Below are 144,179 nucleotides of genomic sequence, written 5' to 3'. Positions count from 1 at the left end.
CTTATCCAGCAGTCATCCTGTTCTTTTTTCTGTCTGACGACAGATTGGACTGGATGCTGGTGCTGCTCCTGCTGGGCTGGGATGGCGTGCACTTCTTCTCATCTCACCCGCCAGACTGCCTGGCTTTGCGGGCGTTTTTTTTTTTCATTATTCTGCCTCATGGCCTGCCGGGCTTGCTGGGAGGCGGGGCTGTTCCTGGCAGGAAATCCTGATTGCTGGCCCTTTGCGGCTGGTGCGCCGCCTCCCGGGGGTTTCTTCCGGGTCACTGAGCGTGTCTTTCTGTGGCCTGGCCGGGTAGGAGACGAGCTGCACTTTCTGTCTCGTGGATTTCCGGAGCCGGATGTTGGAGTGGGGGTCTTGTTCCTGTGGGTGTTCCGGCCCGCGCTCCAGGTAAGTCCGGCATAGAAGAGGTTTTGTTCTCTTCCTGCAAGTTGGGCTCTTTCTTTGTCCTTCTGCCTGCCTTACTTGCCTCCCTTTGCAGCTCCGTCATTAGTGCCTCTGCCTTCAGTGCTGCCACTGATGGGTGTTTGGAGCCCCTGTGCTTCGCTCCACTCCTGATGGGCAGGGTCGCTCTGTTCTACGTCTGGCGCTGGTGCGGGCTTCGCACGGCGTGTTCCTGTGTTCTCAAGCAGCGGGAGGTTAACAGCAGGGAGTCCACCCTGCAAACATGCCCTGCACTGTGCTGAAGGCAAATGCCGCTGATGGAGGCTTCCATAACACATGTATAGGCCTCCTTCAGGAGGAAGAGCTAAGTTATAGCCAGCTACCAACCTCCGCTTATCATTTTGGTAAAACACATCGGAGGGGCTCCTCTTGATGTCGTACTTTGTTTCTGTCTTCTGCCATTTTGGAGCCTTTGTTATGGCGGTGTGCTGGCTCGGGATGCTGATGCATTTACTGCAGGTGTTTGTGCTCGGCTTCCTGTTCGCAGGTTCGGTTTCCCGTAGATGCACTTAACCTCTTATGCCTCATTGCGATGTGAACGTGGCATTGGTCTAGGGATGCCGGGCGTTGGACCCGGGGCCTCCTGCGTGCCATTCATGCTCTCTGCTCGGGCCTCATGCTGTGGGGTGTGTCCGTCTGTATGCCTTTGGGTCTTTGATGGTTTTCGCTCCTGTTCTCTTTCAGACCTTGATCTTCTGGCATGTGGGGGGCTGCATCACGGGTGCTGCACATGCACCATGACCTCCTGTGCGGCTTGGCTGTCGCTGTGTTTCTTGACGCTTCGTTGGGGTTGTGCTTATTGATGCTGCCGGATTTTTGGGACTGGAGTCCCATGTTTGTTATCCCAACCATTGCTCTGGGCATCTCTCGTGTTTCTGCCTTGCAGTGTGGTGTGCTGTGTCTTTGTGTGCTCCTTGATGTTTGTACATCCTCTTGGGGCACGCTGGTCTGCAGCCTAGACGGCCTGCGCTCACGCCTTTGCTCCATTGCACACTTGTGTGCTTCATGTATGCCGTGGGTTCTGGCCTGGAGGGATGCACTTTCAGCGCGGTCTCCAATGGTTCCCCGGTTGTGTTTTGCAGGTCTTCGCTTGGTCTCCCGGGGGCGTGCTTGTGGCTCAACTCAGGTCCTGGTTTCTGCCTTCATTGTGCCTTTGACTCGGGCACTGTCGCAAGGTGGATTTGTACTGCGGTCTTCTCCTTGTACTTCGGGCTGTGCTCTTTCTTCTCAGCTCTGGCGTTGCCTTCCTGGCTGCCTTGGGCTGTCTGTCGGGTGGAGGCCTTGTTCTTGGTGGTGTCCCGACCTCCCCTCGGATTTTCAGGGGCTGTGGCCTTCACATTCCAGTGGGTGCTCTGCCTTTCCCCGTTTCTGGTGAGGGGGGTGTATTTGCGGCTCCCTCTCCTCCTTTTTGCTGCGCTCCTTCTCGGGGTTTCTTGCCCCTGGTCTGGCCTTGGCCTTCCCTGCGTCTCTGGGGTGGTGCTCTGGGCTCCAGTACCTCTGTGGGTCTCTGCCTGTGGCTTATGCTGGTTGTGGTGCCTGTGGCGGTGGTGCCAGGTTGTTGTTTCGATCTTCCTGCTGCTGTTCTGCCTCTCTTGGTCCCTTTCCATGTTGCCTTTGCCTGCGCCTCTGTGCGGTTCTTCCTGTCACGCTTGTTTGTGCTGCTTTTTGCCCTGTTTGTCCACTAGCCCTGTCGTTCGGGCTTGTGTTGGTGCTATTTGGCTGTGTCCTGGGCCAGGTTGTTGCAGTCCTGGCTTCCAAGGTTTTTTTTGCCTGTGGCCTTTCCTCCATGGGATTGGCTTCTCTCCTAAGTGGGGTCACCCGCTTGGGTTTCCGGATGGGGTTGGTTTCCTCTTTTTCTGCTTCCCCAGGCTACTCTTGCACTGTGTTGCTGGTCTGGCCTCCTTTCGGGGTCTGTCTCCCTTGCCGGTGTGCTTGGGTTGCACTGGTCGCTCCTCTCTGATCCTCGCTGCTGAGTGGTGTTCTGGGCGTCTCGTCTGCTCTGGTTCCTTGGTGGATTTTGGCTTCCCCTGGGGTGTCTTGTGTTTGTCCTCTTGGCTGTTGGTTGTGCTTCTTACTTTGGCCTTTCCTCCCTGCTTCTTCTGGTCTCGTCTGGTGTCCATGAAGCTGCTGGGTGGACGTTGATGATGCCTGGATGGATTCCCCGGGTACTGTTGGCCTCCGCTGGGTCTCTTCTGGCCTGCGGTGTTTTTTTCTCTGGCTTGGTTCGCTGTTTTACGGGGGGTGTTGTCCCTTCCCTTTCTGGTGGTTATTCCTCCGCTTTTCCCTGTACTCATATTCCGGGGGCCGTGTTTCGGTCTCTCCTAGTCTGAGGCTTGCGATTGCTTCTGCTCACTGTTGGCTCCTGTTCTTGGCTGGTCTGCTGGTTTCTATTTGGTGCAACCTGCTCAGGTTACATGAGTGTGCTCTTTCTGCAGTCCTGGACTGCCTGATGGGGCTGCTTTGGTGGTTTGTTGGGTGGCCTGGCACTTCGTTGCGGGTGTCTTGCCTGCCTGTGGGGTGGCTGGTCCCTCTGCTTTCGGGTTCCGGTCCCTTGTGGGTGTGGTGTGTTCCTGCCGTTGTGGCGTCTTGGTTCTCCATCTGTCGCCCACTCCTGTTTCCCTGCTTACCTCCTTGTGGGTTTCGTTTGGGCGCCCCCAGGGTTGTTTGCTCTCTGGCCTGTGCTCTGTTGGAGGTCTTCCCTTCTTTGGCCTTCCCCCGGTTTTGCGTTGGGCCTTCGGGTCCTTCTGGTCGTGCGGGTTGCTTGGCTTTGGCTTTGGCTTCCCGGATGTGTCCTCGGTTGCCGTTTTTTTGCCCTGGGGGTTCATCCCCTGCGCGTGCCCTGCCTTGGGTCTTGGTGGGCTGTGGGATTTGGGTTGCTTGTGCATCCTTCCCTGGCTTCTGTTTGCTTCTGTGATCCCTCTGCCCTGGTGGGTTGGGGTTCCGTGCTGTGATGTTTGGGCCTGTCCCGCTCCTTTGGGTCCTCTGGGGGTTGTTGGCCCTCGGTCTCTCTGGCTTCTGTGTTTTTGCCCCGGCCTTCTGCTTCGGCTGTTTGGGGTCTTCTCTGCCAGGCCTGTCTTTTGTTGGGCTTGGCTGTGGTTGGTGTTGGCTCCCTTTGGGTTCCCTTGCTTTGGTCTTGGGTTCTCTGGGTCGTTTGTCCATCTGGTTACACTCCTTCTCTGCTGTTCGGGGTGTGCCTTCTTTGGGCTGTTGCTTCCTGCTCCGGTTTCCTGCTTTTTGGCTGGGGCTGTGTTCTGGGGATCCTGTGGTTCCTCCTGTTCCCTTTTCCTCTTTGTTTTTCTGGGTCTCTTTGTCCTGGTTGGTTGCCCTTGATGGTTTTTGCTGCTCGGGTTTCCTGGAGGTGCTGGGTCCCTTGGTGCCTTGGTTTTCCCTCTTTCCATGTCCGTGGGCTCTGTCTCGCCTTCAGGGCTGGGTGCTGGTGGTCTGTTGGCTGTTGTTGGCCCTTTTCTGTTAGGCCTGCTGCTCTTTTGTGAGGTTCCGTTTTTTTTCTTCCTCTGGTCTCTCTGGGGTCGTGTCTTTTGCTTATCTTCTCTTCTGGTTTGGTACTGCCCTTGGTGGGCTTCTCGGCCCCTTTTTTCCCGGGGCCGGCTTTGGTTTTTGTTGGTTGGGGCTTTGCGTTCCTCTGGTCCTCTTGTCCCCTGGATGTTTCTTTTCTTTCCGGGGCCTGGGACTGGCTGGCATGGGTTCTCTGTGCCTGGGTTTGGCTCCTATTGCCCGATTCTGTCTTGCTGGCCTGGTGGCTCTTGGCCTTTTTCTTTGGGTGGCCTCCTCGCTGTTGTTTCTTCTTGCCTCGGTTGGCTTGTGTGTCCATCCTCTCTCCTTCTCTGGTTGGCTGTCTGGTGTTCCTGCTGTGGGCTGGTTGACCTCTGTGGTGGTCGGTCTGGTCGTCTGGATGTTCTTCCGTTGTTTTGTTGGGTGCATCCTGGTTTGGTGGGGCTCCCTCTTGTCGGGGGCCTGCTTGGGGTTTCGCCGGGTCCGCCTTTTGCTTCCTGCGGTTGCTGCCTTGGGGTGTTTCCTGGGTTGGCTTCTGTTTGGTTTGGGAAGGCCAGCTTTTCTGCTTTGGTATTCTCCACATAGTAATGAATAGGATGAGGACTTAAGAGACCTGGGGGTAATGCTCTATTACCTACCGGTAATCTTCATTACTCCGGGACCTGTTGTCCTCGTCCCATTCCTACAGCCCGCCATCTCTCCCGGCCGGCCGGCCGGCCTTCCTGTTTTGGGCTTGGTTGTTCAGGAGGACTGGTGAGTAAGTACCCCTTATGTACTCCCGGTGGGAGGGGTGGGGTGAGTGTCTCAGCATTCTTCTGATCCTTTTTTTCTGTCGGGAGATGGTTATCTCCACATAGTAATGAATGGGACGAGGACAACGGGACCGGGAGTAATGAAGATTACCGGTAAGTAATAGAGCATTAAGCGTTTCGTCCCTCACAGGGGACTTGATCACATGATGCGCATTTAGCAAGATCCATAGCATTTTTTTTTTTACTTTTTGCCGCATGATTTTCTTAAAGTGACCAGTGCATTGAAAAACAGGGTTGACCATAGACATAAAAATAGTAACATCTAAATGGTTTCATATTAAATGGCTACAATTTAAGCAGTGACAAATTTCTGAAGGCTTCAATTGCGATGTGTGCTTAAGTTTATGAATAAATAAAACATAAATAACTCTGTTTGTTAAATATATAAATATCAATGAATAAATAATTGCAGACATTCTCATACTGAATTGCTTTTTGTAAAATCACGGTACAAATACCTGAAATCACGGTACAAATACCTGAAATCACCCTTTAAAAAGATCTGTTCTTTGCATATATATATATATATATATATATATATATATATATATATATATATATATATATATATATATATATATATATATATATATATATACATATATATATATATATATATATATATATATATATATATATATATATATATATATATATATATATATATATATATATATATATATATATATATATGCCGACGCCCCTGATCAGTACTGGCATGCACATTGAGGGCGTGTGCCTTAGTAGGTTCACCCACTCCCCAAAGACTTGCTTGGCGCACTTAGACGCCCCACATACCGTCACTGCCAAGCGCCACAACTCCAAGGACGCTATTCCCCCTCTCCGCAATGCTTCCGGCATCTCTGAAGGCACACGCCCACAACAATGCTAAACGACAAGCCCACTTCAAGACGTGTCAGAACGCTATTCTCACACAGAACGCTTTTCGCAAGCATTGCTTTACAGCAGAAAGCCCACGCCCACAACCGACCACTTTGTCCCAAAACGGTCTTTTTCACTTGTAATGTATATATTGGGCTGGTGTATAGCCTATGTCCACCTGCTTATACTCACCTTTCAAATGCTGTATTGGGTGTTCTGATTGGCGCTGAAGTTCCGGAGCTTACCCGCCTCAAAGGTTTGGGCTCTCTCTTTATAATATTAGTATAGATATTCATATACATATACATATACGGTAAGGAGTTGTTTTGCATATATATATATATATATATATATATATATATATATATATATATATATATATATATATATATATATATATATATATTCACTTAAAAAAACCATAGATTTCAGGCCTTATATAGTTAGGAATTAGCATTTAAAAAACCATACTAACTATATTTCGCGCACCCGCAATCCACTGCTGATGACGTCACATATTACATCATTCATGACATGGTCAGTGACATCACTGATGACAGCACTGATGACATCTCAAATGACATCACTGATGACATCACTGATGACATCACTGATGACATCATCCAGTGACTGTGTGTTTCTGTAAAGTTTAAATATGTTTTGCATATTGAAGAATGAGTGGATGTATAAGTGTCTGGATGAAGGATTTAGTAGGTGCGGGACTGACTGTATGAGTGAGTGATTAAATGTGTCTTACTAAATGAATGGGTTAGTGACTAAACTCTCTGAATGTGTGCATCAGTATGTCTGTTGTTGTGTAAGCTGCTGCATGTGTTGATCAGTAGCTATATGAGTGGCTATATGGGCTATTGATTGGTTGCCCAAGTATTTGAATGGGAGACTGAGTGTGTGTGTGGTTGGCTGGGAGGTGTGTGACTCTGTGCATAGATGTGTGAGCAGTTGATTCACTAGGTGAATGAGTTCAAGAGTGCATGTGGAAACAACTATATGGGCGGTTGACTGTGTGCTTGGGTGTGTTGGTGAGTGAATGGATATCTCAGTGCTACATGTCCAAGTAAGTACATATGTAAAACACAGTGCATGTGAGAATTGGCATATATAAATGACTATACATGAGAGCCAGTGAATGTGCGAGTGGCTGTATGGATCATTGTGTACTTGTATCAGTTATTGTATAACAGAGTAAGTATGTGTTAGTATATGTTTGAATAAGTAAGGTGTTGTGTGTATAACTGTATAGTTGAGGAAATGGAAGTGTGATTGATTCTTTGCATGACTGACTAGGTGTGTGAGTAACTCCATGGATGAGTGGCAGTGTGTGAGTGTCTGTATAGGTGTATGAGTGCATATGATAGTGTTGTATTGATGAGTGACTGTATGTATGAGTGATTCTATGGGTGAATGAGTGAATGTGTGTGTAGACCTAGGAATCAGTGAGTGCGTTTGTAGTAACTGGTATTGGTGTGTCAATGGTTTCAAGAATGGTAGTCTGTATTTAACACTGGGTGTATCAAAGGTTATATTAGAGTGTGAGGAGGTGCATCGTATTATCACATGAATGATATCATCAGTGATGTGATCAGTGATGTCAAATGAGATGTCATCAGTGATGTCATCAGTGATGTCATCAGTGATGTCATTTGAGATGTCATCAGTGATGTCACTGACCATGTCATGAATGATGTAATATGTGACATCATCAGCAGTGGATTGCGGGTGCGCGAAATATAGTTAGTACAACTAACTATATAGGAGCAATTTCGATGGTTTTTTAAATGCTAATTCCTAACTATATAAGGCCTGAAACCTATGGTTTTTTAAGTGAATTTGCAAGGTTTTTAAAATGCTAATTCCTAACTATATAAGGCCTGAAACCTTTGGTTTTTTAAGTGAATTTGCAAGGTTTTTTAAATGCTAATTCCTAACTATAATACTATATAAGGCCTGAAACCTATGGTTTTTTAAGTGAATTTGCAAGATTTTTTAAATGCTAATTCCTAACTATATAAGGCCTGAAACCTATGGTTTTTTCAGTGAATTTGCAAGGTTTTTTAAATGCTAATTCCTAACTATATCAGGCGTGAAACCTATATTTTTTTTCAACAAATTTCAAACGTTTATATATGTTATTATTCTTCTGGGACCACCTGAGCAGCCATCTTGTTTCTCAGGAGAAGTGAGGCACAAGAGAGCACAAAACAAGAGTGGAAAACGTGAAAAGGGGGCAGGGTAGAGACTCCCTGACCCCCTAGCCCTTCTCAGGGGGTCCCAGAAGGACCACCAAGTGCAACATTTTTTTTAAAAAAAATTTACATCGCGGGGTACGCGTACCGTACGTGTACGGTGTGCGTACCCCTCGATTTTTTCAAAATGTTTTTTTTTTGCCCTTGGGGGTCCTTCTGGGACCCCCTGAGAAGGGCTAGAGGATTGGGGGGTCTCTACCCTATCCCCTTTTCGTGTTTTCCACTCTTGTTTTGGGCTCTCTTGTACCTCAGTTCTCCTGAAAAACAAGATGGTGGCTAACACTTCCTGGTTTGGACAGTTTGGAATGTTAACAATCGACTGCCAGCCAATCAGAAACTCGCTCGCTCACGTAAGGGTACGCACACATACGCGTACGATACACATACCGTACGCGTACGATGCGCGTACGGTGAGCGCTTATAGATATATAATTTGCTCAAATTCAATTTTCTCAACAACTACTGGAGGGATTTTTACCAAATATAGAAAAGGCACTACTGCATACATGTCCCTACCATTTTGCCAAGTTTGGTGTAATTCCGTTCAGCCGTTCGGGCTGTAGCCGTGTTTAAAGGTCCCATAGAAAATGCCATTTGAAAAATGTCAAATTCAATTTTCTCAAGAACTACTGGAGGGATTTTCATCAAACATAGCAAAGGCACATGTGCATACCAGGCCCTACCATTTTGCCAAGTTTGGTGTAATTCCATTCAGCCGTTCGGGCTGTAGCCGTGTCTAAAGGTCCCTATGGAAATTAACATGGGGAAAACACGTTTTGGGACCCCCCTTTCGGCCCCCGCTTGACGAATCCCCCCGAAACTTTCAGGGAAGGAGCGGAGCGGAGCTGGCCAGAATTCTGGAAAATTACAAGCAGATTCCTCAATCGGCGCCAAAGTTATTCCCAATAGAATGTTGAGCGCATATAGATATATAATTTGCTATATTCATTTTTCTCATCAACTACTGGAGGGATTTTCACCAAACAAAGAAAAGGCACTACTGCATACCTTTCCCTACCATTTTGTCAAGTTTGGTGTAATTCCGTTCAGCCGTTTGGGCTGCAGCCGTGTCTAAAGGTCCCATGGAAATGCCATTTGAAAAAGTTCAAATTCAATTTTCTCAAAAACTACTGGAGGGATTTACACCAAACATACAAAAGGCACTGCTGCATACCAGTCCCTACCATTTTGCCAAATCTGGTGTAATTCTGTTCAGCTGTTCGAGCTGTAGCCTTGTCAGAATGTCCCTATGGAAATTAACATGGGGAAAACACGTTTTGGGACCCCCTTTTTTCTCGGCCCCCGCTTGACGAATCCCCCCGAAACTTTCAGGGAAGGAGCGGAGCGCAGCGAGGCAAATTTAAGGAAAATTACAGGCAGATCCCTCAATCGTCGCCAAAGTTATTCCCAATAGAATGTTCAGAATTTCCTATGCTAACTAGGTCCTAACTATATATACCTACTGGCGACCGCCAGTAGGTAATATATATATATATATATATAAATATGTATATATATATATATATATATATATATATATATATATATATATATATATATATTCACTGAAAAAACCATAGGTTATAGACCATATATAGTTAGGGATTCGCATTTACAAAACCTTATTTTACTCACACAAAACCATTGAAATTCCATATATAGTTAGTTGCACTAACTATATATCGCGCACCCGCAATCCACTGCTGATGATGTCACATATTTCATCATTCATGACATGGTCAGTGACATCACTGATGACATCACTGATGACATCTCAAATGACATCACTGATGACATCTCAAATGACATCACTGATGACATCACTGATGACATCTCATTTGACATTACTGATCACATCACTGATGATATCATTCATGTGATAATACGATGAACCTCTTCAGACTCTAATATAACCTTAGATACAATCAGTGTAAACAGACACTCACAGACTGTCACTCATCCATGGAGTTACTCACACACCTAGTCAGTCATGCAAAGAATCAATCACACCTCCATTTCCTCAACTATACAGTTATACAAACTTTACTTATTCAAACATATACTAACACATATTTACTCTCTTATACAATCCCTGATACAAGTTCACAATGATCCATACAGCCACTCACACATTCACTGGCTCTTATGCACAGTTATTTATATATGTCAACTCTCACATGTACTGTGTTTTACATATGTACTTACTTTGACATGTAGCACTGAGATATCCATTCACTCACCAATACACTCATGCACACAGTCAACCGCCCATACAGCTGTTTCCACATGCACTTTTGAAACCACACATCTAGTGAATCAACTGCTCACACATCTATGCACAGAGTCATACACCTCCCAGCCACCCACACACACACTCAGTCTCCCATACAAATACTTGGGCAACCAATCAATAACCCGTATAGTTACTCATATAGCTACTTATCAACACATGCAACAGTTTACAGAACAACAGACATAATGATGCACAAATTAAGACAGTTTAGTCACTAACCCATGCACTCAGTGAGACACATTTAATCACTCACTCATACAGTCAGTCATGCACCTACTAAATCCTTCATCCAGACACTTATACATCCACTCATTCTTCAATATGTAAGACATATTTTAACTTTACAGAAACATACAGTCACTGGATGTTGTCATCAGTGATGTCCTCAGTGATGTCATTTGAGATGTCATCAGTGATGTCATCAGTGATGTCACTGACCATGTCATGAATGATGTAATATGTGACATCATCAGCAGTGGATTGCGGGTGCGCGATATATAGTTAGTGCAACCTAGCCCTGGGGATGTAGTTTATGGCCCCAGCTGTAGAGAATCACCCCTCTTCAAAGGAGTTACAGTAGATCAAGGCCCCCACCCCATGAGATCCGTCACACCATACGCGTTCCTACTATCTGATAACCATCCTGTATTGTGCTTGGGGAGGGGATTCTCACTGTGAGGGTGTGTGGGACCGAGCCTGAAGCGGAAGATTCCAGGGATGCCTCTTTGTACATCAAAGTTTTTACAATTATGTGTCACATTAAAAATATATAGCACTCCAACAAAGTTGTAGGATTATAAAACTTTAATAACTTATAAATATATACAACGCAACAAAAACAGTAAACACATTTAAACATTTTTTTGAAAAAAGAAGCAACAATGGTCAGTAGCTGTGTTTTGTGCGAATAGTCCCAAGGCAGCACAACGAGCTGAGTTCTGGACGGCACCCAGGTGATGTCACCTGGGTGCCGCACTGGTTTTTGGTATCCTACAATGCAGCTCCGAAAAATGGCGTGGGGCGTCCCTGGGGAGGCCTTGTCAGTAGCGGTCTGTTGTGCGAATAGTTCCAAGGCAGCAGAACGCACTGAGATGTGGATGGCACCCAGGTGATGTCCAGTAAACTGCCCCACTGGTTTTTGTATCCTATAATGCTGCTCCGAAAAACGGCGTGGGGCGCCCCGGGGGGGGCAGGGGGGGAGGCGGCGTGAACGGGCCCCCCCAGGTGGCGGCTCGTGTGCTGTAGTGGGGCGCCCCTTTACCGTTTTAGTTGCCATTCCGCCCGCTTTTGGTACACTGTGCCAAAATCCGCCATTCAGCTGAGTTGCGCCCACTCTTGCGGTTCAGCGATAGGCGGCTGCCACAGGACTCTCAAAATGGCGGCAGGCTCTTTCCTTTTTGGGCCTGGTCCACTAAAATGGCCCTGGGACACCTTGGAACTCGGACGCTTGTCTGCTAGGTCTTGGACCCCATTCTCGAAAGCGTCCCCTCAGCCGTGAAGATTCTACAAAAGTCTTGGGGGCCCTCGACTCCTGCAGGCTTCCGGTGGGGAGCGGCTGCCATGATTGCTCGCGGAATGACCACGACGGAGCCACGAGATGGTGGTGCTTTCATGCTGACGCCAGCTTCAGTCTGAAACATCCAGAAACAAGGTGGGCTTTCATCGTTTGGGAAAAAAAAATGTTCTAAACCAATGAAAAGTGTTATTTTTAGGTCATATGACCAAGCCTTCCATCAGTAGGAAACCAAAAGTAAAATGAACCAATGAAAAGTTTTATAAACAAGTCACATGACCTGTTATGCGGCATAGGGCTATAAAAAGCGTAGAAAATCCGTTGGCACGTGAGGCGGCGTCAGTAGCGGACCGATGTGCGAATAGGCCGAAGGCAGCACAACGCGCCGAGATCCGGATGGCACCGAGGTGGTGTCCAGCAAGTTGCTGCACTGGTATGGCTATCCTACAATGCTGCGCCGAAAGTCGGCGTGGGGCGCCCCGTTGGCCTGTGAGGTCCCGTCAGTCAGTGGGGGCTGTTTGAGGATCTGACTGCATTGGAAAGCAATGTGATGCTGTGCGTCGCCCCCAAGATGGAGGCTCCTCGGCTGCAGTGGGGCGCCCCTTGGTGTTTCACTCGCTATCCAGTTGAGTTGCGTCCGCACTTGCGGCTACAGTAGGCCGAAGGCAGCACAACGCGCCGAGATCTGGATGGCACCGAGGTGGTGTTTAGCAAGTTGCTGCTCTGGTGTGGCCATCCTACAATGCTGCGCCGAAAGTCGGCGTGGGGTGCCCCGTTGGCCTGTGAGGTGGTGTCAGTAGCGGACCGATGTGTGAATAGGCCGGAACCAGCACAAGGTGCCAAGATCCGGATGGCACCGAGGTGGTGTCATAGTTGAGAGTTCTGAGCAGTGCTTGTAACACTGTCTGAAGCTTATTTGCACCTGCTGCAGCTTCACTATCGCCCTGGTGTGGCCAAAGATCGCCCATGACATAGGCGGCCGGCTCCCGGGGTCTGGCGGAACTTTTTTCCTTTTCCTTTCTGCATCTTGTCCCACAATCCGTTTGACCTGAAGACACGACCAGGTCCCTGAATGTGTGCAGGGGGACGCTATTGATTGAATCAAAATGGCGGCTTCACACAAAGCTGAGTCAAGCGTTGCTGTTGATGCTATACAGACAAAAATTGGTTTTCAGTTTGTACATTCTTCAGGATTTTTCCATCCAAGGCTGGTTGAGAGTTTGTAGAACAATGGCTTCAGATTTTCAACATACTACTCTTCAACATTCTTCCTAAATGTAACAATGTGAGACTCACTAGGAGAACGGCTGTTTATCTTTCCTTTCAAAATGCTGCCAACAATATTTTCTGAATGGAAGACACCATCTTGTAGCATAAAGGGCCGAAAGGGGTTCTGGTCCGGCCGCTGGTTGGTGGAGACATTTTGACTATATCCTGGACCTGCCCGGCCTCGCCCAAAATGGCGCCGGTATAAATGGGACTCGTAACTCCTTGTTGTGTACTGGTTGAACAACCTTGATATCACGAGATACGAATGCAGTTTTGAAGCACATGGCGGGCGGGGACGAGAATTGATTGAATATTTCGACATCCCTATTGATATTAAGTTCTGATGTGTTATTGATTACTGTACTATTGAAAGTTCGAATTAACGTCACCCATGGTACTTGCCCGCAAATGTATATCTAGATAATTTTATTGAAAGTGGCCCTGTCGTATTTTAATTACAAAATGTACGTCCACCGATTCCGCAACTGTTAGACACCTTAGTTCTTGCAACCTAATGGCCCGCTCGTTACGTTCCTCTACAATGGAAATGTCTCTTCATCATATACGATTCCAGTTTGCTCCGTGGCCGGCCCACGTGGTTATAGGCCCGTATTTGTATACTGACATTTTCACAATAAAGGTGCAAATAAGCTTCAGACAGTGTTACAAGCGCTGCTGAGCATGGCAGTGACATCGAAGCAACTCAGGGACCAAAACCATGAACGTACACTCACGTATGAAAATCTTACTTGGGGAGGGGGCAGGAGCCAGGCGCCCCCTCCCAGTCCGCACCACCACACCGTATGTTGAAAATCTGAAGCCATCGTTCTACAAACTCTCAACCAGCCTTGGATGGAAAAATCTTGAAGAATGTACAAACTGAAAACCAGTTTTTGTCTGCATAGCATCAGCAGCAACGCTTGCTATCAGAGTGCATGAGTTTCATGCTCGATCGATTGAGCTAGCCGGATCGGGCAACAAAAAGTATAAAATAGTTCTGTAAATAGTTATTTAATAAAATGTTTTACCCTGTTACTTTGCTGGTGTGTTGTATATATTTATAATATTTGCATAGGGTTTGTCGTTATTTTGGGTGGGGTGGGGTGGGCGGCAGAGTCGAGCTGTCTTGCAGCCATCATGGTGTGGAGCTAAGTTCATCTCACTAGTTTCGTATTTCTCATGAGGGGTTGTTCTTAATGTTTCTATTTTAGCGAGGTCAAAAACAGATCCCATTAGTGGCCTACTGATTTTGCTCGATTCCTTTTGTTTTTTTAAACGATTTTTCACTATCTGCAAAGACTAAACAGAGTATTGCGACTCTGTGCTTGTTTGTAAATAGAGAATGAACCAAAGAGAATCAATTCTAAAACAGTAAATGCTTGGATAACAATCAATCAAATGGAGAGACAAGCAGGCACGACGGATTACAACGGGGGCAAAGGCCTGCGTTAACTACCCTTCACTATCTGCAAAGAGAGAGTACTCCTAGGAGAAAAGAGGGGGGGGGCAGCGTTCAAAGCACATCAGCGTGCATAAACACGAAAATGTTTTTACCTTTCATGTACTTGACATTTGACAGCATTTGATATTTGCTATTAAAAAACCATTGAAATTCACTGAAAAAACCATAGGTTATAGACCATATATAGTTAGGAATTAGCATTTACAAAACCTTGAAAATTCACTGAAAAAACCATAGGTTATAGACCATATATAGTTAGGATTAGCATTTACAAAACCTTATTTTACTCGCATAAAACCATTGAAATTCGCATATATAGTTAGTTGCGCTAACTATATATCGCGCACCCGCAATCCACTGCTGATGATGTCACATATTACATCATTCATGACATGGTCAGTGACATCACTGATGACATCACTGATGACATCTCAAATGACATCACTGATGACATCACTGATGACATCTCAAATGACATCACTGATGACATCACTGATGACATCTCAAATGATATCACTGATAACATCATTGATGACATCTCATTTGACATTACTGATCACATCAATGATGACATCATTCATGTGATAATACGATTAACCTCTTCAGACTCTAATATAACCTTAGATACACTCAGAGTAAACAGACACTCACAGACTGTCACTCATCCATGGAATTACTCACACACCTAGTCAGTCATGCAAAGAATTAATCACACCTCCATTTGCTCAACTATACAGTTATACACACCTTACTTATTCAAACATATTCTAACACATATTTACTCTCTTATACAATCACTGATACACGTTTTCAATGATCCATGCAGCCACTCATACATTCACTGGCTCTTATGCACAGTAATTTATATATGTCAACTCTCACATGTACTGTGTTTTACATATGTACTTACTTTGACATGTAGCACTGAGATATCCATTCACTCACCAATACACTCATGCACACAGTCAACTGCCCATGCAGCTGTTTCCACATGCACTTTTGAACCCATACATCTAGTGAATCAACTGCTCACACATCTATGCACAGAGTCATACACCTCCCAGCCACTCACACACATACTCAGTCTCCCATACAAATACTTGGGCAACCAATCAATAACCCGTATAGTTACTCATATAGCTACTGATCAACACATGCAGCAGTTTACAGAACAACAGACATAATGATGCACAAATTAAGACAGTTTAGTCACTAACCCATGCACTCAGTGAGACACATTTAATCACTCACTCATACAGTCAGTCATGCACCTACTAAATCCTTCATCCAGACACTTATACATCCACTCATTCTTCAATATGTAAGACATATTTTAACTTTACAGAAACATACAGTCACTGGATGATGTCATCAGTGATGTCATCAGTGATGTCACTGACCATGTCATGAATGATGTAATATGTGACATCATCAGCAGTGGATTGCGGGTGCGCGATATATAGTTAGCGCAACTAACTATATATGCGAATTTCAATGGTTTTATGCGAGTAAAATAAGGTTTTGTAAATGCTAATCCCTAACTATATATGGTCTATAACCTATGGTTTTTTCAGTGAATATATATATATATATATATATATATATATATATATATATATAATGCTTTTTAGAGTACAAGACTGCAAGAAACAATGCTCTTCGCATTTCCTGAAAAAAGTTGATCCTCGTTTCTAAAAATTCCAGTGTTTGTAAACTTGTTGGGACAGTTCTGGCGCCATCTGCTGGTTATTGTTTGAAAGACCAGTGTGAGAAGGATAATAGATACATCATTTAGTATTTACTCTATAAAACTAACTAAAATGTTTTTGACTTTTCTGCACATCTTAGTCCCTCCTTAAAGTCTACTTTCTTTCAGTCGTCCCATGACTGACCGGAAGCATTATTACATGCACCTATCCATGCACTATCTTCATTGACTGGCCTATATGCCCCCCACGCTATTTAGTGTGGCCTCTAAATTATATTTAAAACATTGTCTCTGAAAGGTCACAAATACTTTTCCAGTAAATGTCATATAATGTTTTCTATGTGTTTAAGTTATGTTTCCTATAGCTCCACAGTAACTTTCAGTATTTTATTCTTTGTTGTATTTGCGCTTTTCATCACGCGTTCTATTTGTAGATGTGTGATAGTAGTGAACAGTGCTGTGCTGCTTCGAGGGAACTCTTTACAAATGCTCGAAATGCATAACTTCTGGGCTCAATTAATTATTCGATTATTATTATTTACATCTATTACAGTTTAGGAATTATGGAAAAGGGAACTAAAATGCTTAAGATGAGCACTGGTCATTATTTGTATTCAAAAGAGCCACCGCCTCGATATTTCTCTTTGCACAAAATATAATATCTCCAACAAACACTGGCAAAGCCAATAGGTCTGGCTTTTTATTAGAATAAATGTGTGGTAGTAATTGGGCGATTATGTGTTCGTTGTTCCCAGATGCCTTGGAAAGAAAACAGCAAAAGGCCACAAAATATTGGGCCACAACAATATAGTTGCAAAAAATCTGGACTGGATCCAAAAGGAAGGGATTTAGAGGAAAGAGGCATTTATTAGAGGTGGTGATATCCAGGAGGGTAATAACTGAAAGTAAAGACATGGCATACCATATGCCCTCCGCAAACATACTCAGAGGCAGCGCTGCAGACGCACTGGCAGTGATGGCCTCAAAGCGCAATGAAGCTTCAGGGCCATTGCCAACATTCTGGTGCTTGGTACCACGGCTGCTAAAAAGGATACCTGAGCACAGCAGCCAATACCTAAGCATGAACAGGGCCCAGGTTATATCCACAGATAGCAGTTCTGCGACACGACAATGGCAAGACCCCTTGCAAATGTGAGTAACACGGACTCCCTGCATACACTGATGCTGCTGTACCAAGACCCGGTCCCCAGACCAACTGCATTGAAGGACAGAACAACATGTTGACAGGTCTGAGTCCTGACACTGTCGCTGCAGAAAGCCCTGCTGCCTTCAGCACTGACATCTGCATACTGTGCTTGAAATGGGTGACATATGCATGGCTGGGGGAAGACGTTTTGGCATCCTGTTTGTAGTTATTGTTTGCCCTCTACACAGGGGCAGGCTTTCGTTGAGTTTATGGATAATCTGGTGCTACTAATTTTCAGCACCCTAGATGATCCTAGACTTTCCTTGCCCTAGAAATGGAAAAGCACATATTCTTTTTTTTCTAAAATGAACTTCTAAACATCTATTTTTTTAATGACACATTTAATTGACTTCATGCAGGTTAGATACATCATAACCGATACTCATTTGAAAATGACGAAAAGCAGATTGTCATTCTGGCTGAGCCCACAATATAACACTGTGTCATAGCAAAGTAGATACAAAATGCCCCATCTCTAAACCCAACAGATACTAGACAATGTGTCCAACATGACTCCTTTGTCCTTGAACTCCCCCCCCTTCATTCAGGCATTGTTTGCATAGTTCCGAACATTCGTCAACCAGTAAAGGGCGAGGGTTTTCAACTCTTTGAAGGACAATAGCCCAGTATTAACACCATGCAGCTCACATCTTAGGGGCATATTCTCAAGGACCTATCGCTGATTTATCTGCATTTAGCGCAGCAAAAGTGGCGATAGATTTATCGCCCTATTCACAAGCTGGTGCAAACTGACTACATCGCCAGTTTTCCAGCGATAGCTGCTGCAAAACAAATCACCACGGATGAGAGTGACTACTAACGCTAATGATATGCGGAGTAGACGTTCCCATTCAAAAACACACAAAAACAAGACTTTGCGACATTCTCAACGACCAGCCAGATCTGAGGTGCGATCCAAAATGGGCAATAAGGCACGTTAGCAGCAGAGATTTAACACCTGCCTTTTACTGGTGTTAAGCAGGACGACAACCTGCAGTATGAAAGGGAGACCAGCCCAGAGCCACATCTAAAGACCAATAAATGTCATGGAGCTACTGATCATGCAGCTCAGAGACCCAAGAGGGCCACAACACCCACTGACACGCCCGCAGCCCCCGCGGACCCTACCCCGGACTACCACTGAGGCAGGGCAGAACAAGACAGCTGACCTTTCAAAAATTATATGGTCCCCAGCCACACAACTGAACAATGTGGGGAGAGGTGGGAACCAAGTATGAGTGAAGGAGGCAAGTCACCCATGAATAAGAATGTACACAATGCCAAGTGTGGCGGTGATGTGCTGGACAGACTTCAGTATGCAGAGCACACACATGACCATGTGGACTTATACTGCTGGTGTTTGTAATGTTGTGGACAGTGGGCGCAACCATGTTACTTCAGGCAGTGGGGAGACCTCGGTCATGTAGCTTTGCCGCCCCCCCCCTGTAAGCGTAAGCAGAGTGGTATGATCCGGCGTACGCCAGTTCAGCGTAGGAGTGTGAATAAATAGGCTGGGGCTCTGGGCGTGGGTCACTTCTGGGTTGGCCAACGTGCCTGCCAGGGCGACGCCCCTCACCCTTCCACGTCAGCCTCCTCAGCCGATCGCTGGCTTCCATGACATAGGCCCCCAGTGCACTCAGCGGCACAGCACCGCAGAGTCATGTGTGTACTGACTACTGCCTTCGGCCTACACTGCGGTCAGCAGGTCCCCCAATTCAAATCGAGTCTTGATTTTTTATGGCGTAGTCCAGTAGGCAACAGACATTGCATCCAGTGCGGCCAACCCGGACGATGCATCATCGCCGGCTGCGCACATACTGAGCTCATCAGGTACCACTATCTCTATGCACCACAACTCATGGACCCTTTATGAATGAGGGTTGTGCTGTGGACAGCGGACGCAACAATATCACCTCAGGCAGTGGGGAAGACCCGAAGGGACACAATCATTAACAATTTCTTCACATGAGCATGCTCATCTCTGGTGCTCCTACCACAGTGCAGCTCAAGTTATGGACCCTTTATGATTGAATCTTTTGTGTGTGATTTCAGATCTGGTGCCCCTACCTCTGTGCATCACAAGTCAAGGACCCTTTATGATGGAATCTTTTGTGTGTGAGTTCAGATCTGGTGCCCCTACCTCAGTGCACCACAAGTCATGGACCCTTTATGATTGAATCTTTTGTTTGTGATTTCAGATCTGGTGCCCCTACCTCAGTACACCACAAGTAATGGACCCTTTATGATTGAATCTGTGTGTGTGATATGATGATCACTATTCTAGTTGTTTCCAGCACCAACCACTCCCTGAGGGCTGGCTTACACCCACCCCACACCCATCCAGCACAGGCGTCATTTGGCATGTGACCCTGGTAATGAAAAGGGGCCGGGCGCACATGCCCTTAGCCAGTTCCACTATCTATCTAAGTGTGTCCGTGTGGTCATTATGTATGCATGATGGCCCGGGACTTACCACATTACATTGTGCTGTGAACAGTGGACACAGCCATGTCACCTCAGGCAGTGGCTAATACCTTGGACATGTAGCTTTGTCCTCCCCCCTGTAAGCGAAAGCGGAGTTGGCTGGACCGACATACGCCAGTCCAGTGTAGGGGTGTGAAGTCTTTGCCCGGGGCTCTGTGCGTGGTTCAGTTCTGGCTTGGACGAGGAAGTAACTAATGCGTGTGTCTCTGTTGTAGTGTTGGTGCCACCCGGCCCGCAATCGACAATGTTGCAATGTAGCATGCACCCGGAGGGTGGGCTCGCTCGAACAGAGAAGTAAAGGAGCGCAAGACCGCTCTGGGTCTTGGCTCATACATGCCAAGTGTTGTGTGTATCTGTATTGCCGCAGCATGAGCCAAATGCCTAGCCCTACTCACAGCGCGAACTCTACATCTGTGTCCGCCCTATCCTTACAATAGGCCTACACTCATGTGGCTGCCCACCTTCAATGGCCAACATCACAGTGTTGTTGTCAGGCTTGTGGACATGCGCAGACAGGTATGACAATGGTGTGCCATAGGAGTGCAAGTGATGCAACTGCACAACGCACACAAGTAAATAGGCTCGGGCGGGAGGAGCAGCTGTGAGGCAACTTAACACACATGATGCCTCACATTTGCCACATGCAAGACATGTCAAACATGAATCGCAAAGTTGCACACATCCCACCCCACCCCACCCCCAACAAGCCACGTCATACTTCGTGAATGCAAACAGATGACAAACTAACATCAGGGATGAAAGCTCCTTTGTCTGAACTATAAGGGGGGGCACATCTACACCTCTGACCTCGGAATTGCATGTGCCTGACAGATACTATAGCAGCTGATGTTGACTTCCACACTACAACAGCCCAACGAAAGACCAACGTAAACACACCCCACAGACAGAAGTCCTTGCTTGAAGTTATCTTGCATGGAATGGCCTTCACATTTACTCCCACACCATCCCAGGCGTACAACCGTTGCATACTAAAACAACTAATTGATCGGAGCTTTGGCATTTTATACACAGAACTGGCACAGGTTAGAACAGTATGACCATGAGGAGGAGAAGTGCACAGCTTGGGTTTGTTTGCGAACAGGTTGCGAAAAGGTTTAGAAAGTTTTTAACATTTGAGGGTGCTGCCCGGATGGCGTCTCTTGTCAGTAGCGCCCACTGAAATAGTCTTAATTGTGATTCCAATGAAACAATGGAAGCATCCCCTGGCGCTCCACTCTAGATTTTCTGGAAACTTCCAGAATTCTTCAATTGTAAATCATAACTCATATGCGTGTTTCATCCTGATCAGTCTTATTTTTTTTATTTCAAATCTTTTTTATTGAAGATTGAAAAACAAAAAGCAAAGACAATACAATAAGTCTTCCAATACATAGATTAATACAGCCGTGGTAATAAATGACGCCTACAGAAAACCAAAGGAAGGAAAAAATAAGGACAAGTGTATCAATGCATCAAGGTTAAGCAGTCAGTGGGAGCATTAGCCATAGTACAAGCAAGAGTAGAATATACAGTCATTGGAGCATATAGAATCATACAGAGTCAATGAAGCATATATGGATAATCAACATTTAGAAGGTTACATCATGGAGGGTCAAAGTGAGAGGATGATGCATCCAGTGAGGACCACAGTTTTTTGTTGGAGAGTTTCCATGTAGCTGACTGCAGCGCCGGATTGTCAGTCCCTCTCAAGAAGGAGAGCCATTCTAGCCAGATTTTAAAGTTGACCTCAGCAAAATTCTTCCATTTTCAAAGGATGACCTTGCATGCCAGCGTTAACATGATATCTAACAGTTGTCGGCCATGTATGTCAGGTAATTGTGTATCTATTGGACCCAGTATGATATAAATAAATTCCTGCACAGGTTTAATTCCAAATATCTGGTGGATATAAGCAAAGACTTTCCCCCAAAATGTTCGTAGTAGGGAACAGTCAAAAAGCATATGCGCTAGATCCCCAGGTGCTGTCTGGCAATTCCAGCAATTGGGCGTATCTTTTAGGTGGCATTTAAAAAATTTCTGAGGAGTCCAGAATGCTCTGTTCAGCAGCATGTACTTTGTTTGACAGAGGATCGGGGAAACCTTATTTGATAGTGCAGTACTATGTATTACATCCCAGTCTATCGCTATTCCTGACGAGTTAGGTTCCGATTCCCATTTGCCTTCCGTTAGCTTATGGGGTTTCTTGGGCATGGGGAGGAGTAATTTATAGACTCTGGACACGAAATGATCAGCATGGTACAGGATTGGCAAGTGCGTCATAAGCCAGGGTAATTCAGTAGTGAGGGTACGTTTAGAGATGACAGATTTCAATTTCAGGAATTGATAGAATTCTATGGGTGGTAAGTTAAAAGTCGTTTGCAGTGTCGAGAAAGGGATGGGTAGAGTACCTTCATGAAGGTCTTTTACCATGTTGATACCGCTTCTAGCCCACAGATCCCAATAGAGGGTTTTGCCATCTATCCGAAACATAGGGTTCTTCCATAGTGATACCAGGATGGATTTCTTGATTACGGAGTTAGTTTTATGGGATTGGTCAAGCCTGAGGAGGGCTCGTCCGGTGTTCAGTAGGATATATTTGGAGTGAGGTAAATGCGATAAATCCATGCTAAGGAGGGCCGGAAGGGGTGCATGTGCAATTATAGATTGTTCAATAGATAACCATACTGGAACATAAGACGGAGAATCGACTAGCCAAAGAGCACCCTGTATGCAGAGGAAAGCCGTCTGGTAGTTCCTGAACGAGGGAAGGCCCAGGCCGCCTTTCTCTTTTGCTAGTTGCAACTTTTTAATGATATCCTGGCTTTTTTCCCTCGCCACAGGAACTCCCCAAATAACTTATCCACTTTCTTGACGAATTCGTCTGTAAAAGTCATTGGTAGCATGCTAGCTAGGTAATTAACCAGTGGTGTGCACATCATTTTAAGGGTCTCAGCCCTACCCCATCCGGACAGAAACTTGGATGACCAGCCATCCAATAATGTGGATATCTTTTTTAAAGTTAGATCCTCATTCACCTTCAAGGTTGATATTAAATCTCTCCCGAAATCCAGACCCATGTATTTAAACGATTGTGGTTGCCAAGTGAGTCCAGATGTACCAAGTATTTCTTTATTTCCGACATTATTTAGGAGCTTGACCTCCGTTTTGTCCTTATTCAGTTTGTAGCCTGAAACCTTAGAGTACTCATCAATTGTGGTCATTAGCGCCGGGATAGCTTCTCAGCCCTTTCCGTCATAATGAGCACATCATCTGCGTACGCAGTTAATTTTACAGTACATCCACTAAACGGCACCCCGGCAATGGCTTCATTATTCCTTATATGATATAGAAAAGGTTCAATTGCTAGCAAAAACAAGGACGGGGAGAGAGGACATCCTTGTCTCGTTCCTTGTTTTAGACAGAAGGATGAGGAGAAGGAGCCACCTGCTCTAACCCTAGCAGTGGGACAGGCGTACAAGGCCATTACGAGTTTAGTGAATGTTGTTCCTAAGTTGAATTTGTGTAAAACTGCCTCCAGAAAGGCACAATCTACCTTATCAAAGGCTTTCTCAGCGTCCAACATGATTGCCGCTGTGGGGGTATATAGAAGCTTTGCTTTCTCTAATACGTGGGCTAATACTCTGGTGTTATCGCTGGACAGTCTATGTTTTAGGAATCCAGCTTGAGATGGGTGTATCAGGTTAGGGAGGACTCGCTGTAGCCGAGCTGATAGAATCATAGCTAGCAACTTACAATCTAGATTAATCAAGGAAATCGGCCTATAATTTTTTCACACTGAGGGATCTTTGCCTTCCTTAGAGAGAACCGCAATAATCGCCTCCGCTAAAGTGCCTTTTACCTCACCTGTGTCCGTGATTTCTTGGAAAAGGTGTAGAAGAGGTTCTATTAGATCCGATGCAAAACTTTTGTAAAATTTAGCCGTAAAGCCATCAGGGCCAGGCGCTTTTCCACACTTCAGACCTTTGATCACCTTTTCCACCTCACTAGTCGTGATCGGGTCATTTAGACTCCGTCGTTCCTCTGTTGATAATTTTGGTAAGTCGCATTCTTGCAAGTAACCCTGAATCTTACCCTCATCAACCAATTCGTTTTTAGCATATAGGCCCTCATAAAAGTCTTTAAAGACTTCAGTTATTTCGTGGGGATCAGAGTGGCTTACTCCTGCAGAGTCTCTTATAACATTAATAGAGTTTTTCTGAACCTTGAATTTTAGATAGGCAGCCAGGCTTTTGCCCGCCTTGTTAGATTCGCAGAGTTTAAATTTCCGCCTTCTGTCTAGCCATACACCCGCCCTTTCACTCACCAACTTGTTGTACTCGTATTTCCTATTAGTCATAGTGTTAAGTGTCTCCCCATCCCTATTCATCTGGTGTCTGTTTTCTAAGTCCGCTATCTCTCTTTCTAGTGTTTCTAATTTTGCATTGTAGTCTTTGTTCATTGGAGAACGGATCTTGATACATATTCCCCTCAGCGTGCTTTTCAAGGCTTCCCAGCGAACAAGGTCTGAGGTGTCCCCTCTCATATTAATTTCCAGATACGACCGGATGGCTGTTTGAATTGCAATCCTATGCTGTTCTTTGTTTAAGATTTCTTCATTAAGTCTCCATGACGTTTGTCTAGGGGAGGGCTTAATGTTGCTGATGGAAAGGGAAATGCACGAGTGATCTGATAGGACTCTCGGCTCTATGGCTGTGTCCTCTATCCGTGGTACCCCATTTTGTGTGACGAAGATGTAATCAATACATGAGTATGAATCATGTGGGGAAGAGTAAAATGTGTAATTCCTATCAGTGGGATTTTGTATTCTCCATGTGTCAACTAGATAAAAATGCTGGCACAATTTAATGAATGCGCTATGTGATTTGTTTGGCTTGAAAGTGCACTTCAAATCTCTGTCTAGGGCAGGGTCGAATGGGAGGTTGAAATCCCCTCCTAGTATGTGAACTGCCGTGTCAGGGATAGTTTCAATCTGTTTCACCAGTTCCTGCCAAAAGTTTAGGTCACTAGTATTAGGCGCATAAATATTTGTGACATAAAATTCTGTGTTGTCCCTGGCAAGTTTAGCTGTGACCCAGCGTCCTTTTTCGTCAGCTGATGAGGACAATAACTCTATCTTGGATTTTCTCTCTAACAGTATCAATACCCCGTTCTTTTTGCCTAATGCATTTGAACCCACCACCTCCGAATAGAACTTATTACGCAGCGTGTAGAATTGTTTCGTGTCTAGCTTGGTCTCTTGTAACAGGACAATGTCGCCTTTCTGCCTGCGTACATAGTCTAATATCTTCTGTTTTTTTATGGGTTGATTCAAACCTTTTACATTCAAGGACAGAATTTTTAATTTGTCTACGGAGGCCGCTCTGAGCGGTGTGTTAAGCATAGGATGTACCATTTATGTTATTGCATACATCATGAGTGCATTATGAACCTCAAGGAGTTGTGCACCACGCGGCACATCAGGTGAAGTATCCCCTTTCTTGTTGAATATGGCACTAAATTGACTAGACCCTCGAACAGATGTATGGGCACATAGAAATGGCATGCAAATGGTCCATCTTGTCCAAACAAGGAATAAGGAGAAAAATGAAAATGAAAATGAAATCAAGAATAAGAACCACAACGCACAACACACACCACCCCTGACCCCCCAGTCCCCCCACCCCACCCACCCCTACTGCAATATGGAAGCATGGCGATGTGAGGAAAACCGCAGTGACCCTCCCACCAGTATTAATATTGCATAAACATTTGAACAACATTCTGAAGTGTTTAAACCGCACACTAAACCATTTAGAGCCCTGAGTAGTGTGATTCAACTATGGGATTATAGTCAGGTTAACCTGATAGACTCTATTAGACTCTATTGGTAGAGCATCAAATGGAATTAGCTTAAAGTATAAAGGAAGCCATTGTAGAATATTGTTTCATCAGATTCTCCATTTTGGGGTTCCCCAAGAGCCAAGAGACTTGATACATAAACAAGAATGGTATACTAACAGTAAGTGACCCCTTTGTCAGCAGTCTCACCAGGGCCGTAATAAGGTGGTAATGTCACACAATTTGTATAACTTAAGAACTAGGTACATTTTTAAACTAGAACAATAAGTGGGACCAATGAAAAGAGATCAATTAGATGCATACTCGTAGGCGAATATTACAAACAGGTTTGGCAATAAGGAATCAAGAGCATAATAAATTGCTAAAAGTTTTAAGCCAGAGTAATACGTTGGAACATAACTCACGGAATAACTCACAGTACCAGAAGAGGTTCTCGATTGTAAAATCCTAATCGGATAGGTGCTAGAACCACAAAACCTGCAAGTCAATATGAATAGTAGAGATCAATTGTAGACAGCATATCACAAAAATGTTCATTTGTATCCCGAAGCCGAGGCCGCCATATTGTCCGGATTATTAGTGTCCATGTCGCGCTCCTCCAACTCCTCAAGCATGCGTTTGAGTTTCATAGGATCCGTGAAAATGTGAGGAGACCCACAAACCGTTACTCTATATTTCGCCGGGCCCACAAAACCAAATTGGTATCCCCTCGACATTAGTTGTGGTCGCAGGGCCAGAAAAGCTTTCCTTACTTCCACTGTTTCTTTACTATAATCTTGTGAGATATAGATCTTTGCGTCTTTCCATAGGATATGGTTGTGTTTCCGGACAAAGGCAAGGATTTGTTCCACATGCTTATATCGTAACGGCTTACAGACGATGGGCCTGGGACCTTTTTGCGTCTTAGTGATCCTTCCGGGTACTCTGTGCGCTCTGTCAAACTCTAGAGGATTAACGTAAATCAAATTTGTGGCCTGAGCAAACCATGACTCCAAGAAATGGATACAGGATCCCTGCGAATCCTCGGACCCTTCCGGGACCCCAAAAATGCATAGGTTCCCTCTTCTGTTTCTATCTTCCAATTCAGCCAGTCTTCTATCGGTTTGGTCGGAGGAGATGTGTAGGTGTTTCAGAGCCGCACAAGTTTTGACTTCGATATCTTCCAATCGACTAATCCTGGATTCCGTCTCTGTCAAACGTGCATTAGTGTCCCTAATAGCTTGACGAATTGCCACCACCTCCTCCTTGGTGACCTTGGCCAAATCTTTCACTTCGTCCAGCCTGTTTAAGATCATATCAAGTGCTTCAGTGGTAACTTTCTTTGTCTTGTTCGGCGATCCCAGGTTCGAGTGGTCTGATTTGAGTCTTTTCAGGGTACTCTGGTCTTTGGTATCCATTATGGCTATTCGGGACCTTGAGTGGTGCCTCGAGAACCTCTCCGCCACAAGTGTGTGAAGCAGACTTGGTCAGTGTTCTATATGGCTGACGTAGTCACGTCGATGTAGGTAGAAGGTTGAAGGTTAGACAGGCAGATTAGTATAGGCACAGAGGCTCTCCCAAGTAGAAGAAATTGGAGTGCTATGTGGGGTTTAACGTCTGGTAAATTCCGGAAAGACCTGCCCTGAAGATTGCAACTCGGTCAATTCAATGCCATACAATGCCATACATCAAGTGCAGGTACATGCAAGGTTGCTTCATGTATGATTCGCCAGCTCATAGGACACAGAGCAATTAAGAAACGCCCACAGCGAAGATCACGGAGTTGCTGTAGGGTGCCTCATAGATTCACTTATACCTGACATGTGGCATCATGGGAGGAGTCCCCGTCAGCAGAGAAACATGTGCGTCACTCATATGGTGCATTTTTATTAAGCCTTCGTCGCTGGATCAAAATTGTGTGCCCATGCCTTGTCAATAATTACCAATACTGCCTCTCATCAGGGAAGAAGGCACCAACAGTCATAAATGCTCATGCCGTGTAGTTGTAAAGATGGCGACCGCCATCTTGGTAAAGGCACTGGAAGCCCTGGGTCCCCACATGGCGGGTCGGACTGTACTTACGCGTCCGTATTGCTTCTGGGTTCCAGGACAGGGTCCGCAGCTCAATCCTCCAGATCACCTCCGCTTCTCAATCCCGCCGTGTGGTTTCAGACATTTACACCGCATCGGTGATCGCGCGGCGTCCCGCATTCATTCCCTCGTCGGAGACACGGCTGGGAACGTCCGGAGTCCCGCTCGACGTTTCTCCGGTTCTGGAGCATCCCCAGTCACAAGAAACAGCTCACTGCATACCGGGAGTATTCCGATCTCCAAATCCGCCTTCACATCGCGGGTTTAGTCGGAAGAAAGCGTTCCAATTCCTGATGTAGGATCTCGTAACGGGAGGAGAGATGCTTTACACCGCCATCTTCCTCGGCGTCCAAGCCACGCCCCCCCTGATCAGTCTTATTTTATTCATAAATCTGTCTGTATGTCACTGCGATTTATTATTTGGGCTTTTTCATTTTCAAAAAAACAACATATCCTTTAGTCCAATGCATTTCGGGCTGCAGAGCCCTTCTTCGGGGACCATGAGACTGAAAGCAAGGCAAAATAACAATACTTAGAATGTCATGTGCTTGATACAAGAATACATTAAAAAAATGAGATACATTCCAAAAAAAAAAGTAGCGGCGAGATTCATGCTCTTGTGAATTTGTGGCTTAACATGCATACCAATGTGAAGCTCTAGTGCACAGTAAAAGAAAAATAAATTCATTAACACTCACGTGTTGTTCTATACATCGTAAACGATATGGTTGTACTAACAAACGAACTGTAAAAAAGTATACTTCAATTAGACGCCTGCTCGTTTCTCGCTATATAACAAACAATCGTTAGTCTTGCCAAATGCCGCAATGGGAATGAAGTTGCCAAACTTACTTCAAAGGCGCAAAACATCTCTTTTGTGTGATTTCTGCTAGACAGACGCTAAAACAGTTCTTCCAAAGCTGCCTACCATTGCAACCAATAGCGTGACTTGTAACCTCACAGTTCGTCCAGACTTGTGACAGACGCGTCGTGATTGGCCGAACTGCCGATCACGTGACCGGGAGTCAGCCAAACAGTGCGCGCTTTCAGAAGTGTGGAAAAGCATGTATGTTGTCAAAGTTAGCGTTTTCAATAAAGTTGTTAGACTGGCCGATATATAACAAGCGTTTTTATGAATCTGGAACTAATACATTTGCAAACTGAAACATAGGATAATGGTAAAAAGCATGATCTCAGTACACAAGTTAATAGACATCATTATAATACTTGCGTGTCAGAAGGACCTTATGTCTTCGCACATCAGATACAAGGCAAAACAGTGCCAGGAGGCATTTCTCAGCATTCATAATTTTAAATAACACATGAATTCTGTATGGTCATTGAGACCAAAAGGTTTGTGAGAGTTCAAGAGGTACATCCAACTATTTTCTCTCTGTAACAAGAAGCGATTATTGTCTCTTCCTTCGTGCTTCTCCACGACTTCAAGTACCGAAAATTGCAACTGGGAAATGTTATGATGGGCTTCCATAAAATGAGTAGCTATGGATGATTTGGCATTTCTAGTTCTGATATTGGATTTATGCTCGTTCGGTCTTATCTTGATTTTGCATTCCGTCTTTCCAACATAGACCTTGCCACATGGGCATTTCAGCATATAAATCAAGTTCGCCGTATCACAGGTGGCATTGACTCTGAGTTTTATTTTGTGACCTTTCATGGGGTGGGTTATGTGATTGCCTCTGATTATATTATTGCAATTCCCACATTGTAAGCAAGGGCGAGTTCCACGGTAGGTTCTTACAGGATCTGTTTTGTTTTTCAATAATTCACCGAAATTCTTACTTCTCGTAAAAGCAAAAATGGGAGGATTGTCAAACGAATGTTTGAAATCTGGTTCAGCTTTTAAGATGTTCCAATGATTTTGAATAACTTTTTTGCAATTCATGCTCGCTGTGGAATATTTGGACACTATAGTCATTCTACCTTTTTGATGTCTCACGAATTTTCAACAAATCCTCTCTTTGTACGTTATCTGCTTTCTGTTCCTGTGCACTTCTCCTCCTCATGGTCATATACTTCGCGTCTTGTCACGGAGTTAAGTTGCACGCGATTTAAACATTTTGAAGTTCATTCAAACCAAACACGTGGATAATCACAATGCAATACGAGGAAATCACAAAGAGTACCGAAGCAAGGGCAGATACTTTTGCCTTTCAAGAAGGCGAGGCATCGAGAATTTATTAATTAATTCAAGAACAGATCGACCCTACATCTTCCAACAGAACCAAGGCACAAAATGTTAAACCGCTTCTTTACATATCCAAGAGGCACATCAACCAGAAATTACATGCCAACACACTCATTAAATACCATAAACTGCAGCGCATACCGAGAGGACTGCGAATTGCTCTCAAACCATCTCTATGCAAGAACTCCCAGAAATTCCAAGATAAGTGGTATGCTATATTAAATAAATGTTCCCTCGACCTGATATTATTAATAATCGAAGAATTGTCTGGCATTCTCATTGAACTCACCAAGGAGATGGAAGAGATCACTGAAGAGTTGTCTACTATGATTACATCAGAAGAATTGGAAACCATACTTAATGATGTCAAGGAACAGATCGAGAGACACACACAAGACATCAATGTGAGGAAGATTCGCAAATTCAGGCGTGACACGCTTGATTACAAATTAGGGGAGGTATACACGTGGGCAGACGTGTACGCTCAGAGACGCAGGAACCGCCCTTTTACTCCTTATACAGACACGTCTTCATCAGGGAGCGATATGTCCAATAAACCTCCTTCTACCTGGAATCAACCACCCAAAAGAGGTACAGTTACCGCTACGGAGGATCAAAGTAGAGATGGTACACCATCTACTTCCATATCAACATGTGCATCGGAAGTGCCTTTTTTAGAACAAGGCCCCACAATAGTCGACGACCCAGGAGGGGAAAGAGATCCTCCAAACACAAGGAGCTCTACAACAAAGGCCAACATCAAGAAAAAACAAACAACCAGAAACAATTAGTCATTAATATCTCTGACTACACTTTAACATGTGAAGAACTTAAACTATTACAAAAGGGGATGTCCTTTGTCCCAACAACACAAACCAACACTCTGGAATTAGAGGTTAGCTTTTTTAAGCTGATGCGGAAATTAAGGCTACGTCATTTTTTTGACAATGTCACCCCAAAACCAGCGCTTCAAGAACCGGACCAACTGAAAGGACTATGACCAAAAAGTACATTTATGGCTCCCATGAGCCATAAAACACTGGATCTTTTTGAAACCATGGTTAAGCAAGATCTTCTCAAAATCAAATGTGATAAAAAAGGTCATAGGAACGTTACTAACAAAGACATGGCTCTATTGAAGAATTTAGCTAACAATGAGAATATTGTTTGCGTGAAAGCTGACACGGGCGGTGGCCTTGTTATTATGAACACCACTATGTACAATAAAAAGATTGAAGAGCACATTTCAGATACCAACACCTATGCACCTTTACAATACAACCCGACCAATGAATACCTTGAGAAACTATCAGAGCTAGTAACCAGAGCAAGAGAAGATGGTGTAATCACAGACAGAACTAGTAAATTCTTGATTAAGACGCTCGTAGCAGTGTGTGTGCTGACACTTGCTTTCACTGCCTTCTTTGCCGTTTGCCGGACCTGGGAGTAGCTCATTGTTGGAATCGGACTCTGTTTCCCTGAGGACCTGGAGTAGAGGGCAGCCACTACGGGACGCCGGGACTGCGAGGACCAGCATTCCCTTAAAGACCAACAGCTGGTGCCTCCTCCCGTGCTAGCCCCGCCTTTACTTGACAGCATTTCACTGCTCGTGGCCCCCGCTTCGCAGGAGCCGCTCGTAGCAGTGTGTGTGCTGACACTTGCCTTCACTGCCTTCTTTGCCGTTTGCCGGACCTGGGAGTAGCTGATTGTTGGAATCGGACTCTGTTTCCCTGAGGACCTGGAGTAGAGGGCAGCCACTGCGGGACGCCGGGACTGCGAGGACCAAACGATTCAGAAAAGGGGGTGGTGATGGACAGAGTATCTGAATTAAACAGAACACTCATACCCAGTCAACAGATCAGGGCTTGATCCATCACCGTTTTTTAGCTCACTGCACCATCCCAGCTCAGAACCTGGCTATATGCAAATTAGTCTGTCCCTGGCCCAGTGCATCATGGGAACAAGGCAGACCAAACTACCAAGCCAATTCTTATACTGGGAGGACCAGCATTCCCTTAAAGACCAACAGTTGGTGCATCTTCCCGTGCTAGCCCCGCCTTCACCGTCCAGTATTTAACCACCCCCAGTTCGCGCAACGCGGGACGCGCGCGAGTCAGCACCAGGTGAAGCCTGGGCCAAGGGCGGGCCTGTTGTAGCCCGTTCGAGCCCGGGGGAGACCGGACCAGGCCACCCCTCTGGGCGCGTGACTAGCTGCTCAAGACTTACCACATTCTTTGCCCCATTGTTCTAGAGTGCCCGAGACCCAACAATACCAAGACCTAATCAACATAACAACAAGGGAGACGAGGAGCAAAGCCAAGGCATCGTCTACCATGGTTGCAGGTACTCTGGACAGTTTTCTTATTAGAGCCAACACTGTGGTAAATAATGAACTTACTGCCCTAGAAAAACAGCTCGCGGAAGGGATTGAAAGTACTAAGCGATCTTCTCTGGGTTTAACAGCGAATGCTAGATCCCCAGAAACACTGGATGCCTCCCATCTATCCCTCCTGGATAGTATCGATCAAACAATCGAATCTGTCCTACAACAGCTGTGGACTTCCTCAAACCCACATCGTGACTCCCTCCAGACTATACCTGAGGTGACTTCTCAGCCAATATCTGACTCAGTCTTGACTCTGGACGAGGGGAGCGCTCCCAACTCAACTCACTCACGGGGTCTTAGGGAAGGTGCTGTTCCAAAAAGAAAAAGAGCTAGACAGTCCAAGGGTGTAAAAAGGGCTAAATTGGATCTTGTCCCCAACATCACTGATAACATGCCCGACATAATGGAATCTTCTTCTCCCACGACTGCTAATGAAACTGTGAGTTCAATACAGCCCTCCCAATTGCAGGTGCCAGTGCAGTCTGGCCCGTTTATTTTCGGCGAGGGGTCTTGGGGCGGGAGGGAACAGTCTATTCATTTTATTACCAATGTTCTGAAAAAACTCTTAGACCCCCTGTTGGATAGGCTTGATTGTATTGACACCAGGCTACAAGCAATAGAAATAGTGACCAGGGGTATGGAGGATCAGCTAAGAGCTCTGGGTAGCATACAACGTGTAACTACGATGAACGTGGGGACCCCCCCTCTCTCTAACTCACCCAGTACCTTAGCCACAAAGAAGACTAACCCCCCCTCTACAGTAAGCGTACCCATAGTTACCCTACCAAATCCTACCCCTTTACCCCTCCCAAGGCAACTTTCTCCTGTGCCCTTAGTGCGGAAATCAAAGCCGCCTGTGCCAACGACCATAACGAGGCAAGAAAAGATGCCCACTAGGGCGGTTGACCGTCCCCTCCAGAATGCTAACAGCCGAAACTGGCCAAATATAGTTAATCTTCCTCCAGAGGCGGCGGCCCATACTGTAATCTTGACTGGGGTCCCTGAGCTTTCTAACTCTGCACCAGAATCCTTTGATTCTTTAAAAAAGAAAGTGATTAGCTGGTTGAACATTCATAGGCCCCTCCCACCGAACCTGATAGGCGAAATATTGATGATCAGGAGGGTCCCCTGTGTGGGACACACCACAAAGAAAATAAAGGGTGATTGCATTTTAGTAAATTTTAGGGATTCGGAGATCGTTTCCCATATTTGTAACTGGTTGGGGAGCTTGGGAAACACAACCATCCAACTGCTACCGCTGTCCTTTTTCTATCCAAGGAATCACAACTTGCATTCTGGGGTGAATGATGGCTGGACAAGGGTGGGATTCACCATTGATGCGACAAGGTATAGGCCTATGCGTCACGATATACAAACACCGAGCAACTTTATACATGCCAACAGGTATAGTTGCCTTGATCATGTAGACTGACTTCAGCGGGATGAATGTACTGGGGAAAGAAAAGGGGTGGCCCCCCACACAGCTCAGCTGGGGACAGTGCCAGATATCTCTGATGCTGGCAATCTTACCTGTGTCCATTTATCCTCTGATCAGCCAAGTACTACTAGTACCTTAGAATCCCCAATACAATCGCACAGTACATCCCCGGGTCGGCATGTATTAAAAATCCTTCCTCGGAATATAACACCTCAACATGCCCTAGATTCGGGGGTTTTGGAAGGACAGGTACCCTCGGCAGGGGTGTTATCCATCAACCAAGATCAGGACGGTGAGTGCGAGGTGGGGAGAGTGCCGAGTTTGGGACCAAAAAGGATGAAGGTTCACTCATGGAACCTCGCAGGCATTGCTAATAAAATTGGTTGCAGTGACTGGGGCTCCCTAGTGGGCAGTAATGACATCTGTCTCTTTCAGGAGACTTGGGCTAGGGAAGATTACCCCAGGGTGGGTTATGCAACTTTCTATGTCCCTGCTAAGTGGGGAGGCAAAGGGAGGCCATCTGGAGGACTTGCAATATGGGTTGCTACCCATTTGGGTTGCACAGCGGAAAACATACCAACTCATTCGGAAGACGTCCAATGCGTTCTTCTTAAATGGCCCCATGCCTATAAACTAGCAATTGTGAATGTCTACTCACATCCAGTGAGTGTGTCTTTGGAATCACTCCCTATAGATGAATTATCTCTCTTTCTCGGGCTACTACCCACTGATTGTAAGATTCTGGTGGGAGGGGACATCAACTGCCACTTTGAACCATTACATGGATTAAAGGAGGGCGCCCTGACGGCTGAGGATGACTATTGGGGGATTCCCCCCTGCCGATCGCCTAGTCCGAAATCTTGGTCTCCTTTGGCATTGCAGATTATGTCCTTTAACCTGAACTGCGCCCTGAGGGCTTGTAACGGGCGCACTCCATCTGATAGCCCCTCAGTGTGTACCTTCAACAGGAAGGGCCATGAATCACCTCTAGACTATATCTTTGTGGACACTAGCATGTGGTCTAAGGTCCTGGATTTCAGGGTGACGGTGAGAGCTGACAGCGACCACAATGCTCTCTGTCTGGAAATGGTTTACCCAGGGCCTAAAGAAAGCACATCATTATACGCTACCGATCATGACACAGGGGCTTTAGTATTATCCAACAATAGACGTAGGGTAAAATGGGGGAAATTAGTTAACTCTGCAGATTGTATCACAAAAATCTATGACCTGGCGCTCCCAAGACTAGTCGAAATGGACGACCTGATTAATCAACCCATAGATACAGACCTTAATGAGAAACTAGGGCAAATCCACGCAGATCTAGTTGACAAGCTAAGAGAGGTCTTCTACGCTGTGTCCGTTAGAAGGAAGAAGAGGACACCATCCTCAGCCTGGTATAACTCTACGTGTAAAAAGATCAAGACTGAGCTGATTTCAATGGTCAAGTCTGGCACTAACAAACACAAAATACATGAGCTCAGACGGAAATATAAGGAGGCAATTGCCCATGCCAAGTCTGAATGGGATTGGGATAGATGGCACAATCTAACAATGGCACTGGAAAACAGGGATTCTAAAAAATGTTGGTCATTAGTACATACAGGATCAGGGGAACCGAAAACTGCTGTAGAGCCAAACATCGGTGCTTCGGTATGGGAATCCCACTTTAGTAAACTGTATCAGGATGGTCCCACTATGCCTATAGTGGCAGTCTCTGACACCCCTTTTGATCAAAATGAGCAACTAGAGTTCACTCTGGGTGAGGTACTAAACGCAATAGGGAGACTTGCATGGGGGAAGGCTCCAGGCCTAGATAAACTGCCTGGAGACCTATTCAGGCACCAACCAGAGATCTGGGGTCCCTATCTGCTCATTATTTTTAATTCTGTCCTGAGGGGAATGGAGATCCCCAGTACTTGGCTGGGAGCAGAGATAGTACCGATTTTCAAAAAGGGCTCTCCTCTGCTCCCAGCCAACTACAGGCCGATCAGCCTTATAGATGTCCCCCAAAAACTTTTCGCTCGTCTTCTGCTGGACCAGCTCTTGGATTAGATGGAGGATAATGAGATCCTTAGCCCTCTCCAAGCAGGATTCAGGAAGAACACATCCACCATGGATCAGATTTTTCGCCTCGTTCTTCTTTTTTGGAAAGCAGCAAGGATCGAGGGGGGAAGTATGTACATGGTGTTTGTGGATCTGAGGTCCGCAATTGACCTAGTACCAAGCGCGAAATTATGGGCGGTCCTTAGGGAGTTAGGTGTTCCACCACAGCTCCTGGATGTATTAATTAGGCTGCACAAAGGGAATTTTGCCCAGGTCAGGTGCGGGAGGGATGGGGCACTGTCATCTAGGTTCCCAGTTGACAGGGGGGTGAGACAGGGTTGTGTCTTAGCATCAACCCTGTTCTGCCTCTATGTCAATGGCGTAATATCTCACCTTGACAACGTCAACAACAATGACGCCCCAAGGCTGGCAGGCAGGAGGGTTCCGGCAATTATGTTTGCTGATGATACTCTCCTGCTCTCCAAATCCCCTATGGGGATACAACGGATATTGGACGGGTTTGTGGACTTCTGCAGAGCCCACGGCCTTGAGATCAATGCAGACAAAACCAAGTTCATGGTATTCAATCCCTCGGCAACAACTAGGCCAATTCCAACCTTGGGATCGGATAGGCTGGAAAGGGTCACAACGTTCCAGTACTTGGGGGTAACCCTGCACAAAAATCTATTTTGGGGTCCACAGATAGCAAGATCTCGTCTAAAGCTATCGCAAATGGTGGGGCCATTTTGAAGGTTTCAAATTCCTCAACCTTCAAGACAGTTAGTCCAGCACTGGAGATGTATAAAACCCAAGCCAGAGCAGCCTCATCATATGGTGGCGAACTGTGGGGCTATAATGCTGGAACTGAACTCATCAAGGTAGAGACTAACTTCCTTAGACCGTTGCTGTCCCTACCACAAAGCATGCCTCTCTTACCATTGAGACTAGATCTGGGCCTGCCCTTTATAGGGGATGAGCTAGCCCTAAAACCACTGAGGTTCTGGCACAGGCTATGGTCCACTACCGAACTGTCCCACTACAGGCAAGATTTGAAGCATGTCCTGAGCTATAGTTGTTCTGACAGAATGCCATGGTTGGCCTATGTAAAACGAGAACTTCTGCGACTAGGCTTGGGTGATCTGTGGGATGATCCCGAAAGAGGCTGCCTTGAGGTCTTCGTAAATCGCTCGCTGCGATCTTCAAGGACAAAAGCCTAACTACTCTCTTGTGCGCCCCAAAAATTGGCACCCGCACTGAACAATTTTTGGTTTCCAAAAGCTCATTCAAGTTTGAAGAATTTATGGACATTATTTTTCCTATTACCTCAAGGAAACTTTTTATTCAATGGAGGTTTGGTACACTGCCCATTAAAGACTTTATAAGCAAATGGACGTTAAAACCTGCCCAGGGTGCAGCGCGACTGTGGAGGACGAAATGCACGTGTTTTTTTTTTGCCCTGCCTATAGCAGACCAAGAAAGCACTGGCTAGTACCTCTGTGCAGGAATCTAGGCTTTAGACATTGTTTACATTAGTTTAGAATTTTAAAGTCAAGCACTTTACAATGTATTGTATTTGCACTATCCAAGTATTTAATGGTCATGTGGTTGAAAAGGAAAAAATTGCTGAAAGCTAATCCCTAACGGTGAGAAGAACTGCACTCATAGTATTTTGATTCCCCTGGATCCTGAATAATAATGAATGAAGTTAATTTCTGTTTCCTTGCAATTGGTGTAAAATTGGTGTTAAATTGTATTTAAATGCTTTTTTTTAACTTGTATTTTATGGCACGTGGATTTCACTGCTTTTATTGCATCTTGTATGGCCTTGTTGGCCGAAATAAAGAACTTTTGGATTGGATTGGATTGGATTAAGACGCATCCTAGAAGCCCGTCATTTTACATGATGCCAAAAATTCATAAGAATTTGTTTGATCCACCTCTACGTCCCATAGTTTCAACCAAAGACAGTTTACATGAACCAATAGGTCAATTCATTGACAGATATATGCAACCCACAGTACAACAGATGGATTCCTATATCAGAGATACTACTGACTTCTTGACGAAACTCAATCTGCTTGAGATCAACACCAATGAACAACTAATATTATGCACAGCGGATGTGAAATCGCTGTATACATCTATCCCACATGGACCTGGGATTGATGCTATGGAAGAAGCGATATTAACTACGAACTATGATCGACCATTACAAACCTTCTTGATGGAACTCGTCATTTTTACATTGTACCATAGCTATTTCAAGCACAACGAAACTTGGTATCAACAGCTGATAGGAACTTCTATGGGCAATTGCGCGGCCCCAGTGTATGCCAACCTATTCATAAAAGCATATGAGGAACATAACATCTTCGCAGACCCACGATGGATGGAAAACTTGAAACTATTTGCACGCTATATTGATGACATATTCATCTTGTGGAGAAGCACAAGGGAACAACTAGAAGAAGCATTAACAAGCTTAAATACTAAGGATGATAGAATCCAATTGACTTGGGAAATCTCCACATACACAATCACCTTTCTAGATGTGCGGGTGAACCTACGGGATGTCAGAATTGAAACTGAAATGTTTCGTAAAAGGACTGACAGGAATAATACCCTTCATTACCACAGTTTCCACCAGGAACCTCTCAAGCGTAACTTGCCATTATCTCAAATGATGCGAGTGAAGAGAATTACATCTGACACAAACAAGGCCAAAGAAAAAATCTCAGAAATGGGGAAAAGATTCCTTGAAAGAGGGTACCCAGAAACATTGATCAAAGAGGCGGAACAGAAAGCAGATAACGTACAAAGAGAGGATTTGTTGAAAATTCGTAAGAGATATCAAGAAGGTAGAATGACTATAGTGTCCAAATATTCCACAGCGAGCATGAATTTCAAAAAAGTTATTCGAAATCATTGGAACATCTTAAAAGCTGAACCAGATTTCAAACATTCGTTTGACAATCCTCCCATTTTTGCGTTTACGAGAAGTAAGAATTTCGGTGAATTATTGAAAAACAAAACAGATCCTGTAAGAACCTACCGTGGAACTCGCCCTTGCTTACAATGTGGGAATTGCAATAATATAATCAGAGGCAATCACATAACCCACCCCATGAAAGGTCACAAAATAAAACTCAGAGTCAATGCCACCTGTGATACGGCGAACTTGATTTACATGCTGAAATGCCCATGTGGCAAGGTCTATGTTGGAAAGAAGGAACGCAAAATCAAGATAAATCTGAACGAGCATAAATCCAATATCAGAACTAGAAATGCCAAATCATCCATAGCTACTCATCTTATGGAAGCCCATCATAACATTTCCCAGTTGCAATTTTTGGTACTTGAAGTCGTGGAGAAGCACGAAGGAAGAGACAATAATCGCTTCTTGTTACAGAGAGAAAACAGTTGGATGTACCTCTTGAACTCTCACAAACCTTTTGGTCTCAATGACCGTACAGAATTCATGTGTTATTTATAATTATGAATGCCGAGAAATGCCTCCTGGCACTGTTTTGCCTTGTATCTGATGTGCGAAGACATAAGGTCCTTCTGACACGCAAGTATTATAATGATGTCTATCAACATGTGTTCTGAGATCATGCCTTTTACCATTATCCTATGTTTCAGTTTGCAATTGTATTAGTTTCAGATTCATAAAAACGCTCATTGTATATCGGCCAGTCTAACAACCTTATTGAAAACGCTAACTTTGACAACATACATGCTTTTCCACACTTCTGACAGCGCGCACTGATTGGCTGACTCCCAGTCACGTGATCAGCAGTTCGGCCAATCACGACGCGTCTGTCACAAGTCTGGACGAACTGTGAGGCTACAAGTCACGCTATTGGTTGCAATGGTAGGCAGTTTAGGAAGAACTGTTTTGGCGTCTGTCTAGCAGAAATCACACGAAAGAGACGTTTTGAGTCTTTGAAATAAGTTTGGCAACTTCATCCCCATTGCGGCATTGGGCACGACTAACGATTGTTTGTTATATAGCGAGAAACGAGCAGGCGTCTAATTGAAGTATACTTTTTTATAGTTTGTTTGTTAGTACAACCATATCGTTTACGATGTATAGAACATCATGTGAGTGTTAATGAATTTATTTTTCTTTTACTCTGCACTAGAGCTTCACATTGGTATGCATGTTAAGCCACAAATTCACAAGAGCATGAATCTTGCCGCTACTTTTATTTTTGGAATGTATCTCATTTTTTTAATGTATTCTTGTATCAAGCACATGACATTCTAAGTATTGTTATTTTGCCTTTCTTTCAGTCTCATGGTCCCCGAAGAAGGGCTCTGCAGCCCGAAATGCATTGGACTAAAGGATATGTTGTTTTTTTGAACATGAAAAAGCCCAAATAATAAATCGCAGTGACATACAGACAGATTTATGAATACAATAAGACTGATCAGGATGAAACACGCATATGAGTTATGATTTACAATTGAGGAATTCTGGAAGTTTTCCAGAAAATCTAGAGTGGAGCGCCAGGGGATGCTTCCATTGTTTCATTGGAATCACAATTAAGACAGGTCAGAACAGTGCTGCTTCAACCAGAGCCACTGACGCAACGGCAGAACATCCCGGACACATGCACAACCCCTGTCACGTGGAACTGTACCATGCACGTATGCGGCATTTACTGGGGGGCACTGCGGCAGTCCTGCAGATCATTTACCGGCTAAGCTTCCGCCTTGCCAACATCACCTGCATGCAGCCTGTTTTGCATTGTCGATTGTGCATGTTCGAGTGGTCCATGGATGTCTACCTATCCAACAGGATGGTAGCTGAACTGGATTTTGACATGTGTGTGTGCCCCTGTTGGCACACAACCAGAAGTGTCACCGTGATGGGATGCCTTAATACTTGGCATACATGCTGGCAGCTGGACCTGGGAGATTGTACAAATCCTCATGTGCAGTGACCACAATGAACTGCTCCCCTATTGGACTGTAGGGCTAATTGGTGAAAGGAGATGGATGCAGCACATCTGTCCGGACCTGCTAATGGATCGACTCAATGTCCTGTTTGCTGAAGTCGACAACGACCTCATGTTGGAAATGATAGCCTACAAAGCTGTAATCGCTTTAATGGACGAGTAACTACGTACCTGCAGCCACAACTGATTGGAACCCATTGCACATGACCCAACACCTTGTTGCATCTTGGAGATCTGGTCACATATCCCACGACAGAAGTTGACATGGCTGCATTCGCCTGGACTCCAAATACATGAGCGGACAACAACGCGGGTTAACACACACCTGTGAAAGGTGAAGCACTCCCCTGGAGTGGACAGTGGCACTTGGCAACATTCCTCATTCTGGCATACTGCTGAATTGGTCTGCATGTTATGGCACTTATCTTGACCGTACTGACACACATATGCTAATAAGGTCTACGCACCTTCACTTGTAGTCAACTGTGATGAGTGTTGATTTGAATGATAATGTGTGTCTCACTGCCTATCTGGATCACAGCCATACATGCACATTGATAGCATTACCCAGGGAGTACCTTTTTGTTGAATCACTGTCCCTACATTCATCCATATTACATACTTGATTGATCATAGCCATGACACATCTGTGTAAATTAGAATGTTTTATTCACATTCAGTGGAGTATCGACGCTGGACCAGTGCAGGCCCATGCAAACCCCACTTTTTTACATTGTTGCACCGTGGAAGGCCAGCCAGAGTCCTTTAGGGATTGACAAGTTCATCGGAAGTGGAAGACTTCAGTCCGCAGTGTGATTGCTGTGTCATTGGTAACGAGACAAAATATGGCAGTCCATGTCGAGGTCCAAGGTGAGTGTCGCTGAGTGAATCGGGGGACAGTGGAAGGTGTTATTCCAGGGCATGATGCAGATGGCAGAACACTGACCTTGTATAACCCCACTGCAATATATCACTCAGCAACTGTTGGTAGTACCCAAGATAATACGGACCAGGAGTGGAGGAAGATCCTTTACTTTTCCTGGTACCCAAACTCTGGAATGGACTCCCCCAGAACCTTAGGCAAACTAAATGGGAACTAGCATTTAGGAAACTGTTGAAAAGATTCCTTTTCTATTTCACATCTCATCTGCAGGACATCTCTGTTTTTTGTAGTGCTGGGAGGGCCTTCTGGCAAGCCATTAGCTAAATAAATCCTCATGATTGGAATAGAATAGACTAACAACGCAGGCAGGCGTCGAGGCCAATGCCCCCTTTTTCCATTATCTCTCCCACATACAATAATCCTATGTAGGTATTTCCATAGTGTAAGTCTGAACTGCGAGGGAATCACTGACTTGTGTGGGGACCCGTGTGGGGAGGCATAGGCCTCCCTCCAGTCATCATCGTTGAGAAGCCCAAAGTTTCCTACCCATGCTATTCTCAGTCAGTTGAAAGAGTCTGGTGTGTTGACCACCAACAAGCAATATACCTGTGAGATTTTGTGATTAGTCAGGTTGCCCAGTAGCCTTTTGGCTTCTAGAGGGTTATGCTCTGCTATTTACATGAGCCCCTTGATATAGTGGCTAAGAGGGTGCCTTAGCTGCATGTATCTGAAGAATTGTGAGTAATTTAGGTTATAGTCCGCCCACAGCTCTAGGCAGGATCTCATTGTAACTCCTGTCAGGAGATCCCCTAGTGCCAAAATGCCAATAGGATCCCAGGGTTTGAAGCACTCGAAGGCCATAACCTATAACAACCAGGTCCCGTGCCACAGTGGAGTTTTGTTTGTCAGCTGGTCTGCCCACCCGACAATCCTGGGAATCTCCCTCCAAATCTGAAATGTCACTTTAGTAGCTAGCGGGAAATTACTTGGGAGGGGGGTTCCCCCTTATAACAGCCGCAAGAGGGGTGTGTCTTGCATTGCCCGTTTCTCAGTGGCACAGGCAGGGCCAGATGAGTTACTGAACCCCCATTTGTTTGACAATGAGACAGGAGCCCCTATAGTACAAGAGTACATCTGAGTTGCAATTCCTTTATCATAATCATAAGAGGATTTATAACATTTGGAAAGGTCTGTCCATGAGTTGCAATGTCTCTACAGAAAGTCCTACAACAATGAGTCACAATTCTTGAAAAAAGTGGGTGGGGTGGAAAGGAGTAGTTCTGCAGCTGATATCGCAGATGGGGCAGAACGACCATCGTGTACATAGCAGAGCGCCCCAGAATGGACAGTGGCAACCATGTCCATGTCTCAAGATCACAGGTCACTCGCTGCAGACAAGACTGAATATTAGGGTTTCAGGCCCGGTCCAGGTCCTCAGTCATGTACTTGACCCCGAGGCAGCGATACCAGTCCTGTAGATCCTGTGCAACTCCCACTCCACCACCCCATTAAAGTCCCCCTCAAGAACCTAGCGTCCATTGGAGATTATGTCAACAAGGCCCCCAGAGTGTGCGGGAAATAGAATATGAGTGGTGGAGGGGCATGTACACTTGCTATTGACCAAGATTGTCATACCATACTTCGCCAACCACCAGTGGAAACTGTTTGTGTATCAGAATGTCAGTCCCCTGCAGCCCTCTGGTTATGCCAGCATGGTAAATTTGTGTGCATCCCATGCAGGTAAGAAACTGGCATCTAGTGCCCGCCAAGTGAGTTTCCTGTAGAAGGAGTACATCAGTGGAATATCAATTAGCCCATTTCAACCGTGCACCCCTATAGACTGGATACAGGATACCATTGACATTCAAGTCAAGTCAAGTCAAATGGATTTATATAGCGCGCTACATACCCATAGGGTCTCAAGGCGCTTGAGGAAGGGTGGGGAGATTACTTGTCAAATATCCAAGTTTTAAGTTGCTTTCTGAATGCTAGATGGTTCTAAGTGAGACGAAGGTGAGTGGGGAGTGAGTTCCAGGTTTTAGCAGCCAGGTAGGAGAAGGATCTACCTCCCATGGTGGTTTTATTGATGCGAGGTACGGTAGCAAGGGCTTGGTTGGAGGAACGTAGCTGGCGGGGGGGGGGTGTAGAAGGAAAGTCGTGTGTTGAAGCAGTCGGGTCCGAGTTCGTAAAGTGCTTTGTGTGCGTGGGTTAGGAGGCGGAAAGTTATCCTCTTATTGACGGGGAGCCAGTGGAGTTTTTTCAGGTGACTGGAGATGTGGTCTTTACGTGGGATGTCAAGTATGAGTCTGGCTGATGCGTTCTGGATGCGTTGGAGTTTTTTCTGGAGTTTTGCGGTGGTACCGGCATATAGGGTGTTTCCGTAGTCTAGGCAGCTTGTAACCAGTGCATGGGTGACCGTTTTTCTGGTTTCGGTGGGGATCCAGCGAAATGTTTTTTTGAGCATGCGAAGAATGTTGAAGCAAGATGATGAGACGGCGCTGACCTGTCTGGACATCGAGAGTGAGGAGTCTAAGATGACGCCCAGGTTCCGTGCGTGATCCGTCGGGATGGGTGCTTTTCCAAGAGCCTCTGGCCACCAGGAGTCATCCCAGGCGGAGGGGGAGGTTCCTAAGATAAGGACTTCTGTTTTATCTGAGTTAAGTTTTAGACGGCTATGCTTCATCCATTCGGCTACTTCTTTCATTCCTTCATGTAGGTTGGTTTTGGCGGTATTAGGGTCTTTGGTGAGTGAGAGGATCAGTTGGGTGTCATCTGCGTAGGAGATGATGTTGAGGTTGTGTTGGCGTGCGATGGCTGCGAGGGGGCTCATGTATACGTTGAAGAGGGTGGGGCTGAGTGAGGATCCTTGTGGTGCGCCGCAGATTACTTCAGTGGCCTCTGACTTGAATGGTGGGAGGCGGACTCTCTGGGTTCTTCCGGTGAGGAACGAGGTGATCCATTCCAGTGCTTTTCCTTGGATTCCGATGTTTCTGAGGCGCTGTAGAAGGGTGCTATGGCAGACTGTGTCGAAGGCTGCGGAGAGGTCGAGGAGGATGAGGGCGACTGTGTCTCCATTGTCCAGTAGAGTTCGAATGTCGTCTGTTGCGGCGATGAGGGCGGTCTCCGTGCTGTGTTTGGCTCGGAATCCGGACTGTGAGGGGTCGAGGGATTTGTTGGTTTCGAGGAAGGCGGCGAGCTGGTTGTTGACGGCTTTCTCGATGACTTTGGTCGGGAATGGTAGGAGCGAGATGGGTCGGTAGTTTTTGAGTTCGGTGGGGTCAGCTGTGGGTTTTTTCAGAAGGGCGCTGAGTTCGGCGTGTTTCCAGCTTTCTGGGAAGGTGGCGGAGTTGAGGGAGCAGTTGATGACGTCTCGGAGGTGTGGTGCTATGATGGAGTCTGCTTTGTTGAAGATGTGGTGAGGGCAAGGGTCTGTGGGGGATCCTGAGTGGATGGAGTTCATCAGGCGGATGGTGTCCTCAGTGGAGATTGGGTTCCAGTCATTAAGGATGTTCAGGGGGGTGAAGGTACGGCCGAAGGTTGGGTTGGTTGGTCTCCGGGTTAGTTGTCGAAGCTGTTGTGGATGTCTGCGATTTTGTTGTGGAAGAAGGAAGCTAGGGAGTCGCAGAGGGCTTGAGAGGGGGTGATGTCGTTGGAGTTGGCTGAGGGGTTGGTAAATTCTTTGACGATGTTGAATAATTCCTTGCTGTTGTGGGAGTTGTTATCTAGTCGGTCTTTGAAAGCTGCTTTCTTGGCAGTCCGGATCAGTTGGTGGTGTATGCGGGTGGCGTTTTTGAAGGCGTCCCTGGTGCTGGTGTTTGGGTCTTTTTTCCAGGCCTTCTCGAGGGAGCGACAAAGTTTCTTAGATTTCTTAAGATCATCGTTGAACCAGGGGGCGTTTTCGCTGCCTAGTTTGGTTTGACGTTTTTTCAACGGTGCTAGGATGTCGGCACTGTTGGATAGCCATTGGGTGAGGTTAGTGGCTGCTTGGTCGGGGTTTGAGGAGTGGACAAGGGGGTTTTGAAGCAGCGATGAGGAGATCTGGTCGATGGTGATTTTGTTCCAGTTTCTTCGTAGAGTAGGTTGAGGGAGGTTGTGAGTTGTGGTCTTATTGTAGGTAAAGTGAACGCAGCTGTGGTCTGTCCAGTGTAGAGTTGTGGTGTGACTGAAGGAGATATGTTTGCTGGAGGAGAAGATAGGGTCGAGTGTGTGACCTGCGATGTGGGTGGGGGTAATAACAAGTTGTTTGAGTCCGAGGTTGGCGAGATTGTCCAGAAGGGTGGTGGCGTTGATGTCATTGCTATTTTCCAGGTGAAAGTTGAGGTCTCCCAGTAGAATGTATTCCTCGGAGGGGAGGGCGTGTGGGGTGATAAAGTCGGTGATGTCGTCACTGAATTGTGAGCGGGATCCTGACGGTCGGTAGAGGAGGGTGCCTCTGAGTGTGGTCTTGGGGTCGGTGTGGATCTGGAAGTGAAGGTGTTCGGCGCTGGCAAGGTTGACGTCTGAGCTGGTAGAGATGCGGATGGAGTTCTTATGGACGATGGCGATGCCTCCTCCAGTTTGGTCGGTGCGGTCCTTACGGATGATCTTATATCCTTCCGGGATGGCAATGGTGATGTCTGGGGCTGATGAGGCGTTCATCCATGTTTCTGTTAGGAAGGCGACGTCGGGAGAGATGGTGTCTAGTAGGTTCCAGAGGTCGATGGCGTGTCTGTGGACTGAGCGGGTGTTGAGCAGGATGCATTTTAGGTGGTTGGTGTCAGATCTCTGTTTGGTGTTAGTGGATGAGGAATTGGTCTTGGTGCCGCCGAACTTGCAGGAGTAGCAGGAGAAGGGTCCATGGGTGAGTCCAGGAGCGGCTTGGGCGCAGTAGGGGTGGCGGCCGGGGTTAAGGGCTATGAGGGTGGAGGCGTCGTAAGTGATGCGGGAGGGCTGGGCATTGCGTGGACCAGGGATTCTGGCGCTAGGCGCGGTCGCGGCGCGGACGGGCGTAGACAGGCTTACCTTTGGCGCACCTTTGGCACGGCCGCAGCGCGTGGACGCTGCGCGTTGGGACATTGGTCATAAATGGATAGTGGAGGGGGCGGAGCATGGGAGGGGCAGCAGCTGGGAGGCGGTGGCGGGAGGAGGGGCGGACCAGGGGAAACCAACACAAAATGGAGGGTCAAAGGCGAACAGAGACAGGGGCAGCAAATGCTCAAATGCGCCGAGTGTGCAGGCTAATGAAAGTTTAAGCACATCAGCCTCAGTGTAGCGGTAATAATTATTACAGCCTCAGCAAGGTCGCGTTATTAATTAAACACGATAGTGCGGCCCTACGTGAGCAAAGCGCTACAATGCTGCGAGGAACAGCTAAACAAAGCTATGAATGTTAGAGAAATAACGATACCGCTAAGGCGACAGAGCGTGGCAGCTGCAAGTCAGCAGGAGCGTGGGGGAGCAACCAATCTGAAGGAGGGTCCAGGCGGTCACAGTCTGCTCGGGGAAGAGGAAGGCTAGAAATCGTGGGTGGGAGGGGCAGCAGCTGGGAGGCGGTGGCGGGAGGAGGGCGGACCAGGGGAAACCAACACAAAATGGAGGGTCAAAGGCGAACAGAGACAGGGGCAGCAAATGCTCAAATGCGCTGAGTGTGCAGGCTAATGAAAGTTTAAGCACATCAGCCTCAGTGTAGCAGTAATAATTATTACAGCCTCAGCGAGGTCGCGTTATTAATTAAATACGATAGTGCGGCGCTACGCGAGCAAAGCGCTACAATGCTGCGAGGAACAGCTAAACAAAGCTATGAATGTTAGAGAAATAACGATACCGCTAAGGCGACAGAGCGTGGCAGCTGCAAGTCAGCAGGAGCGTGGGGGAGCAACCGATCTGAAGGAGGGTCCAGGCGGTCCACGTCAAGAAAGGAAAAGTGCTGTTTGTGTTGGTGTTAGCCTGTTCTGTCATGGGGCATGTTAGTAAAGTGCTGATGGCTCATTATGAGAGGCGATATTGGCTCTGCATCAACCATGTCTGAGTGTAGTGATATCTGGTGTAACTGCAAAAGAAAAAGAATTCAAAAATCTAACAGATCCAACCCACGCTATACCTTGAAAATATGAAGTACATGTGAAATAAACTAGGAACTGTAGCCAACCGGGTGACCAAACCCCAACATCATTCCTCTTCACTATTTCCTAAAGAAATCCCAAGAGCAGTACCCACAAAAGAAAAGAAGAGAAAACAGAAGGGGTCCACATGGTCTACAGTGAGCTGCTATGCTTCGTGACAAAGGTAATGGGTCCATCAAGCGTCTAGATGCAGGAAGGTGTCAGGGGGCTGAATCCCCTGACACAACCCGAGAGGGAGGCTTTCTCTTGTGTGTCAGATTGGAGTGCAAGGACCTCGAGTGGTGGGGACCTGGAGAGTCCACCAAGTCAGTGACAGAGGGGAGCCATCGTCGCTTATGCCAGGACCAACGTTCCAACTACTGCCAGTTCAGGCTCGGCTCGGCCCTGCCGTGTTGTGATGAGTGGACGAGAAAGACACAGCACACAGAAAAGAAAGCCTCTCTTCCCGCCGTGTCCAAGCCAATTCAGGTGTATTGAAGAAGAGTGATTTATTCTGGGCGATGACTGTCACTAAGCTGGAAAAAGCAGCATATATTTGATTTGGAGCGCTCATACTTTCTGTTTGACTCATAGAAAGGTACATCTAAGTTGCTGAGCTTTAAAAGCGTAATCTGTAAAAACCATCACTCGACAGAGTTGCATGTCAGTCTACTGCATACAAAGTTGAAAATGTGAGCAATTATGGGCCGAGGCAGATCGGCAGGTGGAACATCAGGGATCTGTTTGTTCTCCCTAGTGCGAAGCATGGTACATTTTTCCCTTTGTATCCTCAAGTTCAGCCAGGTGGTCACCAATTGGGTAGTGGACATTCCCTTGGCATCCCCTTGATTCCTATGTTGTTGTTCCTTCAGCGGCCCTCCACGTCCTTCACCTGGGATTCCAGCTGATGCACTGTTTTCTGCAGATCAGAAATCGTGGTTTGAAGTTTACATAGACAAGACCTTCGTTGACAAGATACGGCCCTTGGCTTCCGCTGTGGTGTTGCACAAGTCCTGCCTCAAAAGGGGTACATTTGCCTTCCGTTCCCCCATTTTCCCATTTAGGACAGATCACAGGGCCTAGATTACCTGCAATATGGAGGCCGAGTGGACCTGCAGGAGCTGGTGGGAGCTGGCGCAGCCGCCGGATTGGAATTTTTATCAACCACTCCCACATGTCATGTGTACTTATCTATCTGACCCTTTAAAGTCTGCGCCCCAAGCTGCTTGTCGTTTCCCATGATTGTCTACAGGACTCCCAGTTGCCAGGAGAGAGATCAGGTTGTGATGATTCTTGGGGACCGTGCAGTACACCCAGGGCCAAGAAGGAGGTGAAAGAGGAAGATGTTGGAGAATCCCCTGCCATGTATGGTCTTTGGGGATAACAGTGGGCAATCATCATCGACTTTATTTCGGCTCGAAATAACCATAAAAGCACACAGTAGCACCTCCCATGATAGATAACAAAAATGCCGAAAGTACACAGTTTACAACAATTTACATGAGTTAAGATCTGTTCAAATCACACTGTATCGGCTTGAAATAAGAAGCACAATAGGGTACCTGCAAGCTGAACAATTTCCAGATGGAGAAAAGTTTTCTAACAGAAACCTGGGAATGATCTATAGAAGGGTCCATTAAACCATCCCTATAATCCAACATTACAATCTATATAAGAAGTTCCGACAGTGCACTAGATAGTGAGTGAATACAAAAAACATTAAAACAAGCATGCGTACAAAAAGAAATCGAATAAAATCATATTGTTTATGCTTGCAGTGAAAGACACACTGGTGTACCTAGAAGCTAAATGATTCCCAGATGGGCAAAAACCTCAGACAGACACCTAAGAATAAGCTCTAAAATGGCGTCCAGGTATCTAGCATTACAGTCTGAATTGGGGGTTTCCACAGAGTTCTAACTGTTATAGATATGCTTAAAGTGCACAGTGCATACAGGAGGAATGAAATATATATTAATCAATCTGCCAATTGTTTCGATTTACCAATCTATAAAACACCAGTTAAAACATAGCAAAATACTTTTGGGAGCAAAGAGTAAAAAACAGTTAACAAAATATGCACATTTTGATCACTAAAATAATCTACTGCCGCTTGCTCATGTTTGCAATACTAATATGACAGCTTTTGCAGCATTCATTCTGTTAGAACAAAGCAGAAGCACTCCAATATGGAAGACTCCGTTGGTTTCAGTTCATTATATGAGCGTATCTTGATCAAGGCATGCAAGGAATAGGCACATAAAGTGATCACAAAACCCACCCTCTCATAGGCCAGGGACCTTAGTCGGAAATCCATATCCTGGAGCAATAGGAGAGTAGGCGTGTTCTGTGGGAGATTGTTGAGATGTCAGAGAAATCTATTCTCTACCATGCTCGGCTCTGCAGTTTCTGTGTTGCCGCAGAGCTCTGCACCATAAAGAACTACGCTTTTTGCCTTTACTTTATATATTGCTACTGCTGGCATTAGATGGCTAGATTTCAGTTTCTTCACCATTTTTAATATTGCTCCAGTTTTTTGCTGCAGCTTGAGTGCGCTTTTATTCCTCTTGACAGTGGCGGTTTTACCATTTGGGTGGTGGGGCGTTGCCTCACTAATAATTATTGGGCAATTTATTGAACGCGCCGCTGCTTTAAATTAAAATACAAGTTAGTTCTTACCTTCCCTGTATTATTAATTTAAAGCTGCGCTCCATCGCGCTGCGGTGCCACGTCATCACATCACGTGACAACCAGCCTGGCCTGCACTGACTCTGACTCTCTGTCGCTGCGGGGCTGTGGGGTTTTGCGGTTGCCAGTCTAGCCTTGCACCGTGGGGGTGGGAGCGTCCAACGTGGGGCAATGCCCAATCACTTTAATGGCTTAGTGGTAAGCCATTCAGTGATTGGACATTCTGCAGTTGCAGGGCAAATCGGGCCGGCCCACGGCCAGTCACCCTTCCTCCTCCTCTCTGTACGAGAGCACGTGCAGTCGACTCGAGATCGTTCGAGATCATCGAGACAGACAGTGAGTGACTGTGTGACTACACTGCAGTGACGACGTATATGTGTATATATTTGTTCAATCCCCCATTGTGTTTTGTGCACTAAGGGCAGTACTTCAGTAAAACCGAAAACGTGTAGTGCACAGTGCACTAAAAAGATATTGCCCCACACACTGAGCCTGTTCCCGTTGGCCACCGTCGCCGATCCACTATCGTCACTCGTCAGGCCCAATTGTTAGCATTCACTGTAATGTTCCAATTACGCCCTGGCATATCCATTTGTAGAACCACCACTGTGTAGAGAGCCACTCGGGCTCTCCACTACAATGTTTCTTTTCCCCCACGCATGCACGCACAACCCCGGGGCGGGCTCGCGCCGGGGTATAAATAAACTGGCGGAAGACCGCTCGTGGTCTTTCCGGCTAACTCTCACCTAGTGTCCGTGTGTCCTTATTGTCAGCATTATAGCAGCACGTGGTAGGCCTCACCTACCACATTACATTGGCGACGAGGCGGTCGTTTGCCACGCGTGCCCACCGTCTCCTGCACGTCCTGCTGTGAGTGCTCCGGCTGCGGTGCCCAGCCGCTCCTGCACGCTGTGCCCCGAGACCGAGACCCGCCCACGCGTCACCCGTGAGGGTGCGCCTTCAGCTGGCGGGACTCGCGGTACCGGAGCTCGACCTTCGCTTCCTACGGGTGAGTGTTCACTCTGCCCCGCCTGCGCGCGCTCACCGCGCCCCCTCGTATCGCCGGCCGGAATTTCTGCAGGGGAGGAAAATTCAAATCAGCAGGCCCACGTGCCCGCGCGGTGACGCAGCGGATCCACCAGCTATCACTCGATCAAGAACGACCCCCGCCGGACACTGAAGCACAAGACCGACGGCCCAGGTACGAGGACGATGAAGATGATGAGGTGTACATCGTCTCCTATGTCAGCCGAGCATCTACGAAACGACGGCCGCCGCCCATGTGCTCCATCACCGTCGACGGGACGAACGTCAACGCGCTGATAGACACCGGAGCATCCGTCAACGTCATGGACTCGGAGCAGTACGACAGCATGTCCCCGAAGCCGATGCTGGCACCGTCCACGGCAAGAATATACACTTATGGAAGTACGGAACCGCTCCCACTCCGAGGGGTAATCCAAACCACAGTTGTCAACGGAGACTACTCCACAGAGACCAAGTTCCACATCACAGAAGGCAAGAAAGGCACCCTCCTGAGCTGCCATACCGCGGAAGATCTTGGCCTGGTATTCTTTGCCAACCAGGTGCACCAGGCACATGCGGACTTTATGCTAAAAGACTTCCCCGAGTTGTTCAAAGGCCTCGGCAAACTCAAGGGGCGGAAGTTCAAACTTCACATAGACCCTACCGTGAGGCCCGTCGCACTCAGGCATAGGCGGGTACCCTTCAATCTCCGGCCACAAGTAGAAGAGGAGCTACGGAAGCTCGAGGAGCTGGGGGTAATTGAGAAAGTGTCGGGGCCGACGCCCTGGGTCTCCCCGCTGGTCGTCGCCCCCAAACCGAAGCAGCCAGGAGCCATTCGCCTATGTGTGGATATGAGACTCCCAAACACCGCCGTCAAGCGCGAGAGGCATATCACCCCCACCATGGAGGACATCATAGCGGACCTCAACGGGGCAAAGTGGTTTTCGAAGCTGGACCTTAACTCCGGATACCACCAGCTAGAGTTAGAGCCAGCCAGCAGATACATTACCACCTTTTCGACGCACGTAGGGCTGCGTCGCTACACCCGGCTCAGCTTCGGCGTGTCATCGGCAGCCGAGGTTTTCCAAAACGCCATTCGTGAGGTGCTGTCAGGACTGACGGGTGTCATCAATCTGAGTGATGACATCCTTGTCTATTCTTCAACCCTAGAAGAGCATCACACCAACCTAAGAGCGACCCTACAGAGGCTTGCCGACAGCGGGCTGACCTTGCATCGGGCCAAATGTGCCTTCTACCAGGAAGCAGTGGACTTCTTCGGATACACATTCACCAGGGAAGGCCTCAAAGTGGACCCAAAGAAAGCGGAGGCGATCAAAGCGGCCAGCACACCTCGGAACCCAACGGAAGTGCGCAGTTTCTTGGGCATGGCCACGTACTGCGGCCGGTTCATCCCGAACCTGGCTGCCATCGCAGAACCCCTCCGAGCTCTCACCCGCACAGATCAGAAGTGGGACTGGACCGCGGCCGCAAACAAAGCGTTCCAAAACGTCAAAGTTGGTCTTCTGGATAATACCACCATGGCCTACTTTCAGCCAAGAAGGAAAACCGAATTGATTGTGGATGCCAGTCCCGTGGGACTAGGAGCCGTTCTTTTGCAAGAGTATGGTCCGGAAGAATGGAGACCCGTCGCCTATGCCAGCAAGGCACTGACAGACACGGAAACCAGATACGCACAGATAGAGAGGGAGGCCCTGGCAATCAAATGGGCATGCCAGCATTTTCATCTCTACCTCTGTGGACAGGAATTCACCGTGGTCACGGACCACAAGCCTCTCCTACCCCTCTTCGCTGGAACCTCAAGACTAGCTCCTCCACAGATCGAGCGGTGGGCCGTCCAGCTGCAGGGCTATCGCTTCAAAGTGGTGTTCCGGCCTGGCGCTCATAATCCCGCCGACTACCTGTCACGGCACCCGGACGTCGCCTCACAACTGCCACCCACCGAGGACGGAGAGGAAGTGGAGGAGATCGTGCACATGGTCACGCAAGCCGCGTGTCCCGACAACATGACCCTCAAGGAGATTGGGGAAGCCACGGCGGGAGATGAAACCCTCACGAAAGTCCGCCGAGCCCTCGAGGAAAATCAATGGACCCGCTTCCTCGATGGCGCCGCTAACCTCCGTCCAGAAGTCAGCCATGCGAGACAGCAGCTCTGGCACATTCGCAGTGAACTCAGTGTGGGAGAAGAAGGAGTGATCCTGCGAGGACACCTCCTCGTCATGCCAGAAAGCCTTCAACAACGCGCGTTAAGCCTAGCACACGTGGGACACCAAGGCATGGCGAAGACGAAGGCGCGTCTACGAAGCAAGGTGTGGTTCCCAGCGATGGACAGCCAGGTGGAGGCAATGATACGGTCCTGCCATGCATGCACGATCACCGGGGGCGAACCCCTTCCAGCACCAGTGATCACGGAAGATGCGCCCCGGGCTCCCTGGACCCAACTCAGTATTGACTTTGGCAGCTTCCCGGACGGAAGGCAGATGTTGGTGCTGGTGGATTCCTTCTCGAAGTTTCCCATCGTGGAAGTCATTGCGTCCACCGCTTTCCCACACGTCAGAAAGGTGCTAAACCGAGTGTTCGCAACCATGGGACTTCCCGAGGAAATTAAGTCAGACAACGGACCTCCCTTTCAAGGGCGAGAGTTCCAAGCATACCTGGAATCCCTCCGAATCACTCATAGAAAGATCACTCCGCTGTGGCCTCAAGCCAACGGAGAAGTGGAGAGGCTGATGCGGACAATAAACAGAGCCCTTCGGATAGCGGTGGACAATGGGGAGGATCTGGAGGTAGCACTGGATCAGTTTCTAGGAGCCTATCGGCAAACGCCGCACTCGACGACAAAGTGCGCCCCGGCTCACGTACTGTTCAAGCGGGCCCCCAGAGACGGCATACCCACGGTGAGCGCGTGGATGCCGGCAGAGAGAGATGCAGAGGCCACGCAAGCAAGGAGACTGGCCACCAATGCCAAAGCAAGCCTGCATCGCCACGCCAAAGAGCCGGGCATCCAAGAAGGAGACGCAGTGGTCGTCAAGGATCGCTACCCAGGATGGAAGTTTCGAACACCGTTTGAGCCAGAGGTGTGGAGAGTTGAAACGGTTCAAGGGACAATGATCACGGCCAGGAGAAACGGGCAGACCGTCACACGAAACGTATCATGCTTCAGAAAGGCAACCGAAGCAGCCGTTGGACACCAGCGAGCGGAGGAAGCGGAAGAGGAAGAGCTGGCGCTGGAAGAGGCAAGCTGCCCCAGGTCCCCGAGTCCTCTGCCAGGACCGACACGCGGAGAGAGTCAACCGAGGCCAATGCCACCCGGCCTCGGCGCCGAGCGGAGTCAGCCAAGGGCCTCTGAGTCGAGCGAAGATCCGAGAGCAACCCCGGCCGGGGCTGCCGAACCATCAGGGATCCGGAGTAGTCGCTACAGCCTGAGGCCCAATCCGGTGCCCAGCCAACGGCTGAGAGACTTTGCATGGACATCTCCGTGAACTGCCATTCGAATGTCCGGGGGCAGAAAGAACTAAAACAAAGGAGGGATGTAGAGAGCCACTCGGGCTCTCCACTACAATGTTTCTTTTCCCCCACGCATGCACGCACAACCCCGGGGCGGGCTCGCGCCGGGGTATAAATAAACTGGCGGAAGACCGCTCGTGGTCTTTCCGGCTAACTCTCACCTAGTGTCCGTGTGTCCTTATTGTCAGCATTATAGCAGCACGTGGTAGGCCTCACCTACCACATTACACACTGCACGTTCTGTTGTGTTTTGGAAACGGGGAAGTTGTAGTATGTAATCAATGGTATGTGCTTGTTTTAATTGATTACTTTTATTCCATGTACCTCAGGTGTCTCCCCAACAAAGTTATGCCAGTTGAGTTGCTGTTTGTTTCTGAAGACTGCGAGACCTCCTAGAGTCGTGGGTGTATTTCTAACTTATAACGTTAAATCCCGCTTTCTGGCTCCGTCATTACATCCATCAGCCCCCCACCCTATGCTAGTTTTAAGCAGTTCAAAGGGTTAATATGCACCTCTCGTGCCATTGAAACATTCCCCACATTCTTTCCCCAAAGCAGTTAGTTATGCGTGGAGTACATGAGAGCAGCCTTGACTTCTGTATTGTCACCTGCTCAAGGACTCCCTTGCCTTATGAAAGATTGAGTGCATCTGTCAATGGAAAGAATGCGGGAACATATCCAATATTTACATAATGCGCTGTGTCTACGCCACTTCCTTCATATTTTACAGCTTTCCGTGCAAGTCTCCCCATTGTCAATGTGAGGGACGTGGAAAACAGCCAGTCTTTTGAAACTGATGATGCTCTGAAATCACATAACACAGATGAACTACCATGTCTTCTGGCTGAAAATTCAACCTTAATTATTTTTTTAACTCAAAATGCTGGTTTTTATTATAGATTCGTATCTGTTTAGAAATGACAAGTGCATATGGGCATCATTTAGGTAGCTGTGTCTGGGATTTGGCTCTGTTTGAAATCAGGATTTGTGCAAACTGGGTTAGTCGAGTTGATTGAATCGTTATCCAAAGTGAAAGTAAATATATTTTCTGTTTAGAAAATGTGTTGCCACATTACGAATACATATTTTTAAGCTGAATTTCATTTTCTTTTTTTTTGCAAAGGCATGCAATTAATAATTTGTTCTAAGATGCTATCGTAAAATATGTTTTTGAAAAGATGCTATCACATGCTGCACAGGTGGGCTCTCTGACCGCAGCGCTAGGGTGCTCTTGGAGAGAAAGGGCACACGCAGGGACGGGGGCGGAGCAAACAAGTACACAGCCTCCTTCATGTGTGAAGAAGAAACTTCACATCCCCTTGTGGAGCTTCACCGCAGGGCTGGGGGGTCTGCGGTCCGCTGAGAGGAGGAAGTCATCGTCCGAAAGAGAGAAGTGTAGGCCAGACAGGACGTCTTTGAAGGATGTGTGCCAAGGAGGGTTTGAATCAGAAACGATACACATCGAATGATTCCAGGGCTCTTTCCATTCTGGTTCCCTCCCACTTTCATGGCACAGGGCCCCCTGCATGGAAATCACAACTGGTGCAGTAAGGGCACGCACCGCACACACGGGCTTATCTATAGTTACAGCACCACCCTGAAGCGGTTCCATCGTTGGTATAGCCTCTGGGGAGGGGTGTTGTTGTGTGTGACACTCCCTGGGACATACACCTTACCCGAGGAGGAAGAGGCCCCCACAGCCATCATGGAGGGAGAGGGGCTGAGGCCAAACAGGGCAGCTCGGAGCTCTCTGACCTGTGCTCACCCTCCCCGTGTTCTGCATGAGTGAGAGAGCGAGAGAGAGAAGAGAGAGAAAGAAACAGAGAGAGGGAGAGAGAGAGACTGAGAGAGAAAGAAACAGAGAGAGAGAGAGAGAGAGAGAGAGACTGAGAGAGAGAGAAACAGTGAGAGAGAGAGACTGAGAGAGAGACTGAGAGAGAGAGAGAACGAGAGAGAGAGAAACGAGAGAGAGAAAAAGAGAGAGAGAGAAAAAGAGGGAAAGGGAGAGAGAGGAAGGGAGAGAAAGAGAGAGGGAAAAGGTAGAAAGACAGCAGTTGAAGGGAGAGAGAGGAAAGGGAGAGAGATACAGAGAAAGAAAGAGTGGTGCCAGCCGGGCTCCCAGCCTGGAAGGATTCAGAATTTCTGATACTCAATTTTGCATTAACGCCTCAACAAAGAGTTGTTTGTGGAGTGCCCCAAAAAGTAAAGAGATTCGGGGGGGGGGGGGGGCTTACTCCACTGTAGCCCACTGTCTGCAACTGGTAACTTTCCCTCTTGTGCCGCCTCCCCCCAGAGTCCAGTCTCAAGAAGCTGCCTTTGACCCCTGTAGCCACTCTCAGTGTTGTTAGACCTCTGACTGCAGTGCATCCTTTAATATCATTGCCCTCATCTGTCATTCAGTCCCCAGAATATGCGCCTCTATTCAGTCCAGTTTATGCGGCTAGATAATTTCCACTGCTTGTGTGCCTACTGATTTTAGCTATTTATTTATGGCCAGTGCCACTCTTCTGTGTGTGGTACCAATGACAGAAGAAGGAATACAGCATCATTGCGTTGTGTGTGGTGGAAGTGTAATTAGAAGGTATGCACCGCTCGCTCGCTACATGCCACTCAGCCTGAACTTTTATGCCCCATCACTTTCAAATGTCACGAGCCGCCACTGCCTTTCAATTAAAGTTGTGGGTAAGCGTCACTCCTAGATATGTAAAATCCCTGAGCTTAGAGTGTGAGAACATATAGGGATTGAACACCATACACTTAGTAATGCTGACATTCAGTTCTAACCCTCTATCTGCACAGAACTGTAAAAAGCTATCTAAAATAGCTTGTAATCCCAGAGGTGTTTTGGAGAATAAAAAAGTGTCATCTGCGAAGAGTAGCTTGGATATTTTTCTGGAACTAACTTAGGGGGCATCTTTATTCTCAAAGTTGTGTACCTGTGGATGATCATTAATTAATAGAGAGAAGAGGGTCGGAGGGTCCGGCTAAACCACAGCCCTGACACATCCCCTCTCCATCGTAAATAGATGTGAGTACTCTCCATTTTTACCATATCTGAATCTAGGGCTGTTGTTTTGCATTGAGTCTTATAAGGATATCTAAGATGTTTTCTGGGACAGCCATGTCTTCTAACTAATACTCCCCACATCTTGCTCTGAGGTACCATGTCAGACTCAGATGCAGATCTTAGAGCTACAAAAGCAACATAAAGATGGCCTTTCTCCAGATCTACTATCTTCCAATATGCAATACTGAATATCAGGATTTGGTCCAGGGTGCTCGTTTTTTTTATATAAAACCAGAGGGAGTATGTTGTTGGCTTGGAGCCAGTCAGTCAGTTTACTCAGAATTTGCCTGCAAAATTTTCTGCAACCTATCAATTAAACTGAATGGTCTATAGTTCCCTGGTTTGTCTTGGCGACCTTTCTCGTAGTTCGGGACAATCTCGGCCCCTCACCATGAATCTGGGACCGGTCAATGTTGCTCTAAATAAGATGTTTAAGTAGTTCGCCCAAATGTCCAACTCAGAGGCATAAAGGTAGACTGGGACACAGTCTGGGCCTGGTGCCTTTTTGGCCACGAGTGATTTGAGTGCTGTAAGTGAGTTAGTATAGGATATTTCAAGTGTGTCTACTTGATCTAGGGTGCTACCACAGGGAAGACTAGCCACCCCTTTGCTGCTCCCCTCTGCATCTGGCAGGGAGTATAGTTTTTCAATACAATTTTGCCTGTACATGGAAGGCAACTACATCTGTTGATGAGCTGTTGCCATGAACAATTATACTCCAAAATGTTTTAGAGTCTCTTGTTCTCGCTGCATGTAATAGTTTTGCCCAAACCCCCATTTCGCAGTTGACTTTAGCTTCTTTCAGCACTCGCTTGTAATTCCTATGTGCTTGATGGATGCTATCCCGATCTTTGGCTTCTATAAGATATATTTTGCTGTTCTGCATTGTGCATTAAATCAAGGATGTGGGTTGGATCTAGGTTTTTTTCTCTCTCCTGGGATCTTTAGATGGAATGTCTCTCAATTCTCTAAAGAGTTTTTCATGGATGTTAATCACTAGTTTAGGGAGTGTACCACGATTCATCAATTACCCATCTTTCACAGGGCATCACACACATTCATATACACTTTATTTAAGAGGTGCGTGTAGGCCTCTACGAACTCCCACTTTAAGGGCTTTTTACTGCTGGATACAGCAAAGTTACCCAGAAAGCAAGGTTTTACTAGATCGGGAGTGGGTATAATCAGGCCGGACAATTCTAATTCCAGAGCATTATGGTCGCTGTCCCACCTTTCTAGAGCTCTCATATCTACCATGCTTGACCAAATACACAACGATAGCAAGATGTAATCAATTCTGCTCCTGCTATTAGATCAATTGAATGTGGGGGCGCCCTGTTGGTCCGATAAGGCTCAACCATTGCACACTCTTAACACACCCCTTATTGTAATGCCCAATATTTGAAGGGCAAGGGTCGAGTTTCTGGTTGGTTATTCATACCAACTTTTTGGCTGGACCACTGTTCATCTTCCTCATCAGTTAAGGGCACACCACCATTGAGCAGTGGTTCGAAAATCACATTGAAGTCCCCAGCAACTATTATAGGCACTTCAGAGGGGCGGAGTCTCAGCTGGTCGTCTAGTAGTGTGAAGGTTGGTGATTCTCTGTGTGAGTTCATCGGTCTGTTGTAAATGTTCAGCAAATGAATGCATTTGTTGTTTTTATGCAGTAAGAGTCCCAGTAGATCAGAACCTGATAACCTTTTGATTTGCCAATCTAATGAGTTTTTAACACAAACAATTAGACCTCTGTGTGGATGGCATCTAGCTTGTGCTATGGCTGGGCAGAAGAAGGTTGAGTACCCACATCTAAAGGTAGGCTACACGCACCATGTTTCCTGGAAGGCGCAAACTTTAAAATTATCTATGAAGGACTCCCACTGCTGGTCAATATGCTTAGATATCAAGCCTGCCAAGTTCCAGGAAAGGACTCTCCACGTGTCTTTAGAAGGAGAGCTGTGATTTAGATTTTCTACGGCTTCTCCCGTACTTCTGCCAGTCAGCAATCCAATGCAGGCAGTTCCTACCAACAGCAGTTAAGCAGCAGTCTGTGTCCAGTCTTTTCTGACCCCACTGGTAAATGCGAGAGAAGTCTTACACCACACACCAGATCTTTCCCAGCACTCGGGCAATCTGCAGCATGTGTCCCAGGTGAATTGATCTACCACACTCTAGGAGAGGGCCCACTGAGTGCATACCAGTGTTCGAGTCCCAGAATGATGTTGCCTTGTCTCAGTCCTCAGATCTATGAGGCCACCTGAGAAACCCAACAGGCTCCACAATTCAGGCCCCTGAGATCGAGGGCACTGAGCCAAATCCTGTGTGTGGTCCCTCAATAGGATCTAGAGTCCACCTGGGCAGGCCTCTTGCCCAGGTGGATTCTAGCACCCAAGTAATGTGCGAGGTAAAGAAGAGCAGTCTAGGCAAGATGTGTCCAGTAGTTTATACAGCCCCGAGAACTCGAGACTTCTCAAACAGGGATGCAGACACATCCATCACCGTGGGTGCAGGGGCCCCCCAGGCACAGTCTCCTGAATGTAGTCAAGGGGTGGTGCCCATCAGTGCCGAATAGTGAAGGGAGGCCCCACCCAACTGCAGGGCCACACCAATGTCTCCGTACTCCCAGCATGCAGATCATAGCAAGCGCCTCCTCTGGGTCTGCTCTCGGCAAACACAGGCCACCCAGTTCCTGCGGCCATCAGCTGGAGGGCTAACCCACTCTCCTGACTGCAGCCGTTCCATGCTGAGCAGGCCGCATGGCATCAGCAGGGTTGAGTCCTCCCCAGTAGCTCCCTTCACCATCGTGGGGGTGCCTGACCATCTGGGGTCCTCCTGGGCCAGCTAATATACCAGATGGCAGAAGAGTGACAGCGGAATTCACAGATGAGCGGCCACCATGTTCAGCATCTTAACCACCCCCTCAAAACGTAATTTTCTTGCAATTCATTTGACAAAGACAAATGACAATAAGTACTTAATCCACTTGGACACCGTAGCCGGAGACCATTGGTTAACAGTGGCTGGCTAGGTGGGCTAATTTTGATGCATGACATACTAGCTACTGCAGCATCTTGTGGCAGTCAGATTGCAGGGTACTTATTTATTTATTTTGAAAGTTTTATATACCGCGAACATGACCACCGAGGGTATTAGAGCGCTTTACAGATTTTGTAATGCAAGGGAATAAGCCTACAAAACAGAATAAGCAAAGCAACAAAGTTAAAGTCTAAAATTATCCAACATACTCGTGAAGGCAAAGCAAAACACATCAGCATCAACAGAGGGATAAAAAAGATCACAGTCTAGAATTGTCCGACAGACTTGTGAACAAGGTGGCTGGGCAAGAGTCAACGGGTATGGACCCAGAATCAGAGGAAAGTGCCTGGCTAAGGCTGAAATTTCTTCATCAGGAGCCCTTTGACTTCTTTTTTGAAGAAGACAGTAGACAGGTTCACCCTGACTTTGGAGGGTAGGGAGTTCCTGATACTCTTAGCCATCCCTGAGAAAGCTCGGTTATAGGTCTTTTTTTCTTCATTTTTTTAGCTTTGAGCAGAAGCGAGCTAGCACTTCTGGAGGCTCTAGAACCGCAGGAGAGTTCCAGTTTCTGTGCAAGGTACAGCAAAGTCTTGAAGTGGATGGCTTTGTGAGCCATGCATGCAATTTTTAGCTGTATCCGAGCTTCATATGGCAGCCAATTCAGTTCCCGCAAGTCCGGAGAGATGTGGTGGTATTTTCCTGTGCCAGTTACGAGCCTTGCAGCTGAATTGAAGGTAGCCCTCAGAGGAGCTGTCCTCACTCTGGGCAGGCCGCAAAGTGTTGCACTACCATAGTCCAGCTTTGAGATTACTAATGCTGAACTGCAAACTGTAGGTCATGAGCAGGGAGGAAGGGTTTGAGCATCCTGAGTTGGAAATTCGCTCCTTTGGTAAGGAAACTGATGTGCTTCTGCATGTTCAGGCTTTTGTCACAAATGATGCCCAGAGATAATGCTGAGTCTACGAGATGCAGTCTCCAGTTAAGAGGCGTCTGCTGATTCAACCATTGCTCCATGACGAGTGATTGGTTGTGGGGTGAGATCAGTAGGGATTCCTTTTTAAGAGCATTTAGCTTCAGGTGATTGCATGTCAGCCAGCTTTGTGTTTCCAGCAGGACTGAATTGAGGTACTGGATGTCTTCGGGGAGGCAATCTTCAGGTATAGTTGGGTATCGTCGGCATACATATGATAGCGTATGCTGGATGATTTTAGAATTTCAGTCAGGTGCTCCATAAACAGGTTAAAGAGCATGGGGTACAATGCTGACCCTTGTAGACCCCCAAGGTGACTGATGCAGGGTAGGACAGGGATTGGTTCCCCTTTAAGTTTGTGATCTGTTCTAAAGGAATGAAGAGAACCAGCTTAATACTGGCCCAGACAACCCCATCCTGTGTTCCAGGAGGTCAAATGGGTGATCATGTTTGACAGAATCAAATGCTGAGAAAAGGTCCAGAAGGATCAGGAAGCACGACTCATTGTGATCCAGCATTCTAAGCGCATCATCCATGATGTGCGTTAGCGTTGACTCTGTACTATGACCTGGGCGGAAACCAGATTGGCATTGGTCCAGGAGTTGGAAATTGTCGATGTGATGACAAAGTTGGGATAGCACACATTTCGCCAAGAGTTTTGCCAAGGTGGGGATGTTAGTGATTGGGCGAAAGTTAAGAATGTCCGTGGGATCCGCATTTGTTTTCTTTAGGATCGAGGCAACTTGACCTGATTTAAGGCAATCCAGAATAGCCACTTGCATAAGAGAAGCATTGAAGATCATCGTCCAGAGTGTTAGTGAGGCGGATCTCACTTCTGGCAACAGGTTCGATGGCAGGGGGTCGTTGTAGTGATTGGCAGGTTTCAAAGTCAACAGCATTTTGCGTATAGTGTATTCATCTAAGGTTTGGAACAAACTCCAAGATGCATTGTTTTTGGGGCAGAAGGGCTGTGAAGGGTCAGTGATATTCAACTCTGAGGGGCAAAGGGTGATCAGTGGACCGCTCAAGATGTGATTACGGGCCAAACGTAGTTCAGACTCGATCTTAATAGTCTTATCCGTGAAGAAGACAGCAAAATCTTCACAGTTCGGCAGTGTTCCTTGATCCGGAGCCGAGTGGTTAGGATGATTATTAGATTGGGACTTGATGAGTTCTAACAGTTTTTTCGGATGTTTTTTTGCTTGATCTAGTCGAGTTCTGAAGAAGGTAGCCTTCGAGCATCTGGTGAGTTTGGAACTCAGGTGACAAAGATGTTCAAGGGCGGGATACGATTGCCACTTCCTTTCTGCAAGTCTTAAATTAATTTTTTCGGCATTAAGACTATTATTAAACCATGGTTTGGAGATTCTAGCCCACACACTTTTAAGTTTAAGTGGTGCCACTGAGTCAAGTACATTAAGCATTGCGTGGTTATAGTGGGCCGTCAGGTCATGGAGATCATACATGTTCAAAGGGGAGGGGGGCAAGATGTTATCACAGAGCTACGTCATGTCTTGCGAGTTGATGTTCCGTAAACATCTTTTCAACTGTTTTGGGGTCTTAGGTTGGGATCTGAATGTTCTTACCGATTCAAGGACGAGAAAGGTGATGCAATAGTGGTCTGTCCAGTCACATGGGGGGATTGACTCCAGACGAAAAGAGTTGGGAAAGAGTTGGGCTTACCAATGAGAAGATCCAACGTTGCTCCTTCGATATGCGTAGGGCTGTCACATATTTGGATATGGTTAAGATCAAGTAGGAAGGATTTAAGGCTTTTGACCAGCACATCGTTTACATAATTCCAGTGAAGGTTGAAAATACCCAGGAAGATCTGAGTGCCTTGGAAATCTGCATTGGCTGAAATAACGTCCATTATCTGTTCTGTGAATGGAAGGTTGTCACGCGGTGGTTGGTAGAAGGGGTGCAGTTTGCATGAGTGATTATTGCCCCCGGTACCATATGAAGACTTTAGAAGAAAGTAAAACAACTTGAGATTAGTTATATACATTGCCTTGTTTGTCAAATAAAGCAAACTGCAGTACTTACAACATATTTCCATGGAATATTAGGTAAAGTATAGCTATTTCTTAACAAATGTCTACCATTTCAGTGACTACTTGCCTTGAACACATTTATTAATATGAGTTTTATGATACTTGTGTTCCCCACAAGACATGTTTCCAAAAACGAATCTTTAAATCCTTCCTGCTCAATGATTTGGTGAAATAAAATATACATCTATGTAGAAGGTTGCATTACAAAGTGACACTATCTTTTAAAATGGATACCAAGTTAGAACTACTACTGCGTGCATCCAAATGTATTCATAAAACTACCTGAGTTAATAGTGTCCAATTCAGCAGCAAAATATAAACAACAATATGGTTTAATGAGCAGAATGGATAACAAAACATTACAAACCACAAAGGGTAATGAGAAGGTGCAACTACTGAAGAAGCAAGTCTTGGGTGTGAGTCATGCACTAATGTACTAATTCTGATTACACTCAGGAAGCATTGGAGATATGAATGAATTAGAAGGCTCAGAATATATTATGCATTGTGAGGATTGTGGTGTATTGTATGGTTGTTCAACCTTGCCTTGCAGTTCACACGCAAAACTGTCTTTGGTGCAGTTAGGCTAATATGGAAAACCTTTAGCTCAACCCTGGATAGCTGTGTCTTTGAGCAGTAAGGCTTAAACAAGGGAACTAGTGTAAAGCATTTATGAGCATCATCAAATGGAATAAGAAAGTCACACAACAGAAAAGACATTTGGCACCAATATGTAAAAGTAGATATTTTTATGAGTTTTTAGACATCAAGATGAGCAAAATCCTCCGGAGTATTCAGGAGGTATAGATTTCAGAGTAAAATGTAAATCTCAGCTTTTACGTCCAAAGTGCAAGCAATCACTAGCAACCTTAAAGTTTAAAATCTTTTAGAAAATTTGAAAGAGTTGTGCTTGATTACTCCGGCCCAAGTAGAGTAACCAAATCCGACAAGGAGAAGGTCAGGAGGGCCTTTAAGGAGTATTTGCACAGTGACCTGGTCACCAAAGCATTTTCAAGTAAAGTTCCATGTTTTACATCAAAACCACCATATACTTTAATGGAGGTGTCCTAGAGGTGTGGCTACCTGTGGCTACACGCCCACAGGAAAACTGGTTTGAGCACTGGTCTCTCCTTTCTGTTCTCAGCATCAGCCTGTCTATCTGAACAAAGAGGCAACCCTTAAGGAGCGTGATCACCATTTGCCCATCAAAGGTGACTTTGCTGTGAAGCTTGCCTTTTGGGACAACATAATTATGGCTTCTTGCAAGGGGGAGGTAACACTATTTCTTACTTAATGATATATAGATCCCTGCCTCAGGGCTCCATGGGCCTTCCTTAAGGGAAACTTACATATATTGCTAAGGGAAGTGGGGGTTTTACCATTGGTTTAAATGGCAAAGTCAACCTAACAGTTTAAAACTGCTCTTCCAGGACGCACTGGCAGGCTGGAAGCCATTTTTTAATGTGTCCCACACACCCTTAACCCTGAGGATATCCAGTTGTTGAGTAAGGGCTTGTCATCTGTCCCTAGTGTTAGTCTCGGCAAAATCAAACTACATGAGGACTTGTTTGCCTTCTTTAGGAAGGTCAGACTTAATAGATTTTTCTCAGACCGACCTACTGTTGAGGATGATAATAATCTGTCCAGATGCAAACCTCCATCTACATTTACACCTACTTTGGATATGGTGGGTCCCGAGGTCCGTATTTTTGAACAAAGTGTACTTCGGGACATTGCCCGTATTACTAACAATCCTTATAAACCTAAATTCAACTTATCCAAATTAGAAAATGCATCTCTAGAGAGAATGAAGATGGAACCTACTCTAATTATCAAGCCTTGTGATAAAGGTGGCGGGATCGCCATCTTTGATAAAAGCACTTACGATCAAAAGATGTCTGCAATGTTGGCAGTAACTGACCATTATAGATCAGCACAACGGAGAGAGCTTGACAGACTGAATGCACAGATTCGCGAAATGACCCTTTCTGCTCTCACAGATGGTTACATCTGCGATGATGAATATGTTTTCCTTAACAAGGCCTGTCCAGTAACATCTGCCCTCTATGGTCTACCTAAGACCCACAAATCGGAAATCGACCCGCCCATGCGGCCTATAATATCAACTATTGGATCAAGCACTGAGCCTCTATCAAAATATGTTGATGCCTTCCTATGCCCCTTAACACACAAATACGCTTCTTATATTCGCGACACTGTCGATAATATTAACAAAATAGAGGGGATCCCATTCAATCCAGCGACTGACATCCTAGTGACGCTCAACATTGAGGCGTTGTACACCAACATTCCTCAGTGTCGGGCGTTGCTTGCGGTGTCAGCTCTTCTGCAGAGATTCCCAGATAATCGACCAGATATCTTTATTTTGCAGTGTCTTGAGGTGATCTTTATGAACAACTTTTTTTAATATAATGGCTCCTTATATAAACAAATCAAGGGCACATCAATGGGGGCATCTTGTGCCCCGAGTGTGGCTAATACCTTCATGGGCGAGTGGGAACTACACAATATTTATAATGAGATGGCTCAGTTTTTCGAAAATGTATCTATATGGAAACGTTTTATAGATGACATTTTTTTTATTTGGAGCGGGTCTGTTGAGATGTTACAAGCATTTGTTCTTTGGCTTAATGCCAGTGATACAAACTTAAAGTTCACAGTGAATTATAGCCAATCCCAGGGTGATTTACTGGACATTAAGATTGATGGTACTAGTGGACAATTAAAGGTGAATCTGTTCAGGAAAATCATGGCAAAAAACACGATTTTACAATTTGATAGTTATCATCCGAACTGCCAAAGGGAATCCATTCCCTTTGGTGAGTACTTACGTATCCGCCGTAATCGTACGGACATGACTGCCTTCCATGAACATGGAGATGCATTAAAAGAGAGGCTACTCAAGAGGGGTTACCCCCACAGGCTTGTGCGACACTCCTACAAGAGAGCAAAGTATTATGACAGGGAAGCATTGTTACAGGCGTCTAAACGTGTGAAGCAGGATCGTATAACGTGTTATCAACCATTCGACCCTTAACCTCAAAATTAGAAATGTCATAAACAAAAACTGGAAGATCTTGAATTCCGATGAAAACGCCCGGCTATACCGTTACCTTTGTTGGCCTATAGACGTAACAAGAATCTCAAAGATATGTTGGTTCATACACGTCAGGGTAAGAGATTACTCCTTGACGGCCAACGATCTATTACAGGCCTACCGATAATATTGGGTAATCACAGGTGTGGTTCCTGCCACGCATGTGACTCAGCCATAAGATCTGATGTCTTTACCTATAATGAAAAAGAAATTAAACTACGTCATCTATCTAATTGTCTTAGCAGTAATGTCATATACATTCTGTTCTGCACGTGTGGACTGGCTTACGTAGGAGAAACTGGTCGCGAATTTCGCCTACGATTTAGTGAACACAAGTCCGCCATCAGAACTAAGAAATTGATGGCACCATTGGTGCAACGCTGTTTGAATATGAACCATAGTGAACAAGAACTGAAATGGTCTATTCTTGAGAAAGTACAATTTAAATTAGGCCAGCCAGTGGAAATCACTCGTAAAAAACGTGAAACCTTCTGGATCTATCACTTTGACAGCATTAAACGTGGCCTGAACGAAGAGATAAACTGGTATGTCACAAAATAATATGCTCTTGGATTTTTACACAGTGGTGAATTGCCACTTCTTTATGTGAACATCCACTGTATTTATATTCATACCGGTCTAATTATCGTCCTTTTGGACACTGTGTCCGTATATCCATGACTCCTATTATATCGCCAGTCTCTTATTTTTTAAAGTCCCATGATTGAAAATTAAAGTGATTTACCAAGTAAATCTGTTAATGCAGAGAATTCGGCGTATTGATCATGAGATAGAATGTGTTCTCTCTCATTGAGTCTTTGAGTATTATTTATTAACATTGACTTTTGTGCACATTTTGGGTGTAGAACTTCGATATTACCTCTCTTTTTGTAGATGGTGGAACCTTAGCCTTTTCCTCCATCTTCCTTTTTCTCTATTGAGTGTGACGTGCTACTATGCAAATGACTCATACTGTTGATTGAACCACGTTATCAGCATCCTCACTGCTCATGGCGGGATTTTAGCCCGTTTTCTATTTTTAGTCGTGATGTGCCGTAATACTAATGTCCCACGATTTCTCTCCCTGGAACTGCTTGTTATCGCGGTACTTCTTTTCTAGCTCTAGTACCCTCATTACTCATGGCGGGACAATAGCCCGCTTTCGATCTTTAGTCTCCAGTCACCTGTACGACTCCCCCTCCGGGAACGCGCTTATCATCGTGATATTTATCTCGTAATTTGAGTGTTTAAATACACGGGAAATCACCCGGTTCTTTATCTTTGACCGGGTTGACAAGGAGAAAGACACGCCGGCACATATATATTTTTTGAAATCAAGTGAGTGTGAGGATACTAGCACTACTCGTTATATGCTGGTTGAGTGGGTATGGTTAATCATTTTAACTTTGGGCTCTTTCACTTGTTCGCTGAGTATTATCATTAACGTCTTAACCATTTTTTCAATCATGTCCAGTGGGCTTGGAGCGTATGGTCTAGTGACAAAAATCTGCTGTTTATAGATTCTGTTCGGTTAACAATGTAGCGTTTGTTGAAACCGGGGCTGATTAGAGGGTAACGTCTCAAACTCAAACAATGTTTTTGGTCACTATTCTTGGTTATCTTCGGTAGGATGTCCTGATTGTAGGGTATCGAGATAGGAATTGTATTATGATATGTCCTATTTTGCTGTTAAGTGTCATCGGTAACCTTATATCTCTCATATCTATTGTTGCTCATATATACACATGTATAATATTGTACTATAAGCTTCGGCATACTGTACATGTGAGGAAGCCTATTGGACCCAGTCACTTCCTTTATGGCTATAAGGACTGGGTCACTGGCCCGCTTGTTAGAGAGCTTTTTGTTCATGTACGTAACTTATCTACTATACTTTAAAACTAAGACCTTGATCTTTATCATGACAGGACGCTCGGATATACTTGTAAGCATCTCCTCACGAACGATTGGAAAAGAAGCAGTACACAGAAGATACCATGATTATGGTAATACTAGTTGGCTCATAGAGGTGGGTGTTATAGATCAGATCCAGCCAGACACGAAACATACCTTTGCAGTCACAGTCATCCTTCAATTCTTCCTTTTATTTTTATTTATTTCTAGTTGAAGAGAATGCAATGACTTGATTAGATGAAGAGGTTTAGCGTGATTTTTCAGCATCTTCCTTAGGGGTAAGAGTCAACTTGAAATGTGGATTTTATTTATGACCAAATTAGCAACATAGAGATCATAGCTTTACTATCTGGTCCTTCTATCTACAGAAAGCTATATTGGAAGACGTATAATTTAGGAAATCCAAAATAAGTACAGGATATAATCACAGAATCCCTTCCTGAGTCCACATATATATTCCTTTAACATAAGTATTTCAAATCTAAACTCGCAACATAGAGCACATTTATTTGTTAGATTTGCCTTGGAACTAACTAGTTGTATCGAATAGAAGAACTGTAAAGTAGAGTGGTTATGACAATGGCACATTTCTCTCTATTGACCCTTGTTGACTTTTTAAATAATTTTCATGTTCTATGCACATGTGGATGTTTCTCTTTTTTCTCTTTCTTAAAGTTGACATGCTGGTCGGTCTCGTTGGGACGTAATGTGTTGTTCTCAACAATGTAATGTTGTAATGTTGTGGTACTATTTTTGTGGTTTTGCTGACAGTTTTTTATATATATATATATTGTAGGTCCCCTGGATACCTGGGTTGTTTAACTGGAAGAGGTCCTGAAGAAGGTGGCCTTGAGCCGCCGAAACGCGCGTCGACCAAGTACGGGGTCTCATATTTAACCTTGAGACCTGTATAGTGGCAGAGTGCCTCTACCATTTATGATTCAGTTTCCTTGTTTCAGATGGTGTGGTGATGCATGTAGTTAGGGTGTGAATGTGTGAGAATGTTGTGATAGATAGTTTGTTACCAGGGGCGTAATGTATATGAAATCAATTTTTGTATATAGTCATATATCGTATGTATTTAACCATGCTTTTTTCTTCTTTTTTTCTCTGTTTGATTTAAAAAAAATGTCTATGTTAAAAAAAACTCTTTTTTAAAAAAATGGTAATTTTCTATTTGTGAAAAAATAAGAGAAGAGATTCCTATACAAAAAAAAACAAGAAAATGAAATAAATGTTATACTTCTTGAAGGAATTAAATAGATTGTTGTGCTTTTGTCACCATTGAGGGAAATCTGTTCTTTTCATTGTCCCACACAGGGTGGAACAACCAATCTTGCAGCCTTGGGGGGACACACTGTCTTACATGCCCTGGGTATCATTGGGACCATATACTAGGGACTTGTAAGTAAGTCAGCTTATACCAAATGAGGGAAGCCAATTCAACATGCATTTGTAAGGAGTTAGAACACTAGCACTAAGGTCTGGTAACAGCCCTCAGTGCACTCTCAGAGTAAAAAAAAACAACAGCATTAGTCCAAAACATTGGGGGTGATCATGAAAAAGAGGCATTCCCTTACACATAAAATTACTAGACCTGTCAGGAGACTAGGTAAACTACATGCACTGGTGAGATGCAGAAACAACCCTACACATACTTAGATGCTCAGTAGCATGACCATATCATAGACACAGGGAATACTTCAATGATTAAACTAGTAGTTGGATTACAATGTCATACTAAAGGTTCTAATGTCAGGCCAATAATATCTCTAGTATATATTGAGAGACATTGTGTAATCCAATTACTTACAGGTTAACTTGATTGTTCCTAGTCCAAGGTATTCCTTTTCACTACCTTACTACATGAGGTGAATCTCACCAGTAATCTAAGCAACTTGATACCCATACCTGTAGGTTATCATTTCTCTTTTCCCTTTCTCTCTTTAAAAATATTGTCCTATTTTACTGTTTACTATCACTAGAATGCACCCTAGCAAAAATGTGGCAATTGATAAAACCATGGATTCTGCTCATTTCCAAATGCTGGGAAAATTACCATAGACCTCCTGTCTTGGATCATGAAGAAGAGTGGTAAATAAAAATTGTAAAACAATAGAAACATGCAGACCACTGTGGGAGGCTAACAGCAAGGAGACTAGAGAAAGGTTTATAACAGACCTGATAATGATCTACACTGGAAACAATGGCTGAATCTACCCAATGATTACCAATCTCTGAAATACCCAGCCAAACAATGGAAAGAAAGTAACCTTAGAAAAGCACAGAGGCAACATACATATTTCAGAATGCACAAATGCACAGTAGACAAATTAATCCGGACTCTTTGATGATATTACCTATGATCCTTTAATGAATTCTTGGACCTCAAATGGTGTGAGATGATGGAATAGTACAGCCAACAGTGCAGCCAACACGTTTCACCCTAAATAGGGCTTCCTCAGGGCAGTAAATAAGCTCTCCAATCTTTTGATGGTTACTGAAGGCCCAGGATCATTTTGTCATATACTTCTAGTTGGTACGTAATTATTCCATGATTGTAATTATCCTCATGGAAAACCTTCAATGTGTCTTACACACTCCTCAACAGTCCAAAGTTACTCTAAAAATGAGTTATTAAGTCTCCCAAATATGTAGTGCAATTCAAGTTCTATTATCTTATGTTCACTATGATAGGTGACACTCCTAAAGTTCAAATAAGTGCGCAGTCAGCACTTCATTTCCAACCTCTTTATGTTCATGGAATAATTATGTACCAACTAGTTGTCTGACGACCTTGTTAGATTGTTTGCCAGAGTTTATTTCTGATCTTGAGGCTGACTTTGGAAAGGAGAGAGATAAGGACTGACAGCTCAATATGTCTGGTTTTTAAGTGCTAATGCAATCAAACACTGGTAGGCACAAATGTACTCCTGTTCATTCTTGTGTTTGCATTCACCGACCAAACTTTTAACATATTGGCTTTGCCAATACTTGCTTTGTAATGTCTTGGTCTATAAAATGTCTCTGATAACATACAACAGTCTGCATTTTCCCCCTGTCCCCACTACCTTTCAATTTATATATTGAACCGCTGGCAAATACCCTCAGAAACCACCCTTCCATATCTCCCTTCACCTATCTAGGATTGGAGAAAAAGGTCGCCCTGTACGCAGATGATCTAATGATTTTCACAAATGATTTTTAGGGTTCTATCAGATCAATAGAAGAAACTCTGACCAACTTCGGGAAGGTATCAGGGTATCAAACCAATCAGGCAAAAATGTAAATCATGAGCTGGAATGCGCATATTAACAACCCCTACACTAAGGATAAAATAAGGTATTTGGGCATTGACCTGGTCAAGGATATAGACAAAGTGACGCAGATAAATCTTAATAGAATTGCTGGTGAATTTAGAAAACCACTCAAAGTATGGGGAGGTCTCCATTTGAGCTTTCTTGGGAAATCAAACATAATTAAAATGTCCATCCTACCAAAGTTTACATAGGTTTTCAGCACTATACCGTTAGAATTCAAGAGGGAGTCGATAAAGAAACTCCATGGGGAACTCACAAGTTTTATTTGGTCATCAAAAGGAACAAGAATAGCATGGAGCAAACTAAGGAGGAAAAAAGAACAAGGGAAAAATAGCGAGCCCTGACCTACTCGAATATTGTAGAGCCTTCCAATTTAAATATATAAGGTCCTTACTGAAAAACTATGAGCACAATCTAGAATATTTACAAGCAATGATTGGAAGAGTAGGGCATTTCCTATACAAATTCAGCCACCCAAAATATTTTAAGAAGGTGAAGCTAAAGGTTCTCAAGTCCGCAGCAAAACTATGGTACCACATAAGAAACACTCTGAACATATCATATTACAGCAAGTTTGCCCCCATATGGGACTCTCCAGGCACTCCAGATTACCTTAAAGACAGCCTGGCCACCCCACTGAAAACAGCAGGTTTCAAGGAGTGGGGCCAACTGATGACAAACAACACCATAGTCGACTGGGATCAATTAACAACAACAACAAATGCCTCCCTATCAAAATTTAAATGCTACCAACTCACCAGTTGGGCAAAATCGCTGAAAGAAAACAAAAAGGGAAATGATGATCTAGAGACAGAGATGATGAAGAATGCCCCATAAATAAAGAAATCTCTTGTTGGCACTGGGCCCTCATAATAGCGGGGGAGGAGGACTTCCTGATTCCTGAAACGATCTGGGGGAAAGACCTGCCGTCGCTGGATACACAAAAAAAATGGCAAGTATCTATGGAAAAATGCTGGTCCATTGTAAAATCTGCTACCTTAAGGAGAAACCACTTGTTTACCACCCACAGATCCTACTGGACTCCAAAGAGGCTATTCAAGATCAACGAGGCCAGAGCAAAGAGCTGCCCCAAATGCGGCCTGGAAAAAGCCACGACTTGCACATGTTCCGGCAGTGCCCCCAGCTCGATATATTCTGGCAGGAATTGGGTAAGACACTAGACACCGTACTGAGAAAATAACTTGATGTAAGTATAGATCTTGTTAAATTTGGGGTAGATAGATCAAACCGTTTAGATAAATTAACCAAAAAAAGCAAGAGAATCTACTCTTTCTGTTGATTTTATTGGCAAGGAGGGAAATATGCATAAAATAGGTAAGTCCGGTACCACCTACACACGGGGAATGGTTAAACTCAATTTTCAGAATAAATGAACTGGACAGGAAGGGGAAATTTAGCAAGAAATATAACTTTTGAAAAAAATGGGAAGACTTTCACCAGTCTGTTTTGTAACTATAAATTTCTTGTAAAATGCTCTTTCTTGTTGCTCAAAGTCCAATGATTATGCGATGGCAATAATTAAACAGACAAAATGCCCGTTTAAGTGGCCATGACGGCCAGCTCCCCCCGGAGGGAAAATTTATTGGATATGATAATGGAAACAAAGGGACCCCCTCAATAACAAACACAAATGGGAGACTCCCCAGCCAAGTTCCGGTAAAAAAAAAAGGGGCAGTGAAGGACCAGAAGGGTGAGAGGTGGGTCCCCGACAACTCCTTACACATACTATTGCAGAATGAGGAAAAAAAAAAAGACATACAACAGTCTGCATTTTCATACCAAAAACTGTACTCTGATTTACACTGGTGAGTCATCACGAAGAAAGGAAGACCATGAAATTAAAGTGATCACTTGCTATCTAGTCTAATCGCTTGATCAGGGCACTTTTTGGGATTATACTAACATAAATGGAAATTATTCTGGTGCATTCTTAAAGCAATCAAAGTAATAGGTCTGATTCTCCTGCTGCATTCAGTCAACTAATTCGCCTCTCTGCAGCAGTCTTACATGTTTATTGTCCCACTCTTTGGCACTACAATAAGAAATAATTTTCACTTGGGTGCACAAAAGTTGGTCAATTAATTTTTCACTGTCAGTGCGGGCAGTGCAGTCAGTGCGGTCGAGACGGGACAGCGGCAGGAGGTGAAAGCGGCAAGCGGCGAAGCAAGGGGCCAAGGAGCCAAGGAGCGGCAGGCACCGCCCCCCTCTCTCCCCAACCTGATCCAACCCGAGCTGACCCGAGCTGCAATAGCGGCGGTGGCGGCGGTGGTGGCAGCGGTGAAGCGGAAGGGGTACCCTTGTTACCGCGGACCACAAGCAGCAAACCTCGAGCTTTGAGACCCTGCTCCTGGGCCGACAGCCGAGCACCGAGAGCCACGGCAGGAGCAACGCGGCTGGAACATCTGACTGTATGAATTGACTTGTGCTTGCTTGGCTTGTTAGTCGTGCTCCGCAGTTGTGCTGTGCTGGGAGCCATGTAACGCGACTCACAGCGGGAGGCGCACAGAGGCACAGAGGCGCTTAGCGGCTGCATGGAGAAAGACTGCAGGGGGGGCCTGTGAGTAGTTGCAGCGGTCATTGTCTGGCTCCCGGACCCCCACCCGGTCTCTCATTACAGCTGAATGAACGAATAAGGAAAAACTAGGAAAAATGAGGTAAAACAGGAAATATAATCCACCCCATCTGTTCGGGACTCTGGAAAACCGGATACCCAAGAATCTTCTAAGGACCACCGGAGGGTCATCTGGTATTGCTAAACCTCTTCAAATCATCAACTCAGTAGTAGAGTGCCCTGCCGCTCTCCATATCCACTCCGACCTGACAGCAGAGCCCGTTCTCCTCCCACAGTGGCCAGTGGAAAAGTGAACCTTGCTCTAGGCGTAGGCGGGGGGTCAGGAGCTCTGGCTTTGGCGGTAGAAAACTGCAAGCTCCCCTCCTGCAACTACAAGCTCCTTGTGAGCCCGGCTGACATCGTTCTCGACACAGTGGGTGGCTCCCTTGGCCGGAAACGCAGCCTCCTTGCAAGGACACGACCGTGAGGTAGCAGGCACTCCACCAGCGCGGCAGAGGCTGTCAGCAGAGGCAGTCGGCGTTGATTCAGGGAACCACTTATGTCCAGCGCAGCGCGGCCGGAGCTGCTAGTCATCTCCCCAGTCATCTCCCTAGTGCGGCAAAGTGCTGCCAACGCAGTTACATCAGATCACAGTTACATCACAGTCATAACGCAGCGGGAGCTGTGACCCACGACTTACGACACTAGCGTTATTAGCGCTAGTGCGGCGTGGTGGTGTGACAATCATTGCCTTGAGTCACCAGGAGCCAGGAGGCATCTCTTTAACGCAGCTGCAATCGTAAAACCACCCGCACGCGGCAGGCAGGAGCCGCAAGGCAGAGCTCGTTCAAAGCCTCACACAGCAAGGTCAGTTGAATAGCTCAACAGCTTAACAGCTAACAGGATACCAGCCCCAATAGGCCAATCACCTAATAAAAAGAGGCTTCATTCTAACTTTTAACTTTTAACTTTCAACTCTAACCACCTGTAACTACACCAATCTTCCTTTTCGTTCACCCAGTGCACTCACAACCATGAGGACAAGAAACTCAAACCTGGCCCAATACCAAGAGAAGCCTCGCCCCCACAAATCAGCAAGGAGGCAAAAGGCAAAGTTGCTCAACCCCCCAGGAAGAGGGAGCTCCAAACCAGGGTCAGGCCCCAAGGAGGACCAACAAATAGGAAAATTACTAGCAGTATCAGCACCCGCAACTCCATCAGGAAAGGCTCCCAGTCTAGATGAACCTATGGCCAACAGGACCAGTCTCAGCACTACAAAGAGAACAACTGGTACAGATGGCAACAGAGATATAAGAGAATTCCTGCACCACACAGCACCTGCACCTGACGAACCCAGGGGGGCACCGTGGCCACCATGCATATAACGCACGGGAAAAATCACCAGAATCATCAGCACGCTAACAGACACCAAAAGATTGATAGGACCCCACTCACCCAGGCGTTCAGCCATTCCACTTTCGCCAGAAATAAACATTTTTCGAGGGGACGTAACACCAGAAATATCAGAAACAAATACGGTATCAGCCATGTTCATCTACAATAGTCCACTCAGCTCAGCCCCTCAAAAACTAGGGGACTCGCAATTGAGCCCCGCAGCAAATGGAATCAATGGAGCCAATGGAGCCAACGGAACCAAAGCACATATAATTAGTGAAATAATACAAACACCAGAAACAAACTCCTTAAATCTCAGTGGTTTCGCACAAGATAAAGACAAAGATAAAGACCCTTGGATCCTCAGTCCTCGAAGTGGAGAAGTGGAAAAAGAAAAGAAGCCACCAGTAATAGGAAATCACTTAGCACTAATCAACAAAGCCTTGATTTCAATGGCAAACGTGGCAAACGTGGCCAAACTGGAACATCTGAACTCACTAATACACAGAGCCCAGGCTAATACCACTTCAACAGTCAAACCAGAGAGCTGCGGCTGCAGTCCCATATTGCTCAACCTAGAAAAACTTACAGACATAATGAACACGCTAATCGGCGATCTTAAGAATGAAGATAGCAGGCAACGGAACAGCAAAACACCAATGAGCCTTCCATATAAAAGAGGCACAAACTAGCGACATAGAATCCTTGCAAGACAGCGACCGAGCTTTCAGGTAGGGCTGACGACACTGGAACAAAAATCAGCTCCGACCCTGACAACAACCATGGTCATCATAATAACCTAAAGCTGGCAAGCCCTGATTCCTATCATCTTTACCGAAAAAATACGAAAAAATTAAAGAAGCTGAACAAACAGAGAAAAAACAAATCCATCAACAATGGCTCCATTCGGAAATGGTTGCTGCACGAAAACCAGGAGACCGTCGCCCACATCGACGACCAATATGAGACCAATTCCTAAACCAAGACTGAAACCATAGATAAAAACACTGTAGGCTCAGAAGCTTTAGGTAAAATTAACTCTGAAATCAACTTGACCACTGTGGATCACTTCTCAGACCACCAGTAAGCCTCTATGGACACGAGTGAACAAAAACAAAGCTGGCGTGTCACCAATCACACGGACAACATGCCGGGGAAGGAAATCAGGACTTACAGAGAGACCGGGAAGCCAACTTAAAAAGCCAAATTACCACAACAGCACCAGACCATAGGGCATCTCAAGGCAACATTGAGTCTACCGAGAACAGTGAGATGAAACTCAGGCCATCTAGACCACTCTCCGAGACGACAGCGCAGCAGACGGCGGCCACTTCAATCCGGAGACAAGCTTGTTTGGACACCCTGGCACAGGCAATCCCAAACTCTATAAAGGCCCAGGACCCGCAGGAGGCAATCATTCTACAAAATCTGACATCTACAAACCACTACAACCGGAAAATACTGCTGTACCCTGAATATGTCTTACAGGGCAAGTGGGACATCCTTAACCGCAGCAATCTTTTAAAACTCTGTGCAAACATTCCAGGCCTAGAAAAGACAAAAACAACAGACATTGAGAGTGTTTCCTTCCTCACCCCAGGCCCAAATGAGACAAATGAGATCACACAGCTAATCTTTACCAGTCTAGCCACAGCTGAGGGCTTGAAAAGAAACCAAAAGCTACTGGAAATCTGGGGTATAAAAATGATGACCCAGCCTGCGCTAAAATACCCATTGATCTTAAAAACCAGCGACTTGAAGTATCCATCGGCCCGCCAGGAACAGAACACTCAATAGAAGCCAGTCATGAACGCCTTGCCCTATTCAGCGACACAAGTCGAGTCCATCCTCCATGGGACCAAAGGCGGCACGAATATAAGCCTTACCAACGAAAGTCTCATCAAAATAACAACAAGTTTGGGACAGGGCACCCGCTCTTGTTCAATTAAGGGGAGCACCAGCAAAGACTGGTCTTGGTTGCCAAGGGCTTTAAACCCCAGCCCCTAGCACTCGCCCCTCTGTAAGCAAGGAGATCGCCCAGCACCGGACGAAAAATGGTTTAGCAAAGCACAGTAACCCGACGCTCAGCATTTGTAGACTGAACATCATGACTTGGAACATCGCAGGGATTACAAAGCTTGTGCAAAACCGAGCTGCATTGGCATTCTTGGAAGGAGCCGACTTAATTTGCACCCAAGAAACATGGGCAACAAAACCAATATCAATAAGAGGGTACGCAGAATATTGCAAACCAGCCATCAAAGACAATATATTTGGAAGACCTCAGGAGGAATATTCATTTACATCAAGCACTCGCTGAAAATTCATTTTACAGAAATAAAAACCACATCAAACATGTTTCTGGTGGGCATTGTGAAAGGTCTCTCCACGACCAACGGCCCACTTCCAAGACTCCTAATTAATGTCTACTACAATTCTCATGGGTCGGGCGCCAAGGACAAACTGACCCTGCTGATAAGCCAGATAGAATCTCTGCTCTTACAGTTTGCATCAATGGAATCCATCATCCTTGGGGACCTCAACACACACATTATAGGGGTCACTGCAACACAAAGCAACCCTTCCGGGGCTACAGACGCTTACAATGCCCTAATACAGACCTACCACCTGTCAACAGCACACTCTCTGTTTTTAAGGATCAAGCCAGGGGCTTTCTTTGCCCCCACATACAACAATCAAACGACAATAGACTATATCATACTAAGTGAAAGAATACAAAATGTAATGTCGTACTACACAGTGCACCCGCGAAACGAAAGTGATCATGCCGCCTTAACAACTACATTGAACCTCACGGCAGACACACGCCACACGTTACGCTGCATTGGGGCATTTAATGGAGAAGAACTTCACAAGCTACCAAGAAGAATTAAATGGGGGCCAGCGCCAATCAATAAGTTTGACAAATGGGAAAAAACATGGGCAGGCTGGCCACTTAGCGCAAATAACAGGGGCGCTATAGGAGAATGGGATGGATCCGCCGGGAAATTAGCCTCACTGCTCCGAGGAGATACAATAAGCAATCCCCCGACACCCATCATATACTTTTGGAATTATCCCAGCAATTAAAGAGAGCGCCAAACAACTAAACGCCAAACGCAGAGCTTATTGGAAAACCGGCACACCATCGGCCAAAAGGCTATTTAAAGAAGCCGCAAAAAGTCACTTGAAGAAGGTCTGGGCCGCAAAATGCAAATGCTTCGAGGCAAAATGGCTGAAGATCTTTGACCTGCTGAGACCCTGCAAATCCCAAGAGTTCTGGAGATGCCTAAATACCCTAACTCAAGCAGTCGATCACAGAGAGAACTCTCTCGATGCACGCACCTGGGTCGGCCATGTAAAAACACTGCACAAAGAAGATCGAAGTAGACATTCCTCAAATAAAGGCCTTAACGCAAGCAAAGAACTAGACATCACCGCTCATACATCGGAAACATTGGACGACGGCGCTCCCCCAGGAAAAATCTTAGTTTGTACAATCCTAAAAATAAAAAATTGACATAATGGGGCACCGGACCCTTATGGCCTGCCTGGCTCCCTCTTCAGGGCGGACACAGACTTCAAGTCAGAAAATTTGACCCAGCTATATACAGAATGTCGGTTCTTGGGAGATGCTCTAGACTCCTGGAGAGGGTCGCTCCTGCACCCAGTACATAAGAAAGGGCGAAAATCTGATCCAAAAAATTACCGCATGGTTGCCCTGCTGGACATCGAGGGCAAGGCCAATGCAAGTACCATTCTGGCGAAACTATCAAGCTGGGTTAGCACTGAAGGCCTTTTGCCCTTCCTCCAAACAGGGTTTAGACCCGGGGCATCAACGGTGGACAACATAACTGCCCTCTCATATCTAGTCCAACAAGCAGTGTCTCGCAAAAGCCTCCCTCTCTTTGCTTGTTTTTTGGCTACTCTGCAGCGTTCGATGGTGTAGATGGTTCAACCCTCTGGCAGAAGCTGGCATGCTGGAACATTAACCCAGCTCTATGAAAAGCAATTCAATCACTGTATCTAAGAACGTGGGTCAGAATTAAACTCTTGTGCGATTCTGCTACAGAGAAAATTGAAACGGACCGCGGCCTAAAGTAAGGGTGCGTCTTAGCCCCGTTGCTGTTTATTTTATACACTTTTTTTGGGGGGGGGGAAACAAGGGGGACCCTAAAGGTGGCCGTGGACCAAGGGTTTAAGTCAATTTATAAGAGACAACGGTCCAAAGCAGTTTCAAAGATATGAGAAACGTTGACCTTTTTTAGTAGCCATACAGTGAAACCAATGTGTACTAAGTTCTGTATGTACTACTCTGGCAAACACTTGTAACACTGATTTAAAAAGTGTCTAGCTTGCTCACTTCTCCTTTGCCTGCGAAATCTCTTTTCCTCCTTCCAAAACTATTCTCTATCTCTTTACTGTGTTCTCTGTTCCACGGTAAAGCACAGGATTGTGCTCTTTATTTTTGAAATGTTGCTCATGCACTAAGATTTTATAAATCCAACTATCGTTATGAAAATAAACTCCTTGTCCGGCTGGACTTGGACAAATATATAGCAGCCTATTACGGTCTGTTTTGTTATTACTGCGTTTAATTTATACACAGCAGACATGGGCCAGGCTTTGACTGAAGCCACTCTAGCAACACCTAGGATTGGGGGTACTAAGATCCAACTAATGCAATACGCTGACGACCTGGTACTCCTAGATCACACCAAAATAGGCTTACAAAAAGCACTCACGGCTCTGGCAACTTACAATGTTAAAAATAAGCTGGTGGCCAACCCATCCAAATCCAAAATAGTATTTTTCGGGCATTACCCCAAAAAAACTAGCAAAATGGAGGCTCGGCCAGGTGACTCTGGACTGCACACAGCAATACAACTACTTGGGAGTCTGGTTTCACGAAACAGGACGCCCAGGAGTTCATCTTCACAAAATTCAAACCAAAGGGAAAAGCATCACTTACGCCCTCTGCAAGCTACACGCCACTCTACATAGCCCCACAACAATGGCCATTCAAAGAGTTTTTAGTGCAAAATTAATGCCATCCCTTAATTATGCACAACAGGCGTTTCCAGGAAAACTAGCTAAAGACCTTGAAAAAATCCACTGTACTGCACATAAAATGCTATTCCATCTACCTGCCTGCACCAGGAACACTCTAGTGCGATTAGAATTCAATTTGAACCAACAAAAACTGGAAGAGATGGCTTCTCTGAGTAAATACTTCTATCTCACAATAGCGGCAAAAGAGAATACAATGAAGGCAGTTTTAAAAAACATCTTCTTGGAACCTGGAAACCCTTGGTCAGCCACCCTCGCCGCGGCCGCAGACCTTCTGAAATTAGCATTAGAGAACTGGGACCCCCAGACAATCAAGTACTCTGCCATCAAAAGTATAATAAAAAAGCAAGTCCGTATTTGCTCTCGCACCTTGGACTTGGAATCGCTGGCAAAAAGAGGCTTCCGCAAGTCCCAAAGCCTCCCACACACAGAGCACAACCCTAAACTTCACCTCACGCAGGCCGTGGGTCGAGAAGCCTTACACAGGATTTTAGCGTTCAGACTACACCCCCTACCCCTCAAAGAATTATACACCACTGAGTTGAGAAGAACGGCAATCATGGAGTGCCGGCTCTGCAAATATAAACGTGAGTCTTTAGCCCACCTCCTACTTTGCTGCCGGGCCCTGCGCTTAGTTCGCAGACTTTACCTTAGGCCCATCTTGTTGCAACTGGGTACGCGAACTGCAAAGGAGGCAGTCCATCTACTGTATACACTGAACATAGTGAAGCAGATGGCTATGTTTGGTAAATTCGTCCAACAGACCCGCATGAAGCTGATGTCAACTCCCTGCTAAGCGACCAGATAAGCATCTGCGCCGAGGTCATATAACATCTTGTACCATTCGATTAGCTCAACTGGAGCACACACAGCCATTGGTTAAGCTAAAAAACAAAACAAAAAAAAAACGTATGTTGGACTGAAAGACTATGGACCTTTAGCCCCTCAGATTTTAACTACACAGATATTATTTTAAAATGTTTATCCCTTTAAAAAATGTTGCGTTCTTTTGTATCTTACTTTTAATGTAATGGTTTTGAGGAACCAAGCAATAAATTATTCATTCATTCATTCATTCATTCATTCATTCATCAATAATGCTAAACCCTGCTTACTTCATGAAAACTGGGTATAATGAGGTGGGATCAACGAAAACAGCCCTAGGACTGCACACAAAGCCAAAAGTCCTTATGCAATGGCACCTAATTTTACGTGGATTCCTACCTCCCCAATGAAACGAGGGGCCATCAGAATATCATGTGATAATTCAAAGTGTAATGTGTAATTTGAGATAAAGTACACATTTTACGCAGCTTACTTTGGGGGGGTTGTTGAGCACATTACATTGTACTGGAGGATGTGCCCTAAGTACAAATCTCATTCATGGCATTGCATACATGCCTTTGTTACACAGTGCACTGGCGGCCGCCGCAAAACTCAAGTGGGGGTGAGGGGGGGGGGATTAGGGTAATAATTATATATATTTTTTAAACAGACCTGTCTGATGCTGCCGGTTGAGTCGGTGCTCCTCTTCTCTCCTGAGGGCGTCCCTGGGATATCAGAACAGGTTTCCCACCCAATCCTGGTGCTGCTCTCAGTTGCATGAGAGCAGCACATGGGTTGTTCTGAGTGGCTTGGTTTGCTGCTCAGACAGTGCCTGGGAGTCTGTGCTGTTTCTCCAACCCAGCTATGCAACACTGCTGGGTTGGAGAATCCTGATTGCGCATGATAGTTTGGCCAGCCTAAGAAAGCAGGCCAAACCGCTATGTGCACTTACAGTGTGCACAGGGCCGGCTTTAGCGCTGTTGGCACCCTGTGAGACAATGTTTGTTGGCACCCCACACAGACTCTCTCACTACCACCCTTTAACAGTGCCCCCTCAAGTCTCCATAACCCCTCTCTCTCAGATGTATTTAGTTATATAGACCCACCTATACCATTTTAGGGTGTCAGAGCACTACATCACACACACATTACACAAAGACAATCAATCATATGTGTGTAAATCAGTGTATAGAAAATGTTACATAAACTAGAAGACTATAAGGCAGAGTTCTTCAAACTGTGGGGCACGCCCCCCTGGGGGGGCTCAACACCATCCTAGGGGGGGCGTGCATTCCACTCTAATTTCACCTTTATTTCCTGTCGCAAGTCGAGGGAGGGGAAATCGACGGGGCACGAAGTGCCCATGCTTTTAATATGTTCACGGTCCCAGGAGGGGGTTAATTTATTCAGCTTCAGCTAGGAGGCAGGAAGTCTCCTCTTCTAAACCGAAGGTAAACTGCCTCTCCAGGACATTTCATTTAGGAAATGAGGTCTGTGATAGTTTCTGCTGAAATTCGCAGAAGCCATGGTGATGCGGGAGGCGCTGCTTCAGGTGACTGAGCCCAATTGCAAATTATGCTTCCTGAAAAAAAAGGGAACAGCGCCAACTGCAAACAGGAAGCATTTTAAGTTTACACGGAGCCCGGGTCCTCCTTTGAGATGAAGTGAAGCCATACCAAGAGCACATAATCGTAAAGAACAAAATCATCCAGAAATTGGCAAAGTTACAACATTCAGGCCATGTAACAGGACATATTGTTGCAGCCTCTTTTTGACACCTTTAAAGCAATTGATTTGTGGTGCTTGCCAATGGTCCCTTAACCCACATTCCTGATTGTCTGTCCCCAGATAGAGAAAAAGAACATAGATGCTGCATGGATGGCATGGGTTCACCCACGAGTTTGGATATAGCTCATCCACGAGCGTAGCCTAGCAATTATAAGCAATGTCTTTGGGAAAGGACAAAAGGTCATAGGAAATTCATTTCCTGCAAATTGGCCAAATATTCCTTCACTGATGCAGCTCCCACCATCTGGAGCTCTCTTCTAGTTACTGTGAGAAGCTGTGAAGAAACATCTCCAAGTTCGCAAAGGGTTAAAAAAACACCTGTTTAATGCCTGTGATGATTTCTGTCCATATTTGCAGAAGCCCCGCTGCTTAGGGTGACTGAGCCCAAATGCAAATTATGCTTCGTGAAAAATGGGAACAGTGCCAACTGCAAACAGGAAGCATTTAATGGTGGCCCGGAGCTCGGGCCCCCCTTTGAGATGAAGTGAAACCATACCAAGAGCACATAAAAGTAATGAATGAAAACGGTTTCGGGGAGTGTGTACTACTGATTTCAAATATCCTGAGATTGCACTCAAGTTCATCTTCCCACCTCCCTGTGAGTGGTTCTGCGGGCCCTGCAGATCCTGAGGCGCCAGTGATTCTCTCCTCTGTAGTTTTCAGGAAAAAAATCGAATTTTCCAAATTTCGCGGGCAGTTTTGTAAAAATCGCGGTCTTTTTACAAAACTGCTGATTTCGCGATTTTTTTGCAAATCGCGAAATCCTGGAGGGTTTGATTTCAGCTCTATGAATTAACCCCCTCCGGGGAGGATTAGCGCTTCTCAAAAAGGAGACAAAGTTTAATTTAAAACTACACAGGCAGGCGCGCAAAATGCCAGCCAGCCATGTGTTCTTTTAACCAGACTGCAAATTGCTTCTCTATAAATAAAGAAGCATGTTCCCTTTTATTATCAGCCATAGATTATTCAGGCAGCCCTAGAACACAAGTAAAAGCTATTTCAATTTATATTTGCTGTTCAAAGTATGCATGGATAAGTACTAACAAAACAGCTTTAGGTGACTGCTTATTTTTGTACCGCCTGGGCCATCAAAATAATGAGCAGGCAACCCTAATCACAAGACTGGGAGTTTGTTGCAGGATCACCACATTATTTATTTCCTCCACCCTGATTCCTGGTTACTGCCAGATTAGCAATAATTTAACACATTTGAAACCCTGCGCTGCCCTCAATAACATTCTGAGTTACTTCAAGTGTCTGGGAATGCACCTTGCATTCAGACAACTCGCTTCTCATTCTCAAAAATCCATCCACAGATTGACCGTCTGTGGCGAAAAACAGGCACACCCGTCACATTTATGTTGGTGGTGTTATCGATCAATGTCATGTGTAAAACAAAGCATCCTAGTAAAAACAATTTGCGCACATTTTATCTAGGAAAATGGTGGTTTGAGCTATGTAATAATCTGTCATTTCAGCACACCCACTCCTTACAAACCTGCACTTACCTAAACACTCTTATTATGTTGGACATTATATGCTGGATATGGCCCCGGATATGTGCGCGGCGGTCAATTATGTAGTGTACCAGATTCCAGAAATTTCTGTCAGGTATTGGGGGGTGTATATACACCACAAAACACCTCGGGTCTAGACAGAAAAATTGGGAGAATGGGACAAGGACAAGAGTAAATGTATATCCAGGGTTAAGACAACAGCCTCCTCTATTGGAGAGGAGAACCTCTTATGCCAAAACCCATCATTCACAGATTGTGAGGTATCATCATTTGGGTCTGGCCTCCTCTCGCCAGGGACCTCAGTCTGGTGAATTGACTGGGGTACCCTTAGCTGAATGAAGAGCTAGAGGATGGCTGATGACTCCATGGAACCCAAAGGCATATCTACAAGTTATGTGAAGTGGATTTTTTAACTAAAGAACAATGAAAATTGCAGCGCTGAATAATACCAAAAGGTGTGTTTAATAAAGACTAAGGAAGCTCTATAACAAATTTATTCCCAGAGTGCCATTGTCAAGATTAAAAAGCAGTATGCTAACACTTGAGGTAATCAAATGCTAAGCAGTGAAATTAGGTCGACATGTTTCTGCCCTCACAAGGATCTAATAGTATCAGGGCATTCTTCAGGACCAAACCAATAAATTATACAAAGCTGGTGCTAGTGGTGAGAAAACTATACAGTGATGAAAGTAAAACACATAACATATACTACACCGGTTGGTGGTGGTGTTATCAATCAATGTCATGTGTAAAACAAAGCATCCTAGTAAAAACAATTTGCACACATTTTATCTAGGAAAATGGTGGTTTGAGCTATGTAATTATCTGTCATTTCAGCACACCCACTCACAAACCTGCACTTACCTAAACACTCTTATTATGTTGGACATTATATGCTGGATATGGCCCCGGATATGTGCGCGGCGGTCAATTATGTTGTGTACCAGATTCCAGAAATTTCTGTCAGGTATTGGGGGGGGGGCCCAACAGATAAAAAAATTGAGCTGGGGGTACTCAACCTACAAAAGTTTGAAGACCTCTGCTATAAGGTGAGTCACATGTCATCCATACTGGTAGACAGTATAGTTTAAGAGTACTTGGGCTGGAGAAGCATGGACTCAGAATTTAAAACATAACCCCAAGGTTGGGGGTTACATTTAATAATAAGGATTTCTTTTTTAACAAAATGAACCCTTTTGAAGCATTAGAATAATGAAAAATGGAGGAAAAAAAAAATAATGCTCTAATCTATACCTTGCAGTTTGCATGCAGCTCTTTGATGACAGTTAGTAGCTCACTGTTCTATGTTAAAATGTTAACATCTAAGATACTGGTAACAAAAAGATGTCTCTGACAAAAGCACTGACCTATTTAAACTATATGCACATTATGATATGCATGGTACACATTATTTGCAGTAGGCATATTAACCTCTGTGGTACCAAAAAATGAGTTGACATTTCCACAAGAGAAAACTCCTCTCTCCAGGAACGAGCATTAATCACCGGAGTGATCTTGGCATTTTTATTGTTGTATGAAAATTGCAAAATGCAGCAGCAGGTACTTTTAAATCCATAAAATACTTCCAAACACAGCGCCCCCTCAAAGAGTCAGCACCCGGTGCGGTGGCACTGGTCACACCGCCCTACAGCCGGCCCTGAGTGTGCACTCCTCCTCCCCTGCTGCTGTGACAACAAAAAAGCATCTCCCCGCTCAGACTAGGCTGTCTCTAGAAGGAAACGGGAAAAATAAAATGATGATAAAACCGATTTATTATAATTTTATTTTTCCCGTTTCCCTCAACTGGCTCTCAGCAGGGGCGGTGATGCTCATGTGCCATAGCAGAGGAGCTGCTGCTGACACAGTGGGATGTTTCAACATTTTCTAGTACGCGTGTTATCAATCACATAATCGACGCACAACTCCTAGTAAACAGGTTGCACGATTTTCCCCAGTTCGTGAAATGCAGGACTCTGTATTTTGTTGCCCGACCTCTAGTACAGGGCCAGCTTTAGGGCAGTGCGACTGGTGTGGCTGCACTGGACCTGAAGGGGTTCACTGACCTGGAGAGTGGGGGGTGGAATATTTACCAATAACCTACGATTCAAAAACACCTGCTGCAGAGTTCCTTGTGCATCTAGCATCCAGGCAGCAATAACAATGTCAAACCAACTCCTGTGATTAATGTTCCGGCTAAAGAGCGAGAGATGGGACTTTTGCCTAGTGACAGTTTTGACTTGCCATACAATAGCACAGAGGGTTAATATGCCTGCTGCAAAAACAGATCTGTATTTTATGTGGACAGCTGAGTGGATAAGTAAAGGCAACCTTCATCAGCACTTTGAAACAAATTAAATGTATGTGAGAGAGGGGTTATGGAGAGATGAGGGGCACTTTTGCCGGGTGGTAGCGAGGGAATCCAAGGAGGAAGTCATGCAGGGGGGGGGGGGGGGGGGGGGGGGGGGGGGGGGGGATTGTCACACTTGGCGCCAGAGCACTTAAGCCGGGCCTGCTTTAGTGCATCTCTGCTTCAAAATCTGCGGTGTTTGCGGTGCTTGTAATTGCTTCACAGATTAATTTTCTTAACATCTTCAAGACGCTGTCAATGAATACACGTTCAAAACTTTATGTTGTCAGGTTGAATTCGGGTCATAGGTTTTTATTGTTTTGTCTGTCGCATGATCACACATACGTTGTCAGTATATCTCCTGCACCTAGTACTACAAAGCAGTTATTTCTGTCACTCGAGCCAAGGGTAATGAAATAGAGTGCATAGCTACCACAAAAAACTGCTTCAGCATCAGGATTAACTAACACTGATGGCAGAGGAGAAATGTTCATGCTCCAAAACCCTCCTGCAAATGGAAAAGAAAAACATGCGATTAAATGTTTGATTTATTGCAGGAAATACAGTAGAAAGTCAAGTATTCAGCAATTCCTACTCTGTAAAATGTAATGGCTCATTTCATTTAAGAGTTAGTATATTACTATCCCTCCTTTGCACATATACCGAGATTAGTGTAGTGCATAAGCAAGTGTGTTCAAAATGGTGTTCAAGTACTGGTGAGGACAGATGCATCGAGCATCCACAAATATCTGATAACAAAGCCAGAGAGACGGTGACACATAGAAGATATATGAGGTGGGAACTCAGGCTCTTATCCCACCCCTCTGTTTTTCCATCAGGACCATATTCAATCAGCCATGTCCATAAAGGTAAAACTATGTAGTGGCAAAGACAGAGGGTAACAGAATCAAGTGTTCTACAAAAACACGGGGTAAAAAGGGACACACAAGTGCATAACAAGCAACAGACAATGTAACACTGGACAGCATGCTGTCACCCCGCTTACATGGAACTCATGGATCAACCATGCACACCCAATATGAAGACTACAGCCAATGAGGCGACCTATCAAAGCATAAAGACCATGATCTAATATCTGTGGCTTAGATATCACACTTAATCCTAATCTGTAACACTAACATATTAATGCACTAAAACAAGTGCAGGAACACACAAACACAAGAGGTCTGATTTGAGTTTGGAGGATGTCAGAGCTGGGAACTGCTAAATTCTACACCTCTAAAATATCAGCACTCCCACGGGTTGATGAATCGAAGATGATGCTAACATCAGGCAATGTGTCTCTAAGATTAGGCATTCCACAATATATCAAAAATGCAGTTAATTAAACAAGGACAGACTGAATAATTGAGCTCGGTGGCGGGCACAGAATAAAAGATCTATTAATAACGGTGCGGTGTATGAAATGTAAATGCAAATTCAATTAGTCATTGCCATAAAGGCGTTAAGTAAACAGGGCAATACAAATAATATGCAAAATCAGTAAAAATGAAATAAGAAATGACAGTATCCCTACCAGCATCAGAAAGTCATGTGGTTCACCCCTAAAAGCAAGGATTTACATACAGTTTTATTGAACAAGAAATCATCAAAATCTGCTAAATGATTGGGGTGTGAGCAAAATAATTATACTCATAGCAAACCAGAGCACAGTTTGAAAAATGTCACATTGCCTCAGCCTCTGAGCACTATTCCACTACATGAATATAAATTCTCCTCTCTATATGTAATGTCATCTGGAAATGCCTGGAAAACTAGTCACATGAAGAACACCAAACTATTGTGAATGAATGCAAAACAGTGTGCTAGCTGAAGGGCTATGAAAAAGGCAACATATCTCTCAATTTGCTGGACAGTTTTGTTTGAGAATTGCATGTACAATGTCAATGAAATTAAACAAATATGACTCTGCTAGGCTATGTGCCGCAGAAATAATAAACAGCCAACATGTGGGGGGTATCCAGTCTAAAAAAAGATGTTGTTGAGGCCCAACTGAGGATACACACTTTAGTACATCATAACAAAATTGCTTCAAATGCAAAAGAATCATGTCAGAATACACGTAAATTCGAAAGTGAATCGACGTTCTGCATGTCATTAATAATTTACATAAGTATGAAAATCACAATAAGTTAAACTAAATCCCCTCTCTGGTTATTTTAATAATCAGTAAAAATTCCACAATTCATCTGATAATTATAACACAGTCCGCACCACTTTCTACTTCTAGTGATTCAATTATTCCAATAACTTCAGTTGATTATGTACTTGATCTCTGGCATTCTATATTTCAGTTCATGTTGCTTTCTCTCAGAAGATCCTCTTTTCTTCTTACACCCACAATTGAGAAACATTAATTAGGTGAATTTGAAAAGGAGTAACAGGACAATTACACAAATCAATTCAATAATTAGAAGGGTTAAGAGCATCTGAAACATACCACCTCCAAGGCTATTGATCCATTCACCAACCTTACTAAACCTCTTTTCTATTTTGCTAACCAAAGAACAAATTCCCACATGCCATACTCTTCTTAAGTTAGGATTCCAAGAGAAATATTAGAGATGTTACTAGCATAAGAATGTATAACCCTACTTTTATCAGGACTGAATGTTCAGCACTCTCTGACCTGTAAAGCCCTATAAACACTGCCTTCCTTTGTAAGAAAAACACCTAGGTCCAGGGCCGGACTAGCCGTGGCGGGCACCGGGTGTTTTTCCGGTGGGCCGTCAGGGGGGGGGGGTTGGTTTTGAGACCCTGGTGCGAGGGCCGGCAATATCGGCAACCCCCGTAACAAAATTGGCAGAAACCGACCCTAGCAAAAAGCTCGGCCACAACCCCCCTCCCCATCACCGGGGAGGGCCGGTTTCGATTCCCAGTCCAGCCCTGCCTGGCTCTAAGTGTTTTTGCATTACCATTGTGCACATAGTGATTAGCTCATAATTAATCTGCGTTAGAGGGCTAGAAGTGTTTGAAGTGAGCCTATCAATACGATTAGACAATCTTCTAATATTCACATCATTCATAGTCACTCCTATAGAGGGAATCATAGGTCATTATCTATCTAATACTAGATGTCCAAAACCGAGCTTCACTCTCTTCATACCAACAGCATTATTCATTTAATTCACATGATAGACTCTAGGAAATATTAAAGCCAAATTGCAAGAACCCAGCTAACTACAAGGCAGGTTGATATAAGCAGTCTTACCATAAACCTAATAATTCCTCTTAGAATTGGTTCTTCACTAACCAGAAATCTACTAGCAGCATAACTTCTCTCACACTCACAAATATCATTGACCTAACTCATGTTGGTTCATGAAGTACCATACACAATTCACTTTTCTCTCATGCTCCATTCTCAATCCTGTATCAAATTTGGAAACTTAAATTCTTTCCCAGCTTCAATCTACTCTCTGATTTTTTCCCCATTTTCCCAATCTTAAAATGTTCACTCTCCTCTCTTTATATTTCTTAACAAATCTACACTCTTCTCTACTCAAACTACAGATATACTCCAGGTTAGTCTGTTTAGTATCATGGTTAGTTTGTGCGACTATAATCAAATATTTACAATAGGGTAACCTATTCCCACCTTGTTCACAAACAGAAAGATTCCCTAAAAAAGTATTGAAATCTGCCAGATATGGTGATAGGAACTCCTGCTAATTAATTATAATAAGAAAAACATTGCAAGATAAAGAATATAAGATGGGTAGATGTAAATAAGTTACGCTTTCACCAGTAGAAGAAAGAAGAAAAGTACACACCATGTGTTAGACCTGACATCCTTAGTGTGGTCTTCCTTGAACTCTTTTGCCTTCAGCCCTCCTGTTTTCTGAATTTCGTTTTTTGTTGGTATTAGGAGTGCTAGCCAGTGCTAAAGTGCGTGCACTCTCTCCTTAAAATATTGTACAATTGGCTTATAACTGATTGCCATATTTAATTTACTTACAAGTTATTGACTGACTGTGAATAATTTTTGGGCTGATTTTTATGTATTGCTCATAGACAATGAGATGAAAGGAAACTAGCCATTGGCAGGATGGGCCATACTGCCAGGAGGGGTGGACCTCCTGAACCACCTCCTCATACATTCCTGGACCTGTGGAAGAATTCAGGAGGATTGCCCGGACGCCCCAGAGGACTGCCCTGCTGCTTCAGGAGGACTGCCCTGCTGGTTGAGGCCTGCTATGCTTCACAGAAGAATGTTCTGCTGTGTGAAACCAGGACTACCAGAATGACCCTGAAAACAACTTGGCTGGCCTCCTTTGTGAGCTACAGCGACCTAAGAAGCATCAGAGAGCTCAAATACTGCACCTGGCAAATGCTGGAGTAAGTACTAATCCCAAAAAGGGTGCCTGCCATGTCCTGGACCCTTGGAAGTGGTGTTAGAGGTGCTGCTCCTGCCCCATCCCGAAAGATGGGCCTTAAAAACATTTTCACCAAAAAGTGGCAGGTTAACTGACCGAAGACTGGGACCAACCAGCCATCCAATCTGCTCAAGGTGTATTGATTGTGGGTCTGACTTCACAGTTGCTCCTTCTTCGTTCTTCTCCACAGCAGTAAATCCTGTTCAGTGGGACCTCCAGGTGATGGTATCTGACCTTGTGGAGCACTCTTCGGCTTGCAGCTTCATCCCACTGGAGGTTGTTGACTTTCAAAAAGTTTTTCTAAGTCTGGAGGCAAAAATGTTCACTGGGCTCAACCGCGAAATAATCCCCTTTGGCAATGATGAACTCCTTGGCCTGGAAATCCATCTTCTTCCGCTTGGAGCTTTACCCCATCATTGACAGCTTCACAGAATCCTCGTCCAGTGCTCCCCGGTGATAACGACTCCTCTTCAGACACATTCTGCTGCCTTGCACGGCTATACTGTACCTTATTTAATCAACTGGTTGCAAGGAGTGACACTGAGTTACTTTCAACAGTACTGTTGCCAAATTCACCTGATGAGAAACTGATTTTACCACATCAGCCAGACTTTTGCAATATTTCAATATTATGAAATCAGTTATTGATACAAGAGTCGTTGTTAGTATGTAAGACAATTTCACTACTCTCCCTATTAATGCTTCATGGCGCGAGAGTCCATTCTTTTTGTTTAGGGAACTTCTAATGCTCATGACCACAAGAGGAAGAGCATCTGGCCTTTTCAGATAAGTGGATGCACACACTTTAGCCAGGTTGTTTTTGATAGTTACATTCATCTTCTCCACTAGGCTAGATGATTGAGGGTGATAACTACGATGGAACATTTGATCAATTTGGAGAGCTGTGCAAATCAATTTAATACTCTCATTTTTGAGATGGGACACACGATCTGTCTCAATAGACGTTGGCAGGTCAAACCTAGAAATCAGTTCCCTCAACAAATGGTTGACAACTGTCATACTGTCTGGTCTCCGAGTATCATTGACCTCAATCCATTCAAAGAATAGGCAGACAATCCCCGGAATATATTTAAGGTCATTGTAAATGGGCCCTCTAATTTGCTGATGTGCCTCATCACCACCATAGTCCTCTTTCCCTGATTATTCCTCGGACAAACAACACATCACTGACATAATGCTTCTGAAACAGTTCTTAATTTGGAATTGAACCAGTTCTTCCTAAAGGTTCTTGTCACTGAATTCCTTCCGACATGAGTAGGGCTTTTCAAATAACAGGCGATTGAATGTAGCTTACTGTCAGAAAAAACATATTCTTATTCAGGATTCACCCATACATCATTACAATTTCTTTTGCAGCCTGCCTGCCCTCACCTCATCCCTGGAGGCCCCTTAATTCACTTAATGAAGTCTGTATTGGTTTTAACAAAAAACTATTTACATTTTCTGCACTTTTAGTAGAACTTAATTTATTCTGTTCTGTTTCTTACACATCAATCAGCTGATTTAATCACATAGTTGCATTCTTAAGTGCACATTATCTTGCCACAGGTCTGCATATGTTTTTCCTAGGATAGCCATATCATTTCCAGCCTTATGGGCATCCCGTTTGAACAATGCAGTCTCTTTTTGTTGTTGCATTGATTCTAACATATCAAAAATATAGGACCCATTCCTGATTTGAGTACCAGAGGGTGTAATAAAACCTCTTGGTGACCACGACTGGCCAAAATTATGCTCCACTCCAAAAACACACTGGCTGTCTGCATAAATTGTCAGATTTAGGTTTTCTGTAAGGCAACACACACTTGTCAGTGCAATATATAGTGTCACGTTTCCTGACATTATATTCATGTACATCAGCAGATTGAGGGCAAGCTTGCTGCTGCACCTCGAAAACAATTGAAATCTGATCTATACGACTCATGGAGTGAACAATTTGAAACAAGTTGGGAAAACTACAGAGTGAACCCGGGCTGGGGTCGTTGATCCTCGTTCAGCAAATTGATTGTGTGTTTGTTTGAATAAGAACATTGGAAGGTTGCCCCTGTTTTTCTTTACAGTAGTCTTGAGGAAGACCCGCTTTGATCTGCAGTTAACAACACACTACCATAGGGTTAAAAAGGTGAACGACAAGGTTCAATGTCCTGCCTCAGTTATCCTGAAATAGAAAATGAGAAAAAAAGGATATTCTGAACTTCAAAATCTGGACATTTTACACGATATGCTTTTCATTGTTTCATGTGCACTGGGATTTGTACATTCTCACCATGTAAATGTTGTTTTTTTTATGTAATATACGTGTTTTGGGCAGGAAGTAAAAAAAAATAGAAAGTAAAGAAAAATGCTTGATTGGAAGTACTGTTGGGTATCTGACAATAAATATACCTAACTAAAAATTGTCTTTTATTTGTCTACGATTATTTTGTTGTGTACACGTTTTTGCAAAACAATTTAGCACAGCAGTATCTGCATCAGTGTCATGGGACGTAAATTGTAAAGTCTTAATTATTTTTTCACAATTCTGGTCAAAGAATTGTGTTACCTCTCTGTAGCCTTTAAATTATATACCCAGGTTCCGAGGGACACTGGGCAAATCCATTATAATTAATGATGTTATATTAGGCAGATATGATGCTTCAAGAATTTTAGAAATGAAACATACTGCATAAGCTGCTTTCAATTCTCCTAGATGGCCTCTCAGACAAGAACAATCTACAAACAAAATCAGATCAGCCATTTCAAGAGGAATTTCTTTGATGTCTGGCTTGGTTAAGTACACAATTCTGCGACAAATACACATTCGTGTTCAGGTTCATTATCATTATCACTTATGTCTCTCTCTTCCTTGCTGTCTGAAGGGTCAGGAAATTACATCTTCTGATTGAAATGTTTTCATCTGTCAATATGATTTGCTCATAACTAGTAAGACGGTTATGTGTCATGTACTACGTCCTTGTAATGGTCATTCCAAATCTCAACTTGAATGAGGAACAAGCACAATTAATTTATGTCTAATTATAATCCTTTCAATTTGTTCAATTGGAATGCAAACAGCTGCAACTACTTACAGACAACCAGGAGGAGCTACAGCTAATGGATCCAACACAGCAGACAGGTATGCAACTGGCCTCATGATCCCTCCAACTATTTGGGGTCAGCATTGGCAGGACGCATTCACCTTTTTTTTATGGCAAAAGCAATAGAACTACTTATTGTCATAATTAGGCATTCCAAGGGCGGGTGATTTACATTCATATTTTCTTCAATTCTGGAAGGCTTTCTTACATTCAACATCAAATGCTACTGATCCTTTTTTATCACTGTGAGTTAGCCTTATTAAATGCTTCACAGTCAGGGAAATGTTTGGAATCCACTGACAACCATAGCCAATAATTCCCAGGAACAACCTCACCTCCCTCTGTGTAGTTGGAGGATTAATCTTCTGACTTGCAGAAACACGTTCTTCTGAGACTTTCTTTGCATGTTTCTTAATATGGTGGCCAAAATAAATTATGTATTTTTTTTACAGTACTACATCTTTGTAGGGAAACCTTGTGACCATTTGGCTAAATGATTCAGTGCAATCATATCTAGTTTACACTACTCTTTTGTCTTTGATGCCACAAGTAGGTCATCAATGCATTGAGCCAGAACTGAGATACAGGGTAACTGTAGATCCTCCAAATCTTTCTTAAGATCTGACTAAAAATTAAAGAACTTTAAGTATACCTTGGTGGAATTCAACACCAAACAAAGACTTCATTTTGGAACTGAATAAAAATGAATAAACTATTCTCAGGCAGAGGAGTGGAGAAGATTGCTTGGCATAAGTCAGTGACTTTATACCATTCTGCTTCTGCTGGAGTCTGGAATAGCATTACTGCAATATGTGGTACCACCAAACAACATGGGATCAGTTTTCGTTTTTCTTTTTTTAATCTTGCACTATTCTCCATTCATCACTTTGTTTTTATTGAGTCAGTCAGTCAAAGATTCTTTATTTGGCCCCAAAAGCACAGAAATAAAAACACTTATACATCCAATAGCTAAAAAGTAAAAATTACCACACATACATAAAGAATCCAGAAGACCCAAGTAGATCAGTATAAGACTGGGTGGATATTCACAAGGACTCAACTCCGAATTATCCCCACCGTAACGAAACAAATGTGGAGCTAGATTTAATACCCCATTCACAAGCTGGTGCAAACTACAGACATCGCCTGTATTCCCGCGATAACTACCCCAAAATGTATCTCCGCGGTGGACACCACCAACTAACCCTAATGAGATGCAGAGTAGGCCTCCTCGTGCAAAAACAAATGAAAAAACCATGCCACTTTCACAACGAAATGCAAGATATGCGATGCGAACCACAACCACGTGATAAGCTGCGGAAGCAGCAGGTATTTACCACTTGCCTCCTGCAGGTGTAAAGCCGGACGACTACCTTCAGTAGGCAACGGATCACCGCACACAGCCACACCCGAAGAACAAATGGAGCCATGGAGCTACGCATCATGCAGCTCGGAGCGCTAACAGGGCCACAACATCAACCGCCACCACCCCTAGGACCACTACCACCCCCAGGACCCGGACCCGCCCCCCGGATGACCACAGAGGCAGCGCAGAGTAAGACAGCGGGCCTACCAAAAACGCACCAGTCTCACAGACCTAACACATGAGGAAGTCATTGCCCACTACAGGCTCAAAAGGACAACCATCATCTGAATCATGACCCACATCGCCCACAGGTTGACGGTCCAAACACAGCGGAGAATCAACATCCCTCCGCAGACAAAGCTGCTGGCTGTGCTGCACTTGTTAGCCTCTGGTCCCTTCCAACCAACAACTGCCCGAATAGGAGGGGTTTCACAGCCAACCCTATCAAAATTCATCACACCTGTCCTGGATGCCATCTTCAGCTTCATACCCCAGTACCTTCACTTCCCCCACACTGCGCAGGAACAGCAGGAGACCAAGCTAGGCTTGTACGCCATAGCCGGATTCCCGGCCGTGTTGGGGGCAATAGACTGCACACATGTCTCACTTGTGCCTCCTGCGGAAAGAGCACACCACTACCGTAACAGAAAGCACAAGCATTCCATCAATGTGCAGGCAACAGTGGACCACCCGGGACTCTTTACCAATGTCGTCGCAAACTACCCCGGCAGTGTGCATGATTCCTACATCTTCCGACAGTCCATCATCAACCATCACTTCCAGGATGGCACATATGAAACTGGACTGCTTATTGGTAAGTGCCAAATCAACACACCACACACCTCAAAGCCACCATCACACAATGCACAACTGTGGGAATGCACACGTGACCAAACCACATACAACATGGCAATCAACTTGCCCACCTACCAGACACGACAGCACCACTCCAGGGATATCCTGGCCTACTCCTGCACACAATACAGCTACATCATGGCACCACAGCCTCACAACAGCTTAACTTGTGTAGATGCGGAATGCAGCCATGTGAGAAGGATGCAAGTGACCCGTGAATGGCTATGTACACAACAACAAGTGAGGCGTGGATGTGCAGGACAGACATGGGTAGGCAAACCATAGATATATCCATGTAGACCGCAACTGCTGGTGACTGGAGAGTAGCGAACAGTGAACGCAACTATGTCAGGCCAGGCCGGGACTCAGATAGCGGAAATGTCGCTCGCTCCCCCCTGTGTGCGTGAGCGTAGTGGGTGGGCCCTGAGTATGCCAGGGCTGCGCAGGGGTGTGGACAAACCCCTGTGGTGCAGAGCGTGGTTCTATCCTGGAAAGGCCATTGTCCCTGACAGGACAGCGCCTTGCAGACCGCCACAAGGCTGATGCCGTGAGCAGGGGGGCCTGCGACCCTGTGTGGCTGCTGCACCCCAGGATGCTGATACCAAGATCAGGCCTGCCCACCCCAGCATGCCAAGGCTGCACGGCTCACCTGCCCACACCGTCTTGTGTGAAAGAGGGCCCACCACGAGCCGGGGCAAGCTCCATGCCCCAGTCTCGCAAGCTCTACAGCCTACGCAGAACATCGCTGGCCCCCACAGCGCTGGCCCACATTACTCCTTTCTCATTGACATACTCCACCGGCATCCCCTTCGTCACAGTGGACCCCAGATGTGGAATTGTGTCCTGAATCCTGAATGGCAGTGACCCCAATTTCGTGGCAGCGGCCACAGCGCCAGACTCCCTTCGATCAGTGAGGCATAATTCAATGTGGCAGGCCGGCCACACAAGGTGCCACTAACCCTGTTCAACAGCAAGCCGGCGACACGTGGTGCCACTAATCCTGTTCAACCCAAGCCGGAGACACCTGGTGCCACTAACCCTGTTCAACGCAAGCCGGCAACACCTGGTGCCAATAACCCTGTGCGCTGTTAGTAAAGGTCAACCTCCGGCGGAACATCGTTGGTGTCTGAGCCTGTGGCCTGGGGGTTGCCATCAGCAAAGGGCAGGTATGGACTTTGTGTCTGGCATGAGTCTGTGGCATTCATATCCTACATGTTGCAGGACACTGCTGGCATGTGCCCTCTGCATCATGCCCTGGGATTACACCTTCCACTGTTCACCAAGTCACTCTCGACACGCTCCTTCAACATCAACAAGAACCTGCTCCACACTTGTGACCCAACCCAAGTCTCATGCAGGTCAGCGTCCCATGGCGGTGGGCCTGTGTCGGCTGCTGTGCATCGGGCCACTAACCCTGTGCGACTCAAGTCATCCCCCCTTTGTTGTCCTGCCATTGCTTGTCTGAGTGCCTGATGACTGTTGGAGTTGTTGCCAGCACCAGCTACTCCCTGAGAGCTGGCTTACACTCACCCCACACACAACCAGCACAGGTGTCACTGGATTAGTGGACCTGCCATCACATCCTGCCGAACCAAGTATTGACTCTTTTCTACCTGCACTGTTACAGGTGGTCAAGGATATGCACTCTGCCCTTTGATGTTGACACCCCTCCGAGGTCCGAACACATCCGCCCAGAGGCAGCACAATGCGACCCACATACGCACCAGGGGCATCGCTGAACGCACATTTGGTGTGTTGAAGTCACGTTTCAGGTGCCTGGACGGCACAGGTGGAAAGCTCCTGTACAGCCAGGAGATCATGTGCAAGATGATCGTTGCATGTTATGTCTTGCACAACATCTGTGTACACACCAATGCCCCATGGATCCCAGTACCAGAAGTCCCGGACAATGATGAGGACGATGGGGCAGGTGGCCCACATCCCACTGCAGCTGCTGCAGGAATGGCCCGTAGGAACACTATCATTGACATTTACTTCACATGAGCACGTGACATTGTGGCCGTCCCTGGCACTCATGGGACAGTACACAATGTCAAAAAATACCGCATGTGTGAATAAAACATATTTGCAGTTTACAGGTTGTACTAGAACATTGTGATGTCACGGTTCCGTGCTGGGCCAGATGTGATTCGCCATGTGGTGCACGTTTGCGGCACCAATTGTGGCCTGTGTTCTGTTGTGGAGGTGTTGCTGTTTGTACCGGGATGTTGTCAATGTCGAGGTGCACTCATACTTATGTGCGTATTCTGCTTGGTGGGTGATTCACTCCTGCAGCTCTGATTTGTCTGCCACAGGTCCCTTTCAAACGGTGTACCTGTCAGTTCAGTGCTTCCATGGTGCTGAGATGTTGCAGACTTGGGTAACTTGTGCTCTTTGTCAAGTTGTGACTCTTGGGCATGGTTTGTCCACAGATGTGGCATTGACGTAAAGGGTTGTTTGTGCAGGTGGTTTTATCCAAGTTTGACCTGCTTCATTCCGGTTGTGGTCCTCACTCAGCCACCTCAGTGTCGTGACGTGTACATTGTCATAGTGATTGGACAGCAGCCATGTTACTCGTGATGTGGTGTCTCTTGCATTGTCAGTGTGGCTGACGTATATGCCTTTCTGCTGTGTTTTGCACGTGTGCATGTGTTGGTTGTGTGATTGTTGTTGTGTTGTGTGGGTGCCCCTTTGGGCACATGGTGTACGTGGGACTACTTGGTGTTTGTGTGTGTGCTGAGGTGTTCCCGTGAGATCAGGGACAATATCCTGAGTCATTGTGGATGTGCAATGTGCACTGCTTAGTTGTGCATGTGTGCCATTGGGCCCGTCTCCCCCGTCGGCCCACTCCCTGGTCGGTGCGCTTCGTTGATGTGGTCTCGGGTCATGTTGGACAGTGTCCGTATCCCCAACTCTTGTCACCGTCTCCTGCCTGGTGACTGTGGCCACCATCGTCTCCATGTCATTCGGCTCCTGGTGTTCTGCTGGCCCCCATCCTCCAGGGTGCGTTGCTGCTTCCGTGTTGGCAGCAAGTTTCTACTTTGTTTTGCCATTTGCATCAGTCCAGGGCCTCTTGTGCTCTTCCATTGGCCTCCACTACCATGCGAGGGCATTCAGATCGTCCAAGGTGGTGTGCTATCTTTGCCTCTTTGTTGCCAATGACACGTTGGAGGTGACGTACAGTTGGTGGTGGTGTTCTGGCTCATCCGTGGCGGTACTCGGGTTATCCTGGTGACTGTGCCCCGTCTTCCTCTTCTCATTGCCCTTCCACGGGCCCTGTATACCTGGGTGTTCCTCCGTGGGGATTGTAAGGTTCATGTTGGCCTCTGCAGTGGGTCAGGGTGCATCCGTGGTACTCTGCAGTTGATCTCGTTCTTTTAGTGGCATTTTACGTCTGCTGTGCTTGTGCTTTTTCATGCATTATGCGCGGGTATGGCTGGCCTCTTACTGGTTGTCACTGGTTTCTTATCGCGTTTGGGCACATCGCCTGTTTTTCCGCGTTGTGATTTGTGTTTTTATCTCCTTCGCGGTGGTTGTATCGTGGACATTGGCCGCGGTTTTGGCAGACTATCGCATGCTACCGCCTTGTTGTGAATTCCACGTTAATACAGGGTTATTTTCCCGAGATCGGCTGGGATGTGTGAGGGTGCGTTAGCATTTTTTGGTGCTGTTTAGCACACGTTCTTGTGAATATACACCTACGTGTACAAACATTTAGGAATATAAAAAGTCATTTGATAAAAACAAATACAAATTACAACTTGAGGTATGAAAATTGAGGATAAAAGTTCAAAGTGATAGAGTTTTGGCGAAGTAGGCACACTCAAGCCAAACCAATCACTGAAAAATGACACATACATATCCCAGAAAGCAGTGAACAGGGTTCAGTCTGTTTACGCCGTTAGCATCTTCTTCCTGTGTCTCATGGCCCCTATAAAGAAGCTTGCCACACGAAAACAGACCTTAGGAGAGAAGAGCATTTGTAAATATAATTATGCAGGCCGAACTTGAATGCATAGACACAATCTTAGAAGCAAGAACATAATTTCTTTACGGAAAGGGCTAAAAAATGCATTAAAAAAGGTCAAATGTAGGGTGTTCTGTTCAGAAGAATTGTCACATGGACATGGCTTTGAAGCAGCAGGCTTCGTGAAGCCTTTGGGAAAGGCTGATAACCAGTGGATACAATTCTATCTAATTCTAGTTAGCACAAAGCAGTGCTGTATATTGGTAACTAGTGACAAGTATGGATGTACATGTGAACTCAGGCTCAATGTTAAATATTTTCTCACTATGGGCTGAACAAGTTCACAACCCTCCCTTTCCCCCTGCCGTCTGGTCATGAACAGGTGTTTAATGCTCTTGCCTGGCAACCTAGCTACTTTGTCAACTTCATAATATACCTTAGCCAGGGGATGCGCAACTCCCCCTCAAGAGCAGTGCAATCTGCTACAATGATTTGATTTAGGGTGGGAGCTGGTGGGACTAGATTCTCAACCACTGCTATAAAGGTGCACAACAATAAGGTCTGAGATGTAACCCATGCTAAGCTCTTCGTGCAACATAAAGGCTGGAGTGCAGGGAGGGACAGCGAGAAGCCTGCGCATGAATTTGTTCTTCACTGTCTCTATATCGCTCATGTTTTTGTTCCCCCACACATCAAATCCAAAGGAGGCATAGGAATACATTTTTCTCTGTACACCTTTAATAGAGCAGGTACGGTCTGTGTCCTAAGTCTTTTTGCAAAGTCCATGGTTGCCCACTGCCCTTGCTAGGTAGTTCTTTTCAAGTATTCTTTGAGCAACCCATGATCATCAAACAGTACACCTAAATAAGGAAAGGTTGAGACTTTAGTTAGCTCTGCCCTCCTGCAGAAAAACTTATGTCTGATGGCCTTCTGGGAACCAATTGTCATTGTATGGGATTTGGTCAACTTGGTGGCAAGATCAAGTGAAACCATAAAATCTATAAAAGCACTCAAAAGTCTTTGAAGACCTACAGCAGTCCTAGTGAACAACACTGCATTATCTGCATATAAAAGTGCCGGGATAAGTTTAGAGCCAGCTCTTGGAATATCTTTGCTAACAGCCGAGAGAAAATATCCTAACTTGTTAATATAAAGCGTTAACAGCAGGGGGGGCAAAATACACCCCTGCCGAACCCCTCTTTTGACTTCCCTGGAGGCTGACACAAGGTCGTCCTGGTTATATCTCACAGCTGTGCTGTTGTTGTTATTAGAGTATAAAAAGGCCACCAGATCTGCGTCCAACCGCAGATCTAAAAGAATCGCACACAAATTAGATCTGTTGACGCAATTGAACGCTGATGTTAAATCCATAAATGCCATGTGCAGAGTTACCTTCTTTGCTATTGTATATTTCCCCACCACCAGATGTAGGTTAATACATTAATCTAGCGTCCCTTTGCCTTGCTTAACACCATACTGTAGGTCAGAGATGACATTAGAATTATCTAACTCGGAGGATATATGGTCCTGGATCACTTTCCCCAAAATGTAAGTGGCCGAGTCTAAAAGAGAGATGGGACGATAACACGCTGGGACATACCTCAAGCCCTTTTGGAATAATGGCCTTTGCCCAGGAAGCGGGTAAACTACACAAACAGGCCACATTAAAAACCAGTGTCAATATCCAAGCCCAAACCAGTGGGTCTGCTTTGTACAGATCCGAGGGAACCCCATCTGGTCCTGAGCTTTTCCACTGGCTGTGGCCAAAATGACTTTGTGTACTTCGTCTATATTGAAGTGCAGTGGCACACTATAAATACCAGTGTCCCATTGATCCTAATTCCTTCCCAGGTCGCATTCACTGTACATTCCTTTAAAAAGAGGGCTATTGTTCTCTAATTATCTTCTTTCTCTGCTGAATTGCGAGTCTGTAGGCCTCCTCAATGATCTAATCTCAGCCACATCCCTCAGAGTTTCGTTTAGTGCAGACATTAAGTTCTTATGAGCCTTGGAACAAGTTACATCAAACCACCTTTTCTCATGAACTCCATTGGACCTGCTCTTAATGCTGAAACTACTAGCAATCTGCTTCGTTATTTTGTCAAACACATCTAGCACTGTTCTATCCTGTGTACTCATGTCTGTACAGAGTGAGATCTCAGCTGCCCACTCTGCGTGAAGATCCTCAAAAAAGACATCCGGTATCCCCTTCTCCCACTTCACCCTACGCGCTTGATCTTTGGCACTAATGACAGAATTTGAAATACAACTAATGCATGAACAGGAGTTACCCTGCTCTAGTGTGCACTGTACCTATTGAACTAATCGTTCACATTAACTTAACTCAATCTTTTAATGAACTGAACCAAATTTGTTCAAAAATGTTGATACTTTACATAACACTCTTCACAAAATATTTACTTCAGTCAAAATCATTTTTACTTCTTCATACATATACTTCATTAATATGTTGTCTCGGCACATATAATATATGTTCCAACTGTTATACAGAAAATATTTTCTTCATCCAAGTTTCTTGAACCTAATTGTCCTTAAGTATTCTTGAATACATCCACAGTTACTAATAAACCAAATTTAGATGCTGGCCCAATGAATGAATGAATGAATGAAATCCATCTTATATTGCGCTACTTAGCCCGAAGGCGTCAAGGCGCCTTATCCAAAAATGTCCACATAGCAAGCTTATTGATAAGCCTTAATGAAGCACCACGTTTTTAATGCTTTTCTGAAAAGAGACAACGAAGGTTGCATCTTTATGTCGGAGTGGAGGGCATTCCACAGACGGGGTGCCACGGTGGCAATGGCCCTGTCTCCCCATCTGACTTTCTTACTACGCGGGATGCACAGAAGATTCATGTTGGAGGAACGCAGGCTCCTGCTAGGAGAGTAGGAAGTTAGCAGAGAGCCTAAGGCATCTGAGGGTCCTGCCAGAAGCGCTCCAAAAACCAGACATAGGATTTTAAACACAATTCTTTGCTGGATCGGGAGCCAATGGAGCTTCTTCCTGGCTAGACTGGCAGAGAAAGACTTGGGGGCGTCCAACACAAATCTCGCCGCAGCGTTCTGCACGCTCTGAAGGCGTTGAATATGGCCCTTATTGATGTCTGCATACAGAGCGTTGCAGAAATCTAGTCGGGAAGACACCAACGCGACTACAGTCTGTTTACGTGCCTGAGGGGAGAGATAGTAGGCGATTCTCCTCAGAATCCTGATGACTCCCCAACAGGTAGCCACAGTTCGATTTACCTGAAGGTTCATAGTCAGCGAGGTGTCAAAGATGACACCAAGATTCCTGGCAGAAGGTGATGGTGTAGGACAAGCTCCCAAAGATGGAGGCCACCACTCATTGGACCAGACATCCTGGTCCTTACCAAAGATCAGCACCTCAGTTTTGTTGCCATTCAGCTTCAGGGAATTTCGAATCATCCATTCTGCAACTACTTGCATGCAGTTCCTGAAGCTGGACGCAGTGGTGCTGACCGAGTGGGTCAAGGACACCATAATCTGTGTATCATCTGCGTATGATACAACCTCCATCCCCTGCGATTTAACTAACCTAGCAAGTGGGGCCACATAGATATTGAACAGGGTCGGACTTAACGCCGACCCTTGAGGAACCCCACATTGCAACGGTTTAGCAGGGGAGAGGAACTCTCCAAGCTTAACCCTCTGCTCCCTGAGTTCTAAAAAGGAAGATAGCAGGCTCAGCTCTGGGCCCTGCAACCCTACCTCCCTCAGACGAGTTGTTAGAGTCGAGGGAGACAGGGTATCAAATGCTGCCGTCAGATCTAAAAGGACTAACAGGGTGGACTGTCCTTGATCAACCTTAGTTCGGATATTATTCATCACCACAGTAAGTGCTGATTCCGTACTGTGTGATTTCCTGAACCCATGTTGGGACTGGTCCAGGTAGCCAATGCATTTCGGAACCCATGTTCCTTCCTCAGGGGCAATGTTCTGCAAATAAAGATTTCATATTACTTCACATGTATACATTCAAATTAATCCTGTATATAGCCTTAAACTACATCTCCCAGTTTTCTCGGGACACGTGATCAGTTAGGAAGTTTAACTAGTGAGTAATGGAGTCAGCAGCGTTTGGATAGAGAAGGACCCCACAGTGAGCAAGGAAACGCCAAGCAGACAGGAAGGTAAGAATGTAACTAGCTACAGAAAGTTAACTAAACAGTTCCGTACACATATACTTGATATAGTAAGCGTTCTTTTCGTGTTTGATTTTAGATATTGAGAATAACGGACTAAAGATTTAAACAACCCAGACGATATAAGAAGGCCACCCGTCAACACGATTTGTGGTGAGTGTAGAAGGTGCTCAGCACCTGTGCTACTATAAGCGCAGAACGTTGATATACAGACAGAGATAGAGTAAGAATGTGGACTCAAGGAAATTGCGCATTCAGTTTCAGATACCAGGGCTTATTGACACAACAGACAACACACCTGCACGTAGGAGGTGAAGAGACAGCTACACTGCAAAGTCGGTGAGTGTATTTAGAACGGTAGTTCAGTCAACACTAGAATAGATAACTCTAACGCAATGCAAATGGTATAATGTGTCAAAGTGAAACATCATTTATTTATGTAACATAAATGAGTAAACTGTATACCGATCAATGCAAGTTAAAGGCTAGTCTGCAGACGGCATTTGAATATATTATGTATCACAAGGACTTATTTTTTGCGATTTAAACAGAGATTTATGATGACCACGGTTTTTATACGTATGGACAGTTTTATGGAGAATGCATTTTCAACTGAACTTGATATTGTTGCGAGTGATTCAGAATTTGCAGGACATGGTGACCCCGAATGTTAATATAAGGCTATATACAAGATTAATTTGAATGTATACATGTGAAGTAATATGTATTTGCAGAACATTGCCCCTGAGGAAGGAACATGGGTTCCGAAATGCATTGGGCCAGCGTCTAAATTTGGTTTATTAGTAACTGTGGATGTATTCAAGAATACTTAAGGACAATTAAGTTCAAGAAACTTGGATGAAGAAAATATTTTCTGTATAACAGTTGGAACATATATTATATGTGACGAGACAACATATTAATGAAGTATATGTATGAAGAAGTAAAAATGATTTTGACTGAAGTAAATATTTTGTGAAGAGTGTTATGTAAAGTATCAACATTTTTGAACAAATTTGGTTCAGTTCATTAAAAGATTGAGTTAAGTTAATGTGAACGATTAGTTCAATAGGTACAGTGCACACACTAGAGCAGGGTAACTCCTGTTCATGCATTAGTTGTATTTCAAATTCTGTCATTAGTGCCAAAGATCAAGCGCGTAGGGTGAAGTGGGAGAAGGGGATATCGGATGTCTTTTTTGAGGATCTTCACGCAGAGTGGGCAGTTGAGTTCTCACTCTGTACAGACATGAGTACACAGGATAGAACAGTGCTAGATGCGTTTGACAAAATAACGAAGCAGATTGCTAGTAGTTTCAGCATTAAGAGCAGGTCCAAGAATACTTAAGGACAATTAAGTTCAAGAAACTTGGATTAGGAAAATATTTTCTGTATAACAGTTGGAACATATATTATATGTGACGAGACAACATATTAATGAAGTATATGTATGAAGAAGTAAAAATGATTTTGACTGAAGTAAATATTTTGTGAAGAGTGTTATTTAAAGTATCAACATTTTTGAACAAATTTGGGTAGGGTAACTCCTGTTCATGCATTAGTTATATTTTAGTGTGTAGCCAACACATGAATATAGTGTAGCACCCTTGTACAAGCAGAGTTAAGATTGCATAAAGTTGCGCGAAAATTGAGTGCGCCTCTTACCCATATTGGGCATTTGACTTCAGAATTTGAAATACCCCTACCCTCCCCACCATGTTGATCAAAGGTGTAAATTAGTTCAAGAAGTAAGGGATTGTGGTCACTATGGCCACACTAGGTGACATTCAATTTTTGGACAGCAGATACTAAGGGTGCAGAAAGCATTCTAAAATCTATAGTGCTGGAGGAACCCCTGCCTGTGTATGCAGGAATAGGAACAATCACTTACGTCTGTTCTGGGCAGGATAGATTGTTAGCTGCAAGGGGCTCATCTATGAGATGGCATGCTTCTGAGTGCTCAAAATGAGCTGGCAACAGTGGGAGGTCCCTGACCCTTTGTATGTGTTCATTCAGGGTAACATTAATGAGTATTGAAGTCACCTAGACTCATAACCTCATAATAAGAATGTTTCCTCTTGCTGTATGACTCAAGAATCCCACCTAAAGCTGCTAGGTGTTCCATGTCACAGTTTCTAGTGATAGAATTACAAAAATGTACAACCAACTGAGGAGGGTGGTTCTTTAATAGTAACTCCACTTCTGGCAAGTGGGGTGAGTGGCAGTCTACCATTCTAGTTTTACAAGATAGTTTGAGTGAAACCAGAAGCTCTGCCCGCTATTGATGGAATGGCTCATTTAAAAAACTAGATAAAACCATCTAAAAGAAATTCTCAGTTTTGTCCCACGGTCCTGGAGGGCAATTAGATGACAACACAGAAGGGACCTCCGTCAGGGCACACCATCACATTTAGACAACAAACTGGCTATGTTCCAGGACAGCATCTTCAAACAGGTGGGACCTATGATAATAGGAGTTAGCTCGGGTGCTAAGATGGATACACTTCCCACATGGCCCCGGGGCTGTAGGCCCTGCGGCTCTCCCGAGCGGCTAGAAGTCAGTCATTGCCATCTAAACCATCTGAGGTTAGCACTGGTTCAAATCTACTCGCTAGAGGGAGTACAGGTCTTTCAACATCTCCCTGTACGGGCCTCGCTCACCTAAGAATAGGTAATGTGGGTCGATCAAAAAAGAGTTAGTAGGATAGAAATGTTAAAGGGGGACAACTCTGATCTTTGTTTTTGGAACTTCTCATAAAAATGGCACTCAACGAGCGCTTTGGCATAAGTAGAGTGTCATACATTTATCACCACACAGTCCCCCTGAACACTTTTCTGAACTCTGTGCCCACACAGCCTACTCTTCTAGCCATAATAATATGGGGAGCCAAAAGATGCCAGTTGAATACATTGGTGTCACACCAATGTGTGACCTTGTGCAAGAGACCCACTGTAGATTCTTTGGGTCCTTGAATAGTTGGTGGTACTCCCAATAAGATGGCAGCTAATGGTGCTGATTCTGGTGGTAGCTCAAGAGTACACGGGGTACCTTCTTGAGACATTATGGATATTTTCATGGTAACAGCATGGGTTATGCCCCATGTGTTAAAAGTGGTAACGATGCCCCTTGCTCGTTGACCACCTGTTTGGTGGTTTTCGTGGTATTGACAGCAGGAGTAGTCCCAGACCCCTGAACCACCCCCCCCCCCACTGCATCAATGATATAGTGTTGTGCGTCACCGGTTTTGAACCACTGATCACTACTGGAGGCAGCCGTGTATTGGTGAAATCCATTGACGTTTGCCCAACCCCAAGACTGGTCTCCTCAGCCGCAGTCTCAATGCCAGAAAAGTGGACCCCAGATACAGCCAAACAAGAGGGATTAAGATTTGCCTCAATACCTTCAAGCTGAAGCAGAATAGGAGCTAACAGTGTGTTTAACACAGATTCCAACCTAGGAAGAAGAATGTCTGAGAATTGTTCATAGTCAATGGTAGCTAAAGTGCCAAACTTCTTCTCCGATGAAATTCGAAGGAGCTCTTTTCACTCCATTACTCTTTTCTTTTAGTTGGAGGACCACCCAGGACTATATCATCTTCTGTTGTTATGGCCAGCCTTATCATTGAGTACCTATGCGGGTGGTTTTCCTGTGAGTCCTGTGAATCCTGTGACAAGTAAGGCAGAGCCAGAGGTTACCCCTCTAATCTCGGTTTTATCTGTTATAACCAGGTCCTGCATAATTTTCCCAGTTTCCAGAGAGAGCCTCCTCTCAGTCATTGCTATTTCCTTCGAGATGACGTTAGCCACCTTAGTTAAAAGTAGTCTATGGTGTTTACAGTGTCCCCTCCTTGTCGCTCCAGTGATCATTTTCCTCTTAACCATGATTGAGGGAATACTCTCACATAAAGAAAATGATCAGTCACAGGTAGGTAGGGAAGATATACTGCCACCACATGGAATCTCTTAACTACTTGAGGCAACTAGTACCATGTCCCAGCTGCTAGTTTGTACAAGTCCCCTTCCCCTTTTTATTAGGAGAAAAGCAAAAAATAACACTGTACCTTACCAAGAAAGGCCAAGAAACCTGGCCCAGCCCAGCCTCTCCCGGCTGCGGACGGGCTCAGACAGGCCCGCTCTGGCTCTTAGAATATGTAATCCCTAGGCGCAGGATAGCTCGTTCAGCTGTGTCGAAATCTATCAATTACTGATCGGGTCAGTCACCTATGGATTTATAAGAGTTATCCCTCTTATGTGGTAGTAATAGCTGTTTCCAAGTTTCTTTTTGCTGCATGGGCGATTAGACTAAATCATTACTAAAAAGTACCAGAAACAAGATATAGAGGACTGCTGTTTTTATTCTCATTTTAATGTATTTGTTATTTTAATTATTTATGTATCAAATGTTATTTTCTTTGATATCTTTATGCACATCTGACTTATTGAATGAAAGGGTATTACATGTTCCTTTTATATTGTGATGATGAAATTATGTGATGTGATCTTATGTATTCCGCCGATGATACGCTTTCGATCCGTCAATAAACTTTAAAGCCGATGACTGTTTTCCATTGATCCTATTTTAACTGGAACATCTGTTTATTGCTAATGCGTACAACTTGGATTTCGCTTCCCGAGAGATGAAGGTTTGGAGCCTCCATAGAACCAACCGTAGAGCAGGAAGCATAAGTGAATATCAGGAATGATACAGGGTGGCAATCACTTCACTATCTACATTTGAGCCACTCTGGTCTATCTCCTTGACTCCACCAAGCATGCAATCCTCCTCATCCCTCAGGCGCTCTCAATTGGGAGTTAGTCTCTGGGAAAATCTAAAAAAAATTAGTATTCAAAACCAATGAACTCTGTTAGTACCCTGTACGACGAGGGACCTTCTTTCTTATGCTGCATCCCTGGAGGTACAATCATATTCATATGGAATTGCCCATTATTTAGCATATTCTATGCAGGAGCTGGTGGGGATGGAGTAGCTAAGGGTGTTTGGATCTGATTTGAACTTCACTACTTCTGCGGAGAAAAATAATTTTGTTTTTTTGTCTGAATTATGTCTGCCCTTGGGCTTCCAGAGTCTGATTTTGCCACAGAAATGATTAGCAGTGCTCTTCCTTTTTTTTTTTTTATTGAGATGTTTCGGAATATTGAGGTAGAAAAAGTCATTACATATATCAATTCATTACACAATCAGAATAAATACATCAACAACAATAAATAGAAGATACAAAAGGTAAAAGCGCATGGCTAAAACAAACAAGATTAAAAAACAGACACTGGAGTAGACATGAATAGGCGTAAGGACCGTCCAATCTTACACACAATTCATCTTGTATTTTCAGTGCCTAGATTCCCTCCATTTTCTGACAGGTGCCCATATGTTTCTACCCAGTTCACGTGTTTTCTTCCCCTTAAAATCATACAGGCATTCCTCGATATTATGCATTCCTAAGAGCCTTGTTAACCACTGCTGAAAAGTGGGTGCAGTGGTATCTTTCCATCCACCGGAGATTAATAAACGCAGTATAGCGACTGATATAAAAACCAGGGCTTCACCTTCTGCCTTCAGTTTACCGTCCGTGTCTAATAAAACCACAGTAGGGGATAGAACAATGTTTTGTTCTAGCAGCCCCTCCAAAAATAACTGTATCTCCCTAATAATCGGTGTTAGATTCGGACAGTTATAAAACATATGGAGTAGATCTGCTGGACCCGTACTGCACCTGGGGAACCTATCATTATCTCTTACGCCCCAGGCGAACAGTTTTGATGGGTTAAAATACAGGTTAAAAAGGGTCTTATAGTGCTGAGCCCTCAGATTTGAGGAGCGAAAAATCTTTTTATTCAGTACTAGGGCTAGATCTAGGTCCACATCTAGGTCGCCAATTTTTTGAGCTAGGGTAGTTTCTGTCTTTTCCATATCATCCTCCAGCTCCTGTAGAATATTGTTATAACATATTTTAATTTTACTGCCTCCCTTTTTCAGATAATCTACAATTGGATTGCTCAACAAAGGAGATAACCTGGGCCTGAGTGAGTGAATTGTTTGAGCCATTTGCGCATATAAAAGCCACTGTCTAGCTGGGAGCCCGAATTTTTGCTGCAGTATATTAAATCCAAGAATCTCGTTGCCTAGTATAACATCACCTAGACTCCTAACTCCCAGCTCCCTCCACAGACAACTATTTATGTTATGGCCTAAATGGGCAAAGAAGTTAGATTTCCAGATATCAATATTAGCATGGATTTTTGGGATGTTCAAAAATTTCATTACCAGTTTCCAAGTTTCCCATGCACCTATCAAAGTCTTGTATCTGGCTCTTTTACAGTACCTCCTGTCAACTTCACACATCAGTAGTCCTACTGCCTTCCATCCCACTAAGAGCTCAAAGATAGAGGGGAGTGCTTGAGTGTCGGGCTGGGATTCTAATGTTTCCAAATCATATTGAAACAATACATTCATTTGAACCAACAGACATGTCCAATGATATAGCCTGATATTAGGCATCGCCAGGCCCCCCCTCTCAAATGGTAGAGACATGCGGGCAATCAATCTTCTAACTTTCCCATACTGCCAGATGAAGCGGATAAACATTGCTTCGATTTTCCTAATTGTCCCCTCTTCCAATAGCAATGGTATGGCACGGAACAGGTAAAGGAGCCTAGGAAACATAGTCATTTTCAAAACATTTACCCTGCCAATCAGTGATAAATGTAATACATCTATCCTCTTAAGCTCCTTTTAAATTGAATCCATCAATGGTAAATAGTTATCCGCAAAAATCTTATTCACATTAGCATTCACCCTTACACCCAGATACACCGCTGATTCCACATATCTTTGATCCAACTTAGTAATATTGTTTGTGCATATAATCTGTGTTTTTTCCTCATTCAGGCGATACCCTGACCGTGCACCGAAGTCCTTAGCTAGCTGACATATCTCGACCATAGCTTGTTGGGGTGCCGTTGTTATAATTTCAAGATCATCAGCGTATGCCAGGAGTTTGGTGGTATGACCATTAAGTATCAGACATCAGAATTTTTGGGATAAGAGGATCAATATACAGCGAGAATAAGATCAGGAGCAAGGGCATCCTTGCCGGGTTCCCCTTCTGATTATTATTTCATCCAAGCTTTGACCCATAACCATAACCCTAGCAACAGGGTCACTATACATCGCCTTGATTGCCCTCATGCTCTTATTCCCAAACCCTCTTCCGGCCAAGATCCCCCACAGACATTCCCAGATCACACGGTCGTATGCTTTCTCAGCATCAAGAAGGATCATGGCCATATCTCCACCCGTGGCAGCATGGGCATCGAATAATGCTATAGCACGCCTTATGTGATCCGTAGTGCCTCGACCTGGCACAAACCCATGCTGCCACGGGGAGACCAATCGACCAATGATCCCCCCCAATCTTTTTACCCAGACCCTGGACTCCTCACTCTTGATGACCAGACAAGTCAACGCTGTTTCATCATCTTGCTTCAACATTCTTCGCATGCTCAAAAAAACATTTCGCTGGATCCCCACAGAAACTAGAAAAACGGTCACCCACGCACTGGTCATGAGCCGCCTGGACTACGGAAACACCCTATATGCCGGTACCACCGCAAAACTCCAGAAAAAACTCCAACGCATCCAGAACGCTTCAGCCAGGCTCATACTAGACATCCCGCGTAAAGAACACATCTCTGGTCACCTGAAAAACCTCCACTGGCTCCCCGTAAATAAGAGGATTACTTTCCGCCTCCTAACCCAGGCACACAAAGCACTTTACGAACTTGGACCCGAATGCCTCAACACACGACTGTCCTTCTACACCCCCTCCCGTCAGCTACGATCCTCCAACCAAGCCCTTGCCACTGTACCTCGCATCAACAAAACCACCATGGGAGGTAGATCCTTCTCCTACCTGGCAGCTAAAACTCGGAACTCACTTCCCACTCACCTTCGCCTTACTCAGAACCACCTAGCATTCAGAAAGCAACTTAAAACTTGGATATTCGACAAGTAATTCCCCACCCTTCCTCAAGCGCCTTGAGACCCTATGGGTATGTAGCGCGCTATATAAATCTCTTGACTTGACTTGACTTGACATTAATGAGGGAAATCGGACGATATGAACCTGGATTATTTTTAGGCTTGCCTTTTTTATGAAATATGACAATGTTTGTCTCCTTCCAGGTATCAGGGATTAGACCTGAGCATACTATACCAATAAATAGATCCAGCAGGATTGGGGCAATTTCCTCCTCTAAGCACTTATAAACTTCCAGGGAGATCCCATCAGGTCCCGCAGTTTACCAGCTGCTAGTTCCTGAAGCGCCATCTTTATCTCAGTCAGAGTCATGTCACGTTCCAACATCTCCCTACTTCTTTCGTCTAGTTCTGGTCCGTCATCTTTGAGGACTGGACTTTGTACAGTCCCCCCACCCTCTTCATCATATAGGTTTTGGTAGAAGGTCTGAAAAACTCTCAGAATTTCCTTAGGTTCAGTATATTCGGTCCCATTTTCCTGTATACTGGAGATCAAGTTCTTAGATCTCTCCTGCCTAGTCCGGAGTGCTAATGCTCTTCCTGCCTGTTCCCCGGTCTAGTATCGCTTTGCCCTAGAGGACTGATACTCCCTAGACTCCTTCTGCGTCACTACCCCCTGAAGATCGGCTTTGATGGTGGCCATTCTGTTTAAACTTGCCTGACCATCAGCCCCCTGCCCTATCTCTTTAATATGTTGTGCTTCTACTATTCCTAGTTCCCCAATCAGAATTTCAACCTTCATCCTATCCTCCTTCCTCAATCTGGCTGAGCAACTTATTGTCTCACCCCTCAGAGACGCCTTAAAAGTATCCCAAACTACATTACGAGAAGCACTATACCGATTAATCTCATAGAATTCCCTAGTCCATTGTCTTATATGTCTCACAAACCTATCATCTGCAAGAAGCTTTCTCTAAAATGACCAGTTTGTTAGCCGCCTTTCGACATTATCTACCGCACATGTTAGGATCAGTGGGTTGTGGTCAGAGATATACTTGGGTAATTTCAGGATGTTTACTTTACAAAGCTTATCTGAGGAGAGCAGGAAATAGTCCAATTTGGTGTATTTCCGATGCGGAAAAAGAGAAATAGGTAAAGCCCGGTTCAGTAGGTTTTTTCACATTCCATACATCCTCAAGCCCATGTGATCTCATGAGTGAGGTCAGGGCCCTAAACACTTTTGGCTTACATCCTGAATAACTACTTGACCTATTCCAATCCGCCTAAAAATTCATATGCCCACACATTATGATCGGTGTCGGCCAATCTGCCAGCTCTTCCTCTAGGATATCAAACACTTGCGGGTCATCATACTTTGACCCATACACTGTACACAGCGTATATCCAAGGTTCAGTTCGGCTATTGCCCATCTTCCTGAGCTATCCGCCTTCACTCTCTTTGCCCCACCTAGACTTTGTTTGGCAAGAATAGCCACCCCCCTGACCATTGAAGTTTGTGATGAGCAGGCCAATATCTCATAACCCCTAATATTTAATAGATTTTTCCTAGCCCATGGGAGGTGGGTCTCTTGCACACAAAAAATATCCAGATTATTATATCTGGCAAAGTGACCCAATCTCTGATGTTTTCTCCAATCATTTAACCCACCAACATTGATGGAGCAAATTTTAATGTGTGACATAGACTTGTATTATCTTTCCCTGATAGTATAGAGGGCGGAGTCTTGATTTATCAATTGTTGTTGTTGAAGTTCTCTGACTGAAACCCAAAACCTCTTTACACAAAACATCTAATTTTTTGTTTTTTGCTCCCTCCCTTCTCTCCCCCTCCCTTCCCACCATTCTCCCGCCCAACCCCCCACCATCCCGACCCCCACCCCCACCACCACCCACACCCACACACCCACTCAAGTAAGGCGCTCAGACCTAGTCTGTGCACGCGATGGAGAGGCGGTTAAAGCGGTGGAGATGAAGTTGCTCAAAACCGTACATAAGATCCATACTCTGGATATAAATAGACCACCAATGAATACCTAAATGCCAAAGGATAACCACACACCACAATTTCATGCAGCCATAACACCGTGCTGAAAAAATAATACATTTGGCCTGTTAGCAGGCTTATCAAGACCTATTAATATGCAGATACACATCCTGTTCAGAAAAAGAGTTATTTCGTCAGGCTCCTGCCCCTTGAGAGTCCAAATATTCTTTAGCTTTCACCTCTGACGTGAAATACAATGTTCTGCCAGCATTAATTATTTTCAATTGTGCCGGGTTGATCAAGTAAGCCTGCATCTTTTTAGCTTGAAAAGGTAAAATCAACTGTCTCAACCTCCATCGCCTCTCTACTGTTATATGACAGAAGTCGGGCCTGACAAAAAACGATATCCCTCCAACGGTTCTTCTTGAATCTGGTCTCGCTTTTTCCGATATCGCTTGTCTCAACAGAAAGTTGCCTAAGAATATCAATATCGCTGTAGGCTTATCCCCTTCCTTTGGATGTTTATTTGGCTTGAACGGGGTGCAATGCGCCCGCTGTATTTCATCTGCCCAGTTCCAGCCTGGTAAATCTACAAATGCTTGCTCAAAGAGTTTAATGACGAATGCTCTCGCGTCCGTCCCTTCAGCCCCCTCCTGTACCCCTAGCACCCGGAGGTTATTCCGCCTTTGTCGGTTCTCCAGGTCCTCCAGCATCCATTGGATGTCCGTTATTTGAGCATTTTGGGCATCTACCTTGGTAGTGGCTGCCGCTGACTCTGCCTCCGTTGAAACCACTCTTTCCTCTAGGTTTGACACTTGGTCGCCTAAGTTAGCACACACTTTGGACAGTTTCCTCACAGCGGCTTGCATTTTTCTAACAGCGGCCTGGGCCTTGCGACTATCCTGACGAGTTTCTTCCCTTTGTGCGAGGATCTCTTTGTGTATCACCTCTAGGAGGGACATTTGTGAGGCTTCCCAATGTGGGCTCCCAAGTAGTGGAGTGGCTGACGATTGATCCCAGCTAAGCTCCTGGATTTTAATCCCAGCGGGTGATCTTGCTGCGGATATATGTGACCCAGGGACATGTTCTGGCTCACTTTCTGTATCCAAATTACTACCTGCCTGTTCAGAACTGTCGTCCTCCGACCACTCACCACCTTCTGAAACAGAAAAGAAGCATTTGCTAGGGGCTTTCTCCTTATCCTTATCAGTTAATTTTTCAGGGCCAGGGTGATTTACCATATTACCCTCCTGAGACAGTGCAGGTTCCATTTTATCTTTCGTTGCCTCCTTAGAGCACAAATTTGCAGCCTCTATGTTTTCTCCTGCCCCCTCCCGAACCGTAGTTACTTCTTTCTTTGAAGGTGAATCATTAGGTTGCCGATTAGGTTGCCCAGCAGTCTTTAAGTCAGTCTCTATTATGTTGGAGAGGGGCTCAGTATATTCAACAGTTAAATCCCCCCCCTCGGCATCCCCTCCTGCTGACACCTCTTCAGCCGCTTTTCCCTGCCCCTTTTCCACTGACACAACAACAGATTTAGGGTCCTTTTCCTTTCCCATTTTGGCAAACATCTCAATTATAGGGGTACCAGCCGGCTTAGCTTTGCTTCCAAGTTGGTGTTTTCTTACCGGGGATGTCTGCTTCACCTGATGAATATCCTCTTCATCAGCCTCAGCTGCAGCTTCAGCAGCGGCTTTTCTTTTAGCAGCGGCTTTAGAGGTCGTATTTAATTTCGGCGCCATGACCTCTTTCCGACTTTTCCGACCTCTGTTCCCGCTGTTCCCGCTACTTCCTCGGTTTCGCGAGTTTCTTGCCGCTGGGCTCTCCTGCCTGCTCCGTAGGCTCCATGAGTTCCGCAGGCTTCGTACCGCCGGGCTCCTCCCTGCCGTGTAGACTTTGCCTCCCACTGCCAGCACTCTCACCGCTAGCGTTAGCTCCCGGAGCAATCGACCAATGGGCCCGCGGCAGGTAAGAGGCAGGAACATAGGTCACTCGCCGATCACCAAATCTCGCCGTTCTCCGCCTATCGACTGTCGCTTTTCACCGCTCCTCACTACCAGATCCAGATCCAAAACAAAGGCGTTTTTAAAAAGAAGTCATGAGCACTTTTGCCGATATCACCTTTCTCCAGACCGATTACTATGCCGTTGTGTGGTTCTCATGAAGCATTCTCGTGAAAGACCAGGTTACTCGCTCATCTCCACCGCTTCACCGCACACAGCCGTTCTACACAGCCGCCATCTTTTGCTAGCAGTGCTCTTCCTAAACAAGTTAATATTTGCCTTTACTCCAGAGTTACCCATGACTCCTCTTCCATGACAGTATATCAGCACCATGTCACTTCCCACTCTCACACCTTGCATAGGATGTGCTCCAATAATTCCTGAATTGCCAGGCATTACAAAATCCAACCAGAACTCATCACTGGATTTTTGCCACTTCTTTGAATCGGTTTTGGTTGTGCAATTATCAATTTCTGTTTAATCTATTTCTGCTGCCAACACATCACACTCTGCTGAATTTGCGAACTATGCTCGAGACACAAATTAAAAATGACAGCTGATACAGCTAACACCGTATTTTCTGGAGTTGTTGAACTCCACTAAGTTTCTAATAAATCTGTAGAAGTCTCTCACAGTAGACATGCAGCAAATCCTTCAGCTCCTGTGTAGCTCTCAGAATCTTTGCCCAGTTCATTTCTTTCTCTGGCACCTTCTTTTTCAAATGATCTATCACTGCTCTATATTTGCACGAAGCCACCATAGAACATTATTAGGAGCAACTCTAGCTGGTTCCTCAGTCGGCCAAGCAACAGCAGCTTTATTCTTAGTACATAGATCACTTCAGAATGACCATCTCAGAAAATGTAACCAAATCAGTCCAATGCATTTTCAAAAATCGTCTCTAACCTATTAACCTACTTGTTGGGTTCTCTGCTAAGTTTTGGAAGATTAATCGTAAAGACATAAAGATCACCTCTATTCCAAGGTACATGCACACAATTCCCTCCATGCTCTTCTCTGATAGGAAATTCTGACACTGTCTGTGGCTCTGAGTCACTGACAATCCCTTTAGCTGACAATCACCTGTCTCTGTATCCTTCTTTTTAGAAGTAGCTTTCTGTGTCCACTTTTCTTGTTACTTCTTCAAGTCTCTCCAATTCTTTGTTTTTTCTTTTTAATTTTTCAAAAACCTTTAATGAACAAAGTTGAACAGCAAGATTACAAGATTGCACCGTATCAAGACATTATATACAGGCAAACAGTATATCGCAGCAGAGGTTCCCTCAAACATGAAGCACAAGAAAGCGATACAGAGGAGAAATGCTGTGACAGTACCAGGGCAGTAGAATGAGCCATGAGAATAGGCACAGCGAGTTGGGGAGAGAGGCTAATGGAGCAGAAGGGAATGTGAGCATGGAGAAAGCTACTCACTGACCATCACCGGCGGCCGCCGCAGGCGGAGCGCCAGCTGGGGAGCACGGGGGAGGTTGTAGGGCGCTGAGGGTTTCGACTTAAGAGGTAAGACACAAGTGGACCCCATATGTCAATTGGGCGGGATTTGACTGGCATTAGGTCCCAGAATTCAGACAGGAGTGTCTGACAACGCAAAGCATCCTCATGCCAGGTGTCGACCTTGGGTACAGGGCTGCGACCCCAGCACACGGAGACCCTGCACCACGCAAGGACAAGAAGCATTGTAGTCAAGCGGCGTGTGGCATCTAGGCAAAATTTGACTAAGCCTAAGAGGCAGAGGAGAGGATCCGGCTGGACCAGCAATGAGGTGATCTCAGAGATAGAGGCACAGACCTTGCGCCAGTATGCCGAGATCTGAGGGCACAAACCAGGCAAGGTGGGAGAAGTCTGCCTCAGGAGCAGAGCAGCGCAGACATCTATCATTGGGGATAAGTCCCATCTTACGCAACTGAGCAGGAGTACGGTAAAGCCTATGTAAATACTAAAAATGAATAAGGCGCAGGCGGTAGTTTGGGGATAGGCGTTTGATCTGATTGCAGCAATAGACCCAGTCTACGTGAGGGATTTCAACACCCAGGTCACCCCATGCCACCGCGCCTGGCAGTAGAGAAGGCAGATGTTGCCAGTGTAAGGGCGTAAATTTTAGTGACTAGTTTCAGGGGGAAGGGGGATGTGTAAAGGAAATTAAGAGTGGCCATCGAGGAAGGAGGCTGGGGGAACGAGAGGTGAATTTCCTTGCAAATAACCCTGAGTTGATAGTAGAGCAGAGTGTCAAAGGGGCCGGAGTCAGCAGCGAGTGAGAAGAATGTGTCTCCAGGGTAGAGGTCTGATACTGTGGAAAGCACTAAGCGGGTTGCATGTTTAACCATCCCGGAAGAGTGAAGGGGGGGAAAAGCCGAATGATGAACAATAGGCATGGCATTTGCGGAGAGCATATCAGAGCCGGAGAATTTGCAGAGCCCATCCCAGGCCCAGTGGAGGGTCACCACCTTGTCGATCTGTGTACGTGGGAGTTTTGCCGGGGCGAACAAGGCAGTCGTGAGCGACCATGGGGCAGCAAGTTCAGCCTCCACTGTGACATGTGGCTTAAAAAGAGTGGGGTGGAGCAAACAATTTAGGAAACTGGCCGGGCGCTAAGGGCATAAGGTTTAAAATTGGGGAAACCAAGACCGCCACGTGACATTGGGAGGGTAAGGATATTATACGCAATTCTGGGCTGTCGACCTGCCCAGACCAGAGTAATAAGCAATGAGCGGACTTTGTGAAAAAAGTGGACAGTGAAAGAATGGGAATATTGGCGAATAAATATAAAAACTTTGGGAGCACCACCATCTTGGCGATGGCGATGTGACCGGCCAGAGACAAAGGCAGCCGGTGCCAGAGGGGAATCTTGGACTCAAACCAGTCCGTAGCCAGGCCAAAGTTAGCCCTCCAAAGTTCATCCACGTCCCTGCTTAGCCAGATGCCTAAGTATCTTGTGGGACCCGTTGCCCACACAAAGGGGTAGTCTGGAGTGAAGGGCACCGTGGTGTCCGTGAGGGGGAACAGCACAGACTTATTCCAGTTAACCTGAATGCTAGAGTAGCCCCCAAACCATATCACCTCATGGACCAGTGGGCTGAGGTTCACCTGAGGATTGTGGACATAGAGAGTAACGTTGTCCGCATACATGGAGACGACAAGGGTGCGAGCCGCAAAACTGAGGCCTCTCTGGGTGTTGTGCTGTTGAAGTCTATCATCAATGGGTTCCATTGCAATGGCAAGGAGCATGGGTGACAGCGGGCACCCCTGCCTGTTACCTCTCCTGATAGAGACAGGCTCAGATATTTGACCATTATTCTGGAGGCAGGCAGTGGGAAGGGAGTTAAGAATTAATATTTCACGTATAAATACTGGGCTGAAGCCCAATCAAGGGAGGAGATAGAAGAGAAAGGGCCATTCTAGGGTATCGAAGGCTTTGGTGGCATCAAGCAGGGCAGCCACTGCCGGGAGCACTGGGTTAATTTGATGAAGGGCGGAGAATATAGTCCGGAGGTGGTCGCACAGCCGGCAATGAATCTGGACTGGTCCGGGCGAGCAATGAGCGGCATGAGGGAAAGAAGGCGGGAGGCGGGGAGTTTGGCAAAGATTTTGCTGTCCGTATTAATTAGTGAGAGGTGACGATATGAATCTCGCAGCTCTGGGGGCTTATCTGGCTTTAGAAGTAGAGTGAGTAGTGCCTTGCGAAGCAAGGGGGGAACTGACCATTTTCATAAGATTCGTTGTACATGGCAGCTAAGTGCGCTCCTAAAAGGGGCGCAAAGGTCTATAAAAGGATACTGGCATGCCGTCCAATCCTGAGGCCTTGTCACCGGGCATGCCATTAATTGCAGCAAGGATTTCATCTTTGAAGAAGGGCTCATCAAGGAATTCCGGGTGAGGGTTGCCAAGCCAAAGGATCTGAAGGGTATCAACATATTGACAGATAACCTCTTGTGGGGGTACAGTCCTGGCCATGTAGAGTTGTGCGTAAAATGCAGTAAATTGCGGTTTGATTTCCTCAGGGGAGGTGGTCCTGTCAGGGCCTCCATCCTGGATGGGGGTTATGTAGAATGCGGCGTGAGACAGGCGGAGGAGGTTGGCAAGTGTCTTTCCAGGGCGGTCACCTACACCAAAGCAGCGTGCCAGTGCCTCCCTGCCAAGAAACACAAACTCTGTGTTGGCCTCATCAGCGAAGTCAGTGAGCTTCTCCCGGATCTGAGCCAGCATGTCAGGGTTAGGTTCCCGGGAGTGGGATGGGCCCAGAGCCTTAGGACCAGATGTATCAAGATTCCGATTTGCGATTTCTATTTAGAAATTGCAAAATGGAATGTATGTACAAAACGCTATTTTTTAGCGATTCCTTATTATTCTTTATTTGCGAATTCGCATTTTGCGAATTCGCAAATAAAGAATAATTTCCAATGCATTCCTATGGGCCAGGAGGCCCATAGGAATGATAGTGCAATAATTCTCAAATTGCGAATTCGCAATTAGCTAATCGCAATTTGAGAATTATTTCAAGGGTGCAGGGGTGTCTCAAAGACACCCTGCTGCACCCCTGAAATTTACATGTATGTGCCTCACATGCCACCCTTACAAATGCCAAATAGGGCATTTTTAAAAGAAATCGCAAATTACCACCAACTACAAGTTGGTGGTAATTTGCGATTTCTTAACACAAAATCGCAATTTTAAATTGTTACATACATATCATTTAAGGAATCGCAAAATTTGCGATTCCTTAAATGCTATGGCAAAATGAGGAATCGCAAATGATTGCGATTCCTTAAATTGCGATACATATGAAAAAATGCAAAAAGGCCGTTTGCGAGTCGCAAAAGCCTTGATACATCTGACCCCTTATCTCCATTTCTAGTTCATCAAGAGTACCGCTAATAGAGTTTAGGACACCGGACTGCTTGGAAATACATTCTCCACAGATAATAGCCTTGAATCCCTCCCAAAGCATGGAGGGGGAGTCGACAGTGCCTTCGCTAACCTCAAAATAATTCGTGATCACGGTTTGTATCTCATCGCAGAAGACGAAGCCGCGTAGCGCATTAGGGGGAAGCCGCCAAGAGAACGCTTGACATGGGGAATGACAGACAGAGGCTGACAGGAGCGTGATCTGACAGGGTGCGTGCCATGTGCTCAACAGAGGTGAGCCAAGCAAGGGAGCCCGGAGTGGTGATCCAGAGCTCCAAGCGAGACCAACAGCCACAGGAGCCAGTTATGCAAGTGCCTTTGCGTGCCCCTGGGCGAGTGTGGTGCCACTCGTCATATAGAGAGTTATCAGTGAGAATGGACCTCAATAGTGCAGCTGCGCGTGGGTGGGAAGCGTGAGGACTGGAGCAGTCTAGCAAGGTGGACAGTGTTACATTAAAATCACCCCCCCAGAGGAGCGCAGCAGGCCCAGGGACGAGATATGGTCAAACTTGCACAAAGAAGTCCTGGTCATCATGATTGGGACCATATAGCACAGCCAGTGTCAATGGTTGGGTCTGAAGGGTACCATGAAGGACCACGAAGCGCCTCCTGGGGTAGATGACTACCTGGGAAGTCTGACACAGAAGCCCTTTGCGCAGCAGGATAGATACCCCAGAGAGTAGAAGGAGGAGTGTATCTCACCCCAATGCCTGGAGAGAGGTCACGGGTAGCAGGTGGGTCTCTTCTATAGAACAAGTGTCTACCCTATGCCGGATGAGGTGGGCGTAGACCAGGCGTGCCTTGCGGTGGTCGTTAGGAGAGTGGACGTTCCAGGCCCAGAGCGTGGTGTCTGTCATGGTGCCTTGGCAAGGAAGTTAGTGTCAAGGGAGGCTGAAAGTGTGGGTAAAACCTTGTGCAGTCGGATGGAGAAATGCAGTGAGGAGCACAGCAAGAAGCACAGTGCAATGGGATTGGAAGTGCAGTGAAACAATGAAGTCAAAATCGCAACAAAATCCTTGTACGGAGGCGACAGTCCCAACAACACAGAACCCTTAGTAAGGCAAATGGCCGCTGATGTGCAATGATGACACAGTGCAGTGAAAGAGGGGAGTGTAATAGAATAACCTAGACGGTTGACATGACGTGTCATAAAGGGATTAAAAGAAAAGCATACATCAGAACAAACAATAAAGCCTCAGAGGGAGGCAACAAACCCCAAGAATCCCCTCTCCCACCACCCACACCAACCCCCCCAATCAGGCTGAAATACCACCGGTACCCACCCTGGGGACCCACAACTGGGAACGGAAAAGTCTATGTCCAAGGAGGGAATCATCCCGTGAAGGCATGGCATCGTTCAGCATACACCCCTGCCAAAGAAGCAGGGTGGCCAAGCCATGAGTGGTGGCAAACAACAGAAAAAATGACACCTGGGCATCAGGGGCACCAAGCCCAGAGCAAAATTATGATATGAAGTGCCCTGCGGAGGAAGAAATACAAAGTGGGCCAAATCGAAACAGGTAACTGAGCAACATGAAGTACAGCCAGTGATAAAGTCTAGAGTTCACTGCAGTTCAGTCATTATCACTGGTGTTGCCATCGGCAGTGGCTTGAGAGTTAGCAGGAGAATATCGATGTGACCTGTCTAGTTTCTTCACAAAGGCCAGAGCGTCCTTGGGATCCGGGAAGACGAGCATCTTGGAGCCTTGCCTGACTCACAGTTTAGCGGGATATGCCAAGGAATAAGAGACTTCATGCTTTTGAAGGATCTGTTTCGCCGGGAGGGACTCACAGCAAGCAGCCTGCACCGCCAAAGTGTAGTCGGGGTAGAATGTCAAGGAGTTGCCCTGATGACAAATCTCATCTCTCTCCCTGGCTGCTCGAAGAATGGCGTTGCGGTCCCCGAAGTTCAGGATTTTGGCAATGATTGGGCGAGCCGGCAGGGACGGGGACCGAGGGAGCGATAGGCCCGCTCGACGACTGGGGATATGACATCACTGAAAAGTTAGTGAATGAGCTGTTCTACAAAGTCCTCAATTTTTTAGATATTGGTGTATTCGGGCACACCCATGATGCAGAGTTTGCTACTGCGGGCGCGCGCCTCCAAATCCTCATTTTTGTTCCAGATCAGCTCAAGTATCTTGTCCATCTAGAGTAGCTTTTGGTGATCCTGAGCGGCAGCGTCTTCAGCAACAGAGACCCTCGTTTCAACATGCAGTAGGCGAGCGTCGTGCGAGTCCACACGGGCCTTCGACATGTCAAGATGTCTCGACAATTGGTCCAGCTGGGCCACAATGCCCGTGACTGTGGACTGATGTTTAACATGATGGACTTGAGATCCTCTTCCTGTGTTGGGGCCATCTCCATTTGAGCGGCATGGTCACCCCCATCAGTGACCGCACCATCCTGGCTCGTTTGCTAGCGCAGATCAAATGCGTTCTTTGGTTGTTTAGGGTCGGGCTTCCCCATGGCCGGACAGAAGCAGGTGAGGGAAGCTGCCAAACAGCAGGAGGAAGGCTGCAGGGAGGGGCCAAGGCTGCAGCGCCCTGAGATGTGCGAAATGCGTCGCAGTGAGAGTAGGTGAAACGGGCAGTCAGGGCCTAGAGACAAGAGTACAGGCACTCAGTGAGCAGGTGGCGGCCAGGCCGGAGGATGAGTGTGGTGAGAGAGCCGTTGGTGTCACCCCCACATGATGGCAGGCAGTATCAGGCGTCCGTCAGGCCCTCGGGTCCCACAGAGGAGTGGCAAGGCTGGCAACGTGGTAAGGCCTCTGGGCCGGCAGCGTGTGGGTGATCCTAGCCGCACCAGTGCTGGCCCCAGAGTGGCGGCAGATGAATTGATTAAGGCTGTGAAGGCCAGAGGCAGTGGGGAAATGTGGGGGGCACACTGCCCTCGTCGCTGGACCTACGATTGGAGGCAGGGAACGAAGAGCCTCTGTTGTGCGAGGGATAGGCCCAGGCCCCGCGGAACAGCAAGAGCGCACCCACCCCAGCCGCAGGTGCCCCCACAAGAGAACCACTCACCAAAGGTAATCAGGGGCCGGGTGGCAGGCAGGGCCCAGCAAGTCCAAGCAGAGGGTAGGCTGAAGCAGCTCAGAGGGGGGCCTGGTGCCGGCTCCAGCCAAGTGCCCACCACACAGTCCAAGCAGGAGATGTCCAGGGAAGAAGGGCATGGGTGATGCAATGGAGGAGATGGTCAACAGAGCAGGCCAGCATCGAGATTAGGGAGCACCAGTGAGGGGAGTGGATAGGTGGTGCAGGGAATCCACTGAATTGGAGACAACCTGGGGAGGAGTGGTTGCTTCAGTGCTGGCTCCAGCCGCAGGCACCGCTGAAGATGGCGGAACTGCAGGGGAGTGGCAGCGGGGAAACACAGGGACGTGTGGCCCCCGGCACGGGGCCAGTACAGCGAGGCCAACTGAAGGAGGTAATACTGTGAATCCCCAGCAGCAATGGTGGTAGACAAGGCCCTGTGGTACGGCACACACGCCCCCAACCCATCACGGAAGCCCCCACAGCAGCGGCACTCACCAGGAACAACGACAGGTGAGCAGCAGCCAGACCCCAGTGGGCCTCCCCGAGTCCAGGAACAGAAGAGGCCGGCAGAGGCCGCAGAGGGCTGTGAGTAGGTGGTAGAGGGCCAAGGCACCTACAAGATCGGGCCCCACCTGGTGCTGAGCCCAGCAGGAAGGTCGAGGCGGGCGCCGGGCACAGCTGCCGGCACCAACAGGCAGAGGTTGCGTGGCAGCAAGTGAAAGGCCCAGGGCCGCCGCTAGGCAAGATGGTGGTAGAGGAACGGTGATCGCCAAGTGGTGATGGAAGGCAGGCGGCCGACAGGCAGGAATCGAAGGGCCACTAAATAGATTCCAGCACACAGCAAGGCACCACAGGGAGATGGGTGGGCTGCACCAGAGAAGGGCAACAAGTGGCGAGGAGTCGCGGGGACCGCATCGCCCGAGTTGCCAGGCCCGGTGGGGGTAGGCCGTCGCAGCCGGCGCCAGGAGCAGGGATATGGCGCCTGCACGATGAGAAGGCGAGGGCTGTGCGGTACGGCACACGCGCTCCTGATCCTGCCACAAGACACCCCGTAGCTGCAGCACTCACCGGCTCCGATGGCAGAGAGCTGGAGGCTGGGCCCGGGGCGATGGTCCGATAACAGGAGGCCGGTAGAGAGAGGCACCGGGAAGGCCCAGCCACGCCTGCAGGAAAGCCCAGATTCAAGGCCTAGGCCCAGCGATGGAACTCGGCACAGCGGTGTCTTAGGAGGGCGAAAGTTGGATCAGGTTATGCCCAGGGGAGCGGTAGGTCGAGATGGCGTTGTGTTGAGTGGCAGCGAGGGATTGTCTGCAGGATTGCTGGTGGATTATCGGCTTGGCCAACAGAGCCCACTCAGGGTGCAGTCATCTTGCAGCCGGCTAAGCCACGCCCCCCCAAGTCTCCTCAATTCTTAGTTCTCTCAACTAGATCCTTGCTATGAGAGAGTAAAGTGATCAAAACTCAATTATTTTATTCCCTCTTAGGTAAGTCCACTTTGTAATTTGAATGTGCAAACCTCACTTTGCTAATTCTAACCTCACATTCTTCAGCTAAGTGTTTAAGCATATCATGTGCTTCATTCGCACAACATGCTACTTCTCTAATCAAATATCTAATTTCATCTACCTTATTTTTATTTATTTATTTATAAAGTTTTATATAGCGCGAACAAGATCAGGACATCAGTCTCTTTAAGTCTACTGTCATCTGTAAAATTTTCCCAAATTCAATCTTTAAAAGTCCAATGTTTATTACCCTCTGTTTAGGAGTTTCAGCAGGAACTGTGGCAGGTATGTCCTTTAAAATTGGAGAGACAACTGTGACATCCCTGCTAGTGCTTGGCATTGTAATGAGGGTATTTTAAGGTGGGGCACGGGCTGAATGCACCAACTACTGCAAGACCTGTCGTAGCCTGTGCCTGTATGCTTGTTCCCTGTCCCGCTGCAGCTATTTTGGGTACAGTGACGACCTTCACCTGTCTCTGGTCAGGAATTTAAAAGATAATTTAAAAAGTTACCATTCTCATTTGAATCCTGTTCTTGGTTTTGCGTCTACCCATTTTCCTCATCAAATTTCTTTTTTGTCTTTAGTTTCTTTCATTTCTTTTACTTTTATAGGAAATACTTTCACTTCTTCTGACATATCCTTTCTCCAGTATATTTCCTTATTGTCACACTTGCTTTCTAATAATTTATTTTCTTTCTTTCACCTTGGCTATTTGCTCCCATTTATTCATTCCCTAAATTGTGTAGGTCTAGGTGATATAACATTCTCTCATTCATTGTCTGCCTTAAGAAATGTAACTTTATAATCTTAAAGGTACTGCCTACAGGAAACTGCAGGTCCTTATCACCAGAGGTGTTTTCTTGCCAATCACAAATCCAGTTACACGTATAGAGTCCAACATTTGTCAACGTTTCGAGGCAAGCACTCTGCTGGTATTTTCTGTCCCTCCATAGCAGGTAAGCTAGGGGCTTTAGAATTTTTCAACACAGCACCCATTATTCTCACTCAAAATAAACTCAAAACTGTCGAAGCAAGCAAGAGAACAACAGCCAGTCACAACATGGCTATGCCTAAGGTCAATCAATTGCAGATCAACTTTGACAGCAACCATCTAATGACAACGTTACTCTGTGTTGACATCTCACCAATCCCAGTGTGACTCCTTGGTTGACTTACAAACCACAGCATATTTTCTTCATGAATAGGAAAACAGCTGGACAACCTTTTCTCAATGAACTCACAATATAAAGCAAAATAAACCTTGTCTGCTTAATCGAAATAGGAGAAATCAACAAAAATAGAATAACATGAATTTCGCAAATGATAGAAACAAGACTAGTACGTCTGCAGCACTTGTCAAACTCCATTCACACTTAAGCATACTCCCGTCCAGTGACCAGCCACTTCTATCAGGTGTGCATACTCCTGTGCACCAAACAGCAAATAAAAAATATCTAATCAGACATGCAAACCCCTTTGGAAAAAAACTAATTCATTCAGAAAAATCCCTATCTGTGTGAATGCGGTGCCTCACAAAACACACTACATTTTCTAAAGACAAGTTCAACAATAATATCTTAACAACTTGGATAGCAGCAAATTTGATTACCAAATCAGCCAATAACAAAATCAAAACAGATTTGACACAAATCACAAATAAGACAAATATATAAATGTTACAGTGATCAAACCAACAAATAAACCAAGGATCAACCTTGTATAACCAAAAACTAAACATGCAGTATAACAGTCCATCACACCATACAAACCACAATACTTTGATAAAACACCAGAACGCTCTCAATCTCAAGAATCGTTCTAACCAATTTATACTTACATTCCTCTTTTCTCAGGAACAGGACTTAAAGTCAAGAACTCAGTAAGTAATCCACCTAGACAATCCATAATGGAAAGCCACTAGAACTAGGGACAGGGCAAAAAGAGAACCCTAAAGCAGAAAGGAGATGCTCTTATCCCACAACCATCATCTACTATCAAAACTTTGTGGACACTGGATATCACTTAATTGTACACCCCAAAATAGTACTGTAATAGCGTGCCCAAAGGTTGATGAATCAGAGATGGTGTTAAAGCTAAATTACATGAAGCAATGTCTCCCAACACAAACGTACCCAACAGCATATAAAAAAAACAGGAAACTGAGTAGGACCAGAGTCAATAATTGAGTTCTAGGGCACAAATTAAAATGTAAAATATTTATTACAACAATTCAAAAAGATGCGCTACAGAAACTGTAATTAAAGCTTCAATATGTCATTAACATAAAGGCTTTCAGCAAATAGGGCAATACAAATAATGTGCGAAATCAATAAAGTTCTATTTCCCAAATGAGCAGCAAAATCAAATAAGACATTGACAGCATCCCTAGTAGCATCAGAAAGTCCTGTAACTCACCCGCAAAATTGAGGGTTTATAAACCGTTTTCTTGCATAATAAATCATCAAATTCTTCTAAATCGTCATGGTATGAGCAAAATAATTATACTCTCAGCAAATCAGAGCACAGTTTATAAGACACAGTTTATAAAATGTCATATTGCCTTAGCATCTAAACACATGAACATTGCTTCCGCCCACTCTATGCACCTGTCAGCGGGAGATGGCAGGATGAACTAGCTACATGAACAACAGCAAACTTTTGTGAAATAATCCAATACAGTGTGCTAATAGAAGGGCCTTACGAAAGGCAGCATTACTGTTAGTATGCTGGAAAGTTTTCTTCGAGGACAGCAAGAACAATGTCAATGGAAATTAACAAGCACAACTCTGCTTGACTGTGAGCTGAAAAATAATGAACAGCCAACATGCAGGGGGAAAACATCCATCTTAAAAAAGATGGCATTGAGGAATAAGTGGGGAATACACACTTTAATACATCATAGCAATTTTATTTCAAATGTTATAGCATCATGTCTGTATACGCATTACATTTGAAAGTGAATCCACTTGAATAATATGCACAAAAACTTCAACATGGATATCCAGTCCACTTTGCTATGAGTACTGTACTAACTGAGAAGGAGGCAAAGGTGATTCAAAGGTATTTAATAGGTTACACGGTTGTGGAGCATATAAAGAAGCTCCACCAGGCTCAGTACAATTGGTCCAAGTGAACAAATACCTCAAGGCTACGATGCAACCAGAGTATTCCAATGCACATCCAATGTTCTAAAACACTGGATGTGCAAGAGAAATACTACATATCTTCTCTTCTTCCTAAAAAAAATAAAGTTATTCTTACAAGAACTAAAAAAAACAAGAATATATACAACAATATAGTTATTCATCAAAATGAACACAATTTCATCTGAAACGAATAGGCAAAGAAACATTTTCTTGAACTTTTCCTTACCACAGAATTACTTACAGAATCATGACTAGAAGATGGGCTAGGAGAACAACACAAACTTTTTGAAACATCACTCATTTTCAGTTGATAAGATCTTGTAACAGAACCATTCAAAACTTTGCAAACTTTACAGCATTGCCATAGATATTAACAACACGCTGCGGTTTACTGAATCTACTAATCCCTTTTTTCGTATGTACAGGAGATTTAATTTTCACAAAATCACCTACATTGAGCAAAGACATCTTGACACCCTTTTTAGCATCAAACCAAGCCTTTTGTTTTTCTTGTGAAATATATACATTTTCTTTGACCTGAGACATCAGAACGTCAACATTTGTGTTAGATTTTTGCAGATTGCTCATCCACCCAGGTTTAAAAGCAGTATTAGCATTCCTTCCCCTCATAAGAACAAAAGGAAAAACTTTTGTAACCGAGTGTGGAGTAGTTCGGTAAAAGCATAACATATCTTCCAGAGAACGTTTAACATCATGACCACCAAACTTTGCCCACTTCACTTCACGCAATCACCAATCACATGGTCCATCCTCTCCACAAGGCCATTCGTCTGGGGATGATAAAAGAACTTTTGAGATGTTTGACAGCTACAGATTGAAGGAAATTTTGAAACTCACTGCTAATAAATTGTTTCCCATTATCAGAAACAATGATTTCTGGACACCCTTCTCTCAAAAATATTTCAGAAAGAAACTCCACAACTGTTTTAGTGTTTACATCTCTTACTAACTTAACCTCCGGCCATTTGGATGCATAGTCAACCAAAACCAGGATATATTTGTAAGGACCACAAAGTACATCATATGGTCCTTGAATATCAATGCCAACCTTCATCCAAGGTTTATCAGGACATTCAATAGGTTTTAAAGGAGGAGTTGAAATTTTGATAGATTTGTCTGAAGAACAACACACACCACATTCCTTAATCATGCTTTCCACATCACCATCCATAGACGGTCACCAGAAAGAGTCTCGAAGGCGCAGCTTGGTGAGAGTGGACCCAAGATGTTCTTCAAGAACAAGTTTCAAAATACAAGATTTGAGAGAAGAAGGTGGCACAAGTTTTTCACCCCTAAACAAAAGACCATCTTCAAGGGACGATTCTTGGCTAATTTTGCAAAAAGGTTGTAACAAAGGAGACAGGACCTTCTCACGTGGCCATCCCTTTGTAACCAAGTCACTGACATCTTGTAGAACACTATCTGACTTGAATGCAGATCTCCATTCCTCCTCAGAACCTACTCTTTGATGAGGAATCTCTAAAGCAGCCACAAAGCAGTCTTCACAATCTTCATCAATAAGTACATCAAATTGGGTATCTTCTTGCTCGTTTTCAGAAACAGGAAACCTAGATAAATAATCTGCTCTTAAATGTTTTCCTCCAGATATGTGCCTGACATCAAACTGGAATTGTAATAACCTAGTTACCATTCTGAGTATACGAGGAGTAGAGCACTTACTCATACCATCACCTAAAATGCTTACAAGAGGTTTATGATCAGTAAGCAAAGTGAAATGTTTACCCCACATATATGGGCGAAATTTCTCAATAGCCCAAGAACAAGCAAGAAGCTCCTTTTCTATGACGGAGTATTGATGTTCAGCACCTCTCAGTACATGAGAAGCGAACCCAATGGTTTGTTCAGTACCTGAGACCATTTGCGTCAGCATAGCTCCCAAACCTACCTGACTGGCATCAACAGTGATAAAACATTTATGAGCAGGATCAAACGGTTTGAGTGCTTTGCAATTACTTAAAGCAACCTTGACACGATTTAAAGCATCCACACACTCTTGGTCCCATGCAAAACTTACTCCTTTTTTTAACAAGCAATTGATGGGACGAACAATGGTTGCGAAATCAGGTACAAATTTAGAATAATATTCACACAATCCCAATAAGAACTTTACGCCAGACTTATCAATGGGAGCAGGAGCATTGGTAATGGCTTCTAACAATACAGGTTTAGGACTAATTCCTTCTTGCGAAACAACATGACCTAACTACTCAACTTTATCGCGTGAAAACTCACACTTTTCAGGTTTAAGTACAACACCGTGTTCCTTGAATTGAGACAAAACCTTATCTAAAACTGCATCATGGCTGACATCATCCTTCCCAAAAACAAGAACATCATCTTGAAACACTAAGACGGAGTCCACATCCCGCAAAATATTGTTCATAATTCTTTGGAACACTGAAGCCTGCGAGGCTGACCCAAAAGGCATCCTGCAATATTGGAAAGTGCCCAAAGGAGACACAAAAGCAGTAAGATATTTAGACTCATGATGAAGCTCAACTTGATGATAGGTACTAGCTAGATCAAGTTTAGAAAAACACCTCGCTCCTTTAGTAGCTGCAAAAAGGTCAAAAATTTTGAGCAAGGGGTGGGAATCAATCCAAATCTCTTTGTTGAGGGACCTCAAATCCACACAAACTCTAAGTTGGCCATTTTTTTTTTCGGGCAACAACTAAAGGTGAAAGCCACAGGGAAGATTCCGCAGGTTTAATAACCCCTTTACCACACAATTCTTTCAATTCCTTCTCCAAATCAGACCTAACACTAAATGGCACTCCCCTGAGTTTGTGTTTAACAGGTGTGGCACCCTGTTTAACAATAATTTTATGCTTAAAACCTTTAACTTTACCTAAACTCTCACTGAAGACAGAAGGATATCTGGACTTCCACTTTAGTTTGTGATCATCACTGCATTCCACAACTAGGATTTGTTCAAGTGTTCCCGGCCTTAGAATCATGCCAAACAATCCCTGGTGAAACCAACCCAGGATGTTTAGCCCCTTTACCGCAACATAAACTTTACCCTTAATGCATCTCCCTTTAAAATAAAGTTTGTCCTAAAAAAAACCCGAAAGCTCAATCTTTCTTCCTTCGTAAGAAACTGGGGAGCGATCTGGAGGAGATGGAATGATGGAATCACCCCATGTTTCCTCAAAAAGTTTATTAGTAATCATGGTGATGCGTGAACCAGAATCAACCAATAGGGGAAGAGTTTTATCTCCAACACCAATATCCACAATAGGATCTCTACACTCTGAAGGATCTCCTTCAATTGGTATACTTGAAGATCCAATCATGATTTGTTCTTGATCCCTTATAACAGATATAGTTTTGGAATCACTTTCATAGTCCGATTCAACAACACATGCCACTTTTTTTTACTATATTTTTTTTTTAGACAAACCTTTGCGAAATGCCCCACTTTCTTGCAGGAAGTGCAAGTAACAGAAATAGTAGGACATCTTCCGTTTTTTCCATGCGGAGGATTCCCACATCTAATGCACTGGTTGGGATTGATTACATAAGGTCTGTAAGGCTTAATAGTATTCTTAGAGGCTACATTCTTAGTTTTATGAGCAAGTTTACCACTTTTTACAACATTAACACAATCATTAGAATTTTCTAGACTTTTCTCTTCTAGTTCCTTTAGAGAAAAAATAGATGTTTCAATGCTCTTAGCAATTCTCAAAGTCTCATTGAGAGTGGGATCGATTAATGTTAAAAGTTTTTGTCTAATGTTTTTTTCTCTGCACTTACACACAAATTGATCCCTTATAAGTTGATCAGTAACATTTTCAAATTTACAGACGGCTGCTAGACGTCTTAAGGAAGAAACATAAGTGTCGACGTCCTCATCATTTTGTTTTCATTTGAAGAACTTGTGTCTTAATACAATTATACTTGGTTGTTTGTCGAACCTTTTTTTTAGTTTAAAAACAGTTATGAGAAACTCATATAAGCCGTCACTTTCTTCAACAATGAGATCAGGAAGATGTTTGAAAATTGATCCACCCTCGAACCCCAAGGAATGTAATAACAAAAATGTCTTTCTCTCAGCAGCAAACCTGGTTGCTCCAATGGCTCCCAAATATGACTCAAAAGCATCAAACCATTTTTCCCATAAAACAGGTGGATCACCAGGTGGTTCTAAGAAAGAAGGAGGAGGCTTCACGGATTGCATGCTGAAGATGACACACAAGAGGTTAAAAAAATGATACTAAGGATTGAATAAGGAAGAGAAAATATATAATTCAACAAAATGAAACATATATATATATTACAGGTGTGCGCATCACCGAACGATGAGCACAATAGAACAAAACAATTGTGTAAGTGCAAGAAAAGAATTTAACTGGTGTGTGTATCACCGTAGAATACACAAAGAAATCCGATTTTCTTATTTTTTTAAAAATGATATTTGAGTAGAATGCAGAAGTAACTTTGGTGTGTATATCACCGTGGAATACACACAAATTGTGATGTACTGCAAGTATGAGAAAGCAATTTAATAGGTGTGTATATCACCGTAGAATTCTCAAAGAAATGTGGTTTTCAAATAAAATGATGTTCTAATATGATAAGGTAGTTCAAAATTCAATTGGTATGTATATCACTGTGGAATACACAAAATAGCGATGTTCTAGTAAAATGAGGATAATGACTAGAGAAAACAATGGTGTGCGTATCACCATAATGTCCGACTTCTCTCCAGGAAGTGGAACGCAAACTCTCCGTCTACTATGGAGCTGAATCGCACACTGACTAGTGTTGTTAGGTAACAACTAAAAAAAAAATAACAATGGCAGACGTGACGTTGCGCGTCATAATACGCGATGATGAGGAACGTATTGACGAACACACGAAAGGCAGTGACTCGGAGAAAGATCCGCGCTGGAAGAGACACCGCTCCGAAGCTGTATTGACGCCGTAAGATTTCCAGGATGGAAGAGGCAGGTAAGAAATACAAGATTTCAAAAGATGCACTCAATGCCAAAGTTAGTTATGATGTGCGCGTGAAGGTAAACACGCAACGCTGCCTGACATGACAGCCGACAAACAGAATTGCTGCCCGAACTTGACAGCCGATAAAGTAAAACACTTCATGAAATAACTTGTATAATATAAGCGCAAAATAAACACAATACGCAGAGTTTTTAAAGTACATGCAGCAAAGGCAAACGCATAAATTAATGCCTTTCGCAGAAATGGATGGTCAGAATTATAACGTAGAGTTTAAAACGCTGCGCTGAGCCGAGTTAAATAATTGAAGAAAGCATCCATATAGAAAGTACATAAAGATCCTACCAGGCTCGGACCAATTTTCAGTCGACAACTTCCTCTTGAAATTTAAAGCAAACAGCAACAGTTTTCCATCCAACTTATCAGCGAGGTAAAGTCAACTAGAAATCGAGCAGGATCAGGATCTTGTCATGTTGAAGCTTGAAAAAATTCACGCAAGGTTAAAAAAAAAAAATTTGACCGTCTAACCATGAATCGTCGCCGCAAGAGAAATACTACAAGTACATTATAGCTTATGACACTTTTTATAAAACAGACAAGATATCTGTCATTTTTATTACAGTTTACTCATCAGCCAAACTCTAGATTGGGCCCAAATTATTAAGGGCTTGATTTAGGGGTTGGATAATGGTATTTACTCTGTCAGGTTGATGGAGCAAAACACTGTCCCGCTGAAGGAGTGCCCGCTCTCTGAAATTAGAGTTGTCGAATGTCCAGTGAAAACCTCTTGCAACTAACAGGATCCCCCGTCACAGTCCTTACTGTCAATGAGTTGAAAAAAGTAGATAGAGGGCTCTGTTAACCATGACAACCTACTGTCAATTTGTAATTTGTTTTTGTTTATTTAAAAACAAAACCCAGGGTTGTTTTTGAAAAAACTAAAACTAATGACTCCCTACAGCATTCGACTGTTCTTCATTGGTGTGTGTGTGGGTCATTTAAGCCTATTTACTGTTGCTTAACGCCAGTTTTTTCACAGCTGTAAGCCATATTAAAAACTGCCCATTCGCCCACCCACTCTGATCAGGCTGGAGGTTGAATGACCAAATCTCTAACACTATTGGGCTTACGGAAGAGTATTCCAGTGATGGACACTGAGTAGGCTCCGTCTCTGACACACTTAAGGTCCGCCCACCTGTAATCAGGCGGGGGACCTTCAGCTTGGCAGAGTCGGATTTCTGTCAGTGTTATGACAGGGTACAATCCCCGCCAAACTCTAATTTAGCCTCTAAATATGCTTCCTCATGTCAACAAACTGCCATGGGTGCAGAATTATGTCTGTAAGAAATTGACAAAGCTTTCCAGAATCGCAGCTCGCATGCTTCTATCATCAATGCTTTCCAAGCACCATTCTGGAAAACGTTGGTGATTTCTTGTTTCTACCAATTCTAAAGTTTTTCCATTTATTCATAGTAGAGTGACATAACCTTTTGGCAATGGCACGATTCCCTTTTCTTTCTCTACAGGGAAAGATATATTACAATGATGAAACATCTTCCCCTATACTTCCACCAATGTTGGTCTGATAGCTTCCCCTTTCCACAATGGAAAAGGATTTGCATTTGCCCTTGGTAGGATTACATGTTTTGTCAGGAGCAACTCCCCAACAATTTCAGGGTGTGTAGAAGAGTGTGAGAAAGTCCATAAGCTTTCAAATGTATATATATATATATTTCAGATCATGGGTACTGACAAACCTTTTCTCTGGTGTCAAAAGTATGGTCTCTTTTGTGGCTGATGGCTGCACCAATGGCCCTGCAGATGGGGTAAGACTGAGAAGGGGCAAAGGTAGGGGGAGGGGCCAGGATATTAGAGTAAAAAAATCACTGACTTTTCAAAACATTACTAGACTATGCTGTATTTCAAAAGCTGATGTATGTGGAAGCCCAACTACAAGCCTACAAGGGGGAGCTTGTAGAAGTGAATACCCATGGTTGAACTTTCAAAGGTAGGCACACTTTATAAAATACATTCTATTGAAATGTTGGAAATGCACTTTTATTATCAGACACAATAGCAATCTCAATAGACATTGCATGGCGATGCTCATTGTTAAAAATGGAGGTCTCAAATTGGCAGAGGTTTACACCCAGCCCAAGTACAGACCCTTATTCTAGTCAGGGTAAGGGGATTGCACAGCTAAGATAACCCCTGCTCACCCCCTTGGCAGCTTGGCACAAGTAGTCTGGCTTATATCATACCCACATACACAGTAACACAGTGAAAACACTACAAAAGGACACCACACCAGCTTAGAAAAATAGCCAATATTTATCGGAATAAAATAAGACCAAAACGACAAACATCCAACATACACAAGCAAAGATATCACTAATTTCAAGCAGGAATGCTCTTGTTATACTTAAGCATACTTAAACACTCACTACAGCATGGACAAAGATGACTCTTGAAGCTAGTGCGCTTCTAGTGGAGTAATAAGAGTATCTGTGCAATCAATGCAAGGAGCGCAACATAAACTTTGGGCCCCCTCGAGTCTCGAAGAGAAAGAACACAAATCTGTCTATAAGGGGACACAGTAATCTGAGCTAGCAGTGCTAGCATCTTTGGGATGGTGAATAAGTAATGTTCAAGTTTGTTTCATTGAGGAAGAAAGTTGTCAAAACCCCCTTCAAGGGAGTTACAGCACTATTTTCACCTGCTTCTCCGCTTCAGGAAGGAGGTGACCAGAATGAGGAAGACAAATGCCTTGGGGGGTACAGCGTGGTTCAACCAAAGGCTGGAGCAAGGTCTCTGTGCCCCTAGTGTGCCGGGGCAAGGATTTCTACCAGGGCCATGCACAAGCAAGGTTTGCTGCCTGTAAGTGTCACTTAAAACTAACAGGACCACGTGGGTCCTGGTACCCTTGACGTAGTGAGTTACTGATGCAAAACGCAGGAATCCCAAAATTTCACCACGTGGGAAGCCGGTCAGCTGCTCCTGAGGTCAGTGGACCCCACACACGGGGATCAAGACAGTGTGTGTAGATGCAGGCAGGACTGGGGTTTAACAGCAGTAGAGGCTTTCTGGTGGACTGAATGCACGCCCCACATTTTGAGGTTGCTAGGCAGATGCCCAAAGCTCTCAGCACTTGACTGCGGTGGGGGCACACATCCTTGCTGCTTGGCTCATGCAAAGGCGCTCCTACCTGTACTCTGGAGTGTGGGTGTGGTGACTGGAGAATCACTGTAGGCAGAATGGTGAGCTTGCTGCAGGGAGTGCAGCTTGGGCAAACTATGTCCATAAAACTGTTATCACCAAGGCTGGCTTGCAGGGGGTGCTCAGGCCGAAGACAGAAATGCCTTTTATGGCCTTGAGACATTGTAGCAGGAGGCAAGCTTGAAAAGCCCTTGGAGTTCCTTTTAGATACAAGTGGATGCAGAGGGAAGGACTTCTTCCTCCTTCACTGCAGAGTCAGCAGGCACCAGGCCAACACAGCGGTGCACAGTGCAAAGTGACAGTTCCTCCTGATCACTCAGCAATCAGCTGGTAGCATACCAGCATCAGAGCAGTGATAGAGTGACAGTTACTCCTGGTAGCGTAGCTCCTCGTAGTTGCAGAGGATCCTCAGAGCCTCAAAATGAGCTGGTTTTGGTGCGTGAGAGGTCCAATACTTATACAGGTTTCTGGCTTTGAAGTAGGAAAACTTCAAAGGGAAGTCTTTGTAGTGCACAAGACCCTGCCTTTCCCTGACCTGGTTCTGGATATACTACAGGAGGATGGAGACAGCTTTGTGTGAGCACAGGCACAGCCCTATCCCGATGTCAGTGGAGACTCCTCCAACCATTCTAGCTCAGGAAGAACCATCAACCTGGTGATGGGCCATCGGGAATTGCAGGGCAGACCTCAGCTCTCTTTGTGGGACTGTTTAAAGTGAATGCACAAACAGCACAACTGTCACCCTCCCTCAGACGTGGATTCGAAGGCATGCAGAGTCACAGAATGTTAAAGCAAACAATATGCCCACTTTGTGAAAGTGGCATTTTCAAACATGTGTTTTATAAACAAACTCCACTAAAATATGTATTTTTAAAATGTGTGTTCAGGGACCCAAAACTCAAAATCTCTATCTCTTCATTTCACTATCAGGACATGTAAAACACAGCAGTAAACGTCATACCTTTGATATACACTGCACCCTGCCCATGAGGCTCCCTTTGGCCTACCTTAGTGGTGCTTTACATGTAGTAAAAGGGAAGGTCTGGGCCTGGCAAGTGGGTGCACTTGCCAGGTCGACATGGCAGTTCAAAACTGCACACACAGACACTGCATTGGCAGGCCTGATATGTGTGAGCAGGGCAATTTGTGGGTGGCAGAATCAGTGCTGCAGGCCCACTAGTATCAATTGATTTCCAGATCCTGGGCACACACAGTGCACTTTACTCGGTAAAATCAAATATGCTTATCATGGATAACCAATCACAATTACAATTTAATTTACACAGGGAGCACTTGCACTTTAGCACTGGCCAGCACTCGAAAAGCGCCCGGAGTTCTAAAACCAGCAAAAACAAAATTAGAAAAACACGGGAGGAAGGCAAAAAGTTTGGGAATAACCCTTCAAAAAGGTGCAAGTCCAACACTCATTAACCTGATTGCTCTTTTTACAGCACATCCTATACAGGGGTAATAAAGTAATACAACATCCTAAAAAAAAAAAATAACACATGAATTTAAGAATAAGAAAAATGTGAAAAAGGAACAAGCCAATGTCCTCTTTTTATTTTATTTATTGACTGCAGTTGGTGGTGAGGGAGGCAGGGGGATCAACAGGGCACATATCCCAAAAAAAGAAGTGGGGGGACGCTCCAAGTTAGGTGTTGTCACCAGACATGACGTCAAAAAATGTGCTGGTCTCCGTCTGAAATGCGTGAATAGATACAAGTAGGGGTATAATACTGCAATAAGTGGCAGTCACTCAAAACACAAGAACACACCTGTACTGTGCCAGTTAGACTGTCGGCTCTGTGTGTGAGAATAACCCATACTATCTATTGTTTGAGAAATACAGCCAAACGCTTAATCTTTCCTCCTGCTGAATCTGCACGCATTTGCCCGAAGTGAAATGCTCGGCGTGTAGACAGTGCAGCGCCTTGAAGCCTTGGCGCCTCGGCTGTGCTCGGAGAAAGGCTGGCAAGGGTATCGCGGGAGGTGGGATTGGAGATTAGTCTGAGCCTCGGGTGCATTTAAAAGGCTATCATTCGCACACAGGTGCAGACTCGGGTACCGGCTCCATCTTTAGGGCAGGGGGTACGGAGTCCACCCGGTAAAAACCCGGTAAAATAAGTGTGGGGACGCCGTCCACCCGCGTGGTAGACCGACTTGAGCCCTGGGGATCAATGTAATTATAGGTAGTGCCCCAAAAGGATGCATCACTGCCTTGGGCGGCACCACTAGTTTTAAGGTCCTGCAGGGGCTCCGACAAGGTCATTGAGTCACCTTCATTATTGCTAGCAAGCATTTAAGTTCATTAGCAATGTCTGACTGGAACAGAAAATGGCCACAAGCACATGAATGAAAGTGACCACTATTAGTGAATAAGAAAAACTAAAAAAAAGTGGCACATGTTTGCAAATTAGAGTAATTTTTAACTTGTTAAGACATGCTATATAGGTTGCTTGCAAGGTGTGGAAGACTGCATGGATGTGAGCTCGTTGCAGGCAACTGTTTTTAAATATGAGGATAAAACAATAAAAACCAACCCAGTAGACCATAAAACAGGCCCACAAACAGCCAGAAAACAGCCCACACACTCACCTGAAAGAGCTTACTCAACCTTCAGTAAGGCTACAGTAGAAAACATTAACAGAAAAAAGGTCACCACTTACCTGCTAAGTCCTACTGCTATATTCGGGTGGCAAGATGGCCATGCTGGTGAGGGACAGGGAGTGCCGGCCATCCCCATATGAAAGAGAAGGCTGCTGCTTCTGGACATCTGGTGGCCTGGCAAAGAGGGCAGGTCTGCTGGCGGTCAAGAGGGTAGAAGAGCCTGGCAGTCGGCCAAGAAGGGAAACACGCTGGCCGCCGGGCAGCGAGGGAGAGCAGGCAGATTCGATCCCCTGGATGCTCCCTGCTGCTTTTGTACTAATTTTGGTGGGCAGCGGTGAGGGCAGGCTGGCGGTGTGAAGGGAGCAGCGGTGACATCCTCAATAAAGATGACCTGGCAGGTAGCTTGGGGAAAGGCTACTTAAGAGTCAGCTGTGAATGTGCAACAGATGACTTTTAAAGGACCTTTGCTTCCTCCTAGAGCCTGGCGTGCAACGTCACTAGAGGCTTTCTGCAAATACCAAATAGGGCCACTGGGGCATGCTCAGTGATGTTGTTATCATGCATGCTCCAGGGCCAGGGACCGTCTTTTGTAGCTACAGAAAGTCTCGGGCGGTCCGGTGCACAGCAGCTGTTTTGTGCTTGTCAAAGGAGGGAACTAAAAAGTCTGCGGGCCTAAAAGAAGGGTCTGGTGGGCCACTGGAGGCACGCAGACTGTACTTTGAGTACCACGGTTGCAGGTAAACCCCGCCCTGGGACATTGACTCTTAAATGAGATTTTTTCACACATTTCATTACTCAAGCAGTGGGTAATACTGTGCACGTGTGAATCGATGGGCATGTTTATGGTAATCTTTTGTGAATAAATTACATTGTACTCATCTGCTGTGCATGTCAAATATGTGCTTGGGCACATGCTAACGCAAGTAAAATACTATGATAACGTGGCCACCATCATTTCTTAAATGAACAGCGTCTACTGCCTGGCGGAAAGGAAGATTACTCCTGGGTTATGGACCTACCCATCATAAAAATCTTATGGCAACTGAGGGTCACCATCCTGTAGCAGGGAAGACCAGCAGGTAAATGTCCAGTATGTAAAGGGCAAACAATTACCTGAGGGTGTCAAGGCACTGGGGCCGTCTGTAAGATTAATCGAGCTATTGCCCAGAGTCACACAGTTCTGGGATGATCTGCCGCCGGTGCCTGGGTTCTGGAGTCAGCCACCCTGCTCGCAGCGCCACACCTCTTCCCTGTGTATGATACAGACAAAAACACTTTTGCATAGGATAATGTTATCATATTGCCTCACACTGCTCATCATATCTCCAGTTGGCTAATAAAAGCCTAATGTAATGTAATGTAATGTAATGTAATGGCTCATTTATACCGCGCAACTATCGCTCCAAGGAGCATCTAGGCGCCCATGAGTGACCAGGAGATGTAAAATGGTCCAGCTGCTTAGTTTTCGCCAGTCCAATTATCACACTAATGCTCTAGCAGTGGTATCTTGTAGCTTAAAAATCCAGGTTTTTAGTTCTTTACGGAATTCTGTTTCTCTCTCTAGGGCCCTTAGGTGGGGTGGGAGAGTATTCCATGCTTTCGAGCCCAACACTGACAGAGATTTACCCCCTCGCGTCCTAAGTCTGAACCCTGGGACAGCCAATAGATTGGCGTTTGAGGAGCGTAGGGTTCGAGTTGGATGATACCTAGAGAACTCTTTCCGTAGATATGTTATGCTGGCCCTAAGGAGTGGACTGCTCTGAAGGTAATAATCAGTATCTTAAAAAGGACCCTTTTGATTATTGGTAGCCAATGTAGGATATTTAATGCGTCCGTTGCTGACGATCTTTTCGGCCATTTCAGCACCAACCTGGCTGCTGCATGTTGCACCATCTGGAGTCTATGAGTGACACCTTTGTTGGTGCCTGCGTATAGACTGTTACAGTAATCTATTCGAGATGTCACCAGCGCTACTGTAACCGTTTTTCTTGCCTCCAGTGGCAGTAAGTCAAAAAACTTCCTTAGTCCCTTTATGATACTGAAACATGTCCCTGCTACTTTTAATGCCTGTTGCTTGAAAGACAGTGCGAAATCAAAGTTAACCCCCAGGTTACGGGCCGAGTCGGTGGTATGAGGTGGTATTTCTGCTTCCTCTAGCCACCATAATCTGGGGATGAAGTCATTTTTAGGGCCGATTGGCATGATCTCAGTGTTGCCCGTATTGCATTTAAGATGGTTTCTCCGCATCCAGTCAATTGTAGCCGTCAGGCAACATTTGAGCTTTTCCTCCCAAACCTGATTTCCTTTATCCAGGACCAAGATCAGTTGGGTATCATCGGCATATGCCTCCACATCAATTTCAAAAGATGATATCAACCTGATCAGAGGTGCGGTATAGACATTAAACAATGTCGGGCTCAGACTGGACCTTTGGGGTACTCCCGTCGTCAGTGGTTTCTCCTTGGAGCGAAATTCACCCAAGGTGACCACTTGCCTCCTGCCACTCAGAAAGTTCTTGATCCATTCTAGGACTGTACCTGTAATGCCAGATGTTATTAGCCGGTCAATCAAGATGACGTGTGAGACCGTGTCGAAGGCCGCCGACAGATCTAATAAAATCAGGACGGCCTTCTTACCTTGGTCCAGCGCCAAGCGGATGGTATCAGTAGTGAACAGGAGAGCTGACTCAGTGGAATGTTGGGCTCTAAAGCCTGCTTGATTAGGGTGCCATGCTTCACTGTCTTCCAGGAACTTGGTAAGCTGTTTGTTAACCAACGACTCTGTGATCTTACACAATACTGGGAGTAATGAGATTGGCAGTAGGTTGGATAAGGTAGTAGGATCGGGGAGTTGGTTTTTTT

Source organism: Lissotriton vulgaris, chromosome 6, assembly GCF_964263255.1.
Source record: "Lissotriton vulgaris chromosome 6, aLisVul1.2, whole genome shotgun sequence".
In the NCBI taxonomy this organism is placed as follows: domain Eukaryota; kingdom Metazoa; phylum Chordata; class Amphibia; order Caudata; family Salamandridae; genus Lissotriton; species Lissotriton vulgaris.
The sequence above is the reverse complement of the archived record's forward strand: the minus strand, read 5'-3'. Positions refer to the sequence as shown.